At 39.3% G+C, this 144,179-nt stretch overlaps 1 protein-coding gene across 5 annotated transcripts; it reads left to right on the top strand.

Moving 5' to 3' along the window:
- Nucleotides 1-30,305: 30,305 nt before the first annotated feature.
- Nucleotides 30,306-122,342, top strand: SATB1 (SATB homeobox 1). Of its 5 annotated transcripts, none has more exons than XM_064704606.1 (12): nucleotides 30,306-30,721; nucleotides 52,233-52,468; nucleotides 56,245-56,421; nucleotides 57,215-57,341; nucleotides 58,069-58,192; nucleotides 75,974-76,085; nucleotides 78,308-78,762; nucleotides 87,174-87,386; nucleotides 95,649-95,804; nucleotides 117,347-117,550; nucleotides 118,043-118,138; nucleotides 120,629-122,342. In XM_064704606.1, exons 2-12 carry the CDS (start codon nucleotides 52,258-52,260, stop codon nucleotides 121,106-121,108), a joined length of 2,355 nt encoding a protein of 784 aa, XP_064560676.1. In that variant the 5' UTR covers nucleotides 30,306-30,721; nucleotides 52,233-52,257; the 3' UTR covers nucleotides 121,109-122,342. The 5 variants fall into 5 exon arrangements, with proteins under 5 accessions (XP_064560676.1, XP_064560675.1, XP_064560678.1 ...); XM_064704605.1 differs by lacking the exon at nucleotides 30,306-30,721 and adding an exon at nucleotides 48,900-49,390; XM_064704607.1 differs by lacking the exon at nucleotides 30,306-30,721 and adding an exon at nucleotides 49,673-49,716.
- The last annotated feature ends 21,837 nt before the right edge of the window (nucleotides 122,343-144,179 follow it).

The following is a 144,179-nucleotide window of genomic DNA, read 5'->3' as shown; positions in this document are numbered from 1 at the left end:
TTCCCAGAATATGCTGTTGTTTCACTGATGAACTCCTTGTGAATAGTGCAAATATCAAAGAATTTTTTCTCGGTTGTAGGAATCAATTACAATTTCCTTTTCTTGCAAACAACCGTGGAGTTTCCAGCTTTTTTCATGCCATGGGTTCTCTTAAGAGAAGAAATGCAAAAAAATGCTGACAGAAAGTTACTTTCCCACTGAAAGTTACTACAGCTTGTCTGTGGGCAGAGAAATTTTCATTTAATTTTAAAAGTAAAAAAAAAAAAGTACACGTTAAAAATGAAGAAATTAAAACTACTATTTCATAGTAATATCCATGGCCCTTAGCCATAGGTGATCTAAAATCAAGCCAGGAACAGAAAACTGCAAAATTGTATACCAGCCACTGTTAGTAAAAGCAAAAACAAGATTAGCACATTGAGAAAGGAATGCTACATTTTTAGTGTCAGTCTTTCTCTAGACTTTTCTATATATACCTGTCACAGAGGTGTGGTGGACAGGGAGGAATGGGAGAGTGCTAGGCATAAGTGGTGCATTTGTTTGAAGTTGTAGGGCAGCACCTCAGCTGGGTTCAAGTGAGTTCGTTGATGGCACTTCTTGGAATTACTTATTCTTGGTGGTGTACTTTGATTAACTCTTTGAAAAAAAAAATGGTGTTCAGATGTTATGAGGCAGGAACTGACAGTCATTCTGCAATAGAGTGGGAGTTTATAGTTTACTCAGCAAAAGCTTACGTGCTGGTGTATTTTAGAAATGTTGGTCACCTCAGTACTTGAGAACTCATTCTTTTTGGAGTCCCTTAGTTCTCCAGAACAGAAATTAATTGCATAGTTTCAGAGTTTTAATTTCACTTACTATCTTTTCGTATTCATAGAACCACCATTTGAGCAAGTTGTGTAGTTTAGAACAGTTATGAACTCAGATGAACTATCTGTCCCTGACCTAGCAACTTACCTTGTTTACTGGGCACTGATAAATTCAAAGGATAGGGTCTTTCTCTTGATGAACTGGCACAACTGGTCTAAAGTTTTCTGATGCCAAGGCAAGACTCTCACAGACTTCAGAAGTCTAGGGATCAAGCTGTAGTTTCAGACATCCAGGAATGAAAGAGGGCAATGAAAAACAGCAATGTCATTAGTACTGCAACCTTAATATAGCATATTTTATAGAAGCATGGTGTAAAATCATTATAAACCACATTTTTACACATATATGTTCAGGATCAAATTGCACTTATAGTTGCTGAAAAACTGTATTCACTGGAAAAGACACACGGCATAACTTTAGTCTGCAAGGAATAAAAAAGATGCTTGCAACAGCATGCATCAGAGAAGAGCTTGTCAGTTTTATGAGGAAGAGAAGTGATGCACTGTTGGTGACAGGTCTGTCACAGCCTGGTTTTACCACAACCAGACTGCATCTGTATCCTCATGTCTACCTGTCTCCTATGTCACTTGGGCTGGATGTGAGTTTGATGGTGTTAAACTCACATTCCCAAAAGCCTGCTCTGGGAAACTAAGGTGTCTTTTCTGCTGTCTTTTGGGCACGTAGGAAGTGAATAATATTCTCCATGATATGCCCCATGCCCACATCCCTGTGTTGTTAATGTAGATCATTTGGCACAATGTACTTCATCTGCCAGGAGAATGTGGATCCAGTTGACCCACTTATTTCACACTATGCTGGAAATATCAGACGGTGTGTCTATATATATCATACGTGTTTGCCATAACAATAGGAACCAGGACACATCTAGCTGGTTTTGCTGCTATCAGGATAATGCTGCTAGCTTGTGAAAGGCATTGTGGGAAAACTCTTTGAATAATTTTAGAGGTGAATCACAACCACTAGGTTTGGAAAATGATTAGGTAATGTAGACCAGCATTTCTTAACATTGCAGTGGACAGTAATACCATTGCAACATTTAATTACCAACATTTTCATAAGGAAGGAGTCAAACAAAAAGGAGGCAATAGTAAAGAAATATTCAGAACTATTTGATTATAAATAAAAAGTGTGGTAGTTGTACAACATGAGGAAATCCTTTTTTCAAAAAACTGAATGTTTGTTAGCTTCTGCATTAATTTAAAAAGGCTGAAAAACAGTAGGTTCCAAAATACTTGCAGCAAATTAAAAAAAGAAAAAAACAACCTGAACTTTCTGTATTTGTGAGGAATTTCTTAAAAGTAGTTGATAGTCTTCTTTTTAGAAGTAATGAACTATGTCCATATTTACATGTTCTTTTCACTGAGAAACACAAAGGCAACATAATTTTTGAGTGATTCCCTAGTTGCTGCAAGAAGTTTCAAGTGTCATCAGCACTTGATGAAATTAAAGTTTCTCCAAATTTTGCAGCTTCATTTAAAGATCTCCTACAGGTTCTTTAAATGCCAACAAGTTTTTGGTTTCTTCCACAGAATGTACATTTGCTGCTGTTTCTTTCTGAAAAGTTATTTTTCTCCTGTGGTTCTCATAAACAGTAAGAGTACTTTACATATACAAAGTCGTGTATACAATTAAAAAAAAAAAACTGGAAAAAAAAAGCCATCTCTTTGTGTCCACTGTGTGCAAAAAGTATGAGCCACTAACAGACATTTTCATCTGTGTCAGAGGTGGCTTCTGTGATGTTCATCAGTGTTGCTGTATATGTCATTGGTTAGGCCACTCCTAGGGGTTTTACTGTAAAATTTCTCCTCCAAATGTTGGTGAAGGGAAAATAGTGATTAAATCAGTGTCTTTCAGAGATGGAAACTTTGAGGCCATATCAAAATTAGTCTTGATGACCAATACCTGACGATTCAGATTAAACTCGCTTTTCTGAGAATCACATTGCAAAAACGACACAAAACCAAAGGCTTTTCTTCCCTCCTTGTTCTTATGGGTAAAAGTTCTATAGAAAATACAAGTTAAAGTGTGATGAGCTGGCTATCTTGTGATTTGTTCCCAGTAACCACAGGAAAACTTTATCTGACCTTGTGGATGTGTGGGGAGGCTTAAGAAGAATCACATAATGCTTTTTCTAGAGACTGCATCCTCACTGCAGAAAGGGTAATGCAAGTAGAGTCGAGGCTCAAACCTGCCCTGCCTAGTTAATTCAGCAGGTCATTTTATGAAAAGTAACCCTTGTTTTGGAGTTAAAGGGTTCAGGTGCAGAAAAAATTAGGGAGTGATGCAAGTTGTCATTAAATGATACAGAGGAGTTGGCAGGGAAGAAACTTTCTGTTTCCTCCTTCCCACTCCCCACTTCACAGTTTGCCTCCCCCTGGTCATGCTGACACAACTAGATGTTGGGCTGTGAAATAAACCAGATCCCTGAAATGATCCAAGTAAAAATAATCTTTCAGAGGTCTACAAATGAAGTATAACTATAGAGCTCTAGCAGAGCTCTTGGAGACCAATTTTAATGCTTTTTTTATTTAAAATAAATAAGACAGAAATGATTAATTGTGTTATCAGAAAAACACTATTGTTAAGCATTATAAAGCAGTGCATCATGCTTTTATCAATTCATAGATTTATTTTTTTTACAGCCAGAAGGGACTAAGCGTTAGGAAGATGATTTCAAGTTCATGGAGAACAAATGAATTGAATTTTGAGTGAAAAGTAAAAATTGACACCCTAAAGTTAAAACTGGATTGGCAGGATATCTAAAAATGCAACACTGAGTATTTAAAATGAGAGAGATCTAACCTTAATAACAAGAAAACATGCAAGACCAAGTGTAAGCTTTTGAAAGATAAATTTATCCCACTTACATATTACTGCTGCTTGCTAAAGCTGTCTCTGCCTAGTTAAAAAAGATTGATGAAAAAATGCTAAAAAATAGAAATGCAATAAGTGTGCATTTCATACAAGTGAAGCAGCAAACAAGAGGATAAGCAGATTGCCTAATAATCAATGTCTGTCTAAAGGGTTGGCAGGGATAACTTTTAAAATCAGTGCTCAAAGTCATGCAAAAGAGAAGACATGGTAGGTAATGGCACAGGCCCTTCAATAATATGGCAGTGGCATTTTGGTTCCCAAATTATTTATATAACTTGCACTGTATTGTAATTCTGTTACTTTCACAAAATACATGTGAAAATTATGCTGTTTTTGATTTAACAATTAAAGAATTGTCTGTGAAAGACAAGGACATCAGAAAAAAATTATTAAAAATGCCCTGATTGAAAGAGTGTTTTATTTATTCAAAAGGGTGTTTTGGCCCTTTACCTGAATGCTGCAACTTTCTGTTTTCAGTCTGCTTAGTTTCCTAGACTAGAGAGCACAGTTAAAAAACACACTTATTCAAGGAAATTTCATTTTGCTTCCTGCAGCTTAGCCTGCAGCATAATTTGCTCATCTGCTTCTCCATTTCACTCACTTACTTGAACAACTTTTTCTCCTCTGCTTGATTTGAAGCAACCTTTCATCAGCATCGTTCCAACCATCTTTCTTTCTGCTTCATCACTACCAGATGTCATGGTGTAGCATTAACCTGTTTACATTTTAGATTCTCTCCTCCCACACGGTAGGTAGCTGGGACTTGTTTGGCTACAAAAAATAGTGGTGGGAAAACCTCTATTATTTTCTAAAGAAATTTTAAGAGAAGAGTGAAAGATTCTCTGTGTTTAACAACATAGAAAATAATAAACCCAGATTTACTGAACCCTTCTATATTGCATGAAGTTTTATAAGCTTGCCACAGCTTTGAGTAAAGGAGTAGCAGAAAAGGGCTTATCTACAATGCAATATAGTAATGAGATACTTAGGGTGTTTCAGATTATGACAGTTCAGCCTTTTCTGGAACAGAAATATAACTTTTGAATATTAGTGCCATTTCAAAATCATTTCTTGCTTAGCTCTAATAATAACTTTTTCTTTAGAGTGTCATTTTATTCCTTGCATATTCATTAGGGTCTTGTTCTCAGCCATAACTTCTAAGACCTAATCTAACATGAACAAAACAATATTTAAATCAAAAAAAAATTTGAACTCAGATTAGAGCACTCATATCTTCTGCAAGCTCTTTGCCTTGGTGCCAGGTAATATATTTCTCCTTATGACATGAATACGCACATGGTTTTTCTAAGCTATATGTGGTAGATACCTTTGCAGTATTTCTTTCCCACATCCATATTTATCAAAAATCTTTTCAAAATGCTAATATAATCCTAAATGTTGGGAAGAAAACATCAGTTAAAGGGGAAATTTAAAAGGGTCCATTTTCTTTTCAGTTTACTGGTCTTTATTTCTTCTAAATGTTGCATTTTAACACTTGTTATTTTTATCTAGGTTCCAGGCATTTCGTGACCATTGCTTGGAGAAAGACAAGAGAACAGTGAAAGACTGGATGAAAAAGATTTACAACACCTTTTCCCTCGTTAGTTACATCCATGTAATTATAGCAAAGCACTAAGTGGGTACCCCTTTGCCATGCACCTGAAGCATTTTTTCCTTGACAGTGCACTGATAGTTTAGTAACACAGCCCCTACTGTGACTGACAGTTGGTTTTGGACTAAATCATATAAAATTGAATAGGAGATGGTGGCTATTGGCTAGTTCAGCCAAAGTCTATTTGGCAGAGTAGATTAACCTCCATGCAGCTCCGAATTATTGCACAGCTCCACGTGATGCTGGTGTCTCCAGCACAGGTTTACCCTTAGCTTGGCTACTAAGAGTAGCCAAAGGCAGTGCTGTAGAAAAGCAGAGAATCACTGGAAAGGCTTTCTTTAGCAGCAACAAAGATTACATGTGTGCCAAACACATCAATATGGCAGATGACCTGACAGAACCGGTAGTTAAAACAATTTAGTCTTCTTAGGAATGTTGTTCCTGGGGTAAAAGCTCAAACCTCAGCTCACTGAAAAGAAAATTATTCTAGAACATCATTTCTGTAGTTAACACTTTAGGACTGAAAAATTAGTAAATGAATACTGTTGCTTCGACACTTTTAACACTTTAGGACTGAAAAATTAGTAAATGAATACTGTTGCTTCGACACTTTTATCTACTTCATTTAGTATTTTCCAAGAGCCAGTTCAATGCCATCTGAATCTGTAAATTACAGAAATGAAAAGCATTTAAGTCTGTTGATTGGGGATGAAAGAAAATAGAATATTTCTATTGAAGAAGCCAAATATGAAGGTGATCTGAGAAATTGCATTAATGTAAGCTTTTGCCAGGAAACACAGATGAGTCTAGTCATCAGTCATCCGGGAGAGATGAGAAAATGAACAGGAGATTAAGAAGAGGTTGAATGGAAATATGGTATAAGTCCTGCCATCTGACCTCTGCCAGCAGAGCCCAATGTGATGGGACCACCTATGTCACTTTTCCAAAACAAGTTTGTGCTCTTCTCAAGGTTGCCAGGACTGCAAGATTAGGACTCCCACTTGATTTGCACAGACCCCAGTGAGGGAGGAATTGTCATATATAGGCATGCTTTACTTCAGACCTAGACCAGTTGAAATTCAAGGTAATTAGAGGTATGAGCCCAGGATTAAATTGCTTTCTTCCAAATTAGGCACCAAGTTCATGGAATAAGTTAGGGTAGCCAAGATACCAGCCCAAGGTTGACAGTGTAACACAGACACTATATAGGAGAGCAATGCCCTTCTGCTGCAGCAGCTGCAGGCCAGGCAGGTGACAGGAGGGTGTCTCCTGCCTTCAGGAAACTGATCTGAGAGCTTAATTTCTCTTTGTAACCCCCAGAAAGATGTTGGCACCTGCATCAGTTAATTTAGGGTGCTGAAGTTAGAGAACGTGATTACAGCCCTCAGAAAGTATTTACACAGACAGATGGCCTTGTCCATTCACCCTTGGAAATACACATCCTCTCCTCAGTATTAGCGACCTTTCACTCCTGCCACCAAGACTAAAATGGTATTGAGTCTACTGTCGTGCAGTGCTGGAGTCCTTTTCCCCCTGCTGACTCCTGTCCTTGTCCAGGAGAGAACTTTATTGAAGTGAGGCAATGGCAAAACTCTGCCTGATGCTGAAGTCTGCAGCTTCAGGCTGCCTCAATCCAGGCTGCTGTATCTCACCTCTTGTGCTTGGCCTCTGTCTGACTGTGAATTGCACTTAATTTAAATTCACACAGGGTGGAGGTGATATTTGTGCAGAGAGGTGGGGAAAATCCCACCCTTGAAAAAATGCTAGGATGGTGAAAAGGGGGCATGTTTGGTACATAGCCTTTGGCAGGTTCAAATGTTCAATTGGAATGAAGTAAAATCAGGGCTTGAAGCATGGGACACTAGCATCTGCCACGTGAGTGTCCTAATATCCTGTACATTACTGGCTTTTCCAGAGTTGCCTTAGAACACTTGCTTCATCCTGATACAAAAAGGGAAATTTCTGAATTTTTGGCAGGATAGTAAAACCACCCAGCTACAGTCTCAAGGCATGCACCCTCTCTTCATGGGAGGTGAGCAATCACACGCCACGTTGTTCCCTCAGGTACTGGCCCAGCTCCACAGGCTGATAAAGAGGGATAATAGGTCTACAGCCCCACCTCCTTCCTTTGCCTTTTTGACATGCTGCTCCCCAAATCTGAGTGACAACAAAGGCTACCGTAGTTCTTGGGCTGCCTAGGACACCCACAAGGCAACCTGTCAGGTCCTGCATGGATGCCAAGGCTCAGCTGGGAGCAAATCCTCCACAACACAAACAGCTCTGGAGACTCAAAAGCACTTCCTTCCTTTTCCAGTCACTGGGTTACCAGGGTCCAAAGTTTCCTTCCTACTCTGCCATTCCGCTCCTGCGTCACATGTCCCCTGCTGGCCAAACCTCGCCTGTTAGAGGGGCAGGAAGCGGGCTGAGATGAGGCAGTCATTGAGAAGGCTCACACAGAGCAGAGAGGTAATGACTGCTGCAGCCAGCGCTGGCAGCCCCGGCACAAAGCGCGCTCGCTGCTGACTGCGGCACACCTGCTCGCTGGGATGCGCTGCCCGTGCCAGGGCTGCCCTCGGTGCGGCCGCGCTCCCGAGCAGCGCTCACGCCGCCAACCACCCCGTCCGCTCCGCTTCTCACTGCAAAGAGCCAAATCAGGCCTACAGCTCTCGGTCCTGATGTAGTAACACATCCTTTGCATTCTTACCACCTGTGTACGTGCCGTCGCAGGAAGTCGCACTTTTCTGCCCGTAGAATCCTCTGCGTGATTTACAGAACATCACTGAGCACATTTTAAGAGAATTCAGTGCTGGAAAATGATTTTCAGTGAATCTTTTATTAATCTACACGTGCCAAATCATATCTGTAGGGGAAAAACAAATTTCTAAAAGAAGCCCAAACAAAAATAATAGAACAATTATTGCTTGAAAATTCTGATTGCCTATAAATTATAAGTCTATTCAGCTCTGTGACAATTTATGTTTTCATTTATGAAACCATTCTTGTTATTAACTTTCAATCTTGTTTACTGAGGGAAGTAGGAATACACCAAGCAGGCAAATCACTTTAAACCACGTCCTGAAAACCTAGGGTTATGGCACACGGGACAAGTTTATTACCACTGTTTTAGAGCACATGATAAGTTTAAAATGGGGCCCTATTTCAAACAGCAGGGGTTGGTTAGGACAAGGCAACTTACCATGACCGCAGTTTCTAATGTAAAAGTGTCAATGTGCTCGTTATATTCATAATGTGTTTATTCTCATTACAGTTTTCAATTTGTCAGTGTTTTACTGGCATGCAACCACAGAGCACAGACAGCTATTGCTGGTTAACCTTGTTATTGCAGACAAGTTACAAGTCCTGACAAGAGTCTGATAACTGTGCCTACTTATTTTAAGCCATGCATGAGGAAAGGGTAGGAGGTTCAAAGTAAGTTATGCTTTCCTGTGTGAGTCCCCATATGATCACTCAAAGTTACTGTAAATATAAAAGCAGAAGTGCCTGATTGCCATTTTGTCATTATGACATTAGACAAGAAGGTAATCAAAAGACAGAATCAAATATGAGGCTGAAGTTGCAAAAGTGTAAAACCCTGAAGCCTCAATCCTCTAAAGCAAATGTATGGATTTAGTCACCTGTGCAGGTTTTTGCAGGATGGAGGACTCATTCACTTGCAAATAATCTGTCCTGGAATCTATATCCCAGAAGAAACAATGACCGAACAGGTAAAGAGTGGAAATTACTATTTCTTATGGAAAAAGTATGCTTTTGTCCTCCTTTTCCTCTTGACACATTTGCCACTTACTCATCTGTCTCAGCCCCTTGTTGCATCCTGATGTAAACTTGTAAACTTGCTAGGTCAGAATAATCTCTTTTCCTATTAATTTAACAAAACCAGAACAACTTGTAAAAAAGCCCATGATCTAGCTCTGATCCCTAACTGAGGTCACGTATCACTGCTGGAATGTAAATATGATCTTACTAGTTGACCAAATGCTCCACAGCAATTAAATAATAAATATACAATTGTGGAGGAAAAAATAAAAAAAGTTCAGGCAATTCCTGGGTGCAATTTCACAGATCATGGTAAATCAGATAACACTTTTACAGCTTCCCAAAAAGAGACACATAAATAAAATCTTTTTAATATTCAGAGACATAGGCCATGCGCTGTTCTTTAAAAGTGAGGATCATGGATGTGCTGCCCTACAATTAAGGACTCATTTTCTATTTACATTTTGCTGTCTAAATTAGGAAGCCACCAAGGACTGCTAGGGAAAAAATAAAGAATAAAAATATAAGGAAAAAAAATAGTCATCAATCTCTTACAAGCATCTGCCAGTGGCCATGCGCACATAACTTCTGATTGTTGTCCTGCTGTGCAGAGAAGTGGTGCTGTCCTGTGTATACCTTTGGTTTCAGCAGAACTTCCTCATCGTTAAGGTCTATTAGAGTTCATTAGTGTGTCCTACAACATGAGCAGCCAACATATGGGAGATGGAGCAGAGAGAGCCAGGACTCTGCTCCCAAACAGCATCTGACACTGCTTGGAAATCCTGCTTCTTCTATCTAGGAACATGCTGCCTCTGGAAAGGCAGTATCTTACACATGTGGCATTCTTTCAGTGAAGGCCAATTTTACCAGAAAATTTAAAAAAAAAAAAAAAAAAAAAAAGCTAAATTCAGACAGCTGTGAAGCTGCTGTAAAATTAAAATTAAGAAAGCCCTTTTCTCATTCATCTTTTAATGTTCCTTTAAATTAGATGGAAAGGAGAGATAGTTACTTGCTTCACCCTCACCCTTCTCCACCCTATCATTTAACCACAAAAAAGACTGATTTATAACAAGAGTAACTTCTGTACTATCAGACATCTACAAGTTTTTCAGTCTGCAATTTTACCTCACATGGATAGGCACTGCAGACTTAACATGCTTCAAAAAGTTAGAACCATTTAATGAACTACTACTAATGTGACTACACTTCTGAGGACATGCAGTTCTCTCAAATGTGTTTCCAAGTGAAATAATGCTTCTGAGATTTATTATAACACATATATTTTTTTTCTGAAAATTCAGGGCTCAACTAGTTGGAAAGCTGAGTGGTGTGTACAGACCTTGTTAGCTCTGGACTGGACCATTTTCAAGATAGATAGCTTTAAGTAGAACTGTGCTTAAATTATTCTTAAGTGTTTGAAAACTGTTTTTTGGTGGTTTTTTTTCTTTGAAATCTGTTTTGATCCAAGCTTGGTTTAAAGAAAAACCAAGACAAACCAAATGCAAAACTGTCCATTTCTGCATTTGTTGTTTTGCAGTCTTACCAATGTTTTGCATTACAATACTCCAACTCAGAGCAGAAATTTCTCACATCATTTCACAAAGCTTCAAGATGGAACACCTATTCTTCTGATAAAATGTTTGTTTAGAGAAACCTCCCAGGCTCCTCAGTGACGGTTTTTCCACCTTGGTAAATATTTATAAATGAGTCACAAGCCTCTGAACAAAACTTTGGATTGGAAGTCTGACTGAAGCGCTGATATTAGTACCCATTTTCATATTTCACTTGCTGACCTTGTATCTGCCACTTTTATGTGAAAATCAAATGCTTTTCATTATTACATTCAATTTCTGTCTTATATTTCAAGCCACATCTGAATTCTACTCCTTGAGATTCATGATGATATGCTTCTTTATGAATCATACAGTTGTCAGCACCGTGGGTCTTGGGTAAAGTTAACCCACCTAATGAAGCTAAACCGTACGGGACTTTTTGTTGGGTCTGTGAGAGTGAAATGGCTCATTGAAATGAATCCTGTTTATATGCAGTGCACAAAAGAAACTTATTTTTATACCCTGACATACCTCAGTATCAGGAAGTGAAACATCAAGAGTAATAAGGAATAAAGGGGTCACAGACATTCCACCAAAACAAATATTCTTTTTTGTACATGAGATGCCATGCCAGGGTTAATCCCATTTTTAGCTCTGTGGTGGACAGTCCATAGGGACTGTGGTGTCTCCACACAGCTATTCTACATAGACAGCCCATGTAACTCTCATTGGACCAGTGGATTCACATGGTAACACACTGTTTTGGAAAAGTATCAGACCTAAATCAGATTAATCATTTAGGAAGTTTTTTTCTTTTTAATTAAGTGCCAAGGAGAACTTAAGAATTATATGAAGCGTGTGAGGTCCTGCACCAAGGTATTCCTGGCCACCATTTCTGTCCAGTTGTTCACAACTTCGAAAAGCCAAGCCAAGCTTTCTTAGCCAGTTTCATCTCAAGATCAGAACAGAATTCAGACCAATGAAGTTCTCTAAAATTAAAGGAAAAAGAAAGGAATATAGTCTCAATTGCAGTCCTCATACTGACCTTCATGAGGCCAAGATGATTTCATCTACACCAACCACAACCCCCCTGATGCAACTGGAGACCCACAGATCTCAGGCTGATCACTTTGCATGTCTCTGTAAAAGAATGTTGGGGACATGAATCCCAACAAAAGTTGCAACTGGAAAATGAGCCTCCTACAGAAATGCAGGGAATGTGCTGGAAGGAAAAGACCTTTCTTTCAGGCATGCAAAGTAAAACCACAGCAGGTATTCTCTTGCAGGTCTCTGTACTACCTGGACCTTTTAGGTGTTGGAATGACATACTTCCTGATCTACAGCAGAACAAAACAAAACATGCTTTAAAACAAAGAAAAGCATTTATTCTTTTTTTTTCCCCAATGCTTTAGATTTGGAAAGATGTGACAAAGAAACCCTAAACTGGAGAGCAAACAAGACCAGAAATTCATAGCTAAATAATTAACATTCTTACTTATTACAGTCACAATGGCTGATGGACTGAGGGCAGGCTGCTCTTGAAAAGGTGAGGGGTATAGGAGGCAATGGAGAAGGTTTTGAGGGGGCAGTAATGCAAGTGATACAGAGTAAAAAAGAGAATTAGATTTCCATCAGTGTGCAACATGCTGACATGGTTTTAAACAGCACTACCCTTACTTGAAATGTGTTAAAACATGGTAATTAGCCTGAATAGCTCATTTTTCTAGTGCTAATGATCAGGATTGCAGGAAGAAATACAATAAAGACCATAAACTAAGTGGGAATATCAGAATACCTCCATGTTTGTGGACAAACTGCCCCATTTTTTGCAAAGGCATTAACTGGGACATTTCTCATGGTGTTTGAAAGGGTAACAAGATTATCCTCAGAATACACCAGTTAAGAAAGTGTGCAAGAACAGGCTGAATATCAGAAACAGCACAAATATTTTATTTTCCTGCCTGAAAATAGTTGAAAGCAATAGGAACAAGTATTTGGTGCCAAAAAAATACAAATATTATCACTCCAGCATGGGATTCATGAGCCAGCTCTCAAATTTGAGTCCAAACATTACTGACAATTCTTTTAAAAAAGTTCAGTAACATGTTTTTAAAAAATTCAAATGTTTCTGCAATTACTGTTTTCATCCAGATCACAAAGAGGAAATATCAGAACGTGAAGAGAAAGGTCTGGCAGTCCTGCTGAGCAAGATGAAAACACAAGAAGAGCTAGAAGACTCACAAAAACAAACAACCCCTCCCAACAATTTTTTTTTGTTTTTTTTTTTTTCTTTTTCCCATTTCTCCAAACAAGAAGTTAGAAGTGTTTGTATATTGAGGATGATATCCCTACATTATTTCAAGTATTCTTTTCAATGCTGATTATTTATTAGAATATTATTTATTCATACTTGCCAAGCATGTCCTCTCAAACTGACTGAAATCAAAGGGATATTAAGGTGAATTCCCCTGCTTCACCCCATTTTCTGGGACAGCTGTACAGGGCTGTGAGAGAGAGGACAAGCGAGTCCCTGAGTGTCTACATCTGCTGGGTGGCTGCACAGACAAGCAAGGATCCCAGGAGGCTGCACAAACTTCTCCTCATCCAGGAGCCACAGAGATCCACATCCCAAATGTGTGTGTTGCTGAGCCCTGGACTAGCTGGGGTGGACAGACAGCAGCTTGTCACCATTGTCCGCAGAGAGGAGGGACAGAGGGAGATGCCTGAGCAGTTCCCGGGGTGAGATCTGAGAGGAGCAGGGACTGGGGCTCTGGAGGCAGACTCAGGCACAGGTGTCTGTGACCAGAGTGCCGGAGGGAGGGTCACCTCGCCAGCGTGGCTCCAGATGGCATTGCACATGGCTCTCCTCTTGCCGGAGCTGTGTCTACTGAGGCAGCACCTAAGGTCACGGCAAGCCTTGGCAGAGACCTTGCAGACTTTCCTCTCCCCCCTCCGGTTGCTTGGATTTGGAAGGCCAATGGGTTAGCAAACGACAAGCTGCTCTCCCCCAAGCTGGGGAGAGCTACCTGGTGACCTTCCAGAAGACAGTGCCTACCAGCCTTTGCCCTGGTATCAGTGACTTGCCTGCTTCAGGAAAAATAAAGGAAAAGAAAAGCAAAAAACAGTGGTGCTCCTTCACCTATCCCAAAATTACAGGCAGAGGGTCAGTTGTTCCTTACCCAGGAGACCACTGCAGCATTATTTGGCTTGTGACAGGCACCCAGAGCAGCTGAGAATTTTGGATCTGGGCTCAGAGGTAGCAGCTCTTACCAGCCAGATACTGTGGACCAAGCATGGAGTAGATATGGTAGATATGGTGCCTGATCAACTTGTTTTCATGCTCCAACAGAACTGGCATTTTCTACTCTAGGCTGGAACATTGTGTTCTTCCTCCCTTCCTTCTCCACCCCTGTGAGTGGCCACATACTGCAGCGAGCATGCATATTGGTAGGACCTTCATGTGGGATCAAGGGTTAGGATGGCTTTACCAAGGATCCCACAGTGACTATGGGAATGGGGACAAGTCCAACGGCATGCCACACAGTCTGTGCCCCAGGGATGACATTGAAACAGTCCAGGACACTGCAAGGGTACCTTTCTCATGAGGAAATTACAGGAGTCAGAGGAGATGGCCCTCTCTGGGTCACCAATGGTTAAAGATACTCTGAGATTGACACATAGCGATAGGATAGTCCAACTTCTGTCCAGAATCACAAACTCCAGGAGTCTTGTGTCTTATCCATAGTTTTTATGGACTTTACAAGTTCAAGGAGTGTGACAATGTGACACACACACACACACACATATATATATATATATATATATATATATATATACACATGCACACACACTGCACTCAAGCTGAAGCAAGAGTACTGTGCTGAATGGTGCTGTGCACTTCAGTAAAGTATTAATATAATAGGAGGTGTACCAGCTTAGCGTATAAAACATTCCTCATTCTCATCCTCGATTTTAATTTGTTGTTGAGGCACATACCACAGGTTGAGCATTTCAGGTCATTTAAGGAGTTATGACCCAGCACCATACCATGGCTACCGTATTCCAAAAGACTGAACATCACTGTTAATCACAGCTTCCCAGCAGATCCAGAGAGGGAATACCATAAAATTGTTTAGTAAACAGTGCATCTGCTTTGAATAAAGATGAAAGCCCAATTTGAAATATTTGAAAGTAATTTTTAAAGAAAAAAGAAAAGGCATAAATTCTTATTACATGTTTCCACAAAATCCTTTTCTGCTGCTATTACAGTGTGCCTTCTTGGGATAAATGTGTGGTTTACAGCATCTACATTACAATATATAACTTTTAGCAGTCACTCATGCTGTAACACATGCAGAGACACTTTTTTCTCCTCCAACTTCTTTTGGATATGATTTCTTAAGGCTTGTCTACTTGGGGAAAGTTAAGCAGCATAGCAATTCCAGGATAACTACTCTGTGATAGCTCCCTGTAGACACTTCATTGCAATAAAAAAAAAGACTTTATTTGGGAATAATTACCATGCATTGTGACTAGTGAAATAATTATTCTAAAATAAAACCCAACCTAATTCCAAGATAAAGTATATACACCCATGCAGGAGTTTTTGTCTTTTTGCTTGGGGTTTGGGTTTTTTAACCACAGAATATGAATTCTGTACATGAGCAGTTAGAACACTTTCTTTTTCCCCTAGAATAGATATGTCAGTCCATTTTCCCTGATAGATGAGGTTATGATATTGAGTTAAAAAAAGCATATGTCACCTGGATTCTTGTTAATTTGAAATGTAGTTTTTCTCAGTCCAAAATATTTGTGTTGGCAGCCTCTAACAGGCTGATGTGCCTTTCCTTGACAAGGATTTTCCATTCCTTGGTAACAGGAGGACTTGTCCTCCCCAGCATATTCTTTAGATAGGAAATCTGTAGCTGGAAGCCAAAGTGTTACAAATTTTATTTGGAACAATCTGGGACCATGCTGGAAATTATCTTCTTTTTTGTATATCTCTAGCAAAAAGAACAATTGTTTCTGGCCCATAAATCCAGAAGAATCAAATTGTGACGGGCAAGCTCTTATCTAATAGTGTTTTGTCTCTCTTTTCTCTCTAGATGCAACTGGCTATTTATTTTAAGCAATTGGGTAATAGACAAAGATTTGAGAAGGCCTTGATGCTATGCCTGTTAAGCAAAGCTGAAATAGCTCTCCACCTGGTCGAGACACCAGCCAGCCACAGGCATCTCTCCTGGTCTTGTAGCACCGATCTTTCTCCAAGTTCACTCAGGCATTTCTTACCTCCTGTATTTATGACCTCTCCTGCCTTTGTATTTTAACTGGTTCTGCTCTCAGGCTGTGGGTGGAGAGAAATGTGTAAAACCACCTGCCCATGATGATGTGTTTCCATTCAGCTTCAGGAAAAGGTTTATTCAGTAATTAAAAACTCTATTTTGTCTTTGGATGTGCCTAAGTGCTTCTAGCAGAGTATAAGACATGCAAACATTCCATTCCTCATCCATCTTGCTGGCCTGCCTTTCCCTTTTAAAGCCATGTAATTCTGTAATTTTGGTGGAAGGTGATCTTCAGGGTTCTTAGTCCTTTCATAATATGGCCTTTCTCAGTCCTGTCATAATATGGCCCTTCTTACCCTCTAGTATTTCGAAGATCTGGCAGCAAGGGCAGTTTCAGATACAGAATGTGTTTCTGATACTAACAGTGTTTTAATACACAAGCCAATGGAGATATTTAAAGCATCCCATCAACCATAAGGAGTTAAATTCAACTGTCTTCAATATGAATCAGCTTTATGTGCAGATGAATTGCCAGGCAAAGAGCAAACTGCAAATGTTGCTCCTAATTCTGTGTACACGAGCATTTTTGGTAATTTTTAAACATTCTATATTATCTTTTAAACAACAGATGGTGTTAATAAAATTATAAACCACACCCCATAAAATACCAAGCAGCAATAGCATTTTCCACGGAAATAATACAAGGTATAATATTTCTGCATTTATGAAAAGCTGAGCCTGAAAAACATTCAGGTTGCAAAAGATAAGACCCAAAATACTCCTTTTCATTTCTTGTTAATGCGGCTTCAGCATTTTAATTAGTATCAATTACTGGGAATGCAGTTTTTGATGTGTTTTAACTTGCTTAAAAGTTTCAAAAAAGAAAGTTTTTATTTGTTTGGTATTAGTCTCACTGCAAGTTCAGATGTGCAACGTGTAAAAAAAGAATCTACTTCAAGAAATGGAGTTTGCTTTTAATCATTTAAACTGAAAGAGATGGATGACATGTTAAGTTTTCTGTGAGCTCTGAGTATTAAATTACTTAATAAAAGAAAAGTAAAATTTGGCAATGCTGGATAAGTAATCAGAAAATAATGAAAACACTCTTAAATAGGTGACAAGTCAAAGCTCTGTCTAAAGGGCCAATTCATATTCCAGGAAATCTCACATTAACTTTGACTGAAGCAAGAGCTTTTGGTTCTTCCACAGATGGAAAAAAATACAGCCTAGTTAACGTAAAGATCTTTATTCGACTGACATTTTTCAACAGTTTATAAACTAGATGGAAATACACTGGCTTTCTCCTTCAGACTAAACTTGTGGTCTGAATATCACTCCAGAAGAACACTACAGTAGTTTCTCAGCTACAGTATGGATATGAAGACATATGGACAAAACAAGTGTCTTCTATACATGCAGGAGAATGCCACCAAGCCTGTCATCACTTGGGTCATTCAGCACTTCCTCTGTCTATTTTGAGACCAGCCTGCTGCTGTATCACACTATGCTGAAGGGAGAATCTGTTTCTTCTCTCCTCCATCTATATTTCTGATATTCACAAGGCAGTTCTCTTTCCCCCAGAAGCCCAGCAGTAATGGCAGTTCAGCTACTGATCTGAAAGATATGGAAGTGGAGAGTGTTTGTTACAGAGCTGGACAAGGAGTCTGGTAGTGAGGATGTGAGTGTAGCTAGACTCCAGCACAATGAAGTGTGAACCCAGTCAGACTCTGCACTTAATTATGGAAAGTAGTGATTATGCAGGATGAAAGTCTCGTCTCAGCCAACTGCTGCCAGATCTACCTGTCTTAAGGTGTTCCAGCAAGGTGTGTGGCTGAATCCTCGTAGCTCCACCCTCCTTTTGCAGTCTCCTGTGGCATGTGTGCATCTTCATTTTATAGTCTTCAGGGCTAGTCCTCTGAGTGCAGTTTGTATGAGTCAAGACACTCATGCTGGCATTAGCGAGATCAGAATCTAGCCATTTGTATGTCTGAGCACATATTCTCCTTGAAACAAGTTTGTGGTAGTGTATTCAGGAATGTTTCGCACTCAGGTTCAGATCTGGTTCCAGCTGGAATTCCCTTGTAATGTTCCAAATCTCATTAAGTTAATGAGAGTTTTTTCCAGCAATTCCAACGGGATTCCCTGTTTCTGTGCCCACATCCTCAGCTCAGCCGCGCACTCGGGACTCCAGGATGAGCGTTGGGAGCAAGAGGTCAAACTCCATCCTGGCTGCTCCCTTTGCAGCAAGGAGGTAAGGCAGACAAGTAGCCACCCCTGCCTGCCTCCCTCATGCCTTGCTTTCTCCTGCTCCCGAGTTTTTTCTGTTTATTGATACTGTCAGAGACTTGAATTTAGGAATGTAGGGGTAGGACATGCAGAAGAAAAATTACACATGAATTCTGTGGGGAGTGCACACTGACCTTATGGTGATGGGAAACACTGTGACCCCCACATACAGGTCAAGTCCGAGCATTTAACACATGGTTTTTTTTCCTTTCCAACTGCATTATCAAATTGCCCTGTCACACCTGGCTGCCTTGTTGACCATTCCAAAATAAAAGAGAACAGCAGATAGAAGAGCTTGCCCTCAGATGAACTGGGATGGCTGGAAACCTTGCACAGCAGGTGACAAAGCTGACATTTTCATGGAAAGAAGACAGTAGCAATCAGGACAGTCTAACCAGTACCTTTAATGAGAACTAGATTCACCCACACAAACAAGTTGAATGGACTCAGAGATACGTATCTTCTCATATCCAAATCATATACTTCCTATTAGCAGTACAATTATTATACAGACTCACTGAGAGAAGACAATCTTCCTAAATATTTATTTAGTGTTGATAGAATTGCTTACAAAACCTTTCTCTCATTCTGAGAACCCCTTACAAGACTCCCTTGTTCCCAAGTTCATTATTGCTACTTATATTATTACTGTAAATCTTTCTAATGCCTCAAATGCTTGGCTCAGAAGAACATTTTTATAATGAGGGTGGGGCAGTGCAAAACTTTTCCTCTCCTAATTCATTGCTAAATTGTATTTGCAAGTTCAAATGCCAGAGTGATGAAATCACAATATTATTCATTGGATTTTGTTTGATTATTTGGTAGTGTTGTAGGGAACGTATCTATAAAACAACATGAAAAGCAAAGCAATAGAGCTGTAGGGGTTTTCCGGAATTTCTCTTCCGCACACATCAATTTTACTGGATGACTGTCCTGAAAGATTTATGCTTTGTGTTTTGAGGGCCAGGTTTTAAATGGCTTCACAGAATAAAAATATTAAAATTTAAATGCAACTTTAAAAATGTGTGTTGGACCTTTGGGCCTTCTGAAGAGGTCAAGTTCAAGACACTTATAAAAAGACCATTCCCAGAGAGACTGCATGGGAAAGCCTATTAACATTACTGCTTTCCCTTTATTTCCCCTTTGATCATAAAACAAGGTTATGGGTGGCAAAAGCTGTAATGGTGGGAAGATCCCAAATAGGATAGTATGATTTAATCTACTGAATATAAAAAACCCCAAATTACCAACAACAATATGGTGGGTTGCCAAGAAAGAATATAACTACAAAATACCTTACTAAGGAGAAACAAAAATAATAACAACAACAAAAATGTGGGGGAAAAAATCCCTGTACAACTCCACATTAGGAATGAGGTTTGCTTTTTTAAAAAAAAAAAAAAGGAAAAAGAGGATTTTCATTCTACTTCTTCTTTAATTAGGTCTTATTTTGTCCATATGAACAAAAAAAAAAATAAAAACCTACTATTTAAAGTGTTCCTAGATATTGACTAAAAATAAACAAGCTCTGCATCTGGCTTAGAAAATACCAAAGGAAAATTTTCTGTTTAGGCTAGAAACATGACTTGAAGTCTCCATATTCCACACAGAGGATATCAAAGCCCTCTTTTTCCTTCTTCTGCAGGTCTAATAGTGAGTGATTTAGGGGAAGACAGGGAAAATCTACAAGTCTATATGAGAAGTTCTGCGCTTATTTCCATCCAAACAAACTGACTTTGGACTGTTACATATATTTGATATTAAAAACTGGGGGCTTTTTCTCAATTTTACTGCATGAGGTAAAATGTAGAAAATATACTCTGAACTTTATAAATTCTTCAATTCCTGCTAAGGCCATTTTTTACTATGTGGGTATCAAAAGATCCCTAGTGCAAAACAGACTTAAGCTCATTGATTTTAAAGAGTCCCATCTAAATAAAACCAAAATTTGGCTCTGAACACCTCTAGCAGAAAACTCTGCTACTGTAATGAATATCTTAAATGTAATCTTTTTATTTTAATTAACATTCAAAAGAGAAGAGGAAGTTGGAAATCCAGATAAATCTGTTATGAGTCAATTAAGAATCCGGGATTAGCATATGCAATCAAGATGGGTGCAGCAAGATTTCATGGAAGAGTTCATGAGGAAGCAACCAGGATGTATCATTTGCATGGGCGGCCTCCTTGGTTTGTGTTCTGCTCAACCTCAGTATTGTTGACTTGACTCACTGCATGAATATTGCCAAGCAGTAGCAAACCACGACTTCATTTTCCTGCTTGCACAGATGCAACTTACCTTGTCATGCAGTTTTAAAAGGGACAAATATGAACTGTGACCAACTGTAGTGGTACTTTTCTTCTTTCTGTAGATGTTCTTTCTAATAAAATCTCTTCCTAAACCTCAGTTGTTTGAATATCATCAGCAGATATTGTGTCTACTGTCCTACCCTTTCCTTGATCTGATACATGATATTGAATACCCCCTGGGACTGAAGTGGGATACTTCACAGGTAGGCCACCTGAGCAATGGAAGCCTTTAACAGGGTGTGATTGATTAGCAGACAATGTAAAAGGAATTTATGAACTCACACAAGTTACCATCAGTCAAGCATTTATAGCCTAAAGCCAATGTCCAATCTACAAGAGAATTCAGCACTTTTTTTCTTTTGGTTTTTTTTTTGTTTGTTTTTGTTTTGTTTTGTTTTTTTAGTAAAGCAAAAATACATGAAATTTATGGTGCAGAGATTGCAACCTTTTATATTTAAACCTTTCAACTGATTATTCTAGAATTTGGTCATCATGGAGCATCTATGTATTTGTGTATGTATGTATGTACGTATGTATGTATGTGTCTATCTATCTACCTATCTATCTATCTATGATTTATATTTTCTACAAATAAACTGAAAGCATGAGTATCCTGGGACAAAAAGCAAATTTTTCCCTAGCTTCACCTTTCACAGAAAAAAGATTTCAAGCCTTTTAAAATGTGACACTCAACAGTAATAAAAATAATTAAGTTTATATGTGTGATCTCAATTGTTTTGAAAAAAGCTGTCCATAACACTGCAGAACAATACAAATTTAGCACAGCTGCTGAAAGACAGTCACTACTGAACTCATTTTCAACATATGGTGTGATTTTTGCTTAGATCTACAGATTGAGAGAGTTTGATGAAAACTAAACAATCGTTCATAAATCTCAAGCCTCGGTTACCATGGTTCACAGGAAGCCATACACCTAATGCCAGTTAAGAAAACTATTTGTTTTGCAATGACACAAGATCATAGAATGTGAAATAAGAAAAACTGAATTTCAAACCAGAAGCAGTGTTAAGAAGATCATGCCTCCTTTTGCTGATTTCACATTCAGTGGTTATGATAGGCTTTGCATAACACTGCTTTCCCTCCTATTGACCAAGACTTGTGTTGATACTGGTGTAACACAAAATTTTACCCCTTCGGATTGAATAAAGAAAATCACACTACATCACAAATGTGGTTTCCTAATTTGAAGTTTTTGAAAAAAAAAAAAAAATACAGTACTGAGGGGTATGTGGATTTTTTAAACATGTTGCACAATGAAAGATGGCAAGGCCCTGACAGTGTAGTGAAGACAGACCACTGTAATCATGGCAAACATAAGCCTTTATTCTAGGACAGAAACTTAAAAGTATTAAAAGAAACACATCTATGGGATCTTCTTTTGTCTTACTGAATCATCACAGTCAATCTATAAAAGAAAAAAAAAAGAGTAAGGAACCCTGCAATTCAGAAATGCTCTACATGGACTACATTTTTAGAGGGAGTAAATACATTAGAATATATCAATGTATATGAACAAATTAGGGTAAAAAGGTATGTTCCAGAGGCTTCTGAATGTGTGCACACTATTAAAATCTGTCTGAGATCTGTTTGGCAAAAGCAACAATTATATTTCTTATTAAAGAATATGCAATTACAGCCCTCTTAGCACTTCCTGCTTCCTTCAACAATGAAGACCTGTCTGCACTGCAGATTATAAAGTCCTCCACTGTTTCACTGGGTCACCAGACTAAACAGGCCAATCCACTTTCATGGCAATTTATTCCATATTTTCTCTTTTGGGCCAGCCAACTTCTTTTATAATAAAACTGGGCCTAGCTAAAGATTTACAGGACTGTCACCACAGGAGAGTTAGCCCCTGTAAAGTGTCATAGAATGCTATTTAAATTTAAACACCAAAAACTTTTGTCAAGTCCCTAGTGTATCTGATCTCATATCTATTATCTTTGAATTCTTCATCAGACATTGAAAAATACCATCCTCAGACTTCTCACGCTTCCACAAAAGTTACCATGGCCATAGAGCTGGTGCAAATGCTTTATATATTAAACTACTATTTTAGTTCATGGTATTTGTCTGTCATCAGAAAAACCAGAAAGTCTACAGTTCAAATTTCTCAGGATCATAAATGGTTTGATTAAACTGCAGATGTTAATTAAGACCCAAATCTGTATCTTCATGCATAGCCAGAATAACCAGCTTGTTAGCTAGGGAAAGCCCAAGATATTTAGAATATTCCATATTGTAGGATGTAGATCACAAGTGGAAGGATTCCAGGACAGCTTTGTAACCTACTCTTCAGTTGTATCAAGCAGGTTTGGGGAAGAAAACACAGATGGGGCAGACTGTCTGAACTGTGCCCATACATCCTATATGTGGCAAAAGCAGTCAGCTATGCCATGGCAGAGGAAATCCATGCCATGGACTGCTGTCAAGTAGTTGCCTTTTTTTTGGAGGAGTATATTGTCCCTTGATTTTGGAAGTTTTCAAATAGGCAAAATAAAAGTATTTTAAAAGAAGAAATAGGCATCTTCAACTACTATCACGCTTTTCCTAGAGAAGGCCAAAATTTTAGTGGATGTTTCCATTTTAATTTAGATAAATTCCATAAAAAGATAATTTTAACCTTGTATCCCACAGGACTCAAAACAAATATAAGTGTCTAGCCATGTTAGCCATTAGAGTTTCTAATGGGAAGCACTTACAGAGAGAATTTTCATTTTAAGTAATATGCAATCCAACAGTTTCCTGTGCCGTCCTTTGTGATGCAAAATAAAAATGGACCAGAAACTGTACCGAGAGAGCGGTTCCCAACAGATACCAAGTATTGCTGTTATTATGAAATAAACTGTTATTAATAATTAGATACTGATTTATATAATTTATGGCCTAATCCTATAAAGCATCCTGGTGCTCCAACACTGAATTTTTGTCCCATGGCTCCCTATCAGGTATCCAAAACCATGTTTTGAAAGCATGACTTTGCTGCGGCGTACCAGGAGAAACACCTGGGTGGGCTGGAAAACAGCCAGCACAGCGTGTCTTGACCTCAACACAAGACAACTGGAGTTAACCAGGGGAAAAATGAGGTTTGTCCCAAGTCTACAATCCTGCCTCCTTCTCTAAAGCAAAGGCTCTACCTGAGGGTTACCTCTAAAGACAGGGCTGTACCCAGGGCTGTCTGAGAGATGCCTCCATCCACTCAGTATCTACACCCTCGTTCTTTTTATGAAAATAGGTCCCTGTGATCTTTCCTTCAAAACTTATGTTTTATTAAAACATAGCTGGAGGAGAAGCTGGCTTCCCATCTCCCTCTATATAACAACTCTGTGATTAGAGCACTAATGCAATCATGGGATTCATCTCTGCTGCCCTGAAAGGCCCCAATTTACAACTCCTCTCACCCCAGGGAGGACTCTGACCACCAGGCTGATGGTTATTTTAAAAGAGGCAGTCTCGACCCTTCTGCTGAAACAGTGCCCTTGAGCACAAACGAATTCAAGATTCCTTAGATCATAATCTTATGTTTAGTTTATTCCCAGGGCTGGGGCACACACTAAGTTTTCTCGGGATTATTTTTGTCCTCACTATGTTAAATTGTTGTGAAATACATACAACATCCCCCTAAAAAAATTAAAAACTAAAACAAAAATCAGAGTAAAAATAAAAATAGTCCTGGGATTAAGTCCCATTATTACCACAGTGACCCTGCTGCATTTTGTCAAGAATGCAGTCATGTCAGGGAGGTTGGGCATACTCCACAAGTAACCAGGAGGCCAAGCTAACCAAGACACTCGAGCAGAAGAATATTGCAGGTCTAGAGGACTTGGGTGGGCATGAACAGTCCTGAATGACCACTTAGGAGTCCCAGGTGGAAAAGGAACTAACTCTAAGGCAAACCCAGTGTTTTGAGGTTTAGGCAACTTCTTAGAAGAGGTTTTGTGAATCACAGCTCTTTGTTCATATGTTTGAATTCCACCCGATTCCCACATTTCAACCCATCCAGATCCTTTTATTGACTGAAAGACAAGTATTGACAGAGACATCTTTGTGGTCAACAAAATATCTTTTTATTTAGGAAAAAGCAGCAGCAGTTACTGAAAATTATTAACATTAAAAGCATTGAGGGGCTACCTTTACAGCATAATGCCTGTCATAGCTCATCTGACAGACTGATTATTCAAAGTCTGGTGCACCTATGGTTGGGAATCATATTGCAAGGCTTAGAGCTTGACACTAAAACTGCCCTGTCTGTCCACAGGAAGAATTATGCTAAATCCTGTTTTCCTGAAGTGAAAACATAATTTTGCAGAAGTAAAATGTTTATTTTGACATTGTGACTGATGTCTTCTACTCTGTGACAAGAAACATTAATAAAAGGCCTCACTAACTCCAGACCAAAAGCATGTTTCTCTGAAACTTCCTTATTCTGGGCACATTCTGTTTAGGCCCTTACAAAATCTCTACATTTCTATAAACTAAGTGTACTTTTGTCTCTAAACAGCATAGTAGTGAGGCATTTATATTATCACCTATAGCAGGAAAAGCTTTTTCACCAGATTTAACATGAATACAAGAAAAAAAGCTAAAGATCTTCTGTTTCTTCTGGGTTTGTAAACCTATTTACTAAGATCTAGTGGCACACCTTGTAACTCCTAGTTAGGTATTCAAAATTGCAACATGACTACAAGTTAAATATAATTTGTGAAATATATGCCATATTTGATAAAAAATGCATGTAGTCAGAATCATATGATGATTTAATTTGCATAGATGTAAAACCGGAATTTATTATACACAACCTATATTCATAAAAGTAGACAGTCACCTGGTTTCTCTTCGCTGGTTTAATCTGGAAGTCTCTCAATAGAGGCAGCAGAATTTTTAAAAACAGCCAAGACAAACCAGACACCAAGTGGAAGGAGAAAAGAACAGACAATGTGCAGGATAAGTGGTTACACTCATGTTAATATTATCTCCTTCAGTCCTTTAAAAAATGGTACTTTTAGACTTGTGGAAGAGGGAGACAGCAGCCAGGCAAAACAGAAGTGAGTCTGACATCACTGATGTACCTGCAAAAAGTTGATCTTCTTTTCCAAAAAGCAAAGTTTTACGAGGAAATATACAGGATGCACTTTACTTTTTTAGGCAATCCAAAGATCTCCTGTAACAGAGATGTGGATGAAAAAGCAGTTGGAGCAGTACCATGTTGGAGAGAGGCCGAATGGACTGAGGTACAGTGTAGCATAAGGGCCTGGAAACATGGGCCTTCACTGTATGATTGGAGAGAACTTAAGCCAATCTGGAGATAGATTAATATGCTATTATTGACATGATGTCCACTTCAGTAAAGAAATTTTCAGAACAAACACTCAAGTAGCAAGGTGATATAGGCCTGAGCTCAAGAGATTGGTGTCTAACTAACACAGAGTAGAATAACCAACAGACTGCAGAAATGCACTAAAGACATATTCAGAAAAAGACATCTGACTATCTTCCACTGAGCCACTTGCAAGATGAAACATGAGAAAAGGTTGTGGTACAGCTGGTAATGGCCACTTGCATTTAAGATATGCACACAAGGCTACTTCAGCAGGGTTCTATCTGTTGATTACCATTTTCATCTACAACAGATAACATTTATAACTGGTTGGAACACAGTTCAAACCAAGTCTTAACATTTCGTCAAGCTGCTGAGACATTCATGTGTACTCCATGCCAACATGCAGGTTTCTTTGCAAGGTTTCACAAATAATAGCATATAAATAGTTTTCAAAACGTAGGCTGGAGTTTTTGTATGTTAAGAAGGAAAAAATACCCAAATGTTATTTTCAGTTTCTGATGTGCTCAGCTTAAGCAAACCATGATGAAAGCGAGCAATTGTAAAGAATGATAGGTGGCATGTGGTGGTTTTCACTGATATAGCATTATCCACACACTACATGCTGGAAATAAACCATACTCGATAATGTACATATAACTTGGGAACGACACAAATATCTGAGCACTACCGAGAGTTCTGTTGCTCATCTGCAATTTCAGGCAGAAGATGGCCTTCTCTGTCAACCATGGGTCAACATAACTCTCAAGTAGGCACATGTTCCTTAAGCATTTCTTCTTGATAATGAACATTTTCATTTCAAGCCCCAGGTAATATCAGATACAGAAGAAAGTCCACATATGTATGTATTTGGTTCCTGGATCCATGTGGATGCTTTTAACCCCACTCTACTCCTCACTGAACTTCACTTTCCAGCCCTCTGTACTCATGTCTAAACATAAAGGTATTTACATGTCTGAAAGGAACTGGAAAGCAACTGTGATATTTCCCAGTGGATTCTAAAGCTCTTCTCACAGAAAAGCAACACATCATTATGTCACAGTAGCACTTCAATAAGGGGCAGCTCAGGAAAGGCCTCTGACATGGTTATGATTAGCAGATTCATCACTTTCACTACCTCACTTGTAAAAGAAAGACTGGAACAGAAATATTTTCGGTTATTATTATCTTTCCCTGGAATCAGTTATGTCTGTAGACCTTATAGAATGTGCCATCAATAAGATGGTCTTTGGATAAATGTACTTTTATGCACTGCTGGAAGTACCGAAAACTGATGGGTCTTTGAAATCGTGTGTGTATCTGTTGTTCCTTGGCAGGTTCTAAATCCACAAATTCATGAGTGGCTTATTGTGATTCATATGCCACTTTCATTTTTGGCAGGTAATGCTAATGGTATTGGAGAATGACTATTTGAATGAGATCTGCACCCACTTCCCTCAAATCAGGACTCTAAAAATGCTCAGAAAGGAGCTGTCAGCATAAATAAAAAAAATAATTAAAAAAGAATGTGAACGCTTATTCTGTATAGGGTTTCAACTCCACAATTCCAGGCATCAGGGATGAGCAGGATGAACAGGACTTTCTATAGTTCCTGTAGAAGGCTGGGCAAGCAAACATCTGGGGGGGGAAATTGAGGAAGAGGAAATATCTACGTGTCAGTAATAGGAAAGTTACATTGTATACCTGGTTTTTAGGCATGCCATCTGTGCTCAGTCATACCAAATAGCTTTGATGACATGCCACAGCTAAAGGACAGGCAATATATGTCCTGCTCCAGTGACATGAATGACAAAACTTGGTAAAACTCACTGCTTAATGATATAAATCATAACTCTCAAACACAGTATATGGTTGTCCCATACGTTTTTCAGTAATTAGACTCATGTAGGTATTTGGATACTGAAAACACTGAAGGAGCATTATGGTGAAAACCAGTGCACACTAGGTATTCAAGAGAGCCTTATCTATACTAATCCTGGACTTCCCATCATAGTTTGTTGGTTTGTAACAATACCATAACATTCAGCTAATATTGTTCACAGTAGCCTAACAACAAGCAATTCTATTCCCATTACTGCTCACAGTCTGGTATTAAATATTTGTTTCCAAAGTAAACTGTCTGATATAGTTGAAAAGTATCACCACAGTTTGTTTTTTTATAACCTGAATAAACCTTATCTTTTAAAAACAAAATGTGACCTTAAAAAGGGTGTATATTTTGACTAATATACAAAGTTGATGGAAAATAAGGTTTATGTTACATTTCGATTTTAATGAAGGATTTTCCATAGTGCATTTGAGGATCTTTAAGAGGGAGCTTGATCTAAACTCAGTTCCAGTTCTGGATCTGGTCTCAAATCCATGTGTAGCCTCAGGCAAATGTGTTAATTTTCCTGTTTCAGTTTCCCTGCCTTTAAAGTGGGGATAACGTGACTAACCCAAATAGCTTAGCTGCAATTTGTAGCAATGAGTAACTTGATTATTAGATTTCTGAGACATGAAACATGATTATTATTAGGGCTTACTGACCAGCCAGTCAGAAATGTGATACAAATAAAGGAGATGGGTCTTTGACAATAGAAGGATGTAGGTTAGTCAGTCAGTCAGTCAGTCAGAGTAGCTCTGCAAGGAGGCAACTCTAGGGAGTGGAGAGTTGGACCTATAAAAGAGAGAATGTTCCCTTTGTACTGATCTCCTATTTATTACCCCATGGTATCAAAAGACCATAAAAAGCTAAGTCCTCTCTGAGAAATGAATAGGTCCAAAGCACTACAACAAATCAGCTGCAGGCAAATAAATTTTTATCTGTGTAAGTGAGCTCAATGTTATTTTCTAGTGGAAATGTCAGAATTGATTAAAGACCTAGCATTTCTATTTAAAATGAGAGAGTAGGGGATGATACGTTTTAAACTGAGAAAAAGTCAGAGGACTGATAACATGGATAAAGGAGTGAATTAATTTCTGGTGTTGTTGAAGCAATTTGGTATTCAACATATTGAGTCCAAATTTGCACCACTGTACCTAGTATAAATAGTAGTGCCTTTTAATAACTGTGACAAAAATACTCTCCCCACTGGCAAGGTCAATATTATTAATTGCTATTCCTATTATTAACCTTTGGGCTTGTGTATCCTCCATGGATTAATGATTATTCAATAACTGAGCTACAAGGTTAACTTACTAATAGCAATTAATAGAAGGACATACTGCTGGCTAACTAGGAAAAGCAATGACAAATCAACTTCTTGGCCTTGGTCTTGTTTCATGCAAAGGTGCCTACGGGAATTGTACCTGTCAGCTCCCAAAGCTGAAAGAGAAAATCTGCCTCAAAGTCGAGACAAATAAAAACGGAGATCGGGCTGACATCCGGGGTCCCCTCTTTCGTCAGTTTCCTAGGGAATAAGAAACAGCCTCAGCTTTCAGGGAAACCTGCGTTCATTGCCAGGGTCATTCTCCAGGAACTCCACTTCCAAATCCTGCATCAGCGAAGAGGGGAAAGAAGGTCTTAAAAATAGAAAAAAGAGAGAAAAGTACTTCCCCTAGGAGAAGTTTCATGAATAAAGGCAATTCTCAGACAGCGTTACGGAGGAGCACGTGGTGCCAGGTGAAACACCGGGCAGGAGGACCACAGCGATCCCGGCCCGACGGGGCAGCGGAGCTGCCGGCAGGCAGAGGCCTCCGGGGGATGCTGCCCGCTCCGGGCATCCCCAGCCCGCGGAGACCCAGCGCGGTAGCGGAGCTGCTCTCCCTCGGCCACCCCAAATCGCGGGTGGCCGCGGAGCGCTGCCTGCCCGAAAGGGGCTGCCGCCGGCGCTCCGGGAGCAGCGGCGCGGGGCGGCCAGAGGGCGCGGGGACAGCTGTGGAAATAAAGGAGCGGGGGAAGGATGGAGAGAAGGGGGAAGAGGGGGGCGGGGGCGCGGTGCCGGGGAAGGCAATGCGGGGACGGTGGATGGTTTCGACCCGAGTTCTGGGGGGAAGGGGGGCACGGCAGGCATGGACACACACACACCACCATGCCCCGGCACTTCCACCAAGTCAGCCCCACCGCCCCGCGGGGCCGGGAGCAGCCGGAGGGAAGGAGCCGCCGCGCACACACACACACACAGACACACAGACACACGCCACCGCTGCGCTCCAGCCGCCGCTCGCTTCTCCCCCCCTCCCACCGCCGCCGCGCAGGCAGGAGGCAGCGGGCGCGGAGCAGAGCGGGCGGCGCAGGGCTCGGAGACCCCGGCCCCGGTCGGACCGGCCTCAGCGGCCGCGCTGCCCCGACGGCACCGCCGCCCCCTCCCCGGGGGCAGCGCGCACCTCCCCGCCTGGAGGGGCCGTGCGAGGAGGCAGCGGGAGGGGGGAGCGCGGGCACACACACACACACACACTCACAAATACACACACACACGCAGGCACACCCGCACAGACACACGCAGGCAGAGGCAGGGCTGCCCCACGCCGGTACCTTGCTGCCCTGGTGTTTTCCGTCCGGGCTCCTCCTTGCTGAGGCAGCTCGGGAGCGGAGCCGAGCGGGCGGGTGCGTGTGCGTGTGTGTGTGTGCGTGCGTGCATGCGTGTGCCTCTGTGTGTGTCTGTGTGTGTGTGTGTGTGTGTGTGCGAGAGCGAGCGAGAGAGAGAGAGAGACTCTCCCCCCTCCCCCTCCTCCTCCTCGCTCTCCTTCCTTTAAACGCCCACTCCTGATGGGTGAAAAGACAACTTGAACTTCAGTGCAATTAACTTCGCCGGCGCCTCGGAAGCCGGAGGTGTCGCCGGCCTCGCCCGCCGCGCTCCCATGAGTGAGTCGGTCCCGCTCCTTCGGCGTCTCTCCTCGGGGACGTGGGGGACGGGGGGGGGACAGAGCCGTGCCGGGGGCACCCGCAGCGGCGATTTACCCGGCCGTGCCGGCCCGGGAGGGCGGGCGGGAGGGAGGCGCGGGGCGGGTGGCTGCGCTCGGCGCTGCCGCTGCCGGAGCCTCCCGGCCGGCACGGGCTCACACCTGCCGCCGCGCCGCTGCCGGTCGCCGGCCCCGCTCCGCTCTGCTCCGCTCCCTCGCCCGCCGCCGGCACGGGGGGAGCGGGGGGAGGTGGGGGTGGGGGCAGAGGGAAAAAACCCCAAAGTTTGGCAAAGTTCTTACCCAGCGCCGCGCGCCTCCCGGCAGCGGCGGGCGCGGGGCGGCGGCGCCCCCGACGGCGCGGGGCGAAGCGGCGGGGCCGGGGGTCGCGGGCAGGGGGATGGGGGCGCGGGGCTTGCTCGGGCGGCCGAGCTGCGGCGGCTGCCCCAGCCGGGGGCGCGCCCGTGGCGCTAGGTGGCACGGCCCCCCCGCCCGCCCGCGGCGCGACCCGGCGCTGCCGCTGTCGCGGGGAGCAGTGCCAGGGGCTGGTCTCTGTGCTCCAGGATTTACTTTTCCTTTTTCCGCTCCGTCTCCGAACCCGCCACCCGAGGTTTTGCTAAATGCTCGCCCCTTTGTCGCCGTGTCCGCCGGCTGCCCGGGGGAGCGCTCCTGACAGGCACCTGCCCGACCCGGAGTTTCCCTCTGCCAGTCTCCAGCTTTTTCTGACTGCGGGAGAAACTTCACTACACTCTAAGTTTTCTGAAACACTTTGCACCAGCTCCTAAGCTGAAATAAGTTTAAACTGAGGAAAGCTCTTCGCTGGTTTTAGTCCGTGCAAATGAGCGCAGCGCTTCTGAGAAAATAATTCACAAATTCAGATGCAGAGACTCCAGGGCGTGTGATCTGGAGGTGCCCTTTCATTCTGGTCCGTGCTACTTGGGTGGGAGTTAGCAGCGGCCCCTTATTTCTACTTTATATTATTTTGGTACAGTGCATTCATATATTTGTCTGCTGTAGTCTGCTGGCAAACATTAGCATTCAAGCTTACATTTTTGACAAATGTGCAGACAGGAATAGCATGAATAGGCATCTTAAATATTAACAACCTAAGCATCTGTTGTGAAACAAATTTAATATATTTACTCTGTTTTTCTCACATTGTTAGGAAAGGTTACAATAAGTGTAAAATTTCAGCTGTAGTTAGCACAAGGAATGCTTGGATATTTCACTATCTGTTCAAGCATTTAACACAATCACCAGATAGAAATGTGTCAAATCAGGCGCACTATTCAAAAACAACTTGAAACTGTAAGCGTAGAGTGTATAGACATGAATATAGCATGTTCTCTGCAATTTCTATCTTCTAATTACTCTTCAGCACGATTTGTAGAATTTGAGAATGCTCTTTCCAGTCCTGTACTCCTATATGCTCTTAGATATGGTTATACCTACACACACTCATTTTCTAATTCACTTTCTATTTGAGATTGTTATTGGTATTATCTTGCTTTTCGAGTTGAAGCAATAGTTTTGTGAGGAAATGTGAAATAACACAGAGTAGGTAAAAAAATGAGCAGGCAGAAAATGCAATGTGTTCACATATAAGCATGCGTCGGAACAGATAGTGCACAAACAAGGCAATAGAAAAGAAATTAAAATCCTTGGCTAGTATGCTATGTATGCCCACTCTTCAGAACAGCTAGTGGAAAAGAAACAACTGACTCCAAGGAATTCCTCTGTCCCTGCAATAAAACTGTTCAGAGTAGAAAAGAGCACAGAAGAGCAAAGCCTCCAAAAAGGCTGTAGAGTTATTTCAGGAATCAGTGCATTCCTTCCCTTTTTCCCACAAGTTCAAATATGTAATAAATAAGTCCTTTGTATGCAAAATAGTTTACTGGAACAAAAAATATTTAAATGAAATGCTTTTTGTGCATGAATTTTGAAAAACTGGCCATTTCCTTTTTATATTCTTTGTTCTTGATACTTTAAATAGCAAAGTAACTCTCGCAGTTTCCCCTCTCATGCTATTTTAGCGACTCGTGTGAATCCTAACCTGCTGCTGAGCTCCCGAGAAAGCAGTGTGAAGCAGAGTCGATCTGTAAGTCACTGATGGGACACGGTGCTTTGGCAGTGTCAGAGCAGAGAGAGGCTGCCACGCCAGCCCCAGCTCGCACAGGAGCAGGGCACCTCTGGTTTGCAGCACAGGCCCAGCGGGTCAGCACACCTGCCCTGTGTGGCTGTGCTTCCCAAGGCAGCGCCAGCCCTGCTGCAGCCCTGCCAGCATCCCACAGGCACCAACCACCACGCTCAGCCCGGCTGGGGACGTGGGCACATCCACCCCAGCAGCACTAAAACCTCTTCAGAGAGGTTTCTCTACAGCAAATGCTTCTCCCACGTTACAGGTTTGGGATAGAGAGGGCTTTACATGTGTGCAACTGCCATTTAGATGATAATCAGTTGAAGTCTGGTGTTCTTCTTAAAAAAAAAGACCAACAAAAAACCCCACCAAACCTCTTAAATGTATCAACTACTTGATTTTTCAAAGTACTGTTACCTTTTTAATGCCACCTAATTTTTTTTAGTCTAAGTATTGTCAGAGGAATTTGAAGTAATTCCTTAGGTTTCCAGCTGTATTTGAAAAAAATTAAGAAGATTACTTTATTAATAAAATAGCTCATAATATATAGAAAAATACATTAAAGTAGATTTCTGAATTAAAACTGGAGGAAATATGACTTCTGAAATGTTTTAGTCATATTTCTAGGAACTATGGTATTTTAACATAGACTCTAGTGAAGCATTTTATTGCCTTCTTGTATATAACTGCCATTGCTCTCTCTAGATATATTTAATATATATCCAGTGAAGCCACAAACTTTCCTTCTACAACAGTTTAAACACATCTGGAACATTTTACTTTCTTATAATTTATGTTAATAGATGTAGAGTGTATATACAATCTTCTCAGACATCATTGCTTTTTCCAAAGGGGAATTTTTTTACTTTCAGTCAGGGAATATATTTATAAGAACAAAATAACTCAAAGTATAGGCAATTCTATATATCATTTTATTTTCTGTTATATTAGGTTGATTATATAAAGCTTTCATTTAGAGCGATGGGATGATGAAATTACAGAGGAGTGATTGGCTTTTGTTTTTTTAAATGGTTCAACTTGAGGGCTGCAAAAATGAATGTTTTTTGTAAAGTTCTTTGAGTGCATAATATTTTTCATAGAATTCTGACAAATTAATTTAATAGAAAAGCCACAAGTCTCTTAGCCAGGTAAAATGGAAGTTCTGTTTTTGCCGTTATAGGCATCAGGCTTCAGTAACCTGCTGCTCTTGTGGAATGAACACTTTCTACTTAAAGCTATCATGCACCTACTGTTTATTTACGCTGCATTAAACTGACAGCACGGCAATCAGAGGAAAAAATATGACTTACTTTCCTGAAGTAAACACCAGTTTATAGGTTAGTGCCTGTATTTATATTCCTGTCGCCACTAAATAATGGCTGTCTCCATTTTAATATCTACCTGTGGTGTTACCCAGGGCAGCTGGCTCTTCCTTGTTTAAAACAAGCAAAAAAAAGGAAGGTGGGGGTGAGGAAGAGAATAAAGTTTTGTTATCATTCCACTCTAAGAGGAACTTAATAGAAAAGTGATTCAGTATTCCTTTCTGTGGCAAGCCGAAGCCAGTTTTAAAGACATAGTATTCAGTTTTACTTGGTGTAATTGAATTGCATCTCAAACAGGGAAAACAGAATTCCTTAACAGTATTTGTCTATCCAAGACACTGTAATTGTATATTCAGGCAATGGCAGATTAAGGGCAGAAGCATTTTATTAATAACTGAAAGCACATATGTGTGTGTGATGAAAAATGTTCTGCAAATCTGTCACTATGCAATCAAGTGCATTTTTTAAACTTTAGTTGTCACAAAGTTGCTACTGATTCTAAAAAAAAAAAAAAAAAAAAAAAAGAAAAAAAGAAAGAAGTAAAACAGTTTGACGGTTAAAGAGTAACTTACAGTTCTTACTGCCTGCTATACGGAAATTTTGTAACTTTGTAAAGTCAGTCTCAGAAAGCCCTGTTGATGTTACTTTTAATCTTGGAGTGATGAGTCCAAGTAGCCGGCATTTGAACTGAAGATAACTGCAGTCAGAATAACTCACAGTTTGTAAAAAGCTTCTCTAAATTCTCTGTTGAAGGACTCCATTAATGACTTTTACCTGAGAGGTTAATTCCTCCCTCAGATTCTCAAAGTATTATACTTAACACTAAGTTGGCTTGTTGGTCAGTTCCCTTGGCTGTGGTATCATGAACTCTCAACAGCCCTGACCACAACTTGTAACTGTTACTTCCAAGAGGATATACTACGATGTTCCCTTCAAAAATGCTGGTGGTTTTGAACATTTGCCATCCTGTGGCATCTAAGTTTACCACAGTTATCGCCAACACTTCATTACATAATGGGTATCCATTCTATTGCTTTGCAAATGTCAGCTTTCTCATGGCTTCTGCACAGCATTGCTCTCAGTACCTTTGTCTTGGTAGAGATTAATTTTAACGAGACTTGCCAGCACTGATCTTGTACATGTGTTCTGATCTGGTTCTTGGGTCCCGTACTAGTTGTAACCTACTCCTAATCTGCTTTATCTGGTGCTGTGTACTAGGAATGGCATAGTAATAGTAGAGTACAGTAGTAGAGTGTAGTAACATACCTCAGGCACTGTCTGAATTCTAAATATTTCCTTTTAAACTTGCTGAGCCTGACTTTGCTCCCATGCACACTGGTGTGTCACTGCAGAGCTTGGTTTTCACCGTTCCTGTAGAGGATCAGTGTTAGGTGTTCAGATGGGCTGAGGGACACACTAACACTCGGTATTTGTGGCAAGGTCCACCTTTCAGCTATTTATTTAGAACACCAACGCACAGCAATCTCTTTGGAGCTTGATTCCCCTGTGAAACACTGTGCATTTGCTGGGACTGGGAGCGTAAGACTTGTTTCCAGCGGAGTGCAGGCTAGCTGCTGTCTCTGAGCTGCTGTACAGCACTGCTGGTGACACCTCTGCACAGCTGTATGCTGACAGAAGTCAGCTCTCGCTACCTCGTGCTTTGCTGCTGTGAGCTGTGGGTGAGAGAGGCAGAGGAGCCTGCTGGCTTGCACATGGGCCTCGGTCACCCCAGCTGCACCTGGGTGCAGAACATCAGGATGGGCCACGTCTGTCAGCTGCGCTGGCCTTACATAACTTCCAGGGACTATCTGCTCTATCTCTTTCCCGTGGCGCATTATGACATGATATGACCTGAGGAGATGAGGGAGGTGCTTTAAACCTCAAGTGCATCTTGTCTTCCCGGGATCCTGCTCTGACAGGATTTATTTGGCCAGCAGCAATCATTTGTGGGTCGTTGCACTTGCTGCTTGCTAGACGAAGTGGTGATACACTCAGACCACCTGTGCTTGGAGGACTGTCTCATCATCTTTTCTGGTGTCTTGACTCCTGGTTCTGGTTTTAGCTCTGAAAAAAAAAAAAAAGTGTAATTTTGGGTTAATAACTGTCCATGCCATTTTTGTCATCTTCAATTGCTGTAATACTGATTTTGAAAATGCTCAGCACATAACTTCATGTGAAGGAAAAGGAAGCTGCAGCACACTATCCTTTTATAAATGCAGCCTTAATATGCTCCTGATTTATTTACCCAGCTATAAAATTAGTAGTAAATGTGTTTCATAGAACAGTGAAGGATTAAGTAATTCTTTATATTTGTAAATTAGTCCTAGAGTGGAAAACATTTTTAGCAGAAGTGCCAAGAATTGCTGCTCTGAACTCAAATCCACATGCAAAAGTATGAGAAAGGTATTTCCTTTTCAGTAACTGCACTTAGAATATGTGTCTGGTCATAATAGCCAGGTAATTAAAAACATTTTCAATGAAAAGGAGGGAAGTTCTAACATCATACACACCCTATATTCCTGCTTCTTTTACATTAAATAAAAGACAGAAAAGAGAGGAGGGGAAAGACAGTGAGAGAGAGCGTGCGTGCACGCAGGGTCTCAGAAGGACCAAAGGCAAAAAATGAAGTTGGGAGGAATTCCAGATTGAGTTTTAAAATGCTTATAATCAAAGATTAAATTAATATTTTTGTGGAGAGCAGTATTAGAAAGATTTTAAATCATTAGCGCTTTTCATCATAGGTGGGCTTTCTTGATAAATGTAAGAAGTCTCAAGAATAATTAAAGGCATCTTAAAACTTTAAAATGACAGTTTTAGCTTCTAAGGATTCATTGTAATGTAATAATACTGTATGCTTTTTAGTGTTACTTCTGCACTAGACATTTAATTACAGTCTTTGTGAGACATGTTATCTGTATAGTAACCAGTGCATAAAAAGAATGATATTTACTTTTACATACAAGCTCTTGCTTGCCAGCTTTCTTTTTAAGATTATAGATTAAGATCTCCAATCCAGAATGTTCATGACTTCAATGAAAACAACTTAATTTGACACAATTTTGGGGAGGAATGGAGCATTGATTGTAATAGTACTGCTTCTCTAGTCACACTTTTGCAATAATGCGTGAACTGCTGTTTAGCAGTGGGTTTTTTCGGTACAAGGGCCCAAACTCAGCATTCTTTTCTTATTCAAAGGGTAGATTTTAGAATATCAAATGAAAAAGCATATCTAATTTTTATATTGAAAAGTAAGATTAAAAAAACTTCTAAGCATAGTATGGTAGGTTTTTCACAGGTACAGTTTATTGCTGAGAGGAAATTTGGAGCTTGCTTTTGCTACATCGTATATTGACTATTGTCTGAAACATACACTGGATAATATGAATTTAGGGGGTTCATAGCTTGGTCCACCCATTGCTGTGAAAAAGTGAGTACATTTGCAAAAAGGTGCATAAAATTAGGGGGTTTTTTGATAAGTTTCCAGATTCCCCTAACTGTGGAAAGTGCTCCTTGACATAGTGAACTTCCCACAGTTCCCAGGTTCTGCACTGCTGTCATTGCAGGATGAGGCATGAGGGAAAAGAAACCGCATCCAGCTGTTTTAAAGCAGAGCTTCTCAGTCGATAATGTCTACGATACATCTTCTTTTAGGTCTTGTCTCTCACTTCTTACCTAGCAGTCCTGTGCAGGAATGGTATGATATAGGTTTTGAGCCCCTAGTTTCGGTATGCTTTGTAAGAAAATCTCACAGTAAAGTCAATCAGTCAAAATCAATCTCTGTCCCATTGACTGTATTTTATTGACTTTCTTTTTCTTTCTTTCTTCACTTGACTCACTGAATACCATAATAATTTTTGCCATTCCTGATGACTTTCATTATAATCTTTTCAAGACAATTTTATGGCATGTTTGCATTTGAAACTTGTGATTCCACTACTTTATTTGGGCTGCAAGCCCTACAAGTAACCGACTTCTGCATTGCCGCATAAAATGACAATTAGGATACTCATAGGTGTAGTTATTGTTTTCTAAGCATTCCAGAAGAATTTTATGGATACCATGCAGGAGAATTGAACCAGTAGAATTTCTTTATATGTTTGGCAGGATGACAGATATGCCGTAAGAAGCATTATACTGTCTGATAAATTGCATTACCAAGCACTATTTCTTATAGGTTCTGTCTCTTTAAAAATGCAGTCTCCTCTATTTGCCCTATTAATTGTTGATATGTTGCCATCCACGAGACAAAAATTAGAGCTGTAATTAAATAATCATGTGATGCTCCTTAGTGCCAGTGAGAGCAAACTCATTTTTCCAGGCCCTGATGGTCACTGATTATTGTATTACTACTGGCTTGCTTTATTTTTTTTTAATGGCTCTATATTGCTGCGTTACCTAACCACTGCCCTTCTTTTCAAAATTAAAGGAATTGAAGAACATTAAGTCACTTAATTGGCCAGTAGTCTGTGGGGATACAAAGTAGTCATACCTTCTCTGCTTTTTGGTCACTCAATTGGTTCTACTGGGAGAACTACATCAGTGGTGTGGTTGTGTGCCATTTAATTTACACTGGTGTTTTGGCTGGGATGGATGCATATAGGGAATGCCAGGAGAATTACAAAAGGAGCAGGGTATTAAAATTCAGAAATGATTAAAATTGAAATAAAAGGATGCTGCTGCTTTGCCAGTACTCTGGCAGTCATAATGACACATAGAGATTAGTTTCCACCTTCATCTTTTCCTTCTTTCTCATTTCCTCTTGTTTATTGTTGACACATTTTCCTTATGTCTCTGCTTCTCAGCGCTTTTTTTCACTGTTACATATTCCTACTTTTTCTCTTTCCTTAAGCATGGAGAAGCTTACTTAACCTTATTATAACAATAACAGAATAGGTTATTAATATTTAATATGCACATGATTAAAATTTCTCTCTTAAACATAGGTCAGCTCTATTATTAACTGACATGTTATTTTTCATTAAAAATTTTTATTCTGCCCTTACGGTTTCTCAAACACCCTTTACTTTGGTGGTGATTTAACACATAATGTTTAGAAAACTGTGTTAGGCTAGTGAAAAAAAAGAACTTACCAGTCATGGATAATCAATTATGCATGAATTCAGATATAACAGATGGAAACTGGTGAGTTAAAGTTTCTCTTTAGCTTCGTGATTTTTTTGTTTTGTTTTTGTGACACCTGTCTCTTATGTATAGATAAACATCTAACATAGCATACTGCTTTTCATGCATCTTTGTGTTTTTTGCTTTTTGGGTTTGGTTTTTTTTTTTTTCTTTTTGGTTTTGTTGGTGTGGCATAAACTTATTTTCCCCTGTTTATAACTTACTATTTTTAATTTGTTTGTCTGTGAGCATTTCTATACTGCCTGCCTTTTCTAGGGCTGTAGTGTCCTGTGATGAAGCAAGCATTTAATCTTCTAATAAACTACACAATGTAATTTGACCTTAAAATTGTGTCAGCACGATATTTTAAATTATAGGAGTTCATTTTTGCCTTCAGCTGCTCATGGACTATAGTGTTATGACATTAAAGCAACAGGGTAGACTGCGGCTGGGCATATATATTCATATATGCATATATGTACATTCTTGTGATTGTGATACTTATATAGGCGTTCCCTCCAAAGGCATTAATTAAATTTCTTTCAATCAGTTGACAATGAAGTAGATTGCTTTACTACTTTTTATTAAAAAGTTCGGTATGGACTGAGAACAGTACATCTTTTGGTCATGGAAAAAATTTTACGGAACTAAATCAAGCAAAAATGACAATAACTCTTTTGATATGCCCATAGCAATGACCACTTGGTATTAAGTAAATGAAGATCTGAATATGTTTTCTTTTTCCTTTTATACAAAAGTATTTAAAAGAGTTTTAAGCATGAACTTAGATGTGAGATGTGTTTCTGTGTAGTTCATTCGTGGCAGCATATTGAGCGATTCTTGTATTTGAAGGTGTTTGAAAAATATGGGGGTAAGTTGATTTGGATGTTCTTTTTCTACAACTGTAACAATTTGGAGCATTTCTTCACCTGGCCCCATCCACTTTGGAAGTGGCACATTTGAAGATGTGGTGCAGAGAGGTTTTCCATCTGTATATCCATAAAGGAAAAATGAATTGAGAGGATGTACTGCATCTTTCATGAGCAGAATATTCCAAAACTTCTCATTTTATCAAGATTTGTGAAGGAAAAATCTAATACAGGAAGCAGTTTGTAGTATAACCTGCCAGAAGCAAATTACAGAGAAGACATCTTTCCTCAGATATTTTTTGTATTTAACACAAGAACTAACTTTTTACACACCTGTTAACGGCATTTCCTTCATGTGTTTTCATGAGTATAAATTACTATAACAAATATTAACCAAATTTTGCCCTAAAAATACTGTATTCTAGTGAGTTTCCAGCTGCTGCTCTCCATCTCACTTTGTTTCCATTGTAGCCACTTAGTAGGAAATCTTGAAACACAGTTGCTTTAAGAAAATATATACATCAAATACTTAAATATATGTTTGTTAATTTCTCTCTTTGTGTGCGTGTGTTTGGTTTTGGGTTTTTTGCGTTTTTGTTGGTTTTTTTCTAAATCAGAACAAGTATGTTTAACATTTTGAAGTTATTTGGTTTTGCTTTATGTTGTTTGCATTAAACTAAGCATACTCTGACACATGTATAAGTGACCTTTATCTTAGTGACACTACATATGCTAAACCTTTTTTAGTTAGCACCTGGTAATATTAACAAGTATCTTTTTCCTTAAAAGAGCAGTGAATATTAACAGCTAATTGCTCCTGAAAAGAACTAAAAAACTCATTCATTTCATCTTTGTTACTGTGGAATCATCGGAGTTTGAGATTGGAAGGAGCCCTAGAAGAAAATGTTAATTTGGCCAAAACCACCAACTTTCATTTTGTTTTACACGAAAACCACACATTTTGCATGTATTTCATGTACAGTGAATATTGACTCCTGACAAGTTTGGCCGTAATTAGATGCACAGTTTTACTTACAAGGTTTTGAACCGTAGAAAAAGTGCAGCAGAACATGTGCAGAGTTCTGAGTTAATGAAACTGGAAACAGGACATTTCATGTGGTTTGGTGTTTCATAATGAAAGTTTGACATAGTTCAATTCATCAATCAGTTCTAACCATTTCCTTCGACTTAAAACTCTTCCATGTTTTCAGTTTGTGTCACTAGATTTTTAGCTGTATCACCAGGTCAGTGACAGAGATGATTCTTCTGTTGGTGTTGGTGAAGAATCCCTATGTAAGAACTCACCATGGTTTGAGCTCTACAGCACGAACATCTAAGTCTACATAATAATATTTGAATCATCCTCTGTAGGGATAAGTGCAACAGTCTACCATAATGCACAGCTTTGCTTGGGCTGTGTGAAATTCATCCCTACCCAGAATTGTTGGATCAAATTTCTGTATTTGTAAAAGCATACTAACTGGGATAGAAGCACAGTGGTTGGAAGTGAGGGAAAATGAGTCACAAAATGGAAAAAAAAAGCAGAACCAGTCAAAAAATCGCAAACAACATTGAAAAACACTTAGGAGATAACTTGCTGTAACTTTCCTTTTAACAAGTAAAAATAACAGGAACTGTGGCTTTCTCTGTCCAGGGATCATGATTTACATACTCTTAAATTAATAGAGCTTCTCTTCAGACACATCCCTAAAATAACCACTTATCAACTGACTCTTTTAGGTAACAATTATATGCCCATCTCATGCCTAGGAGTTATCTAGTGCTGTGATGATGAGGGAGCAGGAACTACTTTTTTTTCATCTCTCAGTGTCCCACATTAAGCATCTTCACATGAAAGACCTAAAAATTATACCTCTGGGTACAAAGCTGTGAAATTAGTGACCTGCTGAAGATACATTTATGACATGGGAAACTTGACTGATCCTAAGATGCCAACTTTCCTCCTTTCTTCAAGCTGCCTAATTGCATAAAATATTATTATATAAAGCTTTATTGCATTTTTTAATTTGTTCTTTTTTGTGGAAGTAGTTGGCTGTAGTTGCCACATGGAAATTAAAAGCATGACTCATCAAGGTCCTTGTCTCGTGTTAAGGATGGAAGAGAATATGGTCTTCAAAATGCTTTTTTTAAAGTTGAAGCTTTTTATTTGAAGTGGTTCTAAAGTCCACAGTCATAAAACATACTGGCTTATATTAAATGACATAGAGGTAGTGTTTGTGGGAGTTTATGTCCTACTATTGATAGCAAAAAGTGAACTCAGTTTGTCGACATAGCAGGCAAGAGACTGTGAACTTACAGAGTAAGAATTATGTGATTAACCACTAATATTGATTGCTCTGATCTTTTATGGGAAAGTGGGCACCTCTCTATTACAATTTTAAGCAGCTAAGATTTCTTGTGGCAACCAGGGGTGAAAGACTCACTATTCTCGTTAGCGCTCTTGTTCACCCTTCTCTACATCATGCCAAACAGATTAGTTGGATTTTACTCCGTAATTTTCTTCCAGCATTTTGCCTCTCTGTGACTCACCAAGGGGTGAACTGAAATAACTGTTGGGGCCACATCTGCAGAAGTATGTATTTACTTCAGTAGCACAAGCATCTTAGTCAAAATAGACATACAGCTACGAAATGACTTTCACAAAATGGTGCAGTACTTTGACTAAAAGTAACTTGTTTTATCCATAATCACATTTTGCATATTCTTATTCAACTCCGTTTTAAAAAAAGATTCCGTGATTGAAGTACATTGCTGATAATATTTGCAGGAGTAAACGAGCCTCGTCACAGAGGCAATCAATAGGGAGATGTCTGTTTGTATATGATTTTACATATCTGCAAGCTAGCTGAGACATCCGGCTAAAAAATGCTGCACCATGGGACACTGTGTAGATATCTGATACTTCCCAGGAGCCTTGGGGTCTGTAAACTAATGAATGCACTACATGTAGCCATATATGTAGGTTTTTCACCTCTGACAAATATGGTAAGGATAATTTACTTCACTTAATAACCAATTAAGTGCAGTTCAATACAGCTGACTATCGTAAGTTAAATATTCATTTTACGTAACTGTTTCAGGACATGGTGTGTGAGAGAACACAAACGAGCAGAAATTGCTCATGCAAAATGTGAGAGGGGACGACAGCTTGTGTGTGATGCCTTTCAGTGCTATGAATTTCATTTCATAGCACTTTTGCTTTTTGACAGGCATCCTATCCAGGCTGGGGCAGGTTGCAGTCAAAAAAATCTAGGTTGGTATGTAACTTTTGAGTTCAGCGTGGGGGATGTCGCAGAATGCTGTGATTCACATTGGTGTGCATTGGATTCTTGGGTCGTATGTAAATTGAGATTGCCGCAGCCAAGTTGGTTGAAGCTTTTGAGCGGTGTCAGGCACCTATTGTTGTTCAGGGCAAAGTGAAGGGGAAGTTGGTTTGTGGAGACTGAAAAGCAACTTTAGTCCGAGGTGCAAAACTTGCCGCGTTGGCACAGCAGCGGTGATGTGCTGAGGTTTGCACAGGTAGATGTGGGAAAGGCCTGTGGGGTGCATCCTTCCCCCTCAGCCACAGCTCTGTTTAACCCATGGGGCAAGTAGGCACGAGCCTCTGGGGCGTCACCCACCTCCCGGCCACAGATGTTTGCCTCCAGAAAGCTACGGAATGGCACTGCCATTGCCCTGCTGCCCAGCAGTACCACTACCCATAGATGTGCGCCTGTCACACCTTGCAGTGGGGGAAATGCATTCAAATTCCCACTGAAGAGAATTGTCCTGCTCTCCCGCCGCTGCTGCACAGCTCTGCATCACCTCCAGCACGGGATGGTGCTCACAGTTTGCCCAAAGGGCTGCAGCATTGTCAGAAGTACATATGTGTAAAAGCCAATCAGCCTCTGATCTCCCCAAAGAAATCTGATAAAAGAGAATACACAGCCATGCTGGTTTTGCTCTGCTGCCAGGTCATTTCTGTTTGCATTGCACAACAGCCAAGCCTCAAGATTTGGGCCCATATTTCCTAATTTATTTTGAACAAGAAAATATTGGAACAGAGACCTTAGGAGGCACTGAGGCAGCATGCCACACTGGAGAATTTGTTTTGCTTTGCAGCTACTGAGACTGCTGCTCGAGAGTTAATTCACCATGGGGTTGAAAATACGTGGCCCAACTTTTTAAATATTTGTCTTATTTCAAAATATGCTTGGGCAAAATTCATTTATATATAATAAAAACAGTACAACAACTTTATTAAGGATTAATAACCTTTATTAAGCATATATTTGCCTGCTGTACGTTGACTAGAAGCTATGAAAAATGTGATGTTACTATTGCCGCGTGTTTAAATGATTGCCTGCATATGTATCCATGACAATATCTATTCATCTTCTGTTCTTTATATATGTTTTTATTATAAATATCTTTATTCTAGCTGAACATTTTAATATCAAAGTTGACACAGTGAAGTGCAAATTGGAATAGGTCAAATGAAAATCAGATATCTGTATCTTGAATTATTTCCAAGTAGTTCGGTATTGATAAGAGATATCTGATTGTTGTCTGTCAAGATGTAGCAGCCTTCAGTAATTCGTGCTTTCTAGTCAAAGCAAGGGTTTCACGCTCAGCTTTCCAAGTCTGTAGTAAATACTTTACCAGGCATAAGTGGTGTATGGGAATTAGATTAATCCATGTGGTAGAGAGTTTATAAGGTTTAGTGCATATATGCAATTTCAAGAAGAGAGTTCTTTTCCATAATCATTTATCTCAAGCATAGGAAGCATATGCACAATTATATAATTAACAGAATATTTGTTTGTCAGTGTTTGGTTATGTGCGTAATAATATCATTATTAGGCCTTCTGTGCTCCTGTATTATCAGATTGTTATCTCCCTGCTCCTTTAATTCACCATCTCTGCTTTTTAGATTAATCACTTTGTTTTAATCCAAACATTGTGTTGTTTTGGTTTGTCTTTTTTTTTTAACCAGGAACAGAATGATTTGTGAACACCAAAGCAAAAGTTATTTTAGAAGATTGTAATCTTTTGTTGTTGTTATTTGGTTTTGTTATTGTCATATCTGGTAATCATTTTTATAAGGTGGTATTTTAGTCCCAAATCTTGTTCCAGATCATATTTGCTCTATTCTAATCAGCTCTGCATCTCTTGAATTATCTTCAGTGTCCTTATCCTCCATCATACTGCAGGCAGCATACTGCCAGCTGAAACTCTCACAGTCTTCATGATTTTCTTCTTTAGTGGCCAGTCCTGCTTACTGCTGAAGTTTAAGTTTACCTTATTAGGCTTTTCTGAAAAGGTTGAAAAAATAGTACATTGAGATTTTCCATTGTGCCCACAAAGTTTGAATTAAACTAGTTAATACAGTTTTCCTCCAAATATTCAAATGTATTGGGAAATACATATATATATATATATATTTTATCTTTTTTTTTAAGAGGGACTGATTGATACTCTATCCTGTTGAAAAAAAGATTGGTTTCTAAACAAACAACCCGCTAGACAGTTACCCCTTGATCATATGTTATGGAAGATGTCATCTACATTTCCCCTTGTTTTTCTTTGCGAAACATGTTTCTTTGGTTTTGGGTTTTGGTTTTTATTTTTCCTTTTCAGCAGTCTCGGTAATGATCTTAGTAAGCCTTTTCAAGACATACAACATAGGTACAACTTTTCATGTTTCATACATATGCCACCTCCACTTATTCTGCTTTGAATAATAGTATTATGTAACAGTGTATTCATTTTCCAGCCTTGCATTTCTTTGCTTCTGAGATTATAATCTATTTTATGCACTGCAGAATATGATAAATATTTCATGCATTTCGCCCTATTACCATTTTCTTTTTCCTGCATGTCCTATATGCTGTTTGTGCTTATTTTAGTAAACATCAATGTGATTCTTTACCTTGTCTTGATGCATTCCTCTTTTTTAATAATAAGTAGTATATGCGTAGTGCAAAATTTTCTCTTTATAGAATTAATGATTTTCCTTTTCTGTGTTCAGAGGCCATACTATTTTGTGTATTACAGGACTGGTATTAGCCTTCTCACTCACCTACTTTTGCTGCTGCCTCATGTTTGTGTTTTGTTGTTGCTTTGTTGTCGGTTGTTTTAAAGTTACTGCCCTAAACATTTTGGTTATATACCTGTCTATGCAGTAATTCATGTTTTCTTTGGTCGATGATGCAACTTTCCCTTTAGACATAGTCTATTCAAACACTATGCATTTTATCAATAAAGAAGTTTAATTTTTCCCTTATCTCGCAGCTTGTACAAACTTGTTGCTTTCAAGTTTGTCTAGTTGGGTTACTTTCTTCCAAGTGCATGATGGGAACAAGCCCTGTCTGTCTCGCAGTTACTTATTTTGTCAATACTTTACCACCTTTTAGCTTTCACCTTTCAGGGATGGCTTTCGGTCCCGCGCTGTGGACTTGACACAGGGGCAGTTCTGTGGCGTGGGGATGTGGCATGTGGCCGTCCCGAGCCCGGAGCGGTGTATCGCTCTCACGCACGGTGCGCTGCAGCTCGCTCTGGCTGGCCGCGGCGCCCAGCGGAGCCACCACAGCCGCGGTGGATGATGCCCTCCGCGGAACGAGACCGGTTTCACTCAGCCTCGGCCGCCTTTCAGAACCGCGGCTGGTGCTGTTCTTTCACCCCCGTCGGTATCGAAGGCGAGGGGAGGGAAGGAGAAACTTCTTTCCCCCACATGGGCCGCTGGCCCCCCGAGGCCGCCCCCGCGGCGCGTCCCCACCTGCGGGCCCTGGGGGGCCGCCGCCACTGTGCACCTGCCCGGTGCGGCCCGCGCAGGCTCCGCGCCGAGGGGCGGGGGCTGCGACAGCGCGGCGCACCCGGCAGCGCCGGCAGGATATTGTTCAGCCTTCACCCCCGCCCCTCTTCCTCCTGCTGCTGCGGGTGCTGCTGCTGTGCCCCCATGCCCGTTCCCCCGGCTCGCCCCCTCCGCCGCAGGCCCCATCTGCCGGGGGGGCGCGCTGTGGCGCGGAGCGGGGCGGCGCGGAGCGGGCATTGTGCGCGGCGCAGGCAGGGCCGCCTCACCCGTACCCAGCGAGCTGCAAATTCGTGCGCGCCCGGAAGCCGCACGCCCTCTTCCCCCGGCCCCCCCGCTCACCTACCGCCGCCGGCGGCCGCCCCCCCGGCCCGGCCCGGCCCGGCCTGGCCCGGCGCCCCCTCCCCGCTCCTCGCTGCGGTCCCCCTCTGCCACCGCACTTCTGCCGACCCCCTCCCCCTTCCCCGGCCTCCCCTCCCCCACGCCTCTCTCCTTCACCACCACCTCCTCCTCCTCATCCTCCTCCTCCTCTGCCACTTTCTCTCTCTCTCCCAGGACGCGTCGGATGATCCGGGGCCGCTGGGGAAGGGCTCCGGGCAGCAGCAGGGAGGCTGCGTCCTCCTCCCGTCTCCGGCTGTGGAAAAAAAAAAAAAAAAAAAAAAAAAAAGCCGGTGGCCTCGGTGTTATTTTGTATTAAAATGAGGAGGAGGAAGAAGAAGCAGCGGCAGCAGCGGCAGCGAGCGGTAGCGGAGAGGAGGAGAGGAGGCTGTGAGCAGGGGACGGCGGCGGCAGCAGCAGGAGGAGGAGGAGTAGTGATGAGTCAACTAATAATTTAATGGGGACAGAAACAGAGAGGGAGAGAGAGAGGAGGGGGGGGAGCAGAGCAGAGCGAGGCAGCTCCGTCCGGGGACACACACACATACACACACACATATCCATGTAACATCCAGCAACAACCACCAAACCGGCCTAAATAACAACCATACCCAGCCAGCCAGGGGAAACGAGAATTAAAAAAAAAAAAAAAAAGAGAAAAAAGACAAAATACAAAGCCTACCATTATTATTCTTTTTCAATTGTTACTGGGGTTTTTTTGCTGGCTTGGTTTTTGTTGTTGTTGGCTTTTTGCAACCTATTTTATATTTTTTACCCCTTCTTGCGAGTAACTCTTCTCGGAGTTCCCAGATTTTCTTTTTTTTTTTTTTCTTTGCAGAAGCAGAACCAGTTTTTTGTTGGTGGTTTTCTTTTTCCTTTTTTTTTTTTTTTTTTAGTTTTTTTTTTTCCTAATAGGTTCGGGGTTTTTTAAAAATTATAATTTCTCCCGGTGTTGGACTCGGAGGGAGTGAAACCTCGTCACTTTTTTGTAGTGGTGGTGGTGTGCCTTGTTGTGTGTTTCCTTCCTCCCCTCTGTTCTTTTTCTCTCCTCCTCTCGCTCCCTCTCTCCCCCCGTCACTCGCACAACAGCCCCCGGTAAATGAGAGGAGACAGGTCCTCTCTGCCTTTTTTTTCTTCCTTTTTTTTTTTTTTTTTTTTTTTTTTTTTTCCCTCCCCGGACCGCAGAGGCGAGATTAAAAGTGGCATTTTAGTGCCTTTTCCTGCAATTTTCTCTCCACTTTTTTTTTTCTCTTTTTATCTCCAGTAGCGATCTCTGGGGCTGAGGTTTCCGCAGAAAGTTTGGGGGCTGTTACGGTGTATATTTTTGCGGAGGGGGAGGGGAGCGGGCTCCTTCTGTGTGTGCTGCTCCTCTGGGTGCCTATTGGAGAATAATAGTGTAAGTGACAACCTAGAAGTAGACTTTCTGCTCTTCACACTGGATAGAAAAGCTGCCTTTTTTTTTCTTTGCTTTTTTTTTTTAATAACCCCCTTTCTCACTTGATCCTTTATGCATTGGTTTTATTTTTGAAAGGATAGCTAGACTTAAATCACCCTCCACCTTAATTTAAACCTGCTACTTATTTTAAAATTATTATTATTATTATTAATTCCTCATTTTGAGCGTTACACTTGTCTGATCAATTTGATCTGCAGCTCTGTCTTCCGTTGCTAAACCTCGAAAACTGGCTCTCTCAAAAGATATTTAATCTCTATTTTTTTTTTTTGTCCATTGCCATTTTTGCTCATGGCTACTCTGTTTCTCGCTATCTGTTTTTGCCCCTCCTCGCCTAGAGGAAAATAGCAACAAGAAAAAAAAGAAAAAAAAAAAGAGAATATTAGGGGAAGTAGTCCTCAGGTCTGCTGCCCCCCCCCCCCACCCCCCTTCAGAAAGGGGGGGACCTAAAAACATCAGTCTTGAACTTCTTCCTCTTCAAGAGCTCGGGCTGCAAAGGAAACCTCCTTTGTTTTTGTTATTTATATGCTGTCAAGTTTTGAAGTGGTGAGTTTCGGGTCGGTTTTGCTAATTTCACTCAGAAAACTGCAGTGTTTCTCTTTCTAGATAAGTACTTTGCTTCTTTGTCTCTTTAAAAGGTCACAGGGAAAGCTTGGCCTGGATTGTGAGAGCCATATGGAACGGATAAGTGCGGAGCCTCTCTCAAATGTGATTATGGGTTTTTATGGGGGAGGGAGGGAAGAGGAGGGGAAAGGCATGGGGAGGGGGCTGATTCAGGAGGAGAGAAAGAAATAATATAATACCGGCAGCGTTACATCGCGACAAAAGGAGATACGGCACCGACTCTCATTCAGAAATTGCGCGGTGTGCCTGTACGTGTACGCTGGCTCCGGGAAACTGTGCCTTGAAATTGTGCTCTTAGTGATCTGTGATGAAAACTTGTAGTTGTGAAAGATGCCTAAATGCGAAACCCGGGGAAACTCCTGGCCTGGAACCGGCGGAGATGATAGGTCTTTCCTGCCACCCTCTCCCTGGGCAGGCCATGCTGGTTGTTGCTCATCACTATTCCAAACTGAGGTTTCAGTGAACTTTAGCCTTGGGCATGGAGTTTAAATGAGTAAATTAGGTGTTTTATGTGCATGTAATTTTGCTTTGTAACATAAAGCTTTTTACAAGATGACTAAGCGGTGAAAGGATGCCGATGGGTGGGTATTCTCAGGCCAAGCGAAAATGACCCATTTGGTGTTTTGGTTGCAGTCAGTGTATTAACTAAGTGGCGATCTATCACTTTTATTCACTGTACATGATGTAGTGCGATTCTGACTCATGATGACTAGATACTTTTTGTAGCAAAGAACCTTCCTGCCTTAGAGTACTTCTGAAGTTGCCAAAAGTGATTAGGAATTTCTTGTTCGAAGCTTTTTTTGTGTGTGTTTTCTTTTACTCTTCCCCCCCCAACACCCCTTTTTTTTCTTTTTTTCTTTTTTTTTTTTTTTTGTTAATCCTCTTTTTCTTGAGATAGACCAGTCTCAGAATAGCAGCCCTATGGTCTGTTAGTGTTATAAGAAACATCGGAAGATGTTAACAGTTTAAGTCTGTAATTCTTTGCTTAGGTTACACTTAGCACAGTTTAAAAAATTCTTTTTGAAAAGTGGCTAAAATAGGCATGTTTACTGCTAATGAGACGCATGACCTAAAACAGATGGGATAAAGATGAATAGTGAACCTTAGCTTGTCACCTAACAGCATAAGGAAAAATAATGATTGTCTGAACTTCATCTATTTGGTTGTATTCTTGAGGTTGCTTGTAAAGGTTCGAGTTAATACATTGCTTTTTTCTTCACCGTATCGGGAAAAACAGCGTGATGTTCAAACAAGAAAAAGATAGTCTGCAAAATTATCACTGGCATGTATACTAGTGACATAGAACTGCATATATATAAAGATTCCAAGATATTTAGGCTCTAGTAACTTGGCTATGAAATGTGCAGAAAATGTATTGAATTATTAGGCAACTGAAAGAAAAGTAGCAATTATCCGATTCACACCAGTCTTTCTAAATGTGACTTCCCCAGTATTACTATTTGTACTTGCTAATGTAAATACTGGTTCAAAGATTAATGTCTGTTGACCTGTCCTTAGTGATTATATTATTTATATTTATATATATAACATAATTGTCTGTATAGTTATACCTTTTCCTGTCAGGGAAAGGTAGATAAAATACCTAACAATCACAACAGTATTGATTAGTGAAATCATAACCAGAAAGATGCCTTTGCTCTCAGCAAGCTTTTTTAATATAGTTGAAAAACAGGTACTGATGAGTGGCAAAAATCCTTAAAACTTACTCTGTTATGTTGTAGGCTTGGGAGATTTTTAGTGGTTTGACTGTAATTGTTATTCATGGACAGAGGTTTCAGAAGTTTAAAAAAAGGGAAGTACAAGCATGCTAATATATACCTTTTCTTAATTTGCTATTGAAATTCTGTTTTTTTGGTTTCAAATAGCTGTGTCAGCATCACTCAGGTTTTGGGGTTTTTTTTGTATTTAAGGGCATCAAAAGTACTGTAGAAATTGTGGAGGATTTTTCCCCAGCTTTATGTTTGATGAGAAACTACTCCGTTATTTATCTTAATTGAATAAACTACTTTGTTTAACACTTGAAGCTTAATATCTGAAAAATTGCATGTTTTGAACCTTGCAAAAGTTGATAAACTCTGTATAATATTGGTTAGGAAAATCAAAAGCAATCCTCTCCCACCACTGCTTTCTGAAGTTAAATGTCAAATTCTTTTCTAACTTCTATTTTTAAGGGGGAGAGGAATTGTAAATGGAAATAGTCTACATCTCTAATAAATCTGTTGCTTCTTCAACTTAAGTTTTAACAATCTCTCTATTTTTGCTTGTCCATTTTATAATCAAATAGATCAAGAATTTTTTCATTAGAATCTTTCTCTCTCCCTCCACAACAAAAACATCCGCGAATAATAACAAACCTTTCTGTGAGATTTGTAACAATACCTGTCTTGGAGCGCACACCTTGACAATCATCATCACTTATATGGGTTGTAGACTCTCTCAGTTTTAGTAGAATATCTCCAAAGATTTTTTAAATTTTTTTTAAGAAGTACTCTGGTTGGCTTTTAAAAAAACATTCCATTATATTATGATACAATCTCTCTGTAAACTGGGGTATGAGGTAATTTTTGAAAAACAAGTTTGTTTCTTTAAAAAAAAACATTTATTTCTAGTTAAAATAGTTATCTATTCTTCTTTATGAGCTTGTGATACATATATATCTGTCTCTGTACATGTGCAGGCTGTGTACGTATACATATGCGCACACGTGTACAACATATATATTTTTTTTTTTTAATCATGGCAGGTGATCTTTAGAGGCGGGACTGAGTATGGATCATTTGAACGAGGCAACTCAGGGGAAAGAACATTCAGAAATGTCTAACAATGTAAGCGATCCGAAGGGTCCACCAGCCAAAATTGCGCGCTTGGAACAGAATGGGAGCCCATTAGGAAGAGGAAGACTTGGAAGTACAGGAACTAAAATGCAAGGAGTGCCTTTAAAACACTCTGGACACCTGATGAAAACTAATATTAGAAAAGGTAACGCTTTTGATAATTCTGCATTAGAGAAATATGATTTATAATATTTGGGGGGGAAGCATACTTTTGCAGACTTAACTTCATTTATATTTCAGAATTAAAATCTCCATTCTAAAATACTATATATTCCCAATTCTGATATAAATCACTTTTGGGAAATGTAAGGTTCCTTCTTGGGTGGAGCATCTTGCTTTTCAGGGTGGAGTCTGATTTTTGTTAAGGTAAAGGCTAGCTACTGTGATTAAAGGAAATTCTTACATTGAAATATAAGTAATTTGGTGCGTTAATTCTTTGAGTAAGCGCTGGGCTAAGAAACGCAAAAATATGTAAGAGTAAATAATGAACCCCCCAAAAAAATTCTTCGCCTTTCCTCCTAATGATGGTCCTATGATTGGAAGGGCAGCAGTATTTCCATAACAGTTGCAAGTTGGTTTAAAGGAGAGAGTGTAAATCTTTAGGTATCACATTGGAAAAGTCATTTATGATGTCAATCTTCGCAGTTTATTTTCTTAAGTACAATTCATTATTGAACAATGAACAACTTGGGTGTCATATTTTTCAGTGGCTGGTTTGCTGTAATTAGACATTTACACAAGGAAAAGGCACATTTAGAATCGTTGATGTTTGTATATGGATGGCTTTTGTTTGCATTGAAAATACTTTTAATGGACAATAATATGCAAATTTTACTTATCAAAATTTGTAAGTCTTTTTGACCATGTCCTGCAGGCTTGTTAATTTAAATTGAAATATGCTGCATGTAATTTGGCATATATCTTAAAACAGCCTCTACTTTTCCTAGTATAATCAGTTATGTTTATAATCCAGATTTTTCTTGTATTTGCTAAGCAAAGTGCAAAATGCAACCAAGACTATTAAACGCACAAAGTTTAGAAGGCAGAGGAATTTCATTGTGTCTGATGCATAACATTTATCGTACAATCATTTATTTTTTCCTCGGTTTGGCGAAAACAAAGAATATATTGATCCTGAAATGAACAGACACAGCAGTCCGTATTGTTAGATCTTTATCTATTAAAAATGGAAAAACAGCACTTCAGCAAATTCTTTGGCCTCTGCTCATGATTACCCTATTTATTGATTGTTTGCCAAGAATGTATGCATCTTAAGAAAGCCAGGGTAAGAGCATTAAAAATATAATTTATTACGGCTTTTCAAGCAGAGTGCATTAACATTGTACAGTGAAGCAGTGGAGCTGTATAAAAAGGACTTTCTGACGCCTGCAAACATATAAGTTCCATAAATTCCTAAATAGGAGATTTCAGCTGTCTCTGGTATTATGTGATATTTGCACAGCAAACTTTAATGCCAGGACAGTTTTAGACAAGGATTCTACAGACTTCAGTGCTCCTTATGGCAGACGTGCTGTTTACACAGACTCGTAAACCTTCAGCAAAAGCTCTAACACTGCCTTCAGGTTTAAATCATGCTGTATTTTTAGCAGGGAGCGCTGACCAATGCTCTCCCCTTTAATACTAGAAGGTTATGAAGTTGCTGCACTTGGAGGTCTTGCCAAGTACTAGCAGGAGTGATCAGCCAGCTGAGATTGTGCTCTCCTGTATAACATTTTTCACATTAACAGAAGGACACTAGTGACAGTTTGCTAAAAGATTTAGTGGCTTGATTTGTAGTCAGATGATACCTGTGTCGCACTACTGGGATCCACCTCTGTTAATCTATGCTGTGCCTCAAAATTTGGCCAGGAGGCTCTCCTGTGTTGTTTAAAGTACCACATTTCCCAAAATGCTGCGACTGAAGAAACCATGTACCCGGCAAAAAAAGGTGCTGATAAGCAGCAAAGTACCGTGTGTTGTGTCTGATCATAGCTTAATTTGTAGGAGCTGATAAGGGGAAGAATAAATATGCTTTAGTTGGTTTAGGATGTGTCTGCACTGTTTGTTAGAATGAAGCTTTGCTTACACTTTATCTTCAGGAATTACTGGTGAAACTACTTAAGAATTTTGAGCCCTTACTCTGAGTCAGATGGTAGTAGGTAAAACATCAATTGTGAGAGCCTAAAAGGGAGAAAAAGCCCAAAAAACAAACCACCACCTTTTTGCAGATGAGTTGTGTGTGTCCACAGCTTATTTAAAACCAGTGAAATAAACATCACTTTGCATGTACTGATTTTGCTTTGGTCTTCTCTCCCTTCCTGGCCAGTCTCACTCAGATTACAAAAAAAAAAAAATTACAAAGAAAAAAAAAATCTCCTTCCTGCACTACATAAATATTGGCAAGCTTTTGCTCTTGTGTTTCAGTCTTTCATGCTGAGCCTATTGGGCAAACTGGAGTGAGTTTGTGAGCTTTTCTTTGCAAGCCTGAAGGGGTTTGTTTGCCAGAGATTGGCTCTCTGGTGAACAGATGTAGTTTAAATATACGTGCTTAAGAGGTATCTTTTTTATCGTGATTTCTTACTATATGTTAGAGCACAAATCAGCAGATGTGGTCTTACTCTATTGTCAAGAGTAAAGCTTCCTTTTAGACTACAGCATGTCTGGTGCACCTTAGCGGGTTAGGAGGTTTCTGTAAGTCTAGAGGGCAGTGGTTATAGAGGCATTAACATTGTAGGACTAATTGGAGTTCCTGGGTGCCCTGTTAAAATAACCCTTGTCATCATTTATGCTAAAGATGATACCCCTCTGGCAGGCTGCCATAAGACAGTTCTGCACATCTCCTTTTAACCCTTCTCCTTTCTGTCATTAAGAGATCCTAACCTGTGCTGCTGGAGACAGTGGAACAGGATTGGAGCTTAAAACCACAGGTCATTGTGTCATCAATGTCCATCTGGGAGGCTGGGAGGGATTTTCATATAGTCCAGGAATGTGATTGCTGGGAGAGACTTTGTCCCTAAACCAGCTTGGGTTGTTTGTTACTTCTCTCCCTGTCATCAAAAGGGAGGAAAATAAAATAAAATAAATAAAAAGAAAAAAGAAAAAGGCAAAAGGAAAGAAAAAAAGGTTACTTGCTTAATATTCTGTGCAGTGTATGGAAGGGTTTGCCATATGATGCTGCAAAACTGGAAACTAGGAATTAACTTTCAGGCATGCCAAAATAGCGTTGTGGGATGTAAAGTGCAGGAGACGACAACAAGAACAACAAAAATAAGCCTGAAGTGCAGGTACACTTCTTAAAGTGGCATTGAAGTCATGATTTGTTCCTTAAAGATGCAAGAGAAAGTAGTGCTCAATTGCACTCAGTGAATGAAGCACAAATTAGTGTTAACTTTTGCCTTGTTTCCTTGTGTACTCTTTTCAGAGTGAATGTATAACACACAAGGTGATTTGTGTTGATGTTGAAACCAATTAAATATTTTTGGCAGGACTAAGAAAGTTTTAATGTTAACAAACAAAATTATGTGGCTGGTACTAAAATGGCTTACAGTGAAGACATCTGCAGTATGTATTTAGGTTCTCATGCTGCCTGCTACTCACAACAAATCAGGCAGGACAGAGAGAATCAACTTCTCTTCAGTCAACCTTGTTATTTCTATAGAAGGTAATTCTTTAAATCTGCATCTGATCAAGGGAGATAATTTTGCATTTCTGCCTTTCAGGGAGATATATGTTTTGTAGAACTTTCTGTTTATTGGGGAGGGTGAAGGGAAAGGACTCGGGGAATATGTTGATCAAATATTTGTGATGATTCTTGATGCCTCCTCTGCCTGTTCGTACAGGTTTTATTTACATAACTCTGTATAGACCCACCTACTCTACTATAACTCAAGTTTAATATGTTAAATTTAATTTTTTTAATAGGAAGTATGCTTCCAGTTTTCTGTGTAGTTGAACATTATGAAAATGCCATTGAGTATGATTCTAAGGAGGAGCATGCAGAATTTGTGTTGGTGAGGAAGGATATGCTTTTCAACCAGCTGATTGAAATGGCATTGCTATCTCTTGGATATTCTCACAGCTCTGCTGCCCAAGCAAAAGGTAAATAAGATTATGAAATTGTACAATGAATTGTGTTTGTTTGTGGGGTCTTGGGGGAGGGGCAGGATTTCTTTCAGGAATGCAATGCAGGTTTTACTTAAACTTCTTACAGATTCTGTGTCTGTATTTTTTTTTTCCTTGATGTGTTTTTATTTAGTTAGTGCACATTTTGTTCATGGGGAATGTGGAGGTAAATTCCTTTTTTTTTCTTTTTTTTTTTTTTAAAGAAGAAAAAAGACTTCAACTGAATCATTAGTATGCTTATTGACCTTAATAATCTGCTCCACTGAGGATCCACAAGGAAGTGTAAAGCATATTTGAGCAGATGGACTGTTGAGAGTCAACTTGCATTTATGACTGAATATCCAGCTCTGTTTCTTTTATTTTGTTCCTGATGGTTTTATAGACTGCAAAGTAATTTTTTTGTGCTCAATTCTTGCATTGCAAAATTCTTACTAATTTGTTGAGAGGAATGCTAACTATTATATCATGTCCTACTGAATTCATGGGAGCTTAGGAAAATATACTTCTGTACATATTTAAAAAATCTCTACTGCAATGCATTTGTATTATTTCATAATATAGATAAGGCCTGTCCTTGGTGGTGTGTGGGTGGGGGTTTTTGGAGGGGGAGGGGGTTGTTCTTTTGTTTTGCCAGATTTAAGAGGTTAGAAACAAAAGGTTAAAATCAGATATTTCTTTTGCCCCTAGGAATTAGGTAAATCACTTTCTTTCAATTTTTCCTGCCCTTCTTGCCCACTCCCCCTCCCCTCCGAAAATTACAATCCTGCAGGGCTTATCCAGGTTGGGAAGTGGAATCCAGTTCCACTCTCCTATGTGACAGATGCCCCTGATGCTACAGTAGCAGACATGCTGCAAGACGTGTATCATGTGGTCACACTGAAAATCCAGTTACACAGGTAAGTCATATACCAGTTCTGGGATGTGAACTGTTACTTGTCTGCTCTTAACTGTTAATATTGCTTGTATTTAATTCCCACTGTGCTTTGTGCTCAAAGTACAAAGGCTTGCCTGAATTCCTTTTTAGTTACTCTAATTTTTCTTTGACTTACAGTATACTATTGCAGAAAACTTTTATAGCTCTGATACATAGATTTTCTTTGGATATCTCATTAAAACTATATTGCATTTTAGTCAATTAAATGATGCATTACAAGAAGGCATTTTACATAAAGTTTACTTAAGAGAAAAATATTTTTGCATATCATGAACAGTACCATCTGTGTGCATTTTGTAAAAGAATGACTTGCTCTCACTTATTGTTGCTGTCTAGGCTCTTAAATTTCACGGCAACAAAAAAGCAAAAATGGTTAATATATTAATGCTTTTCATGATCAGTCGTGAGAAAGCATTACACCTTAAATTGTTTTACCAAGCGCATCAGAGCAGGAAGGTAGAAGTAACATGAAAAAATAGTCGCCACATGCAGCTGATGTATAATTCATGCATCAATACAGCAGATGTGTTGTATAAAGTAATTAACTAATCGGAACAATCAGGAGACCGAGAGCAATCTCCAGATGCATCTGCTTGATGCGCAAAATGAAATCTGTCTGTCTTAAAGGAATGTTCTGCAGCAGGATGCAATCTTGTAATAATCCCTTTTCTAATCTGTGTTTCAAATAGTTGCCCTAAACTAGAAGACTTGCCTCCTGAACAATGGTCTCACACAACAGTAAGGAATGCTCTGAAGGACTTACTGAAGGATATGAACCAGAGTTCATTGGCCAAGGAATGTCCCCTTTCGCAGGTACTTAGCATAACATGTAATAAATAATAAAGCACTATAGGCAAGGCTGATGTGAGATTTGAGATTTCTACAGACTGTAGCAAGTAGTACCCGTGGAGTGGATCTGCCAAAAATGCAAATGCATTTGACCACTTCATGATCTTTATAAATATGCCTGATTCATTTTGAACATAGTCTTACAACATTTCCCATGGGAAGTCGTGAAAGGTTGTTTACACCACACTAAAATCATCTCATAGCAAACTGGATTTTAACTGGTTTTTGTCTGCAGTCTTTGAACTGCTTTGATGCAACTACTTTTTTCAAGCACATGTGTTCAAGATGTTAAAAGGCTCTTTACTTACTGCTGTCAAAAGTATTATTGAATCTGAATGCTTGTTAGATAACCTACAGTAGTTTTAAATGCTAATTCATAAACTGAGACAGTCTTTGGCATGCTATATGAGAATGGAATAAAGAATAAAGCTCTTTGGGTGATATGTTGTTGTTGCGAAGAACCAAAGGAAAATCAGTCATTTATTAGTTATAATCAAAATATACCTAAACAAAAATGAGACCTCAATTTATGCGTTGCTAAATATTGAACCGATGCATTCTTCAAGCGTTAGTCGTATTGTTCTATTTTTGCCATTCTTTTTGTTCTTCTCTTGTCAAATTACTGCAAAGGCACAACTCATTTTTCTATGCAGTGTGGTGTCCAATGATGCTGTGGTGGAAACATGGTATTTTTTTTACCTTTTAAATTTTAAAATGTATTTCATTGTGGCACAGTGGAGACAAATTCAGTATACAAATAAATGATGCTAGTTGTGGCAGGGAGGGAGAAAGACAAATTAAGTCAAGGTATTTTTATGGGGATTTTATTTCTCTTGCTTAGAATACTGGAGTCTTTGTCTCTGAAAGACTTCAGTTAATCTACAGGAGACTACTCTCCTCCTCTGTCTGGTTTTCATGAAGAGATTAGCAGACTTGTTTCCCATCACTTTTTTTTCCCCCTACGGTTAGATTGTTTTCAGTGATGTGGCTCCAATATAGGAAGTTTTGAAGTGGAAATAATCAAAATTATCTTCACTGGTTGCAAGCCATTCCAGTAATATGTCTATGAAGTTATCTTGTATGTACCTACTGTAAAAGCATGCGAGCTTTTGCACTGCTGGCTTATGGAGGCTGCAGATAACTTGGGATTTTTCTCCATTTTAATCTAATAGTGCTACTTTTTACTTGATTCTGATAGAAAGCAAATAATTTCTATTGAGGTGGAATATCTCATTTCTATTTGAACACTGTGTTTCACAAAGGAGTTTCTGTATATATGTATATATAAAGCCAGAAAAAGCTTTTAAAAGGAATACTTTACTATAGAAAGTATCCTGGTACAGGAGACAAATCAATAATTACATTCTTCTAAAAAAATTTCTTTCAAACTATACTGAATTTTTATGTAATAACTTTAATGGACAAAAAACCCCATCTTTCTTAATAGCAGCTCTTCAAGTTAATGCTTAAGATGACTAAAACTCCACACTACAGAACTCTGATTTGGGACAGTTTGTTTACTGGTTTGTATTTCTTTATTTGTAAAAGAATATACTTAAAGCCATGAGCTTCTTCCAGTTGCTAAAAGCGTGCTTATTACTGTTGCCATCTCTATCTTCACCAGTGCTGCCATAGTTGGGTTGCAAGAATTTAAATAGCTTCTGCTTTTCTTTTTTCTTTAAAAATCAAATCATATTAAGCTTATACATTTATTTATTCTTAACTTTAGGAAAAACAAGCTTTTACAGTAGTTGATCAAGAGCCCATCAGTCAGTCTGAGTCTTCCTGTTTTCCTCTGGGAGCTTGAGGGAAGATGAATTGATCTGACAGTGTCCTTTTCACATGAGTAAATTGATCAGAATACTTCCCGGTTTTGCCTTACCTCTAACTCCTTGTATATCATTCCTATGGAAAGGGCACTGATTTAAGAGTGCCAGTGTTTTATTCAAGGTATTAAAGTTTTTGAATTGCCCTGCCATGGCGTGCTCCTGCAGCAGAGGTGAGAAGTAAGAGCAAGGCAGAGGTCAGGAGACAGCTTTTATTTAGGGGATCCATCAAAGTGCCAGCATAGGAAATCCTTCTGAGAGCAGAGAAGGGCTCTCTCCTGTTCTGTTCTTTCATGGGTATAGGTAATGCCATATGAAGTGCTTCATCATAAATGCAAACTAATGCAGTGACACCGTACCATAACTTATTAACCCTGTTATGGATATAATTTATTAACCACAGAAAAATGACTCAAAGTGGAAACGAGAGTAGTTATCGTTTTCTGTCACTGTCATTAGCAATACTCTGTTTTGTGTAGGTATGGAAGGACTTGCTTTAAAGTAATTAAGCCGCTGTGCTCAATGCATAGCATCTCTGAAGCCCCATTTTCACTTAGAGTTTACTGTATTTTCTGAAGCAATCTTGAATTTTGTCTGTTTAAAAATTTGCTCATATTTGTTCAGAATACTGGCATTCTATATATTGAAAAAAAACTAAAACCAAGCCAACTATTTTGTAGTGCAGACATACTTAATAACTTGAAAATACATGAACAAAACTTTGAGAACCAGTCTGTTTCAATTATAGAGTCTTGAAAACTTAACAATATTATTTGCTAGAGAGTTTGGTCTATTTTATTTTTTAGCCGTTTATTTTCTCATCCCACTAAAACCTTGAGGTGTAAAGGTATGAACTCTTCATGCCTTTCTTGGTAAAATACCAGTGACTCTTGCTCTCATTGGGAGAGCTGAATACATGGTCCTTTTTGAAGCTGCTGTAATTCTCTCTCTGTGGCTGTGTGCCACCCCTGAAGGTCAGTTTTATTGCTCATTGTATGAGCCCACATCACAGGGAATCCCTGTGAACATGACTTGGAGCACTTAGGACGGCCAGGAGCAAGCGCGTGCCTCTGAATTGCTGTGGAATTGCAAACAGCCGTTCAGACATTTAGCCTCAAATTTTTGATATCTAGCAGTCAAGGTAAAAGGACATTTCAAATTTTGCACGGAAAACCCAAGCCTGTTCTGAATTATGCACTAAAGTGCATGTTTTCATGCTTTACATCAGGTTTGCAGATTTTATTGCTATAGACTGGCAGCATGTGCAGATGCCGACTGAAAGACTTTTTGCATTTGATACACACAGCTTGCTTCATTTCTGTTTCCTCTCCAGACCTCTTTTGATGGGGAAGGTAACTTGGAATTTAATCTAGGGCTCAATTTTGGGCCGTCTTGTGCATTCCATTAAATTGGTCTATCTCGCGAGTGGCCTAGATCTCATTTCCCTCCTGTTTTGGCTCTTCAGTCTCCAAAGGGTTGTAAAGAAATTGTTCTACCATCAATTCTTATTTCCAAACCCTTGCACAGAAGCTCTTACTCTACTTTAGCCTTCTGGGAGCTGCTCTAAAGTGATCAGGCAGGCAGGCAGTTCTGTTGCATTTACTTGCTTAATGTTTGTCCTTCAATGTCTTGCCTTAGTCTTAGCATTTTCATACTTCACTTTCACTGTTTTGCTCTGTTTTATTTTTTAGTGCAGAAGTTTCTTCTTACTTCCACAGTTAATAACTATGAAATATTATTGAATTATATATTTATTCTGTATTTATTCAGATATTAATAAGGGTTTTTTCCTCTTTTGCTCCTATTGAATTACTACATATTTCTCTGTTTCTCTGTGTATTTACATATAAGTATGATATATATAGTTCGATCAACTTTTATGAGGAAGAGGAGAGCAACATGGGGTATTGGTCTAAGAAAAGGACAGGAAATCCTTTTGATAATTCTAGAACAAACTCACCGTGTGTTTTGAACATTTAGATGTGTCCCTTATCTTCAGTTCCTGTAACCTTTTCCATGAAAAGATGATAATGAGTCACCTACCAAATGATGAGATTGTAGAGATTCATTAGTATCTGGGCATTGCTTTAAAAATATGGCAGTGATCAAATGACATTGACTTTTCTACTGGTATTATCTTGCCTGATTTTTTTCTACAAAAAGATATTCTAAATGATTGTTGTTAGTATTCACAAACAGGCACTAACAAAGCACTGCAAAAGCGCTTCTGAAGCAAGGTATTATTTTTCTTATCCTGTAGTATCCTGAAATGTGAAGGTATTTGGTTGGGGATTTTTTCCCCCTCCCTTTTGCTCATCTTTTGAGACTGTTTGTATCTAGTCTGACTCTCAGGACAACCAGGAGTCAGTACATTATAGATGAGAAATTCCAGGCCTGTTACAGAGTACAATCTCAAATCTCAATGGCTTTTTGTTCACTATTTTGTAGGGGACATGCGGTATTTAAAAAAAAATATATCCAGAGACTGTGATACTTGGGGACATAGTAATTTACGGACTATTTAAAAAATTTTGGAAGATATTTGTGTGTTCCCCCCTTCCCCCGCCTGTAATGTCATTTACATAATTTTGCTCTTGCTGATGAGGGAATAGCGTTATTTCAGTCAGAGGGATGTATGCTTGCATTGCATGAAACGTATGCATACAGAGTACAAGTGCTGGTACGATACCCAAGTCTGCATAGCTTTGCACTTGTGACAAATATAACTATCTTACTGCATTTTTAACAAGCTTTCACCTGTAGTGAATGATTCTCTTCACCTGACATGGGCATGGTATAGATCATATGCTTTCCTTTCTGTTCAGATACCCTGCCCTGAGTTTGCATGCTGTTTTGTTCAGACTTTATATGATCTGGCAGAGACAACAGACAGAAAGCTTTCTTGGAACATCAGTGTTTCTCAATTCACCTGATGTGAAGGCACTTGGCCATAATAGCAAATAGGCAGCTCAATAGAAATCCTCTCACATTTCCACCGCTGTTCTGATCTACCCTTCCAAAATCCTACAAGAAAAGTTGTGTTTGCTAAAATTAAAATTTCTGTACCTATAGATAATCAAGGAATGAGCTATTAAGAGTTGCCAAAATATATACATTTTATGAGCAGTTTTTGATTCCTGCTTTACTAAACCAAAGGTGTTTTTTGCCCCCTCCCCTTTCAATTTTACCTGCCTAGACCTGAAATCAAGTCCTTGGATTTCTTTGTTGCTTGTAAGTCTCTTCTGTCTTCCTCCCTTCCCCCAATAATTAATAACCTGAGTAAGGAATGCAGCTCTTTTTTCTGCTTTAGAAGTTACTGTACTTTAGATTTTAAAGATGCCATTAATTATTTCGGGGAAGTAAATCCTTGAGGGCCTGGGCTCAGCTTTTGGCAAGCAGGGCTTTTCAACCCACCCCTCCAGTTGCTCAAGAGCATTCACTGTGATGTCTCTTCAAGCTGACATGGTATCTGGATTTTTAAAACATTTTCAATTAACTATTAAAATTTGTGCCTAGAATTTTTAGTCGTGCAGATAGAAAGGGCACTGCAGAGCCTATTGCTGATGGGATGAGCAAGATGTATGTAATAGGTATTTGGGTAGAGCTGTGTGAGGACATTCAGAGGATATTCAACCTTTGAATCGCAATTGATCATTTGATCATTGATTTATGTTCTTTAGATGCACCTAAACACTCTCAGTGTTAAAGCTACACCAGTCTATCTGCAACTGTTTTATCTGTGTAGCACCCTATTAAAGGTGAAAATACATCGTTTTTTTCTGCCTCTTTATTAGAACTAAGTATAACAAGGATGTAAAGTCACTTTCCAAAACAGTTATGAGGCCTGAAACTATTGTGAGAGGAGGGCGAAAATATGTTTTGTTCTTCAAACAAATGCAGTGTCTGACTTCAGTGGCATCTATAAGATGTCAGCATCTCCCTTGGTATCTGTGCTGTAATGTGATCTTCTGCTTCTGGAAAGTGGAGGAGTCCAAGAGAAGAATGGTGCTAGTGTTGAGGGAGTTTTTTTGTTGTTGTTTGATTTTTTAAATTTTGTTTTTAGACTCCTAAAGTCAGGAGTTATAAGCACCTGTCCTCTACCAGGCTCTCTTGTTAAAAGTACAAAATTATTGCTTTTTTGGGACTCTGTGTCCCACTTTGAGTACCAACCATTTTTGATTGTATCTTGGCAATTTTGAGAACTGTGTCATGTGAATGATTATCTGCATCACATGGACTTCAAGTTTTAGACAAGTTACAGGGTGAAAAAGGAACACAGATCATTTTCTTCTGATACGTTTTCCTCCTAAAGCATGCACGCGTTGTAGAACTGAGCCCTACTTGACTTCTGTTTTCACTCAGTGTTCCTGAGAATGGTATATAGAATAACTTGCATTTTAAATATTTGTAGTGATGTTCTTCTTTTTGTAAATACACACATACACATAACCATGGGGTTTTTTGTTTTTTGTTTTTTTTTTTTCTGGGTACATTTAGTGGGTTAAGAGGCAGTCAAGTAATGCACTTCTTTAGAATTTTGTATTCATTGACATTCGTTCATGTTTCTTGCATACCTCTTAACACAGTCACAGCCAAATGCTAACCTTGATTAATTTCTTTTTTCCATAATTTTATTAAAGAGTTAACAAAGCACTTCTCCAGTGTTCTTTAAAACAAGATTGCAAATAAATATTTTTTTTTCTTATTATTGGCAAATTTTTGGCTGTGGAGTACTGCACAAGTATAAACAACATGAGAGATCCTTTAACATAACATGAGAGAGCCTTTAGTCGCTTTGCTCCCTAGCTTTGGAACTCATTGCCAATTGAAGTAAGGAAAGCTTGGCTGTTGGGACTTTTAAATCTAGACTTAAAAGTTATTTGTTCTGTTTAGCATTTTTAAAATGATTCTATTAGGAATTGTATGTGCTTCAGTTTTAATTTTAACTCATAATGATTGTAAAGCACCCTGGGATGCTTGCATGAAGGGCGCTACAGAAACCCAAGATTGTATTGTACTGTGTTGTAATGTATTGTATTATTACATGGTACTGGAGTTGGACCACGGACAATTCATATAGAAAGCATTTGAATACTTAGCTAAAGATAAGGGGTGGGGGGGGATACTGTCTTTTCTTGCTTCTTTTCCCCCTTTTCTGTCAGTTATTTTATTAAACTAAATTAACATGGCAGTTATTCCCTAAGAAATGCCAGCATAATTTACTGCTGCAAAGGGGCTCAAAATGTAAACCAGATGATAAACTAAAAATAAAAAAGTCCACATTAAGATTTAATTGCACTTCCCTTTCTATATTACGTTCTTATGTAAAATACATTACAAAACAGTACATTCTTTATCACTTCCTTCACTTTTAACTGAATTTCATTAACAATAAAGAAATATATTGTCTCTATTTTCAGTAATGTCACTTGACAGTTAATCCCTTAACTTGATGTACATGTCTTTAAGATTTTTTTTTTTAATAAAGAACACGATAGCACTGACTGGAGCCAAGTATTGCACAATCATGTGATTTGCAAGTTTCCCAGCTCGCAGCTTTGCCAGTGCAGGTCAATTCACACCTGCCACACTTATGCCATTCTGGTCCTCATGTTGCTTTTCCTCAGTGATTGTCAGAGGTAGAGAGAGTTGTGCATGTGGCTCCTTCCTTCCCCCCTCCCTCCCCACTCCAAATGTGTGGTAAACCTTGTGCATTGGAAGTGTCTGCTCAGGAATTAAATGGAGTTTAATTTCTGTCCATTAGAAAGCTGCGATCCACATCGCCAATTAAGCCTTCTATTTAAAGGGCGAGGAGATATGTATGTCTACATCTTAATCACTGCTGTGACTGGTTTGCAGAGACCTTCTCTGACTGGTTCAGTTATTACTAGCAGTGGTGGGAGGCACAGGGATCAGCGTGGTTATAAAACCTACCCAAAAGCTGAGCAAATTCTGTAGGTGCTGTAGCGTCACTGTCAGCAGATTTGAAGCTGAGGTACATCTGTGTTAGGGGACGCAAGGGTGTAGGCATAAGGATGAGCCAGGGAAAAATTACTTGCATTGATAATAATTTTTACCTGTCAGGAGCAAAAGCAAACAGGACCCACTTGTTGAGAGGCAGTGCTCAGAGACATGCAACTCTTACCTTGTCAGACCGGACTCATTGCATGCCTTCACTATAATCATAACTTAGAAGAAGAGAGATGAGTTTCTCAGACTGAGCAAAACTCTGAAAGCTTGCTTCCCCACCATCACCACTTTTTTTCTTTTTTAATTAGTGATTAAGTTCTTCCTTTTTATATCCAAGAACCGAACCATGAAGGAGAACCCTAAGGCAAGGGTGAGCTTTGTCTCTCTTTGCTTGGACACTTCCTTAAGAGCAGCACAAATGGTATCAGATTCCACTGGTGCCTTGCAGCAGTGATCAGAGGACAGGTTTTTCAGGACAGTAGCAGCCTCAGATGTGGCTCACTTGAAGCCGTGCACTAAACTGCTCAAAAGGGGAAGTTCTGTTCCCCAGAGGTAGAAAAAGTTGAAATGTTCTCCTCATACACACTTGCCTCACTTATTTTTATTTTGTTTTTTTAAGTACTAAGATTTCCTACACTGAGAACTGCTGTTCCTCTATAAGCTTGCACCAGAAGAGGGAAAAGTATGCCTGGCTGTGCCTCTGTTCCAAGGGATTTGATAATATACAGTAAACTGTCAGGGAGAAGGATGGCTTTTGTGGTGTTGAAAAACTGAGACACATGCAGAGGACATTGGTATCAATGGCTTTTCTAGAGCCAGAGAGAAGATTTCAGTCAGAAGTTAAGTTTACCTAGAGTGTTTGTATTTGAATCCGTATTTTGGGACTTCCTTAGAATTTTAAGGGTTGTGTGTGTATTTATCTATATATCACAATAAAATTCCACCAAGATATATGTGCCAGCTCGCACATCCCTGAGCTCCTAAATGTGTATTCCTTAATCTGCATTACTTGTAAGGAGGGTCTTTGTGTGCTAAGTCTAATTCTGCTAATTGTTTTTTTTATTTTTAATTTATATATTTTAATGTTAATGCAATGACTACTCAACAAAAATTTAGTAAATAGAACCCTAAAGTGCACATACATATTCCTCATGGAAAGCTAGCTGGAACATTTCTCTTTTGAGAAACCTTCATTGAATCTTGGATCTTTTTATGAATTCTTCAGAGCGTTTACACTTTTCACAAACTCTTGCTAGTGAAAGATAGCAACACAGAGGCAAAACTAATACCTCGGCTAACACAGCTGCTTACAATGTCACCTTTACAATTTTACGTAGCAAAAGTTAAGAATCCATAGCAAATTTCATTCTATAAATTACTTTTCTCCTGACAAATTTTTTTGTTTTTCTTAGTACAGAAAGAAGTGTGTTTGCGTGCTTTTAGCAGCACATTCCTCATAGAATTTGGGTCTATATGATTAAGAACAATCAGATGTGCATGTAGTTCATAAAGAGGCATGTGACATGAAACACTAAAACTGAGACTTAACCATTTAAACAAAGGATAGATAAGGGTTGTTACGTTTGGCACTAGAGGGGTATTTAAGCAAGCAATCAGAGGCATGAGAAATGCTGTCAGTAGGAGCAGAAATCAATGAAGTTCAAAAAGCTAGTCATACATTTAAAAAAAGAGAAAGAAAAAAGATATATGGAAGGTACATTTAGAGGTTACAGAAAGAGATTACAATGGATATGATGAAAGATCCAGCACGAGAAGTCTTCAGGTAAATACTTGATGATTTCTCTAGCTTAGCCACTGGTAACTTGGCTGAATTTGGAAATTGCTGGATGAAGTTTTAGAGTCTCATTTTATGTAGATCCCAAAATGGATGCTCAAAATGGCCTCTTAATTTTAAAAATCTGCAGAAACTTATGTAGAAAATGGAAAAGAGATTAAAGGAAAGGCTTATCCTTAACACCAAAAGAAATTCAACAAGACAACTGTTAGTGCTACTGAGTCTGATGACTTCTTGTCTGGACATTGTGCCTTAGGGCTCAACTTCATGCCAGACATCTGATGCTTTGCTTAGCAGAACAGTGGAATCTGAGAAGAGACTTGCTGAAAATCATGTCCTATTTCCCAGAAAGGAAGTCTTCCTTAACATGGTGGGTAATATTAGGCAAAAACTAAAATGAAAACATCCATTGTGGCTGGGTAAAGATAATGCAATTATCAACATCTCTATCAGGAGTATGTATATGCTGCAGGTTTGTAGTAAATTTTAGTGTACACAAAGCTGACTTTAATGCATTAATAGGTCTAAAATGTCTTGCATCACACAAAGCATTTGCATTAGGTTAGTATTTGAAAGCATGTTCATTAGGACAGCATCCCAGATAGGAAACAAGGCAGAAGCACTCTGACCTGGCTGGGACAGAGTGGTTGGAAAGAAAAGCAATCCACCAGAGAGGAATGCTGAAGGTGTCTCATATTTTCACCAAACCAGTCTGTGAGATCTCCAAGACCCACCTACCTCTTTATTCTCATACAAGAAATTCTGGTTTGTATCTTAGATTATTCAGATTGTCCTCTTGGTTTCTAGTTTCCCCTAGTATCCATTCATTGCATCCCAAGAAGAGGTGACTGCAGGTGCCCAGGCTTCATGTGGTACATAGCCTAGTTTAGGAACAGCCGCCTTCTGGAGAGAGGCTGAGGCTGTCACCACACAGAACTGGTAAGGAGGGATGTATCTTACCGTGGTTTTCTGGACTTAAAGTCCAGCCCGGTTTGGAGCATGGCTTCTGAGTTTGTCTTCATCCAGCAGAAATTCTGTCTGTACCCCAAGATAGTGTTGTGGTGGGTACCTGTGGGGAGAGCTCCTGAAAACATGCATCCCCAGCTCAAGCTGAAAGAGAAGTATAAAGCAATCTCTTAATTTCATAACAGCTCTTTTAAATGATTCCTGGCTGAAATGGATAGCACGTTTCTTACTCATGGAACTCTCAAATTTCAGAGCTTTGCTGGCAAAGGCACTTGCATAATCAAAATCTTAGGGTGTAATAACTCACCCCTCAATTTCATTTTCATTCTGTGAAGTAAATCAAGAATTAACTTATTAAATACTGGTTATTTTGCATTCTGTATTTTATCCAAGTTGTTTTTAGGAAGGGTTTAGCCAGGACTTTTACTACTAAGTATCTGCCATTTATAAATCGTGTGCAGTAAAATTGGGATTCTTAAAAAGATTTGTGTTGGACATCTGACAATGAAGACAAAAATGCGTTATGTCTCCTTATCTTTTATAGGTTGAGGTTGTGACTTCATTTTCTTTCTTTTTTTTTTTTTTTTTTAGTCTAAGGCACTGTGCCATGAAGCTTGTAACGCAGTTATGAAGTTCTTCAAATCTGAATTAACATTTCCCACCTACCTATCTTTCTCTCTTTTAAGCTTTTAACCTTTGTAGATATAAGAGTAGTATCTTGGGAAGCAGCTTTTTATTTGAGCTTTATTTATATCCATCAGTGGGAGATGCTCAGAAAACATTGGGAGAATGCTGCTCTGTCATGCAGCAACTGGGAATTTACATTACAGAATGGTAAAAATAGTGCAAGGATCAGTTCCTTCAGATGCTGAATCCTCATTTCTGATTTTCAAAATCTTCCCATGTGTGGGTATATTTCTATCCATATATAAATATATGTGTATATATGTATATATAATTTGGGTTCTTTTAGTTTTATATCTTCCCTCATTACACCAATGTAGCTCTATGTTTACATTAATACATACATTTAAAATACTTAAAGACAACATAAGAGAGAAAAGGAGGAGGAGATAATTTCAGTTTTTCAAGGATAGGAGAAAGGAGGAAAGGCATACTAATGTATTGGAAGAAAAGCTGATGCCATCACTGTAAATCTGCCTTTTATTCAATTTATCTTATATGGCCAACATTTGCCATGCAGATCCTTATTCTCCTGACCCTGGCAACAGTATGGAGGTCAGATAGCCATCCAAGTGCAATGCCAAAGGCACAAACAAAAGATTTTTTCTTCTCTGTCCATCTGTGGGTTTTTCTCTGATCCTACATGTTTATAGGGCATATGACAACAAATTCCATTGCATTATTTGCTATAGTTCAATATAATGGACCGAGGAATTTAACATAAGTCTTTGTACGCAGTTAAACTGTCCATGTCAGGACTTCTTGCCCGAAAAACAGCTAGTGACTAGATATATTTGGTCTACTTTTATTCAGAATGGCAGATGATATTTCTCTGCCATACCAGAACACTAGGAACGACATTTTGCCCTGGTTGGGTCTTTGCAGTACGTGGGCTGGCATAGGCTTAGGCAGGCTAAAATCTTTTGATTTGGGGATAATCTCGTGCTATCTGGTTGGGGCTTGAATGTTCCCTTCTCATTTGAAAAAAGGTTAACGTGGAGCCTCCTGAGAAATAAGCACTCATAAGAGTTCAGCTTCTGTTAGAGCTGATGCTTGCTATTTCCACGCAAACAAAAGCCACTGATAGTGGCTAGAATAGAGGAAACAAAGTTCCTCTGTCCTTTATGAAAAGATCCCCCCCTCCATCTGCCCCCAAATCTTTAAGTTCTGTTCTGCAACTTTATCACTATTCAAGCTAAGTCTAGAGACAAAAGCTCATAGCTTTTCTCTTTTACTTTTTTTTAAAAAAGGCATGTTAAGTTTACAGCATTGGAACATGCCTCCCTGCTGGTGTCTAGGGATGTAAAGCAGAGGATTTATAGGAGAGAAATAGAATAAAGTCTTAAAAGTTTGGCTTTAAAAAATGGAGCCAGTGGTTTGACAGATTGTTCAGTAAATGTTCATTTTATTGAGAATTATAAAAAAGGTGCTTAACGCCTCTGTACCATTAATATAATACATTAAAAGGGTACTGTCAAGATTAGTGTTTCAGCTCTGAAAATTGACTGTAGGGTTTATGGGCAGCACTGTTCATACTCTGCTTGTAAGATGAGGTATCTTCTACTTACCACTTTACAAAACCATTATGTTGTTACAAGGCTTTATACTGAAAAACTTGATAAATAGTAAAATGTAAATATAATCTCATTTGAAAAGTGAGAGGATAGTTGCTGCCTGTCTTATAGCCAGATTTAGCAGATGCGGGTTTGAATGTAAAACAGTTGTGAAAATAGCCAGTGTCAAACTAGTGCAAAATTAAACTTGTGGGGTGTTCTGTTTTCAGTGTCTGTCATTGTTGAAATACTCCATTTCAAAAGCATGCATTCCTTTCTACAGAAAAAAAAAAAAAATCAGATTCCTTAGTTGAAATTAATTAGCATTCAGAAACCAGATAGCATGTTTTTGGGTATTCATGAGATCTCTGTTTGAAAAAATGTTTTTAACTTGTAGAAATGTGTTGCAACACACAGATGGGAAGAAAAAGAAAAAAAAAATCTCTTTAGCAAGCACTGTGTGTAAAAGGAATATTACATTTTGCACGCTCCTGATTACCCTGTGTAAACAGTTTTTGACATCTGTCTTTATAGTTTTCGAGGAGAGGAAGACTTTGTTAAAAGAACCATTTTTATACAGCAGTCACCATTTCAGTCTTGCTTTACCTGTATTATGAAAGCAGATGGTCTGCATGTCTTTTGAATATTTATAACTATCAAAAACAATCTCTTGCTATTCACCCTTAGGCTTATGAGATGTCAGGACTGTTCTGGTTGAAAAAAAATCATCTTGGGTGTTTACAGAAAGGGGATTACATTAAGCTGAAATGACTATACATTTTCCAGTTTAATATTTGTCCATCAGCTGTTTAATCGTATTTAGATAATTGTGTAAATAAGTTGTTGCAGCCCTTGCCCCTTCCACTGAGCAGGCTTGAAGCTTTAAACACCAATGAATGAGTTGCTAAAAAGCTCAGATTTTTTTTTTCCTAGTTAAACAACCTGGAAGGCCTAAATAAGTTTTGGTTACAGTGCTTCTTTTGAGAAAAATGTTTAAATTGCAAAGGGATCCCTGATATCTAATTCAGCTGAGTTGTTCTAGGAAGCTGCTGTGTCTGTTATTCTCTCCTAAGTCTGTTAGCATGTATTTGCTCTGTGTAAATACTGCAGCCCAAGTACCCCTTCATGAGGCATGAAAACAACCTTATTCTGCCCATATAAAAATAATTTTAAGATTATTTAGTGGAAGTTTTGGGACTGTGGGGGTTAAAAGCTTTTTTGACTGGAAGCTGAGCAATCACTGATAACAGATTTTGCTGTGGTTGGTTGATTTGGCAGAAAAGCATGAACAGTTTTGGTTTAGATGATTGAATTAACCTGATTAACATTGTTTTTGTTGTTTTGCAAAAAGGACAACAGTATACTTTTAGTGACGATCGAGCAACACTTCACCTGGTTGAAGAGCAGTGTTAGAGGCAATGACTCAGAAATGCCTCCCTTGAAGCACCTGCAGCAGTGGCTGCAGCAATGAGCCAGCATGAAAGGCTCAGGTCCTTCCCGTATCTTGCAGGATGCACCTTGCGTTAGATTCTGGCACAAAACAAAAGGTGTCTGATGCTACCATTTTATTGGGTTTCGTTTGATGGGCATATGAAACGATTCCTGCTTGAGATTTATGATATTTCCCCAGGGAGTTCCCCAACTTCTTTGAGAAAAAGATGGTGTCTGGTATTTAATCTCTGGTATTTAATCTTCCAGAGAAAATGGGATTTGGTTCAATCTACGCTGGGTGAACCTCAGCTGAACCTCAGAACAAATTCTACCCCTACCTTCACACAGTTGTTGGATGCCTAATTATAATTAACTTATTTGGCTAAAAAAAGAGCACTTGGGCTGCAGCAGATGGTATCATTCCAGAATAGTGGGATTTCTGTGAAGGTGGCACCATTTCAGATGAGATCTCCCGATTCTCAGAACATGACTGCAAGTGATGTGGTTGGGGGGAGGGAGATGTGGGAGAGGGAAAAGAGGGAAATTTGAGATCTTGAAGGCTCACAACTTACTTTTGTGGATAAACTACAAGGAGATAAGATTGCGTGTGCATGACCGGTTTTTGCATTCTCTCCATTTTCTTTGCAACATATGAGAAAGAAATCTGATTATGAATGATGCATGTGATGCATTTGAATATTCGTATGATGTATTTATACTCGTCATCCTTGTATGGGGAGGGCATCTGCCTCTGTGCCTCACAGATAAGGAGGATATGTGCAGTAGTACCACGATATGATGTGCTTCAAATACAATAATTTTGATTTTGATTATTGATAATTTGAGACATGGGGAACTCCTCGTTGGTAATGATCCAGGTAATATGAAAAGCATCAATATGCCTTCAGTCTAGATAGTGAATCTCTAAAGACCACTAGCTCATGGGGTTAATCTTAAGTTTTAGGCTGTAAGCATACCAGAGAGTTGGCAGATTGGTATTAAATGTAGATTGGTATTAAAATGTACAAGAATTCTATAGCAACAGGAAATTTCTATAGCCAAGTGCATCTCTCTGCACTGATGTGACTGCACGTTTAATGACAATAAATAAAGAATAGAAACAATGAAATTCAGTGTTGTCAAGATATTTTCTGAGTTAACAAGGTAATAATATTTTATCTGGCTTGTAAAATTTTGCCTTCAGTGAATTAGTAAATAAATCATTGATTCCTCCTGATGAGGATTCTTAGCGTAGGTAATATCACTTGAATGTTTGCATGAAGTGTTCTCAAAGAAAATGCAGGATAATTTTCATTTTTAAATGTGTTTATAATGTCTGTCTTTTTTTTTTTTTTCATCCACTTTGAAGAGCAGGAGTGCCATCACAGTGTTAGCCATCAAAACTTGAAATTCACATTGTGTCAGAGAAACTAAAACTCCCAGCAGTGTTCCTTAAACAGACCAGTCCCCTATTTGGTTGTAAAGTAACTGCATTAAATTTATTCCTGAAGAAGCAGGGGATGTGTTGCAAACTGCCATATCATTTGTGTATTGTTTTTGTAAAATTACATGGGAGGGAGCACTAGGAAATCTTAGACAAACATCTTCAATAATAGGTAATTTACTGAAATTAATATACGTATTTTCATACTTTAAGTTAGTTGGGCAGGAGAACAAATCTGAAAGGGGCAAAGTAAAATAAGAGAAACCCACCTTGAAGTGTAAATGACATCTGCAAAATACACATGAGCTGGTGTGGGATGATGGCCTCTGACAGGTGCAGTTCCCCATTTTGCGCATGGAGATCTGCAGTTTCTGCAGTGGTCTGCGCAGTCATATAATTTGCCAGCTCAGATCCACAGGACTTTTAGAATCACACCTTATATATCATGTGCCCATGTTTAAGATGGTTCAATCTATAAAAGAGCTTAAAAGATAATTTTTTACATATTAAACCTTAGGTATACTGCTCTTATACTGGAAACTGCAATTGGGATCAGCTGAGCTTGGTTCAGGTTGTTCAGGCTAGACTATTAAAATTTCACTCTTCTTTTATACCATTGACAAGAGACTTCTAGCTAGTTTCAGAAATAACAGATTAGTATCAAGAAATGGCAAGAATTTTGGTGATTTGGAGAAACATTAAAATATGTGCCTGGTGAGTAGGGGATATCCACATTTGGCATAAATAATGCTGCCTTACTCTAGCAGTTCTGAGCCTCCACGAACAGCTTGCCACTGAGCAGTGCCTTAGAAAATGGTTATAATGAACTTCACTGAGATCAGTAAGGATGGTACTTTTAGTCAGAAATTGAATTAGGCTTTTAAAAGAAGAACCTAAAGTTAACATTTTTTGCATTTCTACTCCAGGCTCTTCCTTCCAGTGGCTATTGTAGTTGGTGTAACAAAGGGTTGATGCTCTAAATGATTCTTCAGACAGCACAAATATGTCTAAATGTTACATGCTAAGTAGTGAAAAAATGTAATAATCAAGGCTTTGTCTTCTTGACTGTCATTGCTGTTTTGATACGCTGGACAATTCTTGTAGTTAAGCCAAAAGTAACTACTTTCCACACAGAAATTTAAAGGGTGGCAAAGTTCAGTCTGTTGAAAGTATATTTGCTAATTTTGTTGTTCATACATCATATACTGAGTATAATTTTCAAGTTGGAACATTATCTCATTTTGCAAGGCTTAGTCTTAACTGATTTGTAAAAGAATGTACTGGAACTGAAAGTTTTATGCATTGTAAATTCCACTATTTTAAAATTGGTCAAAACTGAGCAGAAGGTAAATTTCTCACTGTAGCTATCTGATATCTCGAGAACCTTTGAGAAAAAATCATCTTGATCTTCCTTTGGTCTATTTTACAGCTAATACTCAGTTACAGAATTAGACATGACAATAAGCTTTTCATAAGCCTGTTTTTGCAAATCCCTTAAAATACCCTGTTTCAGGAAAAACAAGGGTTCATCTTGGGTTGTTAGATACATATTTTATTCTACTATAAATCCCATATTTTATTGTATTCATAGGTCATTCAGATAAAGTTTTATCCTGTGATTTTTTTGGTGTCGACTCTGTGATAAGTGGCACAGAGGAACTGGACATGGGTAACTTGGGTCACTGCTTGCATTTGTAAAGGCAATGTAGGAATTGTATGTCTGTGTAGGTGTGTGAAGGGTCAATCAAATTTAAAAGCAGAAATAGGATGAACAAAATTCACTTTCAAGATTAGAATCTTGTGTCTAGAGCCCAGCCCATTGCATGATGTTTCTTGGTCGATAACTTTGTTCTTCCCTTAGTACATCTGCTATTTTTGCTCCCATTTACAATATACCTTGGTTAGTTTTCATGCTCAATTAATGAGTTTTTTAAAAGGCTTCGGATGATAGGATTTTAAATGCAACGTGGTTCTGAAACTTTAAAAATATATTGGCTCAACAATTGAAATAATTTGTGCTTTGACTTGTACTGCTCTGTATTACAGATTTTTTTTTCTTCTCCCCTTTTCACACAGAGTATGATTTCTTCCATTGTGAACAGCACTTACTATGCAAATGTCTCAGCAGCAAAATGTCAGGAATTTGGAAGGTGGTATAAACATTTCAAGAAGGCAAAAGATATGATGGGTAAGCAAAAAAAAAAATTGCCTTGATGGTGGTTACATACCATTATGTGTCACATTGAGGTCTGTCACAGTCATCTAAGAAGCCAGTTCCCTTCACGATAAGTTTAGGATGCTTTTGATGAGTAGATGTAGAAAGTACATATATAGTGAAAGAATTCATTTAAATAAATATTTGCTATTGAAACAGCCAAGCTGACTTGGGTTGCCAGAGATGTAAAGCTGTCATTCTGTAAATCTAGAGATCTTCTACCACCCAGAATAATTGTTTAGAAAACCTGTTCCTGGAACTGTGACGAACTGATTTTTTAATGTATGTATTTTTTTTCTCGTGCTGGCTAATGTATATTTAAAGAAACAGGCTTCTACAGTTATCACTCCCTTCCAGCAAGAATGCTGTAATTTTATAAATTCATATCTTTCTCTTACCTTGGGACCCTAATTTCAATTACTTTTAACAAACAGTGGTTGTGACAATTGTTTGCTTGTTGCAAGCACAAGTTAATTATTGGAAAAAAAAATCTGTCAATTCTGTGATACCTTTTATTTTTCTTAAACCTGTTCACATAATTCTGAACAATATGTCAGAAAATTTCTACATAGATTTCAACAGAATGGGGAAATAGGACCTCAATTTGGATTGAATTTTGAGCTTGACTTAGCTTTCAGTATTTGAGGCAAAATCATTCATCTACCCAAACGGGTTCCTTGCCTGTTATAGCTTAAGGCTGTAATGAAGACAATGCATCACTTTTGTGATAATTGCTTGAATTACTGTTCCGAGTGAATGGCCCACTTGGGTTGATCTCTACTTTCCCTGAGTGAAAAAAGGCAGCTTCTTTCCTTAATCTGCTTTGTACCTCATGGAACCCTTCTTCTGAGACCACCAAATTTAGTGGGAAGACTTCACTTGGTTTCAGGTGGTCCATGTGTGTGGCAGCAGAGTGGCCATATGGGCAGAATGACCTTTCCACAGCAGCCTCTCCCACGTCCTTTGCAGCAGTGCTCATGTAGGGGCAACCCCTGCAAAATTTTATTTATACGCTCTGCCAAGACAGATTCATCTTCCATTCACTTGGAGTCAGTGAAGCCAGCGAATAGAAAATGTGTGTTTGTGTATTCTTGTGTGAAATGATACTGGCAGAAGAGGCAGCAGCATTGCCCCCAAAGCCAGCTGTGTGAGGGGTAGCAGATCCTCTGCTTGGGTATTGATCCCGGCTATGGACACCAGAAATCTCTGCAGAACAACTGGCTTGCTTTTTATCTGATACTTGTGGAGGAAGGGGTGGCCTTGCACTGAGGACTTTTAGTGAAGATCATAACTACTGTGACAAGCTCAGACACTGCCTTGAAAATAAAAAGTCTTACTAGGATAAGAAAAAAAATTGCTACAACACTTTTTTGAAAATACTGGACTTTTGATTTTTAAATAAAGCTTATTTGCTTAAGGCTATTTCCAGACCAGAGCTGCTAAAACCCTAGAATAAAAAAAGTTACAAATGCTGATAAAAAGGAGACTCCTTCATACCAACCTTGAGTTACTTTATATTGTTTAATCATGCACAAGAGGGGAACTGGAAGAACTCTTGTAGTTTAAAAAACTGTGCTGTTATTTAAAAAGGAGGGTGTGTCAAAGACAGATGAGTTAATATAAGAAAAAATTCAACCATGTTGCAAGTCACTGAAAAAAACCATGCATACATGGTTGCAAGATAAAGCAGCCCATCTGTGTAATTTACATAAATTATACTAGTTCCTAGCAGTCCCATACAATTGAAACAGCATCTAGAAATTAGCAGAGCATAGGGAGGTCTGCACCTCACCCTACTTATTACAGATTTCCAGTGGCTGGGAACTGCAGATGTCATGGCAGGGACCTCATGGGAGGAGCAAAACCAGTCACGGGGGGTTCTGTCTCTCTGGCTGGGACCTGTTTTCCCACAAAAGCCCTCCTTACCCTTTGCACAGATGCACTTGCTGTTTCACCTGCATCATCTGCAGCGCAGAGGGGGTTTTTGTCTCGTCTTTGCCCCGTCTCTAGTTGTTTACTGCTTTGTCTGAAGTCCCCTGTGTCTGTCACAGTGGAATGCAGCGGCCCTGCTCATAGTTGGGTTGCATTGCACCATTTTACATTTGTTTATTTTTATTAGCATGTCTTGTGAGGACAGTCAAGGTTGTGATTTTCAGTCTGATGTTGGCCTTTTCAATGTTTCTTTTCTGCTGTAGTTGAGATGGATAGTCTTTCTGAACTATCCCAGCAAGGTGCCAACCATGTCAACTTCGGTCAGCAGCCAGTCCCAGGGAACACAGCCGAACAGCCTCCATCTCCTGTTCAGCTTTCTCATGGTAGTCAACCATCAGTTCGGACCCCGCTTCCAAACCTGCACCCTGGACTTGTATCTACTCCCATTAGCCCTCAGCTGGTAAATCAGCAGCTGGTAATGGCCCAGTTGCTGAACCAGCAGTATGCAGTGAACAGACTTCTAGCCCAGCAGTCCTTAAACCAACAGTACTTGAACCACCCTCCTCCTGTCAGTAGATCCATGAACAAGCCGTTGGAGCAGCAGGTCTCAACAAACACAGAGGTGTCTTCCGAAATCTACCAGTGGGTCCGTGATGAATTGAAACGAGCAGGAATCTCACAGGCAGTATTTGCACGCGTGGCTTTTAACCGAACTCAGGTCAGTCGTCTTTTTTCTCATTTTTTTTAAAGTCTAAGAGTCTCTTCCTTCTCTCTCTAATTAGTAATTGCCATCTTCTAAGTCTCCCTGGTCATTTCTGCCTGGTCTTGTCTCTTAGCTCCTCTGAAGGAACCATGCTTTCTTGCAGGATTACTGTCCATGTTAACCAAGTATTGAAATCTTCAGGGACTGGTTTGTGGAAATATCCACGGTTCTTACAGGAAGCATGGTTTCTCTCCAGTTGTGATGGTTTATGAATAGCTGAATTTCCCAGTAAAGGAAATGAACAGCTCTGTGCAGAGCCATTCACAAAGTCACCAACAGATTGCCTTTTGTGTTGTAGAGTTGTACCCGCTCTGACCACCTGCACGCGCTGAACAACCTGGCTTCTTTCACAGGTGTACTGGAGATGGTCTTTTATCTATACTTGCATTTATTTCTATTATTTCCCCGTGAAAGTCCTAATAACATCTTTTCAGGCTTCTGAAGAGATTAAAAATTAAAAGCTTTATCTCTGGATCATCTACTCTCTTCATGTCTTTTTGTAGTTTGTTGCAAAAGCAGTAGTTGCTGAGCTTGCCGGTGTCCACGTCAGAACATATACTTCAGCTCTTCAATGCAGAAAAAGCCAGCCCTAGCAAAGCTGATAAGTAACACTAAAATGTGTTATTTTTTACACCTGTTTTAGAAGCTAACCCTGTTATAATTTATTCTGCTCTATGAATTTAACTTAATGCCATGTTGCATGGAATTTAATCAAGCAGAAATTATAGAAGAAATGTCAGTATATTGGATGCAAATAATAAGATGTCAAAATTTTAAAAATATGTTATAACACAAAATAAAATATTTTTAATAGGACATTGTAAAATGGGAAATATTTAAAAAAGACATAGGTAAATTTGCTTTGGGTTCCCAATTTTTAAATGAAAACACATGCTTAGGGAACAATTTGCCCATGTAGATTATAGTATAACAAAAAATATTATCATTTGAGCTTCTCTTGAAGTGTTTTTGTTTCTCCCTACATAGCTTAGAGAATAAAAATTCTGTTTCATATGCTCTTGTGCAGGTTTGAATCAGCATGTCATTTATAATTGTTCCGAATTACTATTGCCTTACAATATGTTACATCCTGCTTTAGCTAAAAGAAAGTAGAGTCATTGTGTGAATTCTCTGTAGGGCTCTGTGTGTGTGTGTCTTTCCTCTTTACAGCAGAGGAGGTTTTCAAGATCTGGGCCTTTCATCCCAAATTTCATTGCTTACATGAACTCATGCAAGGATTATTTACATTAAGTTAGGGGCAGGCAGTGTTAGTTGTTATATTTACAAATAAGTGAGTCTTGTTTCATACAGTGTTTAAAAATTTAATTATTAATACTCTAAGGTATTAAAGCAATAGTAGTAGCTTCGTGTTACAGTGGTTTGCAGCTGCCATCTTACCTGGACAAAAAAGGCGAGCAAGTAATTCAGAAAATAAAGTTTATTTTATATTTACTTCTTTCTAATGTTTGCCTAAAACCACATTTATTTAAGCTTTCCTCCCCCTGAAGGGGTTAGTTTTTGTCAGCTAGTTTTGCATACAGCTTTTGCCATTTCCTTTGTGCATAAGCAGTACTTGTTACCTGAAATACAAGGATGATTGGTTCTGACTGGACGATTGAATTTATATGACAGAGTAGGAGGAAATGCTCTTTCAATGTGATGAATGCAACTGTAGAAAAAGCTTCCTAGTGCAAATACTGATTCTTTACTTTAATATTAGTATTATTACACCAAATAGATATTAAAATATGTATTGCTGTGTATTTTTCTTACTACAAATGTTATTAAATATTTGTTTAAAGTTCAGTTCTTCTCCAGACTTTGTGGTGTACCAGCTTGGTAAAATGTGTTGAGAGTGACCCAGAACTGGGAGGAAACCCCAAAATGAACATTGAAAGCAATTCTCCTAAAGTGATATGAATAACACCTATATATTTTGGCAATTTTCAATCAAATCTATGTGAAAGAACACAGAGTAGTATTCCTACATCCTACAAATTGTTTTTGCTAATCAAGTTAGTATTCACAGTTACCTAGGAAAAATTTTGCAATATTTGTTATGTTTTGTGGCAAACATACGGAGCAAAAAGGAAGAATACTAGGAGCCTAAAGAGTGTCAATCTCAGTTCTGCTAAGAAATATCTCAGCATACTTTTCATATGAAGCAAAGCCCCACTGAAGTACAGAAGAGTTTGTTGTGGGTGCATTTCACCTTTACAAACCTGGAAATTGTTAATTTTACCCATAGTGACAGCTAATATCCAATGGTAAACACTGGTACCAGCAATTTTTACATGAAATATTTAAAAATTTGCTCTGATTGCTGTATTTCTGAATTCCTCACAGCTTATTGAAGGATACATCACATTGAGCTAAAATTAGGATAGTACTTTAATAACTGATGCAGTTGAGGAGTTATTTTCTTACAGTGATGTAATATCCTAAGTTTTGGGGTTTTTTTGCTGGAAAAGTGAAAATGCTTGTTTAAATTCATGCTCTGTTTTCTGAGATAGAAAGCTAACTCAGGCTTACCAGTGACATTTTTGAAACTGTCATAAGCATATTTGAGCCGTGTCCAGGGACCATATCATGCCATCAGTTTCTAAAGGCGTAAGAACTCGCTGAAATTGGTTCGGAGTTCTGTGCAAGAAAACCCTGGTGTCAAGATACAGTCTCAGATGAGGGGAGAGATTTGCTTTCAGTGTAAAAGTTAAGGAAGGAAGCAATCTATAAATTAAGAGTTATTTAGCTTAATGTTTAGGCAATAAAATGGAGTTCGAAATTGGCTGAAGATGCTTTTATTTTTCAGACTTATGCTCTAAATATGAATACAGAATTTTGTGGTGGTTTTTGGGTTGGCAGTTTCTCCCAGTGTAGTGTGGTAATTCAACACTTGATCCTAATTTTCAAGATTTTTTAATTTGGCTACAAAAATGTCAACTAGAAATATTTCCTATCTTTCCACAATCCAAGAGTTTGGTAAAGATATTTCTGAGAACTAGAGAGTATTTTTTTTTACTATTACTAATTATCTATAAAGCTGAGAAAAAAATCCCTTAGGTACACCTTAGAAGCGAGTCCTTAAGAAAGAATGTGACTTTAATGTGTTCTTGAATAATTTCCCCCCACCCTTAAGTTCCAAATGGTAGTTTCAAAACTGAATTCTCAGGAATGTGCTTTGTAAACTTTAATCAAGGTCCAGATGCCTATAACTTGAATGAAACTTTCACATCTATACAAGCACAATAGGACAACTGTTGCAGGGAGCAGACGTAGTTTCGGCAGATGCAATTTCTCTAGTCTGTCTAGGAAGTCTTCAGAGTACATGCAGTAGGATCTGAGGTTTTGCTTGTCCTTCAGCAGTTGTGATTCCAACTCACTGGATGCAAAGAAACAGGTTGAATCCTGTTAGCACCTCCTTTCAGCGCACCGTGGAAAACTTTGTTGAGTTAGTACTTGTGCTGGCAGATCTGAGTTTCACCTCAAGCAAGGTGTCCAAAGGTCTCCAGTCTGCCAGGATAATTTTGGTAAATTGAGATGCTTATGTTTGAGTTGCCAGTTCATCAAAATAATAAATATAATATTTCGTTTGAGCTGATGTCAGTGCACTGTGCAGATAGCTCTACTGTCCTGAAAGAGCAAGTTCCCTATTTTCTTGTGCTTTGCAGGCTAGAAAATGATCAGTTGTTGATCAGTTTGCTGCCTTGGGTAGCCCCGAGCAGCCAGGGTGACAGTGAAAGAGGCATTGGGGTAGCCCCCTAAAGTGTGGGGCTACAGGCCCCTGTCAGCAGAGAAGCTCTGCCTGCTGTTTCAAATACTAAGTTAAAGTGGGAGTTTAAACTCTTCTCTGTTTTGTTCTTAAAGCTGGAGTGCAACATCAACATTTGTTGGGCTGAACTGTCCTCAGAGCCCTAAACAAATAAATAAACTCCTCTCCCATTTGTGTTGTGTGTTTCTAAGTGTTGGCATGAGTCAGGAAGCGAAAGGCTTGAGTTCCCACAGTCTGACATTTGACTGGAAGGCGCAGCTTAGCCTGGTGCATGGCAGGGTGACGAGCCCGCACTGTGCGACCAAGGAGTTATGTTAGTCATGGCTGTGGCTGGAACTGGAACTGGGGGCTGCCTCTCTCTGTTTGTGTACACTTCCAGCTGTAAGGTTTGCTGCAGGGACTTGAGTGCTGTTACACAGAGGTGACCTCATGGCTCTGTCTTTATGAAATAAGGAAGAGTGCTTTTTGCTGCTTTTCGCTGTCTGAATTTTGATACTTTTCGTTTTGCCACAAGTGATGGTGTTTGATTGGAAGGTTTTTGAATATTTCTCAGTGTTTCTCACTTTTCTCTCCCCCTTCTTTCTACTTGAGCCCCATGCTTGTTTAAAATATTAGCTGCCAGGACGTACTGCCTTTCATTCATGTATAATGCCTTTTCTCATATGTGAAAACTTCTGTGTATTTAGGACTGTGCTCATGCTAATTCTGGGCAAATGCTATTTTGAAGGAGAATGCTTGGATGCACTAAGTGGCTCTGTGTAATTGTAAAACAAAATCTAAGTTTACACAAGCCACCTTCTCAGGCACTACTTTTTTTTTTTTCTTCCACTTTGTCTTTGGCACACTTTATTTTCCAGTAAAATGAAAAATGAAGATGGATTATTCAAAATTGATAACAGTAATGGACCATCATGTAATGTTTTATTGAATTTGAGTTCTGTAAATTATGTGGTAGAAAGAAATTTGCTTGCTTAAGTATAACAGAAATTGCCACTGTATTCATATAATTCTTCATAGTGTAATTTAAGAAAAAGTACACTATCCATATCACTATTGAATAAAAGGTAAAAAGGTGCTATTACACTATCATGACAGCTCTCCTCTTGCTACTAAGCGACATAGATAAATGTGTCTGCTTATAACTTACTTGGCTAGGGTCCAGGCTTGGGAGTGGAGTTTGGGAATAATCTTCCACCTGGATATGGGATAGGAGGGCCCTGCAACCAAGAGGGATAATTTTCAGGGATGTTCTGCGTGTTTTGGGAAGGTTTGGGCAAATTGCATGTTTCTTCTGGAAGCTTTGAAGTTCTATCACACTGATAAAAATCTATTTGAATCAGTGATTATGTTCAAGGAGGAGACAAACTGGGGGCCAGACAGGCAGTGTTTTTGTTCATATTGGCAGACACTTTAATTTATCTCCATTTTTAAAGAATTTGTAATGAGCTTTTGAAAGCCTTGATAATATTTATTGAACATTTTTTGTGCCATTAGTAATGAATTATACTTGTGATGACATGTAAACTTGCTTTTTTTGTTTTCCAATGGAACCTGGGAATATTTAAAAAAATACATTTCCATTGCAAAGGGAATAGAAGGGAGGAGCATTGATGAGGGCTCTGAGCCTAACAGTGTTTATAATCTCTTTGCAAAACAAGCTTAGTTTTTATGCAATTTGAGGTACAGTATCAGGAGATCACACCAAGACTAGTATCTTGGAAAACCAGTTTAAGCCTGGTAAAATGGACAGTTTATCTCTCCACATCAGCAAAGGCCAGAGTGTGAGAGCCAATGTTTTCTTTCTAGGATTTTTCCCATTGTACACCCTGTCTAACAACTTTTAGCTAAAGTTTTGTGCTCAAAAATTGAAGTAGTAGCAATGAAATAATATGTGAAGCAGGCAAACTGTGTTCTAAGTCTGCCTGCACCTGGTGCTACATCTTCATTTTCATGGGTTTTCCTCACATATTCTGACCTTTAGGTTTAGAGCCTAGAAGCAAACTCCTCCTGCCTTCTCTGTGCTCTGTCATCTCCCCTCCTCTCCCTGCATTGCTGTTCTCTGCTCTGCTCTGCTCCCAGGTCAGAGTCATGACAGTGATTGGGAAAGTGAGGAGAATGAATACTTAGTGGCATTTCTGATCACCAAGAGGTGTCCCACAGCAGTGGAAATGCTAAAATGTTTAAAAAAAAAAAGAAAATATCAACACCATTTTCTTTGTTTACTTATTTCACTGAAGAGGGAAAAGTTATACAAGAACACCAGCCTTTTCTAACTTTTTTAGCTGCCCACTATGTGGCTAAGGCTTATACAAGCAAATATTTTCTATTATGGGCTAAATTATTTTTTAAGGACATTTTCTGTAGCTGACAGTGGGGTGGCTTTTTGCAAGGAATCTTCTCTCCTGACAATGATCAGTCCACTTGAGTTTCATTTTTCTTGCTCATTTATTCATGGAGAGGTGTCTCCAGCACAGAACAGTCAGAAATCACTGTTTACAACTACCTATATAGAGGTGAATGATGTGGGCTTTGGTCTCTTCTGCCAAGTAACAACAGGGTGAGAGAGAATGTTCTCAGGTTATGTCAGGGAATGTTTAGATTGGATATCAGGAAGAATTTCTTCTCCAAAAATGTTGTCCAGCACTGGAACAGGCAGATAGGGAAGTGGTGGAATAACCATCCCTGGAGGTATCTGAAAGACATATAAATGTGGTACTTGGGGACATGGTTTAGTGGTGGGCTTGGCAGTGCACAGTTAATGGATGGACACAATGATCTTAAAGGTCCCTTCCAACATAAGTTTTTCTATTATGTTCTCTATGTCCTGTGCTCTGCAGACAGCTTTTCCTTGTCTCCAGTAGAACAAAATCATTTTGTACCTCCTCTGGAGGTGGATTGTGTAACCCTACCACTAACAAACACTGTTAACTGTGGATTTGAATATTTAAAAGTAGAAAAAACAATAGACACAAATTTATTTGCCATGTTTGTTAATAAGTAAATTTATTATTAGACTAACCATTAAGAAAAAAATTAAAACATGACCCAAATGCCACTTTTTCAGTAACTTGTTTATTTACCTTCTGGGAAATTTCTGCCTGGATACCAGAAAACAGGAGGGATCATGAAAAGTGGTAAGAAAGAATCCCCCGAGAGTATTTTTTTCTATCCTCCTCCTCTGAAATATTTTTCATGCTTAATGCTGGAAAGATTGTTGGGTTTTTTCCATCCCGTTTTCCCGTTACACATGCAGGCACAGACAGGGCCATGAGGACCACCCTGGCTGAGGTGTTGTGGCTGGTACCTCTGTCCTCATCGCCCAGCAGGGAAGTGCAGAGCTCACACCCACACTAGGTGGGCCCTGGTCCTGCCTAGGCACAGCTGCTTGAGAGCAGTGGCTTACAGCAGCACCTCCCTAAGGGTCTTTTGCCTGATAGGATAAGACCTTTGAGAGATGTGACAACTTCCACAGGTGCTGTGGGCATCAGACTTCCCAAAAAGATTCCCTTGGCCATATCATTCTCTTGTACCCCCTTAGGAATATATATATTCAGTCAGTATTACCTATCTTAGTTTTGGCTTTTTATTGTTTGCTTCCCTCTCTTTATTTACCCCTCCATTATCCTGAATAACTTACAAAAGTTTGTTAGGAAAATAAACGTTGGGTTATCTTATTCCTTGAAATTCATGTGTGTGTTCCCTTGTTACGCTATAAGTAAGAGCCTTCCATGCCAACCCTCTCTCTTTCCCAGCATGGCAACAATATTTATTCTGAATAGTAGTTCACATACGCTTTTCCAAAAGTTACCTTTCTTATCACCATCTTGTTACTCCAAGGCAGCAGAGCATTTTGAATGCCTGACATATTTAAAAGGAGAATCTGGCAGGGAGAGGAGATGTCAAATACCTGTTGACACTAAATATAAATCTCCCAGGCAATGGACTGTTTAAGGATTAGGGTTGTCCTGATGAAGAGAGAGGAAGGTGCAAGAAGAAGGTGGAACATGAGGGCATCCAATAAGCTTCCTTGCTTGTTAAACTCCAATATGCAACTCTTAGAAAGAAATACTGACTTATAAAAAACATGGCCCTGAGTCAGTGAAGCAGTATTTTAGAAACGTTGCAAGTTTATAGTCTCAGATTAGTTGTGAAATATCACATCCTTTCAAAGATCTATTTAAGTTGCTAGAAATGTGAAATCCTTTTTTTAAGGTTGTGTGTGCGTTTTGCCTGTGAAGCCTGAGAACCCCCCAGTGTCTCACTTATCCTTAACATCTCGTGATTATCTGTGGACTGTAAAAAATATCATGGCAAGTTAAGCCAGTAAAAGGAGGAAGACCTATTAGGAAGATTCAGTTTATGTTGTATTTAAAACAGGTGCTTAATAAAATTAAGGGTACAATTGAGGCTCTCTTCTCTGCTACCTGAAATGCCATTAATATAATCCTACGTGGAGCGAACTGTGCATTTGCTGTTCTCATTGCCAGCCCAGTGGTAAGAAGAACAAGGACTGATAAGCAATGGCTTTGCAGAGCATGGTTTTACAGACACTCACCTAGGCTAACTCTCGAGCCTATGTTTTCTTCCTTCCCTACAGGGCTTGCTCTCAGAAATCCTCCGAAAAGAAGAGGATCCCAAGACTGCCTCTCAGTCCTTGTTGGTAAACCTTCGGGCTATGCAGAACTTCTTGCAGCTGCCGGAAGCAGAACGAGATCGAATTTACCAGGACGAAAGGGAAAGGAGCTTGAACGCAGCGTCCGCCATGGGCCCGGCGCCTCTCATCAGCACACCGCCCAGCCGGCCTCCACAAGTAAACTGCTCTCTCTGCCTCTGGGGTTTGCTTCTTGTGCTCTCTCTCTGTCCTGCTGGGTGAGACCTTTCTGAAAAAGAAGAAACCTTTTGCTGTCGCACTTTTTGAACGTTGGTAGAATCGTTACTTGCAGTGCATATTGCAAGTTAAATTTAAGAAATATAATGGATGATAGTAGCACTTTATTACTACCTATTTTCTAATTTTAAGATAAATTCTATCCATTATGGTTCCTACAGAATTTTTTGCTCATTTTATTGAGGTACAAGCTTTACTGGGCATGGATGATGATAGCTTATAGCTGTCATCTTACAATTCTTAGGTTCTTAATGTTATAGCTTCAGATAGGGATTTTGAGGGATTTGGATCATTAAACTGAGAGGGAATAAAAGCAGAAGTGTGAGTACCTTCTAGTGCCTTAAAAACTATTTTTCCAGAAAGCAAACAGGTAAAACTAAAGTGATAGGGGAAAGAAGATCCTGTCCCATAATGCTGGGCATGCTTTTACCATCTTGAGCTACTGACAACTGCTTAAAATAACAGCTTGCTATATCCATTGCTCTGAATTATTTGGATATGCTCATTAAAGCTTCATGTAGTATGTGCTAAAATGAAACTCCTATTGATTTTTCTAAAATTTATTTGATTTAATTCTTCAAAAATTACAAAGTTTGATAGAGTGGGATCAAGAGATTCAATGGTGCAGTCCTTGTGTCGATCAAGGAAATTCTGATGCTTGTTTTAAGGTACATTAGAAATGCATGTGAGCAGTAGGAATGCACAGAATTTCCACAAAGAAACATGGTTCACTCCAAAACCTGTATATTTTCAGAAATACTCTGCGTTGCTCTGGCTCAAGGTTGTATTTATGCAAGGAAAATCCAAACTGATCTGCAGATATGTGGTAATCATGCTGTATACACAGTCCACTTTTGCTAAACAAAGCAAAGCTTTGGGATTGTGGGAATTTTGTGATGGGTGATTTTTTTGAGAAAAAACAGCAGGTTTTTGTTATCCAGTCATAGGCTTGTGACTGTGACTATGTTCTATACCCGTTCAGAATGCTATAAATTCCTCTTGAGATTATTTTTCTAAGTTACCTTCAGCTAATGGATACTAAGAACCACACTAAAGTAACAAATAACAAAATTGTAGGAGGGAGGACAGAAGATCACCTTGACCTGCTGCAGCACTTTTCACAAGAGAAGAATTTTTTACCAGAAAAAACAGGCCATACTAATGGTATAGTTTTGTTATCATAACTGAGTTTAGTCTGTAAAATCCACTATAGATATTCTTCAAGATAAAGGACAAGAATCTATTTACATAGGGATGCTTTTGTGGGAAATAGTTAAATAGAGATAACTGTGTTTAAAATAACATTGAGTTTGTTTTAATATCTGTACCTGCTCCCACAGCCCAGGTAATTCAGAGCCAAGGCTAACCCTTCTTCTTAACTTATCTCTTTCTGCCAAGGTAATGTCTCACTCTGTCTCAAGTGGTCTTGGGCAATTTCACAGCTAAAGAACAGAGTTAATTACAGGACCTTCCTGAAGGATGTCAAGTCAGAGGTAGTCCTTGTACTGGTTTTAATTCACACTTTAAACTGTATAAATCCCTTGCAACCAGAAAGAAAGTGAGACTTAGGGGTTTTCTTAACTGACAAAACATACTGTAAGTCCAAATTTGATGGGAAAGGGGGGCTAAATCTATCTGTCTCTACTGTGCTCTTGTTCATAATTACATTTCATTTTTTTAGTGTGAGTCAGGAGTATAGTTAACCTAATTGCGACAGTTCAAAGTGGAAACAGCATACGTTTTTGTTTTAATCCTTTTCAAAAGGAAAGCAAGTTTAAAAGGAAACATTATAGACTAATACTTGAGGTCTACAGAACAAAGCACTTATTTTTCCAGTTGTTGTGCTGTTCTCTGTCATTCAGCAAAATACACACATTTTCCCTAGTGAGTAGATTGAGAATGTAAAAACCTCTGAGTTGTGATTCTTTGTGACCTTGTTTCCAGAATTCCCTACTATAAACATCTGAAGCACTTTTCACCTGCTGCTAAGTGTTCAGTCTTAAGTTTGAAAATTGAAATATCTGTGTTGGCAAGATAACTACAATACTTGGTGCTTGAAATAATAGTGAAATTGTCCTAGTTGTAACACTGGCAAGTATAACTTTACAAATCACAGCAAAAATAAATTACAGTCAGGATACTGCAAAATTTTCAATGCAAACTGCTACTGTGATACCTCCCGCAAAATGTCCACAGTTTATTGAATATTTGATACTAAGGAAATAAAACTACTATCATCCTTACTACTAAATTTATTATAAGCAATTATTTAAAGATCACTTTGCAGGAATACAGCATAATATTTTTCCAGCTTGGCTGTGAGCTTCTCGGATAACCATTGAAAGAGAAAACAGACCGTTTATCCTGACAACAGAATTTACACAAGAGCCAACATATTTAATATTAAATCTTTAGACCAGTGTAACATTTGAAACAATTAAACTATGAAACCATGAAAAATGGGAGCTAATATGCCACACATGAAGGTTTATTTTGCAATTGCAAGTTATCAGTTTCGGAAGGATGTGAAAATAAACATCCTGAAAAGGATCTATTTTGCATTTTTGTGTTGCCAACTGGTGGCCAGACAGTAGAGCAGACTTAACCATTTAGCAGCTGAGCTTGTTCTGTGTAAATTTTCCATTCTGTTGTATGCAAAAACAGAAAGTGTGACCTTGGAGGTCTGATTGGATAGTAGGAACTCACCAAGCATAAACCCTGGTGCCTGAGTTAGAAGGAACAGTGTTGAATTTATCTCATTTTTACAGCATTCTTACTAGTTGCTACTTGAGCTGATGTATCTGGATTGGTTCCAATTCTTTTTTGAAATCCTTTAAGAAGCTCTTTGTCCCCGTTACTTCTCCCTTTCTCTCTGACTTAAACAAAATGCAAAATCTTACTTTTTTTTTTTTTAATTGAAATCATTAGCCTCTAATGCATGAGCTTTTGGGATGCGTGTATAGCCCTCTAAGCGGGTCGAGTTGTAAAAGTCTGCTACTGTCTTCCACACTGGTGGACTGAGCACAAGGAGACGGCGTGCACAAGGATTTTTCCCTTGGACATTGTTCGAGTTGCCCCCCCTGGGGCAGAAGCCTGTCTGTCAGGCTGTTTCCTGGGGCACTGGAATTTATAACTATTAGCATCTCCATCAGGTAGGTACTGCATGGAGACATTTAACCTCTGCAATCTAGAAGGAAAGGAAAAGGTCCTTTCACGTTCTATTTCTTTTAATCATTTCCCCGCACTCTTCAACACCTTCATCTTGCAGATCACCCCACAAAGGCCCTTCTGGGATATTCCTAGGTCAAGTTGAGAGAATGGGTCTACTGCATGTTATATGGAAATGAGAGAATCTGGGGGTACTTTAGAGAATGATGAGGTGCTAGGGATGGCCTTTATGTCTCATCAGGACAGTTTGGGATGTGAAGGGAAGATGACTCCCCCTCCTCTGTACAGTTTGTGGGAAGGATAGAGACAGGTGGCAAAGTTACAGATTTTCTTTTCCAAAATATTCTGCTTAAAGGTTTTTAGCCATCCTGCAGTTACAAACACTTCTTTCTCAAGATAAGTGATCTCCATTTCAGCTGAGCCAAGGAAGAAACCTTTATGCCACCCATATTCCCCAAAGAAAATTTGTTTTAACCCTTGGGGCCCACATCATCCTGTGTAAAAATAGAGTACGTGTAATGTCAAGAGCAGAATATTATTTTAACAAGGCAATGTTTTAAGAAGTAGCCAAAATCTTGCATGAGTCATGGTTCTAGGTACTCACTGACCAAAACCTTCAACTCTTAAATACAATCGTGGGCTCTCTGACTGCAGATAAATTACAGTACCTGCAAGTTAAAGCAATATCGTGGGTTGGGTCTCAGAGATAGGATGTTACTCTTGAAAGAATGATATCTAGGAGAGCATTGCTTTGATGGTGTTTGAGGAACAGTGAATCTCCATTGCAAGGAGTTCGGGATAACACCAGCTTCCTTGAAACTTTATGGTGGAGTCCTAGTCCCATATGCATGTGCCATGTATCACCACCAGCAAAATTTTTATTTTCAAGTTGGCAAAATTTTAGATTTAGGTTGAAAATCTTTGTGCCAAGTTGCATTTTAATGAAAGTAAAATGAACAAAATAATAAATGCAATCCTCTTCTCCCACCCCCACAAAAACCACCATGGAAGAGAGTTAATGGAAACCCTGACACTTAACTATAACTGCACTTCCAGGCGCCACTGTAATAATGGAGTAGTAAACCTTGTCCTGATAAAAGCTGTTCTGAAAGCAACAGCATTTATTGTACCTCCTCTGCTATTTGCAGAGCAGAACTGAAAAGTAGTTTGTTTTGCCTGGAATGAACTACTTTATGAATTTTAATGTACAATGTAATATTAAAAGCTAAACCAGGATTAAAGAAGATTTTTGTTCCCAAGCTAAAACAGTAGTTATGAGAATGTGTTATATAAGATTTTTTTGTTTCAGTTTCGATGGGGAAGGAATGAGCTTCCATGTTTGTGAAAACCTCTTCATGCTGGTTATTCCTTCTATGACAACTTACCCTTTTTTTGGAAAACTGAATTAATCCAGAACTTCTTGCTGCTGTAATCAGTCTTATTTGATGAGAAGATATATCTGGGTAGGCCAGGAGGAGATGGATATGTTATTTTTTTTCAAGTATTCTTAGAAGACTAGATTGATTGGTGATAGGAAGATGGCCAAATGAATTCCTGATTCTCAGTGTGTTACATTTGTAAAATAATGCTCCCCTCTTCAGTTAGTATTTCCAATATTTGGTTACTGCCAAAAAAAAAAAATAGCTGATCTATGATTTCTTTTCTGAACAGAAAACGTAGCTGTAAGAGTGGGTGGGATGGGAGGTTGTGCTTAAGTGTGGATGAGATGAGAGATTATATTTTGTTTTGTTTTTCTCTCCAAAATGAATACTTTTTCCACCTCCTCTCTCAAGTCCTGGAGTTGCACCATTGAGAGCTTTTTTGTTTTCTGTTGGGTTTTTTTGAGGAGGAGGGTGTTTTTTCAACCCAGCTTCAAACAGCCTCTGTCTTGAACTCAATTCTAAATTCAACACAACAGCCTAGATGCTGCTTATGTATAAATTATGAAACAGTTATATGTATGGATATTCTCCAAGAAGTTAATTGACATTATTGCATGGAATTCATCAGACCAGAGCAGACCAATAGTCAATCTAGACCAGCCAGAGTCTTCACCTGATCTTTGAAGAGAAATTATTAAGACACAGGAAAAGAATTTTTGTACTTGGCCAATGAAGTGAATTGGAAAGGGAGAGGGCATGACTGAGAACCACAACTCTTGGTAATCCCCAAACCATCATTTTATAACTTTAAGACTTTATTCCCCTGAAGATCTTTGGGCTAATACTGCTTTTTGATGCAGATATTAGTGTTTTCTGAATTCAATTAGTGTTCCCTGATTAAATATCAACAGAAGGCAATAGGAGTTTGTTTGTTTTAACTTTGATGACATATTAGATGCTGTTGAATTTATTGTACCTGTATAAAGATAGATGTGATTTGCAAACCAGAATGAGGATTTTCAGTAATTCCCTTGGGTTAAATGCATATCCGTAATAAATTGGGCACTGAGAAGTGTGGACCAAGTAGCATAGTTTAAATTATGTCTACAGCATGGGTGTGTGATGGCTTTTGATGGTCTGTGTGTTCACAGCTCAGTTAAGTGATCTGTGAAGTACTGCTACAACATGAAGCTGTCCTTTGAAGCTCAGTAGCAATCAAAAAGGCAGTGTGCTTACCGAAGAGACACATTTTGATCAAGATCACAAGAGCAAAGTGTTTCCTTCCCAAAAGCTTGTGTATGCTAGCTGAATACCTTCATCTTCTCATCTTCCCCTTGGGTCTTTCAAAGATTAGTTACAGGTTTAAATTATTTGGGGGGAAGGACTGAAATTTGTTTCCCAAAATTTAAACCCAAGGTTCAAGAAGGTGCCTTGACAAAGCCATCACTTTTTCATCCTCTGATTTAGCTTAGGCTGATTTTTACATGCACAGAGATAAGTCTGTCTACGGTTGTATGTTTAACATCCCCACCACTTGTCAGTTATCTTCTGGCATATCCTTCTTATTTAAAAGTTATAAAATTGTCACTGATTTTGTATTTTTAAATTATTTCACTGTATGATCTTCAGGAGATGCACCTGCTCTTGCAGCCCCGTACTGTTTTGTCTGGTGTGAGGCATACCTTTTCCTGCTCTGCAGTGGGAAGGAGAGAGTTTCATGGTGCTGATCCTCCCTCCCTGCTGCCAGGTGCCTCAAATGCTTCTGAGCAACCTTTGGTCCAGGCTTGGCCATCCTCTTGTGCAGTGTGGCTGGTAAAATGTCACACTACAGAAAAGGGCATGGCTGCAAAGTACTAATTGTTTTCAGATGAAAAAAAAAATCATATTGTTAACTGTATGCCACATTCTGGGATTTTTCTCCATTTCCATTTTTACTTAGAACCCTTGTGCTAATGCCTGCCAGAATGGGGGCAAGGAAATGCTTGTGGACAACTTGTTCTTCTGAAGTTTTGCCCCTTGTAGTTAATGGGCATGTGTTAGCACAATTCCTGAAAAGCCTGATGGACAAATCATGTTCAGCAAAAGTGGCATGCACTCCCAGTTTCTGGGCTAGATTATTTTATATTAAAAGCACTATGGATGATAGCTAACACAAACTGAAGATGGCATTTCTAGGAAAAAATGGGCTGCTGATTTGCCTAAGTACATCTCTCATCTAAACTCTTTGACTCCCATATTGGGAGACCTGTGACATATGAAAGCTCATAGAGAGTGAGATTAGAAGATGAATTATCATGTTGTCATTATTTCCTTTTGAACCTCAAGGGACTTCAGAGCATAGGAAGAAGCTGACTTGCACTGGATCAAACTGATAGTGAAAGTGTGGGTTTAGACATGTACTTAAGAGTAGGCTGAATCACCTTCTGGAAGTGCCAGGCTCTGTCCATTAGACCTAGAATTAGGCTGAATGACTGTCTTCAACTAGCTGTGTAACTTCAGAATAACCAAATTAATTCAGCTCTCAGTAACCTCTGTATGAGTCAGTATGTTTGAATTGAAATCTTAAGGTTTGATTTTGTTTGCATCATCACCTTGTGGGTTCTCGGCAGAAATCCAGTTTTCCTTTCCTCTGATCCACTTTAGGATTAGTGGCTCATTAGGTCCACTAATCTTGAGCAAGCCTTGCAAGAGTAACTGCTAAAGACAGACGTTATCCTAAACTACTGAGAATATTGTAGGATAAGCTGAGTACCTGCTGATTTTTTGTACCTCTCAACTGATATTGCAGAAACTGCAGTCTAACCAGTCTAACCTTGGTGGGATGATGCTTGGTGTTGAAACATCACTTCCATCATTTCCAGAGGATGAAGGAAAGGATAGTCTCCTGCACATCATGTCGCTACTGATGTATTTTTTTGTTGTTTTTCTTAATGCTGCAGATGCAGCATAAAGGTGGTACTGTAATCACTCTGTCTTGTTTACATGTTTGGTGTTTACTTAATCTGGATTGCAAGAAGAGTAAATATTTGGTGTATGTAAGTGAAATACAACTAGAATCAGTAGCTTTAAGAAAGTCCTATCTTTGTTTCATGGAGTGGTTAAAGTATGCATTATTCTAAACTGTCTCTTAAAAACAGCTTAAGAATCAAACTGATAAGATAATTTTTTAAAAATTCAATCCAAAGCCACAACTTTTTCAACATTATCATGCATTTGAGTGTACTGGGCATAAGACAGGAATCAAGATATATCTGTCATATTTCTATTTCATTAGAGATTCTTTTATGTTGCACTTACAATTTTTACTTAATTTGTGTGGGGCAAAGAAATCATGTAAGGGTTCACAAGTCTCTACAAGACTGTTTGACAGGTTTCCACCTAATTTATGACATTGAAATTTGCAGTGGTCTGTTAATGGTAACTTGAATTTCAGATGCACCTGTTACAATGCACTGAATTTTCCTGTTTCCCAGTTGCTGGAACTATAGATAACTTATAATATTTATTCTGCAAAATGCTGAAAGAATATCAGAGAAAGATTGGATAGAAGGAATAAAATGCAAAGGGGAACTACTTAGGGAGGGAAAGAGAGGAAATAACTTTATCATAATGAAAAATGTCTCATATTTTCTAGGTCAAAACTGCTACTATTGCTACAGAGAGGAATGGAAAACCAGAAAACAATTCCATGAACATTAATGCTTCCATTTATGATGAGATTCAGCAGGAAATGAAGAGAGCTAAGGTGTCCCAAGCACTGTTTGCGAAGGTTGCGGCAACCAAAAGCCAGGTAAAATTCCCAGGGCTCAAAGAGCTCCATGTCCTGTGCAATTATTTCCCCAGATCAGTTTCTGTGTGAGTTTAAATGGGTAGCTGGGTCAGTGTATCAGCTCAGTACAACTCAGAGCTCCTTGCTGAGTCTGAGCTAACCTCTGGTTCCCCAGAGAGGGTAGAGAAGCAGCTTCCTGAGATGTCTCACTCCCTTTTGCCCACCAGCCAGACACCTTCCCTGTGTGCCCGTGGATCTTGGTGTGGCTCAGAAGGGATCAGGTTCATCAGTTCTCAGCTGGTGTGGATGTGGCAAAAGCTGTGGTCAAGATCTGGGTATTGCTGCCAAATTCATCTTGAGGCTTTGGTGTTTTGCAATTGCATGTGCTGCAATGAGGAACGCTGGGGTGCTGGTTTTTTGCAAAAAAAAATTTAGTCAGACCCACTGGTGAGACTGGCATGAGAGGTGGACTGCCAAAAAAAAAGAAAACCAACAAGAAAAGGACCCCAAAAAATTTCAGTTATACAAGTTATAGCTGAGAAAAAAAGTATAATTTTGTCAAACACAGTGTCTGCTTGGTTACCTGCTTGCATGCATACATATATATTGCATATTCAGTTTTAAGCCTTTGTTTTGTGGTTTCCTATTCTGTTTTCTTTAACTGAAGATTTTCTGTCAAGTTTAGTGGCAAGAGGGAAATCAGCGGGCACTTGTTGACTGTGATTATCATAAATGACATGTCTTCTGAGAAAGATCACTGGAGTATGTAAATGCATTGATTTAAGTGAGAATGTATTCAAGAAGTAAAGGAAAAACATATAGAAAAATGAGAAAGGTATAGTTATACAAATGCTTGAAAGAAATTAAGTGTTGAATTTTCATATTAGATTAAGTGTTAAATACACTATCACTACTTCTTTATTTTTCTAAAATTACTTCATAGAAAAATTCAGCCTCTTCCAGGGAAAGCTAGCAAAGCTCAGTTAGACTGATGTTTCTTGGGCAATCAGCATTTTAGTGCTGGTTTTCTTTTTAACAAGGCTTTAACTTTTGACTTCTGTGCTGTTCACATTTTGGAGTTCACTTCATAGTACAGAAAGGATGATGTCTCTTAAGTTATATGGTGTAAGGAGCATTTAAAGGGATATTTTGGAAATGTTGTATCAAAATGATTAAACTCAAGCTGTGGACTGTAAAAATTATAGCTTTATAGGCCACATGCCTGCCTACCCTTCAATCACTGTCAAAGTGATAATTTCAACAATAATATGTTTCTTTTATTGTGGGATTCTAAACACCAAGTGCTGTTTAAACATTAAACTGAATTGTTTATGTTAGTGCTGTACTCAGTGTGTCATACATCAGGCCACTATAATCTCCCATGGAATGTAAAAATTCTGTCATGAATCATGGCTTGTATATCGGAAATTACTGTAATTTTGATTGGAAATTACAGAGCTCTTGAAATGTTTCTAATTATGATAGAATGTTACAGCAGCTTCCAACCTGTGTGCTCCTCAGATGTCTTTATTTACATGTCAAAACTTGGGGTTAGAGAACTGTCCGTTTTCTGCACCTTCCCCTTTCCACTGCATTCTTCTGGAAAGCTAAGGTATGAAGCCAGTCTATCAGCCCACATAATTTTGTTCTAATCTGATTTGTGCAATAGTCCATTTATTTAAGTGCAAAGCCTTAAAATTTCTAGGTGGATCAGCTCTTTCAGTACTGACTTTCAGATGGACAGGCAATCAAAATGAAGCCTGAAAGCCTCCAGAGGATTGCAGGGTTAGTTGAGCATTGATATAAAATCTAGATTCTTGTACAAACCTTGCTACTAAGTACAGAAAATAACATCAAACACATAGTTCTTTTCCATTTTACTCTGGTGATTATACTGGTGTTCTCAGGGGTTATTTTTCCCACCAATTTCAGCAATGTTAATTTATGTGTCTAGCATGCTTTCCGGTCTGTAGTTAAATAAAGTGTCATTTGTACTGAAAGCTGCTTTGCAGAAGTAGCCTCCTAGGTAGATTAGGATGTGCTGGGCCTTCTCAAACTAGCTGACTGTTAGTAACCCAATTAATAATCTTTCAATATGTAGCACTGCCACCTATACTAAAGGAGGTGCATGTACTGTAAAAGATTCTTCATTGGAGCTCTTCAATGGTACAAGTAAACATTTCTTGGGGCAAAAAAGTCTCCCTTGCACAAAAAAAGAGGCTTGTTCAAACATATTGTCTAAGAGAACCTCTCTTGAGAGAGATCTCTTTCTGATATTTTTTTCAGTTTGGAGATATTGGTTCCATACTCAGAACTGGAAATCCTGAGATAACCCAAGTTGTAGTGAAAAGTCTGAAGGACTCATATTAGAAAATGATGTGTTGATTAACATTTTTATTTTTAAAAATTGCTAAAATTGAACATTATTGATTTTATCTTTTTTTGGATATAAGGACTTAATTAATTTTGGAGTGCAGTCTGGAGTTGTGGTGTAAAACCATATGTGACCTAAACCAGCTCTGTGAGGGGACAAAGGCCTAGAAGGCCTTGCCTTTTTTTTTCCCTAATAAACTGATTTGGGGCAGCATTAGATTGGATGTCTGAGGAGCCAGTATCTGCAAGGTGGCTGGGCTTGCCTGAGCCAGGAGACTGCAGATAATGTTCTGCTGACTAGAGCACTTTGTACAGAATTGCTACTAAATGATGCGCTACAGGAGTTTCTATTTGGGTAGCGCCAAGGTAAAAAAGAGCATCTTCCCTTGCACTGTGTTAGTGCCTTTGGCAAGAGTGGAACTGGAAATCCTGGGATAATCACTTCATTACAATGAAGAGTCTGGAGGAAGCACTTTAGAAAATAATGTGTTGATTAACAGTTTTATTTTTAAATCCTCCTGAGTTGTGGAGGACCAACCGCTTGTGGACCTGATGCTCAACAAAGCAGCTGAGTGCTGGGGCCTGCTGTGGCAGAGGTCCTGGGATAAGGCAGAGGTTGCTGTGCTGTTAGGAGAGTTCATTTTCTGACTCAGGTGGGAGATGATTTGCCTGCTTGAAGTTTCATGGTGCACTTTGCTGGCAGCTTGTTAGTGTTCCCAAAGGAAAGGGCCTATCTGGTACATGAGTTTGGGGGACACAGCTAGGACATTCCTTCCATTGTTGAATGCTTTTCCCATACAGAAATGCATACATTCAGTATATTTTTGAAGTTTCTATGTTTTTAAGGATTGATATATTATCTACAGAATAATTTAAAAATCTGTTAAATTCAAAATACATACTTCAAAAGTTAATATGATTATACTGAGGAGCTAAGGAAGATATTACAATTCAAATTCCTGGAATACATCGTATCTTTGGAGAGTTTTAGAACTTTAATTGGCAAAGCATGTAATGTCCGTGTTTAAAATCTTGTGGTTTTATTGTAGGTTGTCTTTCTAATAGGCCTGCATGGGTTTTTTGTTAGATTATGTTGAAAAGAAAGCTTTGCAAAAATGCACACAAAAGGAAGACAGAAAGGTTTACCAAGTGTTTTGTCTCTTCTTGCAGGTTGTTGATTCTTAAAGGCAGAGTGGCAATGCCAACAGTATTATTTGCTAAAATTTAATCAGCACACCTAAATAACTCTAAATTAAAAGAATCCACACGTAAAATTTTGTGACGTACATTAGTTTTACAAATTCATCATATTGGGTTTTTATTAAATTTGTAACCTGAAAGTCTGATTCAACTACTTAAGGAAGCACATTCTTAATTTTGTTATTAAAAAAAAAAAAGAAGAAAAAAAACCAGTTGATTTGTATAATGATCATTAAGGTATCATGGTTCAGTAACTCTGCAGTGGTTACGATGTTCTCATGTGGGAGCCAGGGATGAGTTTTTCTTGATGGTGACAGATGCTGAAATCTAATTTTATTCCATAAAAACATATAAACAAGCAAACAAAACCCCCATACCTAAGAGCCCTGAGAGATAAGGCAGGTAGAGACTTGTAGCGTTTCTGTATGTTTGCTATGTTTTGAGAAGTTAGATTTCTGTTATGGCTTATCCTGCAAAGCTGTGACTTGCATATGCTAGTATGAAGCAGGGAAGAAAGCAATACTTTGCTGAAAATCAGGTTAAATTGCTAAAGTTTTCTTAAATTTAGGAAATTACAGTTTGCAAAAACTGCAGTAATATCAAGCTCCATACCTCTGAGAGTCCCATGCACTACAGTTTCAGGCCACTAGCCTGCTTTTTTTACCTAAAGAAGTTTAATTTCTAGTGAAATAAATGGGTGAAATCAATACTCTTTTGCAGTCAATCCTGCAATCCTGGCTCGTTATGGCCCCAGAGGTGCTGAATGCCCTCCCTTCTCACCAAATGAAAATACCTGTATGTGGAGGGTGAGACTCTTGGTTCTCACAGAATCATTCTTAGATTTTAAAATAATTCTAATGGAGTACCACCATACCTTTAAAAACCTCATTTAATGATGTAGTTCTGACCTGTTACTTCTGAGCTGTTGTGTTGTGTTGCCCAGTTTCCTGTTCTTCCATCCCTGTCTTTTGCTTTGCTTAGTAGCAGTTTCACATACAAAGTGTGGAGGTAAAATCATGGTTTTCAGAACATGCTAGAGACTCCATCCTGAGCCATCAGGCAAGTATTTTATACAGTGGCTATTTAATTAGAAGGGGTTGACTTTTTGCCTTTGTATGCACCAGGAGTGTTCTTTTCCAGGAAGCTGCATAGGAGATCCTATGGGTAGGCACTAGGCAGAGCATCTAGCACTAATAAGTAGATGGGAAGGAGTTAAATGGGAAGGGAATGCTAAACATTGGCACTAAAAATGCTTTTGGCATGCAAATACCATGCTTTCCCTGATGTAAATATTTTCAGAATAGGCCATTAGAGTTCAGGTATATAAAACCCTGCTTTTACTGGAAATTTTAATGTTGTAGTAAACCTAGAGATTTATAGTGAAAAATTGATGTCTGTTATCTCACTTTTATCTTTTTAACCAGCAGTTTTATAAATGCTATATCTTTGATCTGGCTTTTTCCATCTAGAGACTAAGCTATATACTCTAATAGGAAAGTCATTTTTAAACAGCTTCCCACACTGAACAAGCACGGTATTGTGGATCTGGCACAGAGATGTAACATGCCATTACCGCAGATATAGAACAATCTATTCAACTATTTTCCAGCTGGAGGAAAAGAAACCTTTTTATCACCAAGAGTAACCCTCTGGTAACAATGTGGCTTTAGGAGGGGATCTTGAAATTTATTTCCAAAGCTGTTTCCTCAGGGCACTGCACCTCAGGCTGCCTAGAGGGGTGCAACCTGCAGGGCAGGAGGGGGCTCAGTCCTTTGCCCATCACCCTGCTCTCAGTCAAGTTCTCTCCTGCCTTTGTCTCCCTCAGAGCAGCTGAGTCACTTCCTGGGTTTAAATCTTGGCTTAAAAACCTCCTTCCCCCCCACCCCCCTCCCCCCCAACCTCAGTGTACAATGGATTCTCTGTGGAGCAGGGGGGATGCAACATAGGGAGACGCGAGGTGGAAACACAATGTACTCTGAGGTCTGCTGTTTCACAGGTCCACCTGGAAATAAACCCCTCACCCCAGTGCAAAGGCGAGATACAGTAGTTATAAAACATTAGCTGCAAAAACTCACAACAACATCTATTTTTTATAATTTTTTAATGTTGTTTTCCTCCCCCCTCGTTGCCTGGGGGTGATTGCTCTGGCAGTTGAAGAGGTGCCATGAGCAGCAGGAGTCGGGTGGGATCGGGTGTCGGCAGGGATGCAAGAGGAAGAGTGTGAACTGAGAAAGCAAGATGGGCTTTTGCATGCGATCGAGAATTGCCCCATAAAGCGGCATGTCATTCAGTGAAACTGTGAAACTTGGCAGATAGAGCTGATTTGTTTCTTTCACAAAATATCGAGTTACAGAGTCATAGTATGTTCTGTCTTGCCCAGGTCAGAGGAAAAAGGATTTTCAGGTTTCTGTTAGGGGAAAAAAATGAATGTTCCATGTCCTTCCTCTGCCCCATGTCCTAGTCCCTCTTACAACATCTCCTCTCAGAAATAAAGGTTAAAATCTCAGGAAATTTCCATAGCTTTTTAAAAAAAAATACTTCTCAGAAAGGGAGTAGAAAAATTGAGTTTAGCTGACTCTCTTATCTCTTGACCGTGGGAGACCCAAGAAAAGGCTGGCATTGATCCTGACTATATCCCATTTTATTGGTATGGCTTTGGTGGAGTGGCTAGACTTCAGTGAGCCTTGGGTTCCCCCTAATAAAGAGTAGACGGCAGCTTCATGAATCAACAAAGATGCACTGAAGAGAAACCACCTTAAAATCTTCAAGGTGGTTCACATCAGCATGTAATTGCCCACGTCACCTTGGAGCCAGGTATCCCTTTCAGCACGTTAGGCAAAGGCTAGATTTGTTGACACACTGATGAAAAAGAGTGCTTCCTGAGCCTGCTTTACACGAGGGGTCAAATCGGCTGAGGCTGGAGGTTCCCAGCCAGACGGGTGGCAGCAGGAGCTGTTCAAATGCTGCCGTTTAAAGGACTGGTAGCGGCTTCAGGAGATGGAGTGTATTCGAGCCCTGAGGAGAGCTTCCCTGGAGGGATACAGTGCACACCTGCCCTGCTCTGCCCTGCTCTGCTCTGCTTGGGAGTTAATGCTTAACGCTCTCACGGCCACAGCCTGTGGCGCGTCTCTGGGAGGCGCTGGGACCGCTGAGTGCCTGGCAGGATGCGGCCCGCAGGTGTCCAGGAACAGCAGAGTGGGGGGTTTTGGTTGGATGGATTTTGTCTGGTGGAAAAGCATAAATGAGTGAGAGAAGCTGGGAGAAGTACAAGTTAAAGTCATTAAATGTACAAATGGAAAAAGAGAGCCAAGAAGAGAAAGCTCTTTACAAAATATAAATTATGTTAAAGCATCAAGACGGCACAACATAAGGAATGTTTGGTACATGTTATTGAAACTGAAAAATCAGAGTATGGAATGAATTATAATTTAGCATAATCCATAATTTTACAGTTTTCATTTTGAATTATTTATCTTATATGATTTGATTAAAGATAAAACTGGCTGACAAGATCTCTAACATCTCTGCATGTCTTAATGTCAAATGAAAAAACTCTGTATTATAACTTCACCATTTTAAATTTTTTATTTGTATTGTTTCTATATAGCTCCCTTTTATTTTTAAAGCATATTTCAGCTACTCATTGTGTACACGCGATTCCATAACCCATCAGGCTTCAGTGTTGCCTCAGTACCTCTGATTCAGTAAATCAGATCATAGGCAGCATGCTGTCATATAATAAGGTGTCTGATCCTTATTACCAGTTTGTTGATGCACAGACTCCTTCAAATTGACCATTGCAACACATGGTTTCCCCTGAAACTAGCTGTGATAATTAGCGTGGCTCTAATGAGACAGAATGTCACTGATCTTGTGCTGAACTGTCGAGTATCGACGCTACGGATGGGAACTGTCAAAGCTTGCCATCTGTGACAGAGCTTGGCATATTCCATTTGCAAGGTAGAGCATGCTCAATAGACTGTTTTTAAACAAATGGTCCATTTCTTGATTAGGGCTCTGTGTTCTGTTACTGTGGAAGACTTTATATCATAGTTAAACTTCTTGCTTTTTTTCCCCCCTTTTTCTTCTGCTGGGGTAAGCTTGTTAGGAAATGAAAACATTAATGATCCTCAAACCAGTCCTTCAGTCTTCTGTTAGACTTCTGGGGAGAGGTGGGGAGGATCTGATCACATATTTATTCTTCTTCCTTCCCCCAGTTATCTTCATGTATTTCTTCTAGGGCTTGTGATCCCTCAAGCCTTTTATCTGATTTTTTTAAGCACTGAGGGATAGGGATGGCATAGTTTTGAAGTATAGCAGAACAAAAATTTAAAAGTCTCAGGTGACGTGCAGCAGGAGCATGTGCACCTGGGATGAAAGACTGAACTGGTCAGGAGAGTCAGGCACCCAGGCTCCCGGGACTGGCCCTGCAAAATGCTGTGAAAAAAGTCCAGCGCTGCTTATCATTCCAAAATATGCTTTGTTGCTTTTTATTTCCTCCTTCTCTGGCAGACCACACAGGGCTTGTTCTGAAGAACATTTTCACTAATCTGATCAGGCAGCCAAATACGCCGGGAAAACTGCTTTAATGATCCCACTAATTACCTCAAGTCAATATGAACTGTATTATTAGACTGAGGGAAAATATTCCATTAGGTCTCCCCCTTGGGAGTTTCTCCGCTTTGTGATGTCACCGAAGCCTTCGCCCTCTCGCTTGTAATTAATTTTATTTACACACGCAGGCACGCACAAGGTCACACCTGCACAACCGGAGCTGGCCAGGGAGCTAGTGGCACTCAGGCTTAATCAGATCTGTCATAATTACCATTCTGCATGTTTCTGACACACGCTGTGAAATATTTCAATTTAACTGCCGCTACCAGCACAACCAGATGTAGTGTGAGTGTGGCTGCATTGGAAATATTATTCCTCAGGATAAACTCTCTCCTCCTCCTTTTTCCTCCCACCCCCTCTCCCTTTTACAGCTAATGTGGCACAGAAGCTGATGTATCCTGTAAATCTTGAATGCAGTGCTAGATTGATAACAGCAGATTAGACAGTTTAACCACAAACAGCTTGTTCATTTTTCACAAATGAAAACCACATGTGGTGTAACTAAAATTTCAGGCTTTTTTTTTTTTTTTCCCTTCTCTTTGGTTGTTGTTTCCTTTTGTGTGTGCGTGTGTGTGTTAAGGTCTGCCTTTAGCTGTAAAGGGGTGAAATAAAAGAGTAAACATACAGGGGAAAGAGACACTGCTGTCTTTGGAGATTATTTCTCTTTGACCTTTATTAAAAACCTTCCCTGTTTTGGCAAAGAAATCAGATACCGCACAGGGGTTTGTCACTCGCTCTGAGACTTTCTAATCTCTGGGGTTTATGCCCATTTATTAAAGAAGTCATCCTACTGTGCTGGTTTTCAAAATAACATGTCAGCAAACACCTCACTTTAAGAAGAGCTTCTAACCAAAAATGTAGTCTTCACTGCTATCTAAATTTAGAAGAAATAAAATTTTCTGCCAGAGTTTTTCAACATGGATTTTGTCTCCTTGCTAACCCTTCCCTGTACCTCTTCCTTTGGGGAAAAGATTCTTTTTTAAAAAGACTCCCCAGAGTCTTTAGAAATTTTTGGAAATGGAAAATTGATCAGCATTTTTATTAAAATATTCCCATATTTCTTTTGAAAACAGATAATGAAAAATTAAATATTATCTTATGAAAACACTTTTTAGCAGACTAGAAATTTCTGTAAATTGTTTTGCTTTTTTTCACAAATTCAGACCAGAAATTTCTGTAAATTGTTTTGCTTTTTTTCACAAATTCATTTTTTCAGGTAAATTGTTCAGCCTTCCCTAATTAAACAGCCATCAATACTTGGTAAGGTAGTGTTTTTTAAACTATCTATTCTTTAGTAGATCACAGTTGGCTAGTTTTCCTACACAGAGAAAAAAATCTATGCTATTTTGATAGAAAGTTTTAATTATAAGACTCTAAAACAAATTTTGCAGCAAGTAAAAAAAAATGTAAGTGTGCAGAATGGAACTAAGCAGATTCTCCGAAAGCTGTTCCAGGTATTGTCAGGCAGGAGTACATGGGATAGAAATTCATCAAATCTAATCTGTAATAAGGCTTCCATGGGAGGTTAAAAAAAAAAAAAAAGTAGCTTTACTAAGAGGTTGTTTTATCCATTGGCAGTGATTTCTGATGCAGTGGCAATATTGAAAGTACAAAAGCCAGGGAGCTACGACTCAGTGTTTGAAGTCAGTCACAAGAAAGTGAACAGGACAGGTTTTGAAAGCCACTGAAGATGCAGTTTGTAGCAGAAAATTTGGCTATGTAGATGGCCCCCCTGGCTGCTGCAGGGCTCATGCTCGTACCAGTTGGGCAGCAGCTACTGACTGCATTTCTGACTGCATTACTGGTTTCCCAGAGCTGAGTTGGTCTGTGCAGGTGTACCATCAGTGTCCCTCATTGCATGGCAGTGCCATCTCCATTAGTGATTCCCCCAGGATCCATGCAGGCCCCAAAAAGAGTGAAAATATTATTCTGGAGGAGCAGCCAAATTCCTGGAAGTGCTGTGGATGCAGATATCAGAAAAATAAGTCTGAAGTAAGATGAAGAGGAGGACAGGAAGGGCTCATATTGGACGAGGCAATGCTGAAATGAACTGTCAAGATTCTTGCAAAGATCTGGAAATACAGCACTCATTTCTCTAGAAAGCTGTTCAAAAAATATCATGCAGTTGGAAAGCACTGGATTGCCAAAAGAAGAAAGTATGGCATCCTCTGCCACCTCCTCTGAGTCTTTTATTTTGAGTTTTTCTCTGTTAGGTAGAGGTGTTCTGGTTCCTACACTCCAGATGTGTGAATCAGCTCTTCCCCAGGCAGCACCTGCTGTCTGCCTGACAAGAGGTGCTGTTTCTGGCAGGATGGATTTTCTTAATCTCTCTCCCTGCATTCTGTACCCTCACCTTCTGTTTTGCTTTTATCTCATCATCTTCTCTTATTCCTCTCAGTATGGCTCTTCTCTTAGTTCTCCTTGGACTTTTCCCACCCCTTCCTGTCCCTTAAACACCCTCACCACCCACTCTTGCTCCATCTGCCTCTTTATCCTGTCCTACCCCTGTCCCCTGCCTGCTGGAATCCCACCCTAGGCACATCCCCACACACACCATGATTTTGTACACATATTCCTTTGTGTGTGGGGCACAGTGTGGGCACACCATGCCTTTGGCCTTTGCTGGACTGGTCACCAGCACTGCTGGCTTTTAGGGTGAAGCATTGTTCCCATTCTCTGCATGGTGACACGGATTTAGCCAGGAAAAGAACCATACTCTTGATTTCTCTTGTGCCTTCTGTGAGCAGATCACTGATTCAGGAGGTTTTTGAAGATTGAGTACATCAGTGTTTTAACTGTTAATAAAAAGGGGGAAAGTTTGAGTGAGCTGTATGAGAGTTAACTAGGGGCATAAAAGCAAACAAAGCCGTGGCGGCAGAGGCGAGGAGGAGGCTGAGGAGTCAGCGAGCAGCCTGTGGTTCCCGGCTGTGGGGGAAGCAGGGTACCAAGTAAACAGCACGGAAAACAAAAGCGAGCTCAACCCGTAACTAAACAGGAAATGACAGGGTAGAATTCCTGCTGAAAAACCGAGCTGCTAAATATGTAACTGCAACAAATAAAGGCATCTTGTGCAAGCACAAATGTACAGTAACAGTCTGAGAAGTAATTTGTTAAAGGAGTGACCAATTACAAATCAGGTGAAGGGCTGCTGGGCAAAGGCAGGAGTAAGAAATAACAGATGTGTGTTTTCTCCCCTAAACTGTGTAATTCAAAACACATTGCACCTGAAAGAATGTTGCAGGATTTCTAGGTGCAAGGTGAGAAAGGAGATGATATTTTGTTCCAGATAAATTTTTATTTTGCTGTTCTAATAACTTCTCATTGCAGCAATTTTTTTTATTTTCTTCACATTTAACCTCTAAGTCAAACTTCAGATTTTTGGTTATGTGTTAGCCCAAACTGTTGGCATCTATTGAATAGGCTGAAGCAGGCATGCACTAGCTAAGTGGGGAAATTTCCAATTTGCAAATATTTATCTAATTTCAAATCTGCCAGATTCTGTCTGAAAGCACATTGTTATTCAGGGGGCATCTCATTTTTATTCCTGTGCAGTGTTATGTTCCCTTACTTCAGGATGGAATTTTAGAAGCATGTAAATATAGTTTTCAGAATCTGTGTAAAGCAAAGATGTTTGGACTGAGAAGTCAGCAGAATTCCCTGAAGTTTTGGACCCCAACTTATCAAGAATAGCCCATGTATCAGTTAACATCTTTGGGTTTATTCACGTGACTGGTTATTTTGCTGAGTCTGCTGCTTAGCATCTTTAGTACCTATAGCATGCAAGAGAAAGCTCTACTTATACAGGAAGTTTCCACTCTTTATGTAAGACCAGTTATTAAAAAAAACCCAAAGAACTATGAAAGGGTTGAATTAGTTTCTTTATATTTTTTGCTTTAAGGGTGCCAGTTTGCTTCACCTCCAGTAAATCATTTGCTACTCTTATTTTATATAAAGAGAGCCTAAAAGGATTGATCTTTTTCACCTGAGGAACAGGATGGGAGGGCTCAGAGCAGGAAGATGCGGGCTGCTCCCTGCAGTCCCTGACTTAAGGGCAGAAGGTACTGCTGAAACTGCTGTCTGGAAACACAGCTGGGACTGGGACTCAGCTGGGCTGGCACTCTTCTTGGCCAGTTAGGAAAATTGTAACACTAAGAGCTGCTCTCTCTAGGAACTTTTCCCTCGTGGCTGTTCTTGACCTCATCCTGACAGCAAACTACCTGGAAGCACTCTTGTGTTGGTTCCCACCCAGGAGAGAGAAACCTGATCTCTCCAGCTTCCCTTTTGATCCAGCTTTCCTATTATTTTAAGTTTCTGCCGCAAGCAATTTTGCTCCAAGTTAGGGTATTTTAGCTTTCTGAGGATTTCACTGCCTTTCTTTTTCCATGGGCGAGATACGTGCTTCTGGCTGCTCCTGTCTCATTTGCTGGGAGGCATTGAACTCTCACAGGTGTGGATTTTAAAGATTTTTTTTTAACTGCTTTGAGATAATGAACATTATTAATTTTCTGACTGTTTCTGTGGTTAACAAAATCTGGAGGAAAGTCAGAGAAAAGTTTCTTTTCAATTTTCTTAAGACTCCCCTCACCCTTGGCTTTATCGAGGCATTAAGTGTTCTTCACTGTGAAACTGAGAGCCACAGAATCCAGCTTAACTGCAAGAGATGAGACATTTTCTCAGGATATTTAAATGTCTAATTCAAGTCTATATGAAAGCTTTTAGTTAGGCTGTGAAAATTTGAAGGGATGTCTGAGAATGGATTTGAGCTGTGTATGTTTTGGAATGATGTCACTTGTTGGAATATCTTGTCAGCTGAACTGCATTTACAATGAAGTCCAAATATCTGTGAGCTTGTGACTCCTCAATGTGTGGTAGATCTTCCCCTGATCCAAAATGAATTCTGGAAAGAAAAAAACATGTGACAAGAAGCCATGAAATTAAATTGCTCCATCTGGGAAATTATAATATTTTTAAAAAAATATATATAACAACATGATGGGTTAACATATAAGTAATTACAAAAGTGACACTTGTCCCAGTGGCTCTTTTACTGGAGGTCTTTTCCCCCAAAGCAAATGTTAAATCTCTTTAAGCAATGTAATAATAAACATTTGCTGTTCACTGTAAATAGATAGTAGTAAAAAAGATTTTTAAAATTGCCAGGCTCTTTCTATTAAAGACTCTTCTCTAACTAAACCATAGATGTAGCTGCCATACAAAATTGATTGCATGTTTAAGAAAAAATAAATGTGGGCTGTTAAGGGTCGTGGTTGAATTTAGGGTTGTATTTACTTTCAAGGGACACATTGATATTGCAGTGAGATCAGTACTTCTTTCTGCTTAAATAAAAGATAAAGGGCTGATATATATTATCAGTCACCCGCTGTGAAACCCATTGACCCATTTTATATGACTGTACTATAAAAGGCAATGTACCAGACTAAGACTGGCTTATTTAATAATTAGCAGGTGGTTTTTCTTTCCATGTTATTTTTATTATTGTTAAGTCCATTTTTGTCAGATGTTCTCTCACAGTTACAATGCCAATTGATTCAGGTGTGTGTGAAAGAGGAAGGATCTTGAGAATAGGAAGGCAGAGTAAAGCTGCACGCATTATTTTTTGCATCTATTACTTTTTTCTCTTTTTGCATATGAATGTAGTTGCATTTTGTATAAGATTTTCAAAGTTATATACATTGTGGTTTTGATGAGGGCTTGGACATATCTATCATTGCTAGGTAATTGAAGGCAATGCTGTAAAAAGATGCTTTTGAACAGGGGAAAGAAAAGGTGAAGGAAGCTGTGAGCAAAGAAACCAAGCTTGGGAGAAGCTCTTCTTTTAGATTATTGAATTTCCTCAGTACTCAACTAAAAAGTAACGATACTTATGTTTTCAGGCAGGTTTAGAGTTACAGGTCAGGTTTTTTCTGTCTATGAGCTGGTGGTGTCTGCAGTGCTTATGCAGAGGGGACATGCGGACCAGTTTTGATACAGCCTCAGACCTTAACGTAGGTAGTTTTTTGCAAGCTCTGGCCTTTGGCCACTCACCATGGCTCTGTGTAGAAGCAGAGGTGTGGTAAGACAGACAAGGCTGTGGGAGCAGCGCAACAGCTCTCCGCGTCATTTTGCGTCTGTACTTGTTGGATGCTTGTCATTGATTTTTAGAGGTTGCTTTAGCAAGTTTTCCTTTCCTATTTACTTGTTTGGATGTTTACAAGAATAGAAATATGTATTTAAATTTGAAATGCTGCAGCTAGAGAGAGGAAAAGGCAGAGGGATGAAGAGACACTAGGAAACCTTTTCCCCTGAAACTTCACTGAAAATTTTTGTACCACTGCTAGGTATTTGGTCATTTGTTTTTAACCACACAGACAAAAGGTGGAGGTACGATGCAGACAGATGGTGTAGCTGAATAATAGGCTAGATAAGAAAGTTAAGGAATGGCATAATCTGTCTCAGTATTTTTCAAAGGAAGTTTTTTTCTGCCAGTGAAGTTTACCTTTCTTCTGAAAAGCTGTATGAGGTTGTGGGGTTTTCAGTTTCAAATCTCATCTATGATGATGGCAGATAGAGATTTACTTAAAATCCACATCTGGCTTCCCTTTTCAACACTCTAGTAATGAAAGCCAGTAAAATAGATGAACCAGGAATATCTGGAGATAAAGGACAGATTCAGGTTTCAAACTTTCTCTGATTTAGGACAATGCTCAAAGGCAAAGCCTGGAATTTAAGGCTGATTAGCGTAAATAAAATACTGACGCAACCATTGTTCTGGGTACGTTTATTATCACTTTAGGCCACATACCAAGAAGAGAATTCATATTCTGCTATCTCTACTCATCTTCTGTAACCAGCTGAAAATGAACTTTTGCTTCCTAAGTTCAAGATGCACAATTTTGTTAGAAAAATAGGAAAATCCCAAAGTATTGAATATTCAATGCCGTTTTTAAAATTAGTCAAAACTATATGCCTCACAGAAGGAAATTAGTGCTTAAAACTTCCTGAAAAGTTAGTTAAAATGAACTGTAACACATGTTTTGGTCAGTATCAAAAATTGCTAACTCTGGTAGGTTATTCGTTTTCCCAGTTCTTTATAAAAATACCCAGTGGCTTTTCTTTTAATAGACTTCAGTTCTTCTGTGAAGCACTTAAGTCTATTCAGCTTTGCTTAGGAGCTAGCCGGGGCACTTTATGTATTTTAGGAAAGATAAACCTGCAGTCAGAACAAATTTTCCTGCAGCAGGAAATTCCAGAATAACATCTAAGGGTAAAAAGGACTGCTCTTGTCATGTAGGCTTGTTCCCACATCTGAACCCTCAGGTATTTCACACAGAAAGAAGTCAGATTTAAGGGATCTTAACATGAAAATGAATTTTGAATTAAATGCTCTGTTCTTACCCTGCAGTGGGTGTTCCCTGTTTTCCCTGTTCTGTTTTTTCAGATAATGTAAATGCAGCACAAACAGCATTTCACAGAGAAAATAAGCAGTGTCCATTGTTATTTATTGGTCATATTTGTTTGTGCTGAATTGACATTTGCTTATTTTTGCCTCTCAATGCCATATGCATGAGTTTACTGATTCAGAACTCCCTGAATTTTTGATTCTGTTCAACACTTTGAGAAATCTCAGTTGAAGGGTTTAATGCATTTTCCAATCAATGTGTAGGGGAAATTTGGCCTTATCAATTTAAATGCTGGAGATCCTTTCATTGCATTATGGAAGAATCTTCTCTAAGCAGAGATTATTCTTAAGAACTTCATAACATTTAAAGGTTAATATGTTAGGTAAAGAACAATATCTTAAGACAAACATTTTTATTACAGGACATGAAGGGATAGTTCTGATTAAATTACACTATTATTTGAATGGGAAAGAAGACAAAGTGCATCATTTCTTGCCCTCAACTTTAATGCCTTTAATCAAATAATGACCTTCTGGAAATAGTTAATTTTAAGCATTTGGAAAGATCAATACCACTTTGCCACCAAAAAATGGCCCAGATGATGAAATTTGATGTATTTAAAGTACCATTTCACCCTTTTAACCTAGTAAATAATTTAAAATGCTTTCAGTACTCCTTTGCTACCATTATGTATCTCACTCAAAGTATTATGACTTTTCCAAAAGCAACCTTTCTGTGCAATGTGCAGCTTACAAGTTTAATACTAAAGACTAATACTATATGCATATATGGTAGTGGTTGTGTTGACCCTTTTTCTTCCCTTGTACATGTGGAGTCTGTTGAGTAAAGAAATAGAAGTATCTAAGATGAGTGCTGCCGTTTGGAACAATAATGAGATTGTAAAGCAAGTTGGATGGCTTTTGAAGGGGAAAAAGTCAATATTTAAAGTTTAGTCCCTGAGTTCTTTTCCTTTGTTTTGTCTATAAGCCTTCCTGTTAAAGGTGAAGGATTTGGATTGCTCAGACAATTAAGAGCCCATTTTACCAAGTGTAATTTCATATCTGTGTTCTATAAACTGGAGTGCCTTCAGCATTGTAAATAATAAAAATTGCCCTCTATTAGCATGTTTGTGGGCAGATTAAAAACAGTCTTCATTAGCATAAGTAACACTTACAGATTCTTTTAAAAGTAGAAAATTATTTGTTGAATGATAAATTGCTAGCTTTCTAGTTAGTTGCTGAAAATGTGCTCATTCAAAATGCCTACTTTAGTCTACAATACTAAATTTTTTTTTTAGTTAGAAGTACTGTTTAATGGATTATGTACTTAGTCTTTGTTCACGGTAGATGCTGAAATGCAATTCACACTTTCTGCTAAAATGTTGGTATCAAATACCTCCCTATTTAGATTGATTTCTTTTAGCACCATATATTTTTATTATACTATATGCCCCAGAGAATGATACAAAATAATCTTAAATATACTATAACCAAAAAAACCTGAGCATATCTTAGCATTGATCCTCTAAAATGTTTTCCCTTTCTAGATTTAAGCTAAACCCTTTCTAAGAAATGTCACTGTTATTCTGTAAGAAATATTCATAATTTGGCAAATTATTATCCATGTAACAAATTAACCAAACAAGTTCAGTTGCTTCACCTTGTAGTCTTCCCTTTTCAGACTAGACGTGTTTGTTGCTGATCTGGAAGGCTTTGGCCAGAGAACATTTTTCATTATTATAATGCTATCCTTTGTTGATGTAATTAGGCTAGATATTTACACCTTAGGTATAGATTTCTTTTTCCTTTCAATAATAAAGAATAGAAGAATATTTTATTAGAAACTCTGTGTGAAAGAGCAGATTTTATTTAAGCACAGCAGAGGTCTAACTAAAAAGAATAGAATTTGGATATATGGATAAAATGCATAGATGGTTTCTTTAAAATAAGCATGCTCATGGGTATTGCAGAGCCTAAGTTTTGGCAGTTATCCTCTTTGCGCTTTTCCTGCAATAGTTTGGCAGTTCGGCTTTCGCAGGTTTTTTTTCCTCTAATGTCTTGTGTTTCTTTACTAAATCCCTATCAGAAAACCAGACAGAAGACTCTTATTTATTTTAAATATCTTAGGTTTAGCATCTTTTTTTTTTCACCATTTTCTTGCTTACTGTAGCAAGACCTTTGCAGATGGTACTTGGTTACTTGAAAGTGCATAACAGTATTTTCTTTGTAGCAGATGGATTTAAGACTTTTAGTTCCCAATAAATGTAGGTTTACAATACATAACTTTACAGGATTTGTGTTGTATATAACAGGTTTGAACATATTATCTCAGAATTCATCTGCATGGCATTTTCAGCTTATCCAGGGCCCATGCCAGTATTTTAAGTAATAGGGAGAGCATAGTGATTGATAGCAGCTAAAGGCGTGATTTTGAATAGAAACAAAGGTTTTAGAACAGAAGGTGTCAAATTAAACTTTGTCAGTTTGAAAAGTAGTAACATCCTGAAAGTTCTCCAAACATATTTACATGTGGCTAATGTTTATATTTTGCTTTGTACTCTCTTTATATTCAGTGTAATGTTGCCTGGCAAATTTACTCTGTTTTAAAATCAAGGTTGTTCCCAATGTCATTGCAGAGTTTTTGGGGGGTTTGCCTTTCTGCATAAATGCATCAACTTCATTATTTTAATGCTGTTTTCTTAACAATGTACTCTATATGCTGTATAAACTGGTTGTGATCTAATCTGATTTATAAATATTGCCTTATTATTTTGTGGTCATTTCCACTTCCTGTAAAACTATAAAGACAAGAAAAAAAGGAAAGTAGGCAGAAATTGCTCTAGACTTAAAAAAGTATTAAAGAAGAAAAACCAGCCCTGTTACATTCACTTTTAAATTCAGCTGCGTTATCTGCAGCACTTCATACCTTTTTTAGATCAAACGGAAACAAAACTTATAAATTTTACAGAACTTAAATTAACCATTAGAAAAGTCTGGATTATTTTTTTTCCAAAATTTTGTAAAAAACATTTCGTACTTTCTCATGTAGGTGACTTTTATGAATGAGCTTTATTTCATGTACAGAATTCTGAACCAGAAACTAAATTAAATACTTCTATCTTTAATTATTTGTCTTGAACCAAAAGGAAGCATATTGGGATAAAGTTCTTACTCTCTTAACAAACTCATCCTCTATAACCTCTCTTGCTGTCCATCCACTGTGTCATCTGAGAACATTGGTGAGATCAGCTTTCACAAATATGTGCAGAAATGAACCATAAAGACCAAAAATTTTTTTCTATCCTTGCAATTGTAAAAGAATTCAGTTGTTTGTTTCCATGTTTTCCATCAAATGTTTCATCAGAGTGGGTCTACTTCTTTAAAACTGTGCCAAGTGGAATATAGACATTTTGGTAGAACAGTAATCTTTTCTGTGTACCCTGTCAGAAGTATCTGTCTTCATTATCTCAAAATCCCTGAAAGGCTAGCAGAGACATGTTTCAGGTTACAATTCATCAAGTAATTTTAGATAAGGCATTAGAAGTATTATTTCAGTGCAAAAATTGAGAGAAAACTGTTGGAAATACAATGTTAGCTATCAGTAGTTAATAAAAATAAGGTCTGACCTAGTAAATACAGAAACAGAAAAGACAGTAAGGACAGAAGGTTTTCATTAGTTATCAAAAACTGTTGTGAAATATGTTTCATCAACAGAAAATGTTATTGCCTAGGAATTATTTTTTCCACTGGATATTTTTTAACTATAAAGGGTTTCTACTGCATTTTTAAGGAAAACAAACCCTGTGATTCCCATGGTCAGCAGACAAAACATCTGCAGCTTCTAAATGCATGGTGCACTTCTTTTCCAGCCTGTGTGTATGCCTTGGAGAGGTGTCATAGGTGGAGATGGGTTATCTTGTCTTTTTTTTTTTTACTTCCACCAAACTGTCATGATAGACAGCTCTGCTCTTTGTTTCACCACTTTAGAAAGAAAGCCAACAGTTTCAGTGTAAAGCAGCGCAGATTCCAGACAACCAAAGGACAGTGTTTACTCTTTGGCATGGGATGGTTTGTGGCTTTGGGGTTCCTTAATTTAGAATTTTGTAACTGCTCTTCAGTTAAAAGATCAAGATTGATTTATCTTCATCATCATCTCTCCTCCGTCCCCAAGAAGCTGCCTCTGCTTTCTGAGTGCACCACTTTTAACTTACTGCAATAAAGGAATACTGCTGCTGAGCATAACCCAGCACTCAGTATCCCCTTGGATGCAAGGTGAGCAGAGAGCCATGAGCAACATGCTGTTTTTGTAAGGGGCAGGGAGAGCTCGCCCTGCTAATACATTCCAGTGAGATTCCAGAGACCCTTGCCACTGTTTTGAAAACATGCCATACAGTTCCAGCCAGGACAGGCTGTCTGTGCTTTGTGTGAAGGCATTTGGCCACATTTCCCAGTCGTCTTGCTAAACCCTGGGGCAATACCCAGCATCCCCACTTAGTCAAGGAATGGGGTGTGCTCCATCCCTAGGGTGTAGGGGAGCCCTTTGCTGCTCCTGCTCTCCCCTGTCTCTGCTTCCTCCCTTGCACACCTCATGAGTACCTGGCAGATTTTGGCCCCATTTAAATTTTTGCTTTTTCAGCTCTGCTACCACCATCTCTATAACATTTGTCATTTTGATAGTTTCTTGGGGGCATTTTCATCTGTGTCATTTGTTCAGTTTTTCACTTATATCCAAGCAAATATACTTCCAATTTTTATACACACCTCACTAAATATTTTCATATACAATGTGAATGCATTAACATTATTTGTTTACTTTGAGTCTTCCTGTTGTGGGAATATTTTTACACTGCATTTATTAACTATTAGCTAAAGATATGAGTATCTTCAAGAAAATACATATCTATATCATATCTATGAGTCTATTGGATGTGTTAGTAAACCATTCTGGATAAACCATTAATCCACTACTGGTATGTATAAAAAGGACCTAAAAGCTTCTGTACATTTATATTATTTGTTGATTCAATAAAATGTCACATTATCTTTCCTACAGCATTAAGAAATAAAACTGCATGGACCTATTTTTGAAAACAGATCCTTGAAGCTAAAATAAAGGAAATATGCATGTTTTATACATGTAATATTTTGTTCCTAAATTTTAATATACTAGAAAATTTCTGCTGATGTACACTGTCCTAGCTAGAGGGTTTGCATTCCTCTTTTAGAACTACCAGTGCACAGTTGAGAAAAAATCGCCAATTAAATTTTAAGAAGATGTAAAGAAACATTAAATTTTTGTGATAAACTCCTATGTCTCTTTCAGAAGCAAACTAGCAACTGCTTCAGTTCTTGGAGGGGATTCTGTAGCTGACTTCATATTATGTACCCCAAAGACTCATAGGCACCTTTCTGTCCTTGATGTGGAAATGTATAAAGGGTGTATCAGAAGCTAGAGCACATCTTCCTTCCCCCCAACCCCTAATAATCCTGTACGTAAAACTGAGAGACTGATTTTTTTCTGGGTCTATGAGGACAATCTGGAAACAGTTCTGTATCACTTGAAATAAGTTCACCTGCAGAGAAACCTCTTCTTGTAGCAAAAAATTAAGAAGTTATCGCTTGACTGCATCTAGTCACAAGATTCCTGTCTTTTGAAGAGATGATAGGTAGTTCCTCTACTGCTGTGGTTTACGTTAGGCAGCCCTACAGTCAAGCAAACAAATAGCAGCACTGTGGTGTGAGACCAAGGGGAAGATGCTTTCCAAAATGCCTATAGTTGGTAAAGGTCTGTGAAATGGCTGGGCAGCCTCTCAGTGCATTGGTGTTTGCTTTAAGCCCAGCCTGTGCAGTGAAAGCCCTTTTGATCAGGTGAGAGGATGAGAGAATGCATCACCTCTAAAGTACACATTTCATCCTCATTTTGCCTCTTGCAGTGTGATGAAAAACTACCTAATGTTTTGCTGGTTTTGTCTTCAAGGGGTGGCTCTGTGAGCTGTTACGTTGGAAAGAAGATCCATCACCAGAAAACAGGACCCTCTGGGAGAATCTCTCCATGATCCGAAGGTTCCTCAGTCTTCCTCAGCCTGAACGCGATGCCATTTATGAACAAGAAAGCAATGCAGTTCATCACCATGGTGACAGGCCTTCCCACATTATCCATGTGCCAGCAGAACAGATTCAGGTTAGTTTACCTTGGCCAATCCCGCAGAGCGCTAAGTAAATAAAGCTTTAAACGGAGCAAAGGAAATTAGTGTTTCTTCCCTCCTGGTCAGGCTGAGCTCAGGTCTCCCGGTGCAAGATAAGAGCGAGCTGCCATCCACCAGCGCAGTTCAAAGGAGACCGTGCGACCACCCACAGCTCTTGTTGCGGTTCGCTGGTGTTTGCTAACGTGTGTGGTGGCAGTGCACAGGCAGCTGTGTGCGGGCAGGGCGAGCTCAGCCCCGTGCTGGCTGTGCCTGCCTGGACAGGCACCAGGGCCGAAAGGCAGCACCGGTCAAGGGTCTTCCTTCCGGCAGACCAGGAGGACCTTGTTGTGCTGCTGATCGAAAACCAAGCAAGAACCCTCAGCAGTGGCAGCTCCTCCTGGTTAGGAGTGAAGGGAAGGGGATTTCTCATCCCACTTTAACCCCAGTTGAGACTGGGGTGAGTCAATATTTGTTTGTTTTTCCTTCAGAGCCCCTCTCCCACCACCCTTGGGAAAGGAGAGCATAGAGGCGCTTTCCTACCAGGCCTGTTGACCGCTGGACCTTGGCTGGGTGCTGCTCCGCAGGTGAGCTGGCACAAGGGCACCATGTCAGGGAGAGAGAGGAGGGGATGCAAGACCCACACCATGAGGCTTGGAAGAGCTGCTGCCCTCTGCTTCAGGGCAGCCCCAGCTGGAGCTGCACACACTCTTTTTTGCTGGCACAGGTGCTGCCAGCCGGGAGCTGAGCTGGCTGTTGTGCTCAGCTGTGTAGCCCAGGTTGTCAGTGGGGACTGCTGTCTCTCTGAGCTGGGGACTCTTTAATCGCTTCTCACAAAAGGCCTGAGGTCAACCTTGTAACTGCACCTTCTTAAAGGGCAGATATTACCCCATGCTTTTCCAGCCTCAGCTGAGACCCTGTGTATCACTTGTATTACCTATACAGAAAAATATTTACAATGCTAGGAAGGATAGAGTTATCTCGCAGCCAGAAACAACACGAGTGTATATTAAAGATAAAGCAAACTGAATAAGACAATCCCTTAGGATATCAAGTACTAAAATAATTGTGAAAGCCTGGAAACTTGCTGTTTGATTTAGCAAAAAGAGAGAGAAAGATCTATATTAAGTAATAAAACAGCACTTGTTTGAAAATGTACATTGTTTTTAATAAAATCGCTTCTTAAGGGGATAAAAGGAGAAGCTTATGCACAGTATAAACATTCAACCACTATGCCACTTACTTAGATTTTCTTGCCTTGTTGATAAAAGTTGGGTGTTTGATCTCATAAATATTATTCACATAAGCAGTTGCATTGTAATCTCTTAATATGACTTGTAAGAGTAAGGATTGGGAGATTGGGCCTGAGTTTTGTCTCTGCTGTTCTACATGGTAATTGTTGTAGATGCATAAATATGTAGCTCAGACACAAGTTTTCAAACTGTATATACAAAGCCTCCAGTCGTATAAGAATTTAATATACTGGTAGTAGTCTTGAATCTCTTCAGGACAGGAGCCTTGAATGGGACTACTCACAGACCATAAAACATTCAAAGACCTGAGCAGGGATGAGGAAGGAGCCCCAGTTCCGGGGCATTCGTGTCAGATCTTAAAATATGAAGATCACTTAAAGCAGTGGCTTCTAAACCAGTTGTGGATGTCTGTGCAAAGTCTCCACAACCACAAGAGCCCCTATGAAGTGGACAGAATTATAATCCCTCCAGTATTTATACCATTTGTACAGCATTTTGTGCTTCTTAGGGTCTCAAAGAACTGCTGCTAGAAGCCTGGAAGCCACTACCAAAAGACAAAAATTATTGAAGGGAGACTCTCAAAGGGAAATAAAATGCAGTGATAGCAACTGCTTGTTTTGCTGTGGTTGTTTTTTAATAATAACTGGTGGTTTGTACCATATGACAAGAAATTCGCTGATCCAAAATATCTTACTAACCAGTGCTTCCTGTGCTGTGCAGCAAAAGAATTGTCAACACAAACAGTAGCTGATAAATTTGCTTTTGATTTTAAACATGATCTTATAGTGTACTGTACTCTGGTGGTGGATGAGAAAAACATTTCTATCCCTAGGGCTCAGTGCCTCACCTTTTAAGAATGTTTCTGAATCCATGCTTGCAAAACTTCATTTTAAGCTCTTGTTAATTATTTACATCATGATTTGCTTTATCTTATTCTTCTGATGTGCATATTGGCTCATTTTTATTGCCTGAGTTTTTGGAATGCAGCATGTTCCCGTCTAATAATAATAGTGCAACTTATTTAGAGCTTTGCATCTTAGTGCTTTATAAATATTAACTAAATAATCCCCAGCACAAACACAGAAGCAGGTAAATAGGTCTGTTCCCTGTTTATTTGTTGGGATACAGGCAGTGCAGGCCTGCTCAGAGACTGCAGGCAGGAGAGGTCAGATCCAGAAGGGGAAACACAGATTTCCTACCTCCAGATCCCTTTGTCCTTGCCGAGGCTGGGTTTGTCAGTGCCACGTTAGGCACTTCCAGCCAGCATATTCTGTTGTAATGTTTGCAAGTTTGACGAGACTTCAGTGCATGCTGAGGTCAGATCAGCAGTGAGATATTTCTGTACTCAAAGAGATAAAATGCTCTCCTTCCCCCTGACTCCCCAGCCCGTTTGTCTAGCTATTGCTAGAGAGTTGCAGCCCTTGTTTTTGGGCAGCAGCTGCCGTTGCTGGCAGAGCTCCGGCACGTTTGCCCTCATCTGGCACTTTTCTCACTTTGCCCTTGCTACAGTTCTGGCTAAGCTGGTCAAGTTAATCCTGTACTATGTCATTTAGCATTTTGTCTTGTCTGCACTTGACTCATGGAGCATGTTCATTAAAATTTGTCAGCTAAACCGCACCGATGTTGTATCATCAGTGCTTTCGGTCTGGCAAAGCTACGGTGTTCTTTTTGTTCTTTCTTTTTTTCCCTTCCTTTTTTTTAAACTTACTAAGCCTTTGTTTGTAGCTCTGCAATTTCTTCCCCCCGCTCCCTCCTCAAGATTTCTCAGGAACAAAATAGGAGCAAGAATACATGTACAAAAAAATGCTGTTCTTTGTCTTGCAGCAGCAGCAGCAGCAACAGCAACAACAGCAGCAGCAACAGCAACAGCCAGGTCCCAGACTACCCCCAAGGCAACCAACAGTAGCATCACCAGCTGAATCTGAGGATGAAAATCGTCAGAAACCCCGACCGCGAACAAAGATTTCTGTGGAGGCCCTAGGGATCCTACAGAGTTTCATACAAGATGTAGGCCTATATCCAGATGAAGAAGCAATCCAGACTCTCTCCGCTCAGCTTGACCTGCCCAAGTACACCATTATCAAGTTCTTTCAGAACCAGCGATATTATCTCAAGCACCATGGGAAGCTGAAGGACAATTCTGGTTTGGAGGTGGATGTTGCAGAATATAAGGAAGAAGAGCTGCTCAAGGATTTAGAAGACAGCATCCAAGACAAAAATGCAAACACGCTTTTTTCAGTTAAACTAGAAGAAGAGTTATCAGTAGAAGGGAACACAGAGATTAATGCTGAATTGAAAGACTGATCTAAAAGTATTATTTTCTTTCAACAGTGCCGCTGGTATTTACTAATGAAATGAAAATTCCATCTTGCGTTGTGTCAAAAACCCTTATTATTCATTGTTTGGCCAATGAATCTTCCAAAACTTGCACAAAAGTTGAAAAAAAGGATAATGCAGACTGCACTAGATGTTTTACTCTATTTTACAAACTGCTTCGCAGCAACAGATGAAGCGTTGAGGATTGTTTGATATTAATTTGTGTTCACTGGATACACTGTGAGTGTACCCAATAAGCATGATACCAGTGATTTTGATTCTGGAGCCTTCAGACAAGCATTACAACTTTTGTGATTTACTGTTTTTTCGTTTCTGTTTTGTTCTTGTTTTTTAATTATTACTGTAGCACTCCACACTTGATCTTTGAAAAATCACATTTATTTAAAAAATAAAATAAAAAGAGTTTGTTACTCTTGTACTATTGTATGTTACAAAAGAACTATAGACTGTGGAATGCAGTTTAAAGATAACATATGCCAACAAATGCCTTGTATTATATGGCACTGCCGTAATTCAGATTTGTTTTCTTTTGGAAATAAAGGTCACTGTATTTTTTTTCCATTCTCATTGTTACATGGTTTTAGAGAAAATGAAAAAGAAAATGTGAAACACGATTTAGTCCTCATTATTTATTTGTAGATCCTGCAGCATCATGTTGTAATTAATTTTTTTGGAAGTTTCCGTTAAATGTAATATTGCTTCTCTTGTTACCATACTGATTTTTTTTTTCTATTTATAAATGTATTTTGATGGGCAGTAAAACAAAGTGTCTTAAAAGTTTTAAATAGAGAAAATGTGCTTTACACAGTTGCCTATAAAAAGTGCTCTATGTTATCCAAGCAATTCATACTATAAGCTTCACTCTTATTGTTGTATGCAATTTTTACTATCATGCAAATAAGCTTAGGTAAATAAAACTAATAGATCACCTTAGAAACTTATGCAATTAATGTGAAAATAATTGATGTTTGCAATGTGTCTTCCTTTGGTTTACAATCAATTTTAAAGCTACAGCTGTATAAATTTTCTGTATAAAGGTGTATTTCTTTTTTATGAGTTTATTGCTATGAAAACACCAGTTATTTTGTTACAGCTGGCTGTTTTTATAAGTGTATCACAATTTTCTTTATGCAGAAATGTTCTGACTAGGAGTGGTTATTGACTGTAACTACACAATTAAAATTGTTTGTATGGTATGATATGGCAGGGTTTGTCTGTGTATGTGTATATCTGGGAGGAATAACTTGTTCTTAGTGCACATCATACCTTCTTGCCACCACTTTGTTCTCCTTTAAAATCACAGGCAGATTTTTTTAATGACCTTCTTAAAATTTGAATTTAGATAACATACTTCAAAAAGAAACACAGTTTGGTTATGAAAATCATAACCTGTCTTTTCTTGGTTTAAAAACTTGCCTGCCCAACAGAGATAGCAGGATATTATTGAGTCAGAAGGCTATCAGGCATAAACATATTTACAGTTCCTGGCAGTAATGCACTTATAATGGATACAGCTGGTTTTATTTTACACTAGAATTATGCTAACACTGTTCCTTGCACTAATGTATAAACATTAAAAAAAAACATTAATAGTCATAAAATAAATAGGAAAGATGGGCTTTGCCCATAGCAGTCTCCTTCTAAGCAAGATTATTTTTAATGATCACTAATAAGGTTCTTGATAAAGCCATAACAGTTGGTGACCTCTGAATTTATGCAAGGCTCATGTCTAGGCTAAAGACCAGTCTGCAGCTACAAGTTATGGAGCACGCACTGTTGTTCTCCTAGGAGAGAAATAACTCACACGCAGTGTGATTCAGGATGGGGATTCAGCTCAGTCTTCCTGAAATGACTAAAAGTTTACAAAACTCAACATGAATTTCAAAGGGACTATTGGCTCTTAGCAAAAGTCTTGGTTTAGTTCTATTAAGTTCAGGGAAATTTAAAACTGCTGCAGGCTGTCCTTGGTCTCAGTGTCCTTTGTGGGTCTGTTGAGCAGCTCTCAGCTGTGGCACCTCTTGGCTTCTTCCAGGACTGTCTGGGGCTACACCATGCTTTGGGTTTGGGATCCAGTCCAGTTGAAAGAAAAAGCCTTAGTACCACTCTGGAAGGGAAATAAGCCTTAGGAGGGACACATCTATGTAATTTGGCATTGCATTCCAATAAAAAGGCAGTAAAACTATGCTCTCGCTTAAGGGACTTGTAGTAGCTATAAAACTATCGATAGCCCAAAGCTATGCTGGTCACTAAAAGGCAAAAATAAGCCTAGTCTGGGGAAGTGACTGTGATCGTGATTGGATTTCTTCCCTTATTTCAATGGCATTGTTGCTGTGCACAGCCATGCAGATGGAGCTAGGACTGACCCCTGCACACAGCTGAGGGGCAGGGTACATGGCTCAGGCAATGCAAGCTGATTTGGTGGGCAGGACGATGCTTCTGGCACCCTTGGGTACACTCTGTCCCTAACAATGTGTGCAGGTACAAGGCAGAAGGGGGAGTGAAGGAAAGACTTGAACGTACCTCTCTCCACACTAAACGCTAGTACACACAGCACTCCAAATACCTGAAAGAGGGCAACCCTACAAAAGTGTAAGAAGAAATGTTTAGTCTTTGCTATTTTGCAAGCAATTTCCTTTTCTTCTATCATTTTAAGTTTTATGGGTGCTGAAGTAGAGGCCATGTGTGCTTGCAGATGGTTATTATAGCTGTTTCTTTTCCATTATCTTCGTTGTTCTTTCTCCTACTGTAGCTGAGGTTATCTTCCAAATGGTTCAGCCTCTGTAGTCACACATTACCTGCACAGGAGTTCAAATCGTTGCCTTTTTGTGTCCCAGTGGGTGGGCTGCAAGTACAGTCTTTTAACTTGGCCTATGTGACCAAAAGCATTTTTGTTAAATCTTTGGCAGTGTTTTCAAAGGTGATATGGGCATTAAGGATTCCAGCTTTCTGTGAATGCAAGACATTTGAACTGTTAGGAATTCAAATACAGCAAGCATATGCCACCTTGACTCATGGACCAGTTAGTCTACCTAGAAAATTACCTTATGTCCTTTTCTGTTCCTTAAGTTCCTTTTTTTTTACCATCTGGTGGAAACATACCAAAAACAAAAAAACAAAAACCAAACAAAAAAAGACCCCAAATGAACAAACACACTTTTCCACTTCAGCAAAGATTAAGAAATCAGACTGGAATTCTGTAATGAAGCACAAAAATTGAGACATAAAACCACTATTAGTTGGGAAGTTGTTAGTAAAACTCACTGAGTAGGACTTCTCTAAATGTATGAAATGACTATTATATACTCATATATACATATATATATCTATATATATATATAATATGTTGTATTGTCTACTACATATATACTTAGGGAAGAACGGGGAAGGAATATTACTAGGAATAGATTTTAAGCTGCAAAGAAAGCCAAATGCCTAAAAAAGAGGGAACTGGGAGGGGATGGCAGGACTTAGTTTTTGCTATAAAACTGAAGTATTTATCATGTTTTAAGTTATGGTGTTTGCCATAAGAAGTGGAGTATTTTTACTCTCTGACGATTCCCATTATTCTATATGTAACTGACAAGATTTAGGTGTATATGCTAGAATTCCCAGTGTGTGTTTTTCCACCCTGAAAGAGACCCAAATAGACCCCAGATTCCGAGAGGTCCATGGCCTGGGGACAGTGTCAAGACCCAGTAACATCCTCAAGTTGCTTATAATTATAAAGACTCACTACCTGCAATGCAGGGGTTTAGATTTGTGTTTTGTATAACTACCTAAATTGGTAAGATGACCCAGCAAAAACTGTCCGTGTATCAATTATTACACTCACTTTTTTCTTTTAGTTGGGAAGGTGCAACAAATGGAGAAAGCAAAAAGTTCCTCCAAACTGGTGATTTTGTTGCAATGATTTACAAAGTCAGTGCTTTGACTGTGTGCTGGGAAAGCACCAAATATTACCAGGTTCATTTGCCAAAGCAAATGCTCCATGTGTTAAGAGCAGTATAAATGAGATATTATAGAGGCTCTACTAGAACATCAAGTATTACCAATTCTGCTTAACTTATTGAACTTGTTCTTTGAAGTCAGGTACATTGTGGAGACCAAAGGTATTTTGATTTTTACATAATGATTTATATTGTGCTTTGAATAACAGTCCCACAGCAAAGCAGGGATATAAATATACTCCCAGGCCTTTTTTTGCACACAGAGGTAATTTAGGTTGGTCTCCTCACAGTGCCTTGCGTCCACACACTCTTTTACTACAACAAATGAGCTAATAATTCAAACTGCAATAAGTGATCCTCCTTGGAGCAGGAGTAGTGCTACTTGGCAGTGAGTTTGTTTGCTTTCAGGTTCATACGGGAGCCTTCCTGCCGCTCTGCTGCTGGCAGCCCTCCCACTATCTCAAGCTGCATTGTTTCATTTTGGCCTGACCCAGGCCCTCTTCCTGCTCCAGGTCATCTTGGCCAAATGTCATCTCTCCTGGTTATAGGCCATTACTCAGGTATATGTGCCACAGTTTAATATGAGGCAGAAAGGACTGTATGTGTCTGATGTCATCTACCCTTTGTCATCACCATTCATGCCATGAGCCCTGCAGAGCTGCTTGAAAAAGCCACTTGCATTGGGAAGAGAGTGACACTTGGAGCAAACCCACCAGGAGGCAGGTTACTCCTGAGCTGATAGAGCAGAGCGGGCAAGGGGGTGTGCATTCCACAGGGGAGAAAGAAGGAAGGTGCCAGAGAAAGATGAAAGAATCAGGTCACAATAGCTACCCCTGCATGGGCAATAAAGCTTTTTTGCAAGGCATGCTGTGGCAAAACTCAAAATACTACAGGGTGCTACCAAGACTCCATGGAAAATGCACAATTTTCTCCAATTGAGGGATTTACTCTGTCAGGCAATATCTAGTTTAATACAAAATCTTCTCAGCTGTCCATGGCTAAAGAGGTCCCCTAGTCTGTCCTCTGGTACCATCCCTGTGCACAAGATATGCAGGATTCTTTTTGCCAGCTGCTGACATGTTACCATGGCAGTTGCAGCTGGGATTCTCTTTCTAGGTTGCTTGCTTACCCATACAATGTGCTAAAGTAGCATCCAGGCTGTAAACGCTCTGATTTTCTTCCAGGATCACATCCAAACACAAGCAGTGTTCTTGCAGCCTCAAACCTACTTTTTGGAGCTCTCTCCTACAGTGTTCCTTCTCCTCAGACCAGATGTGCCACAGCAAATGTGTTGTGTAACTCAGATGTTTATCACAATGCAAGAGAACAGAAAAAACATGACTTTTGTGGGTGCAGAGATGTATAAAGCACACATAGGTCAGAAATTTAGAGCAAGTAAAATGCTCCAAGAGGTTTCAGAGAGAGATTTCTTACTGCTGTAGTTGTCTCAAAACATCAGTTTCAATGATTGGAAATTGTTGGGCCAGAAAAGTTCATGTAAAATCCTACTATATTTGCAGAAGACCTTCTGCTAGAACAGAATTTGAAACAAAGGGCACCCTGTTTTGTTATTTGCATTATAAAATAAACATTCTTTGCAGTACAAACCTTGCTACCATTCCACATCTACACTAAAGCAGGACCCTGTCCTGATAATGAGCAGCACTGCCTCAGTTATTTGTCCCTCATGTGTGCCCCATCTCTGGGGGTTCCCCTGAATGTGGCATGCCCAAAACCAGCTTCACTCATCTTCAGTCTCCCATCATCAACCATGGCCTTTTACCTGCAGTTAACATTTTCACCTGGGGAAAGCAATTAAAAAAAAACTTACCTTACAACAAACCAAGGCAGGGAAAGGTAAACTGGGCTGTCTTTTCCTAAGGGAAAGGGAAGTGATTCTTTATCATTAACAGCATAGCAGCTTGCACTGTGAAATAAGTAGAGGTGTTGTTGTTGGCTTGCCTTAGTAGGAAAAATGCTATATCCCCAGCCTAATAAGGATTTAATATCAGCTGGAAGAAGAGTAAAGAAGACAGAAAATTATGAAAAGGGAGTGAGAAGAAATATCTAGATAAAATCTTATTGGGGGCAATCATGCCTAGAGATGGCTGGAGAACTATAAGACTAGTTTAAATTAAAGGAAATCCAAGTTAGCCAAAAGAAAAAATAAGTGAGGACCACTTTGTGGTTCACATACTGGATGTCCTGTGAAAATGGGGAAAGATTGAGCACAGAGTTGTTTCAGAGGAAAGACTGAATAGAAGAGGCTTGTAAAAAGGCAGCTCAGCTTGCTGCACAGCCATAAGTGATGCATGGAAGGTGAATACAGAAAGAAAATTCAAAATTTCTTGTAACACAGCTAGAGGCAATGTTTGAAATTATCAACTAGCAGGATTAAAAATCAGTAAAAGGGAGCATTTTTCTGCACGTCCAACTGCTGAACTCACTGCTATACACACCCCTTCACACCAAAAAATACAAATGGCTTTTAAAAAATGCAAAGAAATGTGAAAACAAAGGGTTGATCTGACCTTCTTTTGAAGAGGCCGAGAACTGTTTTCCACTCTTTTACTGGACAGCTGGCAACCCAGTGATGGCATCCATATGGACAGTGCTGAGCATGCAGCCAGTTGCTTTGAGTGCTCCATAACCACAAGTGTGACAATTTTGAGTGGGCTGAAATTTCCTATCTTCTTGGTCAGGTATGCTAGCTGCAGTTTGTGTACTTTATTCCCTATATTCTTCATAACCAGATTTTTTAAAAACTGGTTTGAATAATTTCATTGAGGAGTAGGTTGCCTCATATTTACAAAACATTCCCTCCCACGCATGCCAGCAATGAAGATTTATACCCAAATAATTTTGGTCATTGCCATGGTACCAATAGAGTTGCTGTTCACAACTGTGCTCCAGCTGCAGCAGGAGTAAAGTAGGAGTCCTTTGACCCCATCTGCCTACAAAACTGGGCCATTTTTTATCACTTTTTACCACAATTCTTTCAGTCTTCGCTCTGCACAACCCACTTCTATTCAGGTTTAGCTGACCTGTTCCTTTCTCTTCCTCAATAGCCCTGCGGAAAGGTTCATACAGGATTAAAAAAGAAAAACAAAAATTTATGTATTTACATAAGCCTGATAGGCCATCACTCCCAAGCTTTTTAAGGATGTGGAATTTTCAGGGTCCCCTGTCGTGCGGAGGAAATGATGAATCTGAGTCCATGTTCTTAGAAAGATTTATATTATATTATATCATATTATATTATATTATATTATATTATATTATATTATATTATATTATATTATATTATATTATATTATATTATATTATATTATATTATATTATATTATATTATATTATATTATATTATATTATATTATATTATATTATATTATTATGCCATACTAAAACTATACTAAAGAATAGAGAAAGGATACTCACAGAAGGCTCATCAAGATACTAGTGAAAATCTCATGACTCTTTAGAGTCTCAACACAGCTGGACCATGACTGGTCATTATGTCAAAACAATTCACATGAAACCAATCAAATGACCAGCTGGTAAACAATGTCCAATCCACATTCCAAAGCAGCAAAACACAGGAGAAGTGGACCAGACAATTATTGTTTTCATTTTTCTCTGAGGCTTCTCAGCTTCCCAGGAGAAGAATCCTGGCGAAGGGATTTTTCAGAAAATATGATGGTGACATGAGGATGCGCTACAGGATGGCCAGGAGAAGAATCACAGGAATGTACTGGTTTGATTCCAGGTCTCCTCCTCCAGTTCTGACTGGGTTTTCTGGAACACAGTCTGGGTGATGGGATGGCCACTTCTGGGGGCGCTTCCCCAGGGCACCACGCAGCCCATGAGCCTGACACCGCTTGCAAACGCTGCTGGACAGAAAGAGCGCAGTGTGAAGGCAGATCAAAGCAATGTGATTGCATTTCACGTTTGATGCAGCTCATTCCTGAAGCCAGAGTGAATTGCCTAATCCAATGTATCATTTCTGTGCAGGCAGACCCTTGGGCTGGCATCGTGTCCCACAGAGCACTGCTCCAGTGTGCAGCATCTGCCACCGCCTGCCCTAGGGCTTGGCTTCACATTGCCCTCCTCCTTTCCACCTCCTTTTGGGAGATGCTTTGCACAAGCCTTGAAGGCCAAAACTCAGGCTGTCTCAGGCCCTTCAGGGCATTTATTACCCTCCCACTTCCTTGATTACTTGATCTTTGAGCCACACTCCTGACCTTTAAAGATTCAAAGGGGCATATTTCCAGTGATTTATCTTCAATTTCACCTGCTACTATTTTTGGAAATAAAAGTTTATCTGCTTACCCGTTGTCTCTCCTCTTTAATCAATATGTCAGCTGTTGATCACAACCTCTGCCAGCCAGCCAGCCAGTAGATGGGACAATTATTTTCACAAGGACTTTCAAGTCCAGACTTTTAACCCACAGGGTCTAACACGGAGCAGCTGCAAGAGCTCTGAGTAGCAGCTGCCCCTTTTCTACTGCAGCTGCTGAGCTGCTCTCCTGATGGTCTCTGGCTATTTTGCTAGGGCAAGGGGAAAACTACCTTGTTTTCTAGGCATCATAGTATAAAATCTGCATTCACTGTTGCTGTAACAAAGGAGGCAAAATGCCGTGGTCATGATGCAGATCAGGGTACCTGGGGTATTTCTTTCTACCTTGTACCCAGCCAGAAAATGAGTGAGAGGCATAAGACACAAGAGGAAAGCTTTTCCTGTCCTTATAGTCACAGAGCACTGAGACTGGGGATAAAAATGGTTAATTTAAGGCCATACTACCCCACATCTCCTTGGTTTTGCTGTAAGCACTGGTCATCAGTATCAAACCATCTGTACTGCCAGAGCTGAGGGATATAAAGCTATAGCTGCAAAGTGTTACTGCTGATAGTAAGAAGTTATGTGCCACATGCAAGTCAAGCAGCTATAACTGCAGTTTTCTGCCTGGACATGTGGTCTTTTATCCACTCCTTCAGCACTGGCGTCTGGCAGGATAGGCAGGAGGGCATTCCTGACATCGAGGAAATTCCCTCCTTCTGCTGATTTCTTCTTCCTGGGTTCTTCCAGAGCCTGGTTCATGTGATTTATTAAGGGAAAGCAAGAGACAAAATGAATTCATATCCACATACTCAGTCCTATCACGGTACCTCAAAGTGAGTTACACGGCTGGCTGTAGGGTCAGGAACTTTTTTCAGAGGATTTGTGCTGACTTTTTTGAAATGTTCTATCCAGCTGTGTAATCAGCTGTTACATCAAGGTGCCTTGATGCCCCACAAGAGGTGTCCCTTCCAGCAGGCAGATGAGAAGGAGCTTCAGCACAGAGCAATGAGTTGGCTGGGTCTGTGTAGCAGCGTGTCCGTGGCCCACCACTGAAAGTGCCCCAAGAGAACAGCATGTGAGGAACAGCACAGGGCAGAAAACATGTGAGAGGGAAGGATTTCCTTGATAGTGAAAAAGTAGGAGAAACAATTAAAAAAAGGAAAGAAAAAAAAAGAAATAAAAGACAGACAACAGAAATACACACTAATATCAGTAAAATATCTTACCCCTCATCTATACTAATGTTATTCCAGTATTTCCTCTCATGTCTTGCACAGACTTGCTAGTTTTATACTCAGACAGAAAAAAATAAACAAATGGAAGATATTTCTTCCCCAGTGAAGGAAGTGTTTTAAACTTTGGATTCTTCTAAGTTCTTTTTTATTATTATTCTTTCTTTTGGGTCCATACACATGATGTTTATCTCATCCACGTATGGGAAGAGGGGGAGGAATGGGTAGGCTTGACTTGTGCTAACTGTTGACAACAGTTGTTTAATTTTTTGCAACATGCACCCAAGTATCATGAGACAGAGTAAAATATAAATAAATATGGTCTTTGGAAACCCCATACATCTTTATGGCCTACAATACCTTCAAACCATGGAAAAACACATGTTTATTTGTTTGTTTGTTTTAAAAAAAGATTTTGGTGGCAATGCTACCTCCCATCGCTGTAAACAAGGTCAGGAGGCCAAAATTAGTCTGTCCTATTTTGCACAAAATAGTCAACAACTTAAGATGTTTTTGCAATAATCAGAAAATTATTGACCGGTGTCAACACCCCCTTTCTGATAAACTGTTGAAATGTTAATATTCTTGGCAAAATTGTTTTTGCTCTAATTACTGTATCCATCTGGTCTATAAGATTGATTATACTGTGAGAATGTTTGTTCTCTTGTCTCCTGCAATGATGGGCCTCTCCTTGGCGCAGAAATAGTCCTGCCTCATCTTTACACAGAGACAAACATGCAGCAGAAATCAAACCAACACTCAGCTCCTATGGAGTTGAATAAAAATTCCTTGAAGGAGTTAATTCAGTACACATCACCTGCCTCTTGGATGGACCAGCTCTTGGAAGACCATTGTCCTGGCCCAGATGAAACAGCTGGCTCTCACCCAGCATGGGTATGGGTGACCAGGAAGGCCACCAAAAACCTGGGAGCCCACAAATGCTGGCATTTCTGCAGAGTTTCTGATTCAGCCGAGGAGAAGTTTGGCTGCTTGGCAGTGCCAGGCCCCCTCTGCCGCAGCTCCTTGGCAAAGAGCAGCCGAGCTGTCTGAGGAGCACAGCGTTTCCTGTCCGTTCTTCCATCAGCACCTGCAAAGGCTAATGTTACCTGGATTGGATTGGTTATTTCTGGAGCCAATGCCTAATATATCTGCTAACTGTGGCACGTGCCAATAAAGACCCAGTAAAAGTCATGTCAAGTATTAATCATTATTAAATCTGATTAAAACGAAACAAACCACGACAAAACTCCCATATGTTTTCTTCTGAAAAGAAAACAAAAAAAAAAAACCAAATACAAAGCCAGTGGAAAAATGATTGCTTTATTAGAAAAATCTGTTTTCTCATGGCAAGTATGAGAGAAATTAAAAATCATATTGGATTTTGTACTAGTATTTCAAAATACATGCACAGAAAGTCATACTAACTCAAAAAATTATTTTTGAGCATTTTTTGAGCATTCTTGCATGGCACCTGAAGATTTTCATTGAAGATGATGTTTTTCTCACACAGACAAAATAAAATTCAGCAAAAGCATTCTTTTAGAAATACAACTATCAGTTTAAAAAAAATAAAAAGCAGCAATTATTTTCCAGATAGTGAACTGTGTAGTCATGTCTAAAGCATTCAAAAGCCACTGATACGTGGGCTGAGATTTTTTTCTAGGTTTTTAATTTTAAAAAAGATTTAGGGTCTTTGTAAAAATATTCCAAGTTCTTGACTCCATAGGGTGTACTCAATGCATATGATTATCCTTGCAGAAAGAAGCTTAAGGGCTAGAAACTTCCCAAAAGGAAGGAGAACTTTCTAGATATTGGAGGGATGACTTTTTCACAGTTTTAAATTCATGATGTTTGAGTACACATAACTTTTCTGAAACTGGAACTACAACACAGCCTAAAGAGCACCTGCATTCATTTGTACCTTTGTGTTAACCCTTGATTTGTGCCAGCAGGGAGTACTAAGTTGTACTCAACTAATACAGGCTGCTTCCAGTGTCCCAGATACTGTACCATGCAAGAACACTGTTTAAGGGAAAAAGGGGAGAAAACTAACAGAAAAAAAAAATTGTTATTAGATTTATTGGAGATAGTATGGGAGAATGAGGTTTTTAAGTGAAATTGCTCCTCAGAAAAAGATGTTGCATGCCCACTTCCTTAATGTGCTGTTACACTGCTTAGCAATTTTTTTTTTTTACACCTGCGAAATATTTCAGTGGGAAGAGGGTGACTGTATTCCAGTCTTTACATAACATATCTCCTGTCTTCTTCTAGGTTTACCTTCTCTTACCATTCCTCACAGCAGTTTCCAGCCTTAAGAGCTAGTACAATGTCTTATTCCTTCCATTGCATTAGCAGGAAAAATGCAGGGAAAAATAGGACAAATGCAGTAGAATTTTCTGCAGACTTTTTGCTTCAAATAGGGTTTCTCAGGCTTGACATCAAGCACCCAAGACTTCTACTCTGCCAGTACTCCCTCATGTCTTTGCATCTGGTGACCACCATTCAAAGGACTTCCCACCCAGAAAAGACAGGTTTTGGCTATTGCAAAAGCTGGGGAAGAAGAACAAGATTCCTTTCAAAATTAGCAAAGTTGTAGTTAGGTACCTGGCAGATGTAAGTCTTCTTATACTGAAATCAAAAGGGATTTCTAATCAAAATTTGAGCTGACAGCTATTTTTAAATTATTTTTTAAAAAAACCTTTTCAAGATGTATGATTCTAGCAAACATCATGGCAAACTTATCCCAGAAAGTTTTGACATGAAAATCTGTAAATCTCAGAAAGGAGAAGGATTGAAACTTACAATCCTTTCCTAGAACAAATACAAATAACTCCAAAAACAACACCAGCAATAGTGAAGACCCCACATTCCATGAAGAGCAACTGGGAAATCCAGAAGTTCAGAGAAAAATTAGAGATTTTCTAAACACTATGGTTACTCTTTGTGCACAGACCTGAGCACTTTGCTATCATTCCCTGCACAAAATACATGGAGAATTGCAGCGACTGAATTAGGCTTAATAATTTCCTGTCTGCCTGCAGACTCAGACTGACATCCTGACGCTGTCCTACACTGGAGGACTATTTTAAAAGCTGCCTTTACAGGCATGCTGGATGTAATGCACTCTTATTTTTAAATGAAATCTTTGATTATGGAGAACAAACCCATGGCTAGGGAAGCAAGCTATAGAAGCACAGTCTGTGGGGGACCATGCTTATCGCAGCAAAATCGCCTTCTCTGTGTTCAGCATTGCTGCCGTGTCATGTTACAGTAATAACTGCAGATGAAGAGCTTTTAATTCATTGATAAAAGCAGAAGGCTGGAGTGGCTGGCTAGCTGTAATGAAGCTTATTATTCTGCAGCTAATTTGCCGATTATGGTAGAGTTTTATTTCTGAGCACTTGTACCAGAAGACAGCATTATCTACATAACATCTAAGCATAGAAGGTCCTGGGAAGAATGTTAATGAGCTGTCACCTATCTCAGCAAAGGTCCCCATTATTAATAGTGAGTATCCTAAGTATAGATCAGAAACTCTCCCTGAAGAGTGTGCAACCTGTGTGAAATATGATTGCTCATTTGGAACATAACCAGAAAGTAATGGCAAAGTCATGTCTCATTTAAAAGATTGTGGTTTCTTTAATGATGGTAAGTGGATAAGGGCTCAGATGAAGCACCCTGTTGTAGCAGCAGGATTCCCACACACCTCAGCAGCCCCAGCTGGAGACTCATCCTGGGAAAAAAGCTGCTCATAAAGGAGAACTCTGTTGTTCCCTATTTCTACTTTCTTTAACACTTCTGTTTCCTTTTTCTTACTCTCTAGATGCCAGGAGCCCACGAAGACTACTGAAACACAGTAAGTCATCCTTTCTCTTACTTCTACCACTGAGATTCTCCAAAAGCCTGAAAGTAGATACTAACACATCTATTTTTGTGTCAGGGAACAAAAGCAATGTCATAATAGATGCTCAGATAAAGGATATGACATCTGGGAACCCACCCATCACTAAGATCCAAGCAGACTTTTAGTCAATCACATGCAATCAAGGCATCTTCCCAGAAATACAGGCAGGTTTTTGTTATCCTGAAATTCCTTCAAAATCTCACCAGGAAAAGGAATTCTTTCATATACTCTTGCTTTGCTATGGCTGGTCTCCCATCATTCCCAGACACACAAGTCCAGCTCCTTCTGTGTGCTCAGCAGAACATAACATCATATTAAAACAGCACCTCCTTGGACCACTCTTTCAGGAAAAAAACATCACCATTGAGCTTCCCTGTGCCTTAGGAGTGAGGAAGAGCAAGAAGTGCTTTAGTTGTTTGGAAATTTTTTAAATATGTCTGCTTGTTGCTAAGCTGATGAGAAAGTCATATATTGAGTTAGACTGTAGCAGATTCAAGCTAGACCAAAGCACATATTGCTGTAGGATATACTTTGGATCTGTATGTAGCAACACTGTAGTTCAGAGAGGTTATTTATCCTAATCCACAGAAGCCCATAATTGCTTTGCAAGCTCACTGCCTGTTCAAGGAAATTACAGGCCTGAGAGTTTCTCTCCTGCATTGTGTCCAGCCAGAAAAATTGATCTTCTACCTCTAAGGAAAGAAAAAATAGAAAAGAGAAAATGCAAAATACCTCTCATTTTCTTTAAAACCCAATACTCAGCAGCAGGTACAGTCTCTTTCTCTTTCCTATTCATTTAAATATTGATGTCAAAAAACTTGCTGTCATTTCCTCATGGCAGTGTGCTCTGGTTGTTAAAATCAGTTTAAAATTGTACTTCATGACTGATTTGTAAAAGCATCAATTCCTGGAAATATTAGCATCAAACTGATATAGCTGACATCAGATGATCACTGTCTGTCCCCACAGGAGGAGCTGTGGCAAGCCAAGGGGTGAGCGTGGTTGATCCTGAGGCCTTGCCAGCCTGGCTATCCCAGAGGAGCTGTGCCCAGGGGTGACATGGCCATGGCAGCTGCGTGACAGGGCCATCCCCACCTGGTCTTACCCTTCCTTTTGTGAAGCTGGCCTTTGCCATGCTAGGGGCCACCTAGAGGCAGGAGGAAGACTGAAGAGAGCTACCTCAGTCATGAGATTTACTTAAATCTGACCCTTGCTTTTTTCCAGAAAGGGACATTTGGGGGTCAATTCCACTCTAAACTGTGCTGCCTGTGCTCCAGCACGTGCTGATTAACCACAAACCACCAGGATGCCAAGCAGAGCAGGCACACTGCATGCCAAACAGCTTTCCAGGGCAATGCCTGAGCTGCATGACCCCAGTCTTGTGCCCAAGTGCAGAGTTCCTGCATCCCAGAGCAGGACAGTGTCCACACACCCACAGAGAGGAGAGACAGTGGGGGTCTGAGGTCTGGCACAGGGGACCCACAGCCTTTGCAGAAGGGAAAGAAATGATTTGCAAAACAGCTGAGGAGATGGACAGAGGTGGAAAATTCCCCTTCCCGAGCAAATGTCAATGAACCAGCCTGACCTCCTGTGCATAGAAGATATTTTATCTATTAGAGACCAATCCACGTAGCTACAGGCAATCTAGACTCCTTAGGGAAACAGAAGGTTGCCTACTTAGTCTTATTAGGATGGGAAATGGCCGAGCAGCTGGATGAACAGGCAAAAATAAACTACCTGATATTCTTCCAAGTGCTATACAGACACCATCCCCATTTCTCTTCAGTCCTCTTGGCTTTGCAAAGCCAAAGGGATTTAGATGCTTAACATTCAGGACTTAGAAACCCAAATCGTCGAAATGTAAACAGGCAGCTTTGAAAATCTGTCTTAGGAGACAGTACCACTGATTTTCCATTAGACTTTTAAAAACCAGATGTGCTTAGGTCTGGCAAGGGCAAGTGTAATTGCCAAGACATTTCAGAGGTGTTTACATTCACAATGGCCCGGCATGTGGATAGCAATGTAGAATACAGGACTCACCCCCAAAACCTGGAAAGATCCAGGTGGATCACAAAACCCTTCCCAATAAGACCTAATTCAGGGAGGAAAAGATCTCTACTGCTTACACCTCAGAAATCTACACAGAATATCTGACATCCAACTCATCTAGTGGAGGAGTCATCATTATGTCATGTGCCATTCAACCATGACAAAATTTTAAGGAATTATAAGACCAACTCACATTACTGTGTAGTTAATTTTTTATGTGGTTTTTTTCATCAAAACATTTTCTCAACAAAGCACTCTTTGGAATTGATGCCTTTGTGTAAAGCTTTTCTCACAGAACAGTTACAAATGTTTTGTAACAAATAAGTATGTACAAATAGTTCAAATAGTTCTTGTAATTGTGCATTACCTTGAACTCATGTCCCACAAACTCAGTGTAACCAGTGTATTGACTTTCTTTTCAATCTTTTCAATGATTCCTTTTTTTTTCCTTGAAAGAAAGAAATACACTGTAGCTTTCTGTGCATCTTTATATTGGTGGGAGGCTGAGAAAAACTCTAATTGCCATTCCATCTCTAAAGTCTCTTATCCTGTGTTCCTTTAGCATGGAGGCCAACATTTTCCAACAGACTGTGCAATGTTAGGCATTTGAATCCATATCTATACACGTAAATAAAGTTAGCCCTGCTTTTCAGAGGACTCTCAGATCCCATCAGTGGGAGTTTTTATGGACAGAAGACTGAATAAGCATTGCAGGATTTAATTAGTACTATTACCCAAAGGAGTGCTTTAAAGATGGCTATATCAGAGGACGCTGATACAGTTCAGCAGATAACTGTTCTCTTTTTTTTCCTGTGTATAAGCTTTCAGTGATGTTTAAGAGAGGAGAATATTGTTCCTTAAAATTTAAGTTCAGTTATGTACCGCTTGAAGTAGTATTCATTCAATTAAAATGTCATGCATTAAGGATGTCAATAGTCAGAAAAAGGGAAGCATAGAAAACCAGAGTCACAGTAAGAAAACTGTCTCTTCAGAGCTATGCTTAACTGCTGACTTAGTAGAAGAACAATCAAGGACAGTTAAAAACACCTTTAGGAGTAGCACATAACACAAACCCACACAGCTTCTGAAAAGGAGTAGCACTCATCACGCATATCCTTGAAAAAGGAGGAAGTCCGAAGTCAAAAACCACCACGAAATTTACGACCATCTTCAGCTGGTGCCTCAGCTGGTGTAAATCAGTGTAGCTCTGCTTGTTTGGGAATGACACTGATTTACACTGGCTGTATTGGACTGCTGTGCAAATGTGGTTCTTACATACCTAAAGAAAGAAAAAATATTGAAAAACAAGGAGGAGGGAAGGTTTTTACATCTACAGTAGAAAATGAGGCAGGAAATCTGTACCTATATTTGCTGTACAAACACTGGTATTTTGCTGCTTAACAGCCCCATAATAAAAGTAAAGTTTCAATTTAGAAGGTATCACAATGACAATTCAAAATATCTGTGTAACAGAATTAAATTGCATGTATATTGCTGTGATGGTTTGGCATATCTGTCTTTATGGAACCAGCGAGTTCAGCTGGACATTATGAACTCAGGTTACACTCTTGATTTTGCTACATTCTCAGTTTTTACTGTATTATATATTTACTTGTAGTGAGACTATGAAGCCTGAGCCTGGATGTCTGTATGTGAATAGGTCAGGTAATATATTGCTCATAAACTGAATAAAATAAACATACTGAACAGATCAGCCCTATCAAATACTAGGATGACTTCAGCCCTGCTTTATGCAGAATAAGGTTGCTGCAGTGGGTTTTCTTGTCTCAGAAAAAAAAGAAGACATGTAGAATAGGCATTTTAAAAGAATTTGTGTAAGGGTAAAGAACAAAAAAGGGATGACTATGTGTAATTTCATGCTCAAGAAAAGAGAGCTGAGCTTAAAAAAATTAAGAAGGTGTTACAAAAAGGAATCTTCTAGTGTCCCAAAAGGACATCACTCAAAATCCAAAGGCCTGTCAGGAGAAATGCAAGAAGAACAGCTGAATTAATTTGGCAATGAATTCAGTCATTTTTGTCCTGACCATAATAAAGAGAGCTATACTTGGGAAACATTCTGCAAAGCGTACAGCTTATTTATTTCAATGAGTATTTCTACATGAAAGGCTACACCGGGAAAAAAGAGTGCAGCAAACGCCTTTGGAGGCAGCACTCGAGGTCTTTGTGGTGATTCCATTGCAGTGGGCTCTTGCAGGGGGCAGTGGCAGAGCAAGGCAATGAGCCCCTCTGCTGGGTGAGGCAGGGACGGAGGATGGGGAAGGCAGGGGGCTGCCCACAGAGGAGCCGCTTGTCCTGCAGTCCAGGACATGTGTCCAGCACCAAAATCTCTGCAGTGACCTTCAAACACCAGGTAGGGTCTGAGGACCCCCAGAGCTGCTTCTCTGAGACCTCCAGCCACACTCAGAGAGGGCTTGAGCTGGTCTAAAGGCAGTCCTCCTCTACTTCTGCTAAATCTTACACCTTGCAGATAGCTGAGCTAGTGGGATCATTTCTCAGTTCCTACAGATTTAGTCATTTAGTCACACTCATTTCACCCACCTCTCACATTACAGCCCTGCTTTTCATCAGGTCTGAATTTGTTGGGATGTACAAGCCCCTCCCTGTGAACTGAGTTCATAATAGAAAAGTGAAGCAAGAAAAAACAGCCAACAGAAGAATACACAGAGGTTTATCATGAAAATTTTGATCAGTTCTGCTTACATTTTCAACTTTTTCTAAGGTTTTTGGAGCTGGACTAGACTGAAGTCTTCCATGCCTTCCATGTGATAAAGTATGTAAGTCAAGGAGAGTCTGGTTAAGAATGAGGCAAAAAATTTAAGTAGAAAGTGGTTGAATGGGAGCTAAGATAAAAAAGATCTTCCTGACTCTGGCATAAACATCCCTTTGGCAGGGTGGGGAAAACTACAAAAGTGAGCAAGTATTGCAGCCATTAGTAGTGACTGCAGCGGGTGTTCACATGTGTTAGAGACAGATGAATGATTTAGTAGATAAATGGCAAAACAGGTGACACGACTTCTGATTCTGACTTATGGAAATTGATACCTCTGCTGAAGTACAACCTGTTCTCCAAATCCTGACATTAAGACGAATAGCAGCCAAAAGGCAACCCCAGCATTTGATATTTGCAGGAGCTCAAATATTGATTGCACTACTTATTAATGAGTTTCATTCATAATAAATACATGGTATGTTTGCACAGAGGAGGTGTTTTCTAGGGGAGGCATTACATGCTGTATTAAACAATGAATAATTTCTTAATCTTAAATGTGAGTAAACAGCAGGATAGTAAGTGTCATGGTTATAGGCAATTTCAGAAAGGTGCAAGTGTAGCAAGTGCTCCAGCACACCTGATGAGGCATCTCTCACTCCAGATGAAGATTTCTTTGATATCAATCACTATGTAAGGTGCTATGTGCTAGAAACCACTGTCCTAATTTATAAAGGGTTTCCTTTTTAAGCACTAAATTCCATGTTGTTTCATAACTGTATTTATTATGGCAATTTTCTGTGTTGCCCTTTTAGAGCTTCTCCTACCTTAATTATAATTACTGCTTCAATGTCTGGTCTTGGCCAAACCCCCTATTTTTATTCTCCATGTAGGTCTATCTCAAAGAAAGTGTTTCCTTTATAGGACAGATGACACCCTTGAAATCCAGATAAAATAATGTACCATAAAACCTACATAAAATGAATTTTTAAAAATGGATGCTCAACATTGTCTTTCATAATGGCTGTATTCCCCAAGTTGCAGGTCAAGTTGCCATTTACTGTAATGAAACAGAATATGAGGTCTTGTATTTAGGAACTGAAACTCCAGAGACCTCAACATTCACTCCTCCTTTTTCTCCATGTGTTTTTCACTACAGTTCCTAGGTGTTAATCTCTCCGATCAGCTTTTGATATAAGAGGCAAAATAGGTGAATATGGATAAGCAGAACATCCAACCAGCATTAAAAATTATCACTGTTTTACTCTAAATGTGCAATTTTCCTTGAATGAATATTCTCTCAGAATACAGAACATTACAACTGGGCTACTTGAAAAATTTAATGTAAAAGTACTGTGGAATGTTTTCTTTCCTTCACAGCTAATACCCACAAGCCTCTGTTTGCACAGGTCTCCAGGAGTTCATTCCAAGATTCTCTGAAGGAAAAGAAAACTCAGTAAACATGGACATACCTACACTGTCCTGCCAGCTCTGAGCTCCAGCTCAGACTCTCCACCAGCCCAGCCTGCCCAAATCCATGGCCAAGACAATCCACCCTTGTACCTGGGGAAACCCCTCCCCTGGAGAGGACAGGATTTTGGCCTTAGCTGCCACATGAGCCATGGTCATGCAGAGGGACAGATACAGCTCTTTTAGACCACACAGAGAAGCAGCTCCTGCCTGCAGACAGGCACAGCTAAAAGTACAGGGCCCAGCAGAGCTGATCCACTCCCTGCTGCTGCGGGAGGAAGACTTACATGAACATTTGTGTGTTAGGGAACAAACAGATAAAACTCTTCCAAGGTTTGATATGATTCACAGAACAAGCAGCACATTGGTAAAATATTTGCTGTAATAAAGTTTCAGCATGTTACCATCAAATTTCCCATCTAATGCTAGCAAGCAAGATTGTTCTCAAGAGGAGCAGACAGCAACTCTCACACTTGTGCCTGGAGGGCTGTCTAGGCCTCGGACACACAGACATTGGACTGCATCTGCAAAGTGCCATCTGCAAAGTTACATCATTGGCTCCAATGCAGATCCACAGAGACCCCCAAACTCTTTTATTAGCTTCTTGACAGTGGTGGCAGTCTCTTGGATAGGAGAAGCATCACTTATTTTTGAGAAACAACATATGGTACTTAGAATCCAGTGGTTGCCAGCTTGTGATGTAATTAGCCATGATCTCTGAACATCTGCACTCATCAGTTAGCCTTTAAGTTGGTGATCTATTGTTGTACATCAGAATTGAGATTACTCTTTCTTTGGGCATGCTTCCTTCAAGAATGCTTAATACCTTTAGTTAAAGTTCTTAGCTTCAAAACCCTGTGAGTACTCTGTAGGCAGAAATCCTATTACAGATTATCACCTCGTCACACTTGAAAAGTTCTCCTGAGACTAGAAAAAGGGGACTGCTTAAAAGGCACTGTAGGACAGTGAAGGACCACAATACATGATGGTAGTGTCAAAACAGAAATGCTCTCCTCAGAATAACAATGTTTACTAAATCGTATTTGTAGCCTGATACTGTCAGACTTACTGTCATGCATATGCATGAGGTAAGTCCAGTAGATTTGTAATAGGAAAACTGGAGTTTAGAGATACTAGTCAGAAGAGCCAAGAAGATGAAAATGTTTCCAAATTTTGCGAGACCTTTTCATTAGAATTAGAATTTTCATTGATTTTTTGAAGTCAAAGAGTGACAGCCTTACAAGGAGAGCAAGGAATAACCATTTGTGCAATGTTTGTTTTTCTTTTTTAAATGCAAAAGCAAATTAACCTAGTATTTGTGACCAGTTATAACCTTGGATTACCAGATGGATTGAAAGAGACAGTAAGGCAAGAGAAACTATTAGTTAAACAAGTAATCTCATTGAAGCCATATGGGCTGTTTAGGCAATTAGGATTACTCACAGAAGAAGGGACTTAAGGAGTCTTTCAGAAAGTCCATTATCTTTGATAGCAAGGTTACACTGGACAATGTGAACTATCTGGAAGAGAAATGATGATGGAAGAAAATTGAAAAGAAAGAAAAAATTTCAAAAGAAGAGTGAAACCCTGGGAATAACAATTACATCTAAAACAGCAAAATCAAACAATGAGTGAATTGATACATAATTTCCCTAGATGTCTAGAAAATACTGTTAATTAGTCCTGTGGCAGCAGAAGGAGAAAGGAAACAGTTACTGTCACGAATACTGGGCATTCAGCAATAAATCACTCTTCTTTTCTTGTTCTGTATTAGTACTACTCGTGTTCATAACTGTAGGACTTCTAACACAGGTCAAGGACATTGTTAATATTTGAGATTGTCAAGCTTAGTGCAAATAATAGTCCAGCTTCTCAGTAAATAGAAGAAGGCTACTATGTGGCCGATATTGAATTTTCTTAATGCAAGTTGAAGCGTTCCTGTCACGCTACATTCCCTGACAGACTTTTTCTGCAGCTCCTGCAAGGTAACCAACATTCACTGAATTTTGCATTGAAGATTTATTCCCAGGCTAAACATATCACTTAAGCACTCCCCAGAAGTTACACACTGGACAAGGTACCTGGGAGATGAACAGATACATGCAAAACAGCCCAAACCCAGACTGGCGCAGACTGAGCTGGCTGAACTTTCAGCACAGTCAATCCTGTTGGTTTGCCCAACAGTCATTAAGTCTTTCTAGGGAATTCCAAGCAAGATTATCTTCCATCACCACATTACACCACCCCTAACAGGTTTAAAGTCTCATCCTGATTCACAGTGGAAGCTCATTATGAAGCATGAATCCTGCATGCTGTCTAGTATCAAGATTAAATCCTTCCATATGTAAGGGATGAAAAATTCTTCCTTTCTGAGAATTTTTTTTCTGGAGTAAGCAAGTTCCTTCAGGTGAAGAAATAGTTGAGCCACGTAATGAGGTCCTGCAAAGTGTCGTTCAGCCAAAATCAGGTTAAGATAACCTCAATTGACAAGCAAGAAGAGAATGTTTATTTTCTGTGATTTGCAGTGGCATTGCTATACTTGGCTGTGACACAAAGAATCGAGCTCTGATGAGCATTGCAAGAAGAGAAGATGATTGTTTTACCAGCTTGAAAGAGAAGGGAATCTGGGGAATTCATTCTTATTTATATTATTGCAAATATCTTTTGTTTTTTGGCCTGAGGAAAAAAAAGACCAAAGGACATTTAAAGCCTGCACTTTTTTTCTGTAGCATTTCATCAGCTGACACAAAGCTGGCCAATTTATTGCTCTGACTGACAGCAGCTGATCAAGTGCTCCCACAGCCACTATCACAGTGTGAAACATTGGGTTCAAAATGGTGATGGGTTCATTTGCTGTAATTCTAAATGGGACAGAGCCCAAAACCAGGATCCCAGCTCCCTTGAACTCGAGCTGTTCAAAATTCAGATCCATATCAAAATCTTACTGCTCAGGCCCATCACTACTTAATTTACCAAGGCTGTTACTGGCACAGCACTTCATTCTGGCTGTCTTCACCATCCCTCACGTGGCAGCCACAATAAATTATGCAGCAAGGAATGCAATAGCAAGCGAAGCAATTGACCTGTGCAAGGATAGTGATCTGTCTCACGTGGCTTTGCTGCAGTCCCGTGCTGGGCAGAGCAGCACTGCCCTTTGCCCAGGGGACCAGGGGTGGATCCCCTACTCTCCTGGATGTCAGTAAATCTGGCCTGTTCAGCAAAGGCTGCTCCCTCCTGTTGGGTAGCAGTAGCACTGAAAAACATTGACCAGAAAAGATTTCCCTTCAGCAGGACTGCTTCCATCTTTTTTAAGGACCCCATTAGTGAGCAATGCTATAACCCGTGGGAGGACTTCTCATGCAGGGACTT

Source organism: Zonotrichia leucophrys, chromosome 2 (assembly GCF_028769735.1).
Source record: "Zonotrichia leucophrys gambelii isolate GWCS_2022_RI chromosome 2, RI_Zleu_2.0, whole genome shotgun sequence".
Taxonomy (NCBI): Eukaryota; Metazoa; Chordata; class Aves; order Passeriformes; family Passerellidae; genus Zonotrichia; species Zonotrichia leucophrys.
The sequence above is the reverse complement of the archived record's forward strand: the minus strand, read 5'-3'. Positions and strand labels throughout refer to the sequence as shown.

Coding starts and splice junctions, on each gene's coding strand:
- SATB1 (XM_064704606.1), top strand. CDS start 52,258: ATGGATCATTTGAACGAGGCAACTCAGGGGAAAGAACATTCAGAAATG. Junction 52,469..56,244: donor GAAAACTAATATTAGAAAAG/GTAACGCTTTTG, acceptor TTTTTTTAATAG/GAAGTATGCTTCCAGTTTTC. Junction 58,193..75,973: donor AGGAATGTCCCCTTTCGCAG/GTACTTAGCATA, acceptor CTTTTCACACAG/AGTATGATTTCTTCCATTGT.